The sequence below is a fragment of the Bombina bombina genome, chromosome 3 (assembly GCF_027579735.1).
Source record: "Bombina bombina isolate aBomBom1 chromosome 3, aBomBom1.pri, whole genome shotgun sequence".
Classification (NCBI taxonomy): Eukaryota; Metazoa; Chordata; class Amphibia; order Anura; family Bombinatoridae; genus Bombina; species Bombina bombina.
Window position 1 is genome coordinate 668,204,524 of NC_069501.1, and position 144,179 is coordinate 668,348,702.

The following is a 144,179-nucleotide window of genomic DNA, read 5'->3' on the forward strand; positions in this document are numbered from 1 at the left end:
CGCCAGAAACACGGGCCCACAAGCTCCATACGGAGCTTGATAAATGGGCCTCATTGAGGTAAATTATATTGGCATCATAAATACAAAATAATAATATATATAAAATATAACATAGGATAGAGCTTCCTGACTGTGTGATTATAAGAAAACAAAAACTGCAGAATAAAGCACTCATGTCTGCATTTTGCATGAACGGCAGCTGAAGATCACTAACTATTAGAAGGCACGCAGCAACAGCTTACATGAACAGCAGTCACCTTTAAAAGTTCTCTTACTACTTGCATTGTATGAGCCGTCCATAGGAATTGCGCTATCAACCCCTCGCTCCGTTCTGAAGGAGACATTGGCGTGGCCAATGACCGGCTCAGATGAAGAGCTGAAAATGGCGATTCCCTCACTACACGAGAGGACAGAGATGAAGCGCACAGCAAAATTATCTTGTGCCTCATCCTGTCAAAGCCGCCATTGAATGGACCTGCTCCGGCAGACAGATAAAGTGCCATTTAAAACACTACACACAGTGATTATTACAAACGTAAACCCTGAAGGAAGCCCAACACTGCGCCGCTCAGCAATTAAAGAGTGTGCTCTTCTTAGGATAGCAATCTTGCAATACTGAATAGCAGAATTAAGTACCCTAAACTAAATACTGGAGCTCAGGGAAAAACATGAGAAACACTGCACTCGATTTCCCTCCATACTCTTGTCCAGAAATTAATTAACCCCTTATACCTTAAACAGAGAATACTCTATAAAGTATTATCTTGCTGTTAATAATTTTGCAGTTTTTCATATACACTTATTTTAATATTTGCAATATGTCTGTTTATTTATGTATATATTATATTCCTATTTTCTTATATACATATATGTTTGTATTAATATATTTTTTGAATACATTTTTTCATTATTTTTATGTATCAAAAATAGTGTTAGGGGACATAATGCTTAAATGTTTAAGTATTAGGATGTTTGTTACTAGCTGTCATTTTTAAGGTTACATACTATCTTTTTTGTACTATTCGTTTTAGTCAATTCTGTGTCTATATGGGTATATTATGTTTTAATCCTTTCATGCTCTGTTTATGTGGCAGTGAAATAGTTAACACTTTTTCCTGGGAGAGGGCCGGTGTGTACTGCAGAAGGGCAATCCAGCCCACCCGAGGAGGCTCCGGGTAAGTCAGCACATAACGAACGCCAAGACCGGCTCATTATACTGGATTGGAACAACGCTGCCAGCCCGAGTGACTTACCTACTGATTGGCCGCAGCTAAGCATGTGTGTCGTGACGTCAGACGCCGAAGGGGAATCTCCAAGCCACGAGAGAGTGGAGTACTATAGATCCCGGAGGGCTCAGAAGACAGTGCGACCGGAGTGAGGTGTCTACACTGGGCAGATTAAGAGCAGGTGAGAGGATAATTTTTCTCTCACATCCTATACAGAAGCCGTTAGCGGTCGGATATCCAGGACCACGAAGCACTTCACGTTACTTTTTCCTCACTGCCTATAAATAGACAGGGCTGAGACATGGACACCAGTCTATGAGTAAGCGCCGCTAGGGGGCGCGAAACGCATCAGACTGTCTGCTTTACCTGTCCTGCCATGTCTGCTTGTGGTTTTAATTGACTTCAATAAAGACTTTTTGGATTTTATTATTTTTTCTTGGGCTTTTGTGCAGTGCCTGCTTCCTGTTACTTGTGTATGACTTTTGCGGCTCCATCCACCACTACTTGTTACGGCACTCCGGGTTATTAACAAAATTCTGTTCATTAAGGGCTCCCTGTGAGGCTTCACTTCTGGGTTATGTGGATACATGCTCAAGTGCTGCGGCTCTCTCTACTCTACATTTCTGGATTCCTACCGCTTGGCCTGGCGCTCCTCCACGGACTTTCACAGTGGGACTTATAGAGTACAGCATCAGTAATGTGAGTACAACTCAGGGTACTGAGGATATTTCTCGTCAATTGCTTAACTGTTTGGTCACATAACAGGTTTGGAAGCTTATTTGAAATTATCGCTCTTTTGTTAAATCTGAGTATCTCCCTAAGTGCTGTAATAACTGACCCACTGATGATCCGGTGCTATCAGCACTACTTTCTAGTTACCGGTTAGATTTTTTGTTATACCCGTATCATAGCCCTGTTTAAAAAGCAGACATGGCAGGGATAGACACGGAGACTTCCAATATGGCTGACATAAACCTTGCAAATGACTATCCCCTATCTGACATAACTATACAAGGGGAATGTAATGTTGAACATACAACAGACTATTGCTATGAAATATTTGATATGATAACAAGAAAAAAGTATTTTGATAAAATCTTTTCTGAAGATCTGGAAAGGGACAATCAAGATTAAAAAAGACTTTTAAATCTTTGGAACATGCTTTAAACACAGATTTAAGGCTAATGTGGGATTTAATTGCTTTCCAAAAATATCTTGATTTTCAGCGTATTCCAAGGGGCCTGAGAATAAAAAAATACCCCTCCTTTGAGTTTGAGGATGTTTCTGATTTGGAGGAATGGAATACTGCATTATCAGAATGCTCATTTAAATTAATAAATATTCTTAGTGAAAGATAAAAACGGGGGGATTAAATTAAAAACAGAAATAAATGCTAATAAAGAGGAGCTGAAGAACTTTGAGAGTTGCACTAATTTTTCAGATTATAAAAGGAAAATTAATGAAACAATTAATAAGTTTGATGGTGAACAGGCCCTAAGATAAAGAAGATTATGAGCAAGATAAAGCTTATAATTGGGCAGCTGTAAGAAAACAAAGGAAATATATGAATTGGAAAAATAAACAACTGGCAAACAAAAATAAAAACAAAGAGCATCCAAAATCCATCTTAAAGAATAAACAGCAAAGAAAAGTTGTTTTCAGTAATGATGAGGTTGACTCCACAGATTCAGATGCTACCTCCAAAAGTATTGCTGCTTCGGGCAGCTCTTCTTCCCTTTCTTCTCTCTCCCCTCTTTTTCTCTCTCCCTTTTTTTTTTAATAACTTTATTTATAGAACTCAATCAGAGATACAGAGAAACAACCGATTTGGCATTGTTATACAAGTACCATAATATACATTGAGTTTTTTCACATTTACAGATACATGCTTGGTTACAGTATGGGGTACTTAGGTACCTTAGTCCTTGCTCTCTTCCTGAGTCCAACTTTTTAAACAGAAATATAAAGTGGGGGACAGAGGTGGGGAGGGAAAAAGGGGGGGGAATGGGGGAGAGGGAGATGGGGGGGGAGGCAGGATCAGGTAGGAAGAGGGAAAGTGGGGGACGAGGGGGGGAGAGGCAGAGGAAAGAAAAGGGGGGGGAGAAAGTGGTATGGGGCCATAAGGGGAGATGGGGAAGGGCAGGGAGAGGGGAGGGGAGGGGAGGAGGGGAGGGTGAGAAGACCAATGTAGGTTTAAATACAAATACACTTGTATATATATATAAATACAAGTAAGCCCAGTCTCCCGGCTATTGTCTCATGGCTCATGTAGCCACATTCTCTAAGCTCTCTAAGTGGGTTATTGTGAGGTGATGTTAGTCAGGCTCACTGCTGGGAGGCTTGACCCACGTGCATCTGGATAACCTCCAACTAAAACATTTCAGACATTACTAGCACTTCAGGGAGTCCAACGTGGACACCCCCTGAGAAAATATGAATTCCGCACATATTTAGTGTAATTAAACAATTCTAACATTCCAAAGTGCAATAAACAGATAACTGTAGCTATAGTGGGCAGAGCTCTACTCTGTGTTATACCTATTGTTGCCTGGGATCTCCTGACAATGACGCCAGTCCTACCCCTTTACTTCAGTCTGCAGATCCTATCATCTGGGAGAAGCCCCGGAGCCCACCAGCCAGCCTCCGCTCTCCGTTCTCCAGCACCAGTGTAAAGTGTAATGTGAAAAGCGAGATATACCTCAAAGATTATCCCCTGACTCCGTCCTCCCCCAAGCCATCGGCCCTTCGCCTGTTCGTTCATTAAGAAAGTGCTGTTTAGGAAAGGAACCAAGATAGAGTGTTGAATGTTGGGGGACAGGTGTAGTAAATATGGCTCCCATTTGGTTACAAAGTGTTTGATTCTTTTTTCCATGTCCCCCTTGGCATCCGCCTGTTCAATAAGCATTTGGGTGTGTACTAGCCGTGTAAGTTGAGTTATGTGCGGGGGTCTAGGGAAGATCCAATTTTTGAGTATTAGCTTTCTGGCCAATAGTATAGTGGAGTTTACAAACCGGTCCATGGGGGAGGTCCGAGGGCGACCTCGTAGGAAAAAGGTGTCCTGTTTTGTTCGGATAACTTGACCACCACAAGTCTTTGAGAGCCTGAATTGCACCCTTAGCCAGAACTGGCGTATCTTGGGGCAGTCCCAGAATAGGTGGGATGTGTCCAGTTCAGGTGAGGAACACTTGGGGCATGTATCAACCACATTAGGGACCCATTTGGCACGTATAGCCGGTGTAATGTAACTATGATGTATGAGCCTAAGGTGTGACTCTCTGACGTCTGAGGCCAGGGTGGCTTGTGACACCAGTTCAAAGCTGCTAGTCAGAGTGTCTGCATCTAATTCTATATGCATTGCAGTAGTCCATTTATTATATAGTTGTCGTGATATTTCTGAGTTTTTCTGTAAGATTAAAGTGTAAATGTGTGAAATTGAGTGGGTCCCTTGTTTGGCCAGGGAGCACAGACTATCAATATGGGTGCAACTTCCACTATCAAAACCTTCCCTTTGCAATTTACGAATGTAATGGGTGCATTGAAGGTACGCAAAGGTGCTGTGGGCCGGGAGGTTATACTTTTCCTGGAGTGTTACCAAAGGGACTATGCCGTTAGAAAGTGGGTCTATAAGTTGTGCTATGGAAGTTAGCTCCCTTCTTTCCCATTCCCTAAACATATGTGTGGTCATACCTGGCAGGAAAGTTGGGTTCCCCTGTAGTGGAAGGTATCTGGTGTATGTGTGGGAAAGGCTCCACCATCTACAAAGTTTTGCCCACGCCCGTAGGGGGTCCCTAAACAGAATATTCTCTTTAATTTGGGAAGGTAGGGAGTGAAACCCTGCATGTGGCAGAAAGGCCCTATGCAGGGGCTGCACGAGATGCATCTCCAATTGTGTATCGCTGAAGGCAGATGTCCCCACCAACCATTCAAAAATTAATTTGGCTAGAGTGGACCAGTTGTACCACTCCACATTGGGGAGCCGGAAGCCCTCCTCTGCTCGCTGGCATAGCTAGCTTGAGGCAGCTGATTCTCTGTTTTTTACCGTTCCAGACAAATCCGGAAAATGTCTTATTCACCGTTTTTATATCTTTCTGCGTTAGTAAGAGGGGCAATAGTTGTAAGGGATATAACAACTTTGGCATTGCTATCATCTTGATTAAATTGATTCTGCCAGATAGAGGGAGCGGAAGTTTAGTCCAGCTGGACAACAAGGCTTGGATTTGCGCGAGAACTGGCGGGATATTGAGCTTATAGATGAGGCTGGGGTTTGTGGGTAGGAGAATGCCTAGGTATTTAAAGGGGCCTACTGTGGTTTTAAGAGATATTTGGAGAGGGTCTACATTACTAGGTTTTTTAAGGTATATCAATTCTGACTTATCTAGGTTCACTTTATAGTCCGAGATTTCTCTGAAATGATTTAGGATGCCTATGAGTTTTGGAATCTCAACATTTGGGTTTTGTAGGTATAACAATAAGTCGTCCGCATAGAGGGATAAATGTATTGCATGGGACCCTATTTCCACCCCTTGTAAGGCCTGTCTAATATAAATGGCCAGTGACTCTATAGCCAGGTCGAAGAGGATTGGGGAGAGCGGGCACTCCTGACGTGTTCCTCTCTCCAATAGGAAGGGTTGGTAAATTTCCCCATTGACTATGACCAAGGTGCGTGGACTATGGTAGAGTACCCGAATGAGGTTATGGAAATTCCCTGTAATGCCAAACTTGTCTAGGGCTGTCAGTAAATGGTCCCACTCAACCCTGTCGAACGCCTTCTCCGCGTCAATGGCGAGGAGACAGGCGTCCGGCAGTGCTCTGAAATTGCCCTGCCCCCTAGCCTGTCAGTAGTGGGAAATAACCGCTAGGGTCTTGCGGATGTTCGTCACCGACGATCTGTGTTTCATGAATCCGGTTTGGTCTTTGTGGATAATGCTCCCCACCAAACCAGAAAGCCTATCTGCCAAAATGGCTGTGAAAAGCTTATAATCATTGTTCAGCAATGATATGGGTCTGTAAGAGGTGGCAAGGGTGGGGTCCCTTTCTGGTTTTGGGATGAGACACATGTGCGCATCCGTGAAATCAGCTGGTGGTTGGGCTTTGTTGTTTAGGTAGGCTGTGAATGAATGGGCCAGGGGCTGGGCAAGTTTGTTTTGAAGAATTTTGTAGTATTCTATTGGGATTCTGTCTGGGCCCGGGGTTTTACCTAACTTGGCCTTTTTAATTGCTTTCTGAACGTCTAGGGCAGTAATGGGAGCATTTAGTTTGGTTAGTTGTTCTTGGGTGAGGGTAGGAGTTTGTACTTGTTCCCAGAATGTTTCCTTGTTCCTAGATGGTGCAGTGTGCCTAGTGTAAAGGTCTGTGTAGAAGCGAACAAATTATTGTAATATGCTTTTGTTATCAGAATGGAGAGATCCATTGGCCATTATGGAAGTAATGACTGGTTTCGGGGTAGTTAATTTTACTGTGTTGGCCAATAGCTTTCCCGTTTTGTTCCCAAACCTATAGAACCGTCCATGTCTGTGGTGTCGAAAGTTTAGGTTCTGTCTGTACATGGCATCCTCCCTGATTTTCTTGCATTCATAATATTTTAGTCTGGTGTGAGGGGAGGGGTGGGTCAGGTAGTCATTGTAAGCCTTCACAACCGTCTGTGTCTGAACGTCTGCATCTGGAGTTGTAGTGAGCTGTGAAGTTAGTTATGTGACCCCTCATTACTGCTTTCGATGCATTCCAGAAAAGCCCTGGGGTGTCCTGGTGTTGGGCATTAAATCTGGCATATTCCAGCCACCCTGTCTTCATATGTTTTTGGAAGACTAAATTGTTATATAGATATGTGGGAAAACACCAAGTCCTCTGGGGGGGGCTGCATGGAGTAAATTGCAGCTCTAGCCATATGGGGGCATGATCTGAGATCACGATATCCGCTATGTGGGTGCGCTTGATTTGGTTGTTTAGTTGTGGGGAACATAGGAAGTAATCTATCTGGGATAGACATCCGTGTGCCTTAGAAAGGCAGGTAAAATCTCTCTGTGTCGGATGACGAAGCCTCCACAAGTCCGCCAAGCCTAGGGCAGTCTTAAAGGCCGCTATAGTAACCGTTTCTACCTTGTGTCGTCTAGCTTGTTTCCCTGTGTGTTCTGACTTGATGGTGTCAACCCTACGGTCTATAGGAGAGTCCTGCATGAGATTAAAGTCCCCGCCCACCAAGAGGGGTTTGTCAGCATGTGGAAGCAAGGCTACTTGGAGTGAATGCCAGAATTGGGGGAGCGGCCAATTTGGACCATAGACGTTGCATAGAGTGTAGGATTTCCCTGCCATCTGCAAAATTGCTACTGTGAAACTGCCTTTTGGATCTATACTGAGTGTATTAATCTGAGCTGCTAGGCCTTTCCTGACAAGTATCGCCAACCCACGTTTGTGACCTTCTGTTGGGGTGTAGAAGACCTGACCTACCCACCCAACCTTTAGTTTTGCATGTTCCTCCTCCATCAGGTGCATCTCCTGCAACAGTGCTATGTCTGCCTGGAGATGGTTAAGATGTTGTAGTATGGTGCTCCTTTTGGCCGGGGACGTTACGCCCCCGACGTTCCAGGACACCAGCCTCAAGGGTCTTGACATAGTGTGTGGATGTTTAGGAAAAGGGTGTAGGTGGGTTCAGGGTGAGAGCTAGGATATGTATGGACCTTTGCAGGGGATTCAGCAAGTGTTATCGGTTTGAGTGAGTGGGTGTACACTGACTTACTATTGTTGAAAACTGGAGATGGTGAACTGGTCCTCAGGTATTCAGGCTGTGGCTGTGGTGGTTCCCGCAGGCTCCCCCCTAGACCTGGAGTAAATGACAAGACACAATATAACAACAAAGACAGAGATGTCACAATACACAGACATAAAGTTAAAGTGGGCAGCATTACAAAGGCGTCTTGTGAGAAGTTGTGCTTGACTGTCAGCACGTAAGGCAGACTGGGAGCAAAAAGTCAAAGTCTTTTTATAGTGAGGCAACATCGATCGGCCGGTCTGAGACAAGCCTGGACATCGTTGCTCAGTTCTCCCCATCTTTATCTTCGGTGTCTAGATGTTCTTGCAGCTGTTGAGGTGTGGTAAAGAGTCTAGTACCCCTTGGGGTCATAAGCCGTAGCTTAGCTGGGTAAAGAAGTGAGGCCTGCCTTCCCTGTGAATGCAGCTTAGAGCACAAGGGTGCAAATTCCTTCCTCTTCCTTGCAACTTCAGCAGAAAAGTCCTGGAAAATGAGTAGCTTGTGTCCCTCATAGCAGAGGTCTGGCTTGGCTCTGTAAGCCTTTAGGACAGCTAGCTTTTCCTGGTAGCGGAGCAGCTTGAAAATTACTTGTCTTGGGCGTTGGTTGGGTCTGGCAGGCAAGGTCTCTGGCCCTATTCTGTGAGCCCTTTCCACATCAAGTGGGAGGGTGTCCAGGTCAAGTTGTAGTAGTTTGGGAAGTGTTAGAGATGTAAACTCAAGGAGGTCTTTGTTTTTAATTGCTTCAGGGACCCCCACCACTCTTAGGTTGTTGCGACGGGAGCGGTTCTCGAGATTGTCAAGCTTTTCTTGGAGTGTGAAATTCTGGCGCTCCAGCCTTTGGATAGGAACAGATGAGGAATGTTGGGTATCCTCGACGTCTGAGATTCTCTGTTCTGCTTGTTGCAGACGTGTAGAGTATTGCCTGATCTCCGCGGTGAGAGTGTCCATACCAGCCAGCAGGGTGTCCATCTTGGGAAGAAAAAAGGCCTTTAAGTCCTGCAGCAGCGACTGTGAGGTGTCTAGGCCTGGATCCCTGTCTGGCAGCATAGGCGGTTCCAGCTGTGATTCTGGGGCTTGTTTCTGTTTTCTTTCTGCCTGTTTTTGCTTGCCCGCCATGATAGGTATCGCCTGTGTGGCAGAAATTTTGAAGTATTTGTCTACTTTCATGTGGATCAATGCAATGAAGAGGTTGCTAGGTCCTGCAGGGCACTTCTTTGTCAGTGTGTAGGGTAGCGGTCAGTTTAATTCTCCCCTGCAACTGTGTGAGAAGGGCTGGCCTCTCCTGTTTATTTTATGGCTTTTAGGGATGTAGGAACGGTTTATTTCCCAGATTCCTAAGTGGCGTTATGCGTCTTTGTGTAATGAGCCAGGATCAACACACTAGGTTGCCGTTATGCGGCACGTGGCCTAAGCAGGGTAATAGAGGAAAAAGGAAAAAGGAAACACACTGTGCAGACAATAAGCACCCCACTGTTATATGCACTTATGTCGAGGTACTCTCGTGACTTAGGTCACTGGCTCTTCCTCAGATGGTCCCTGTCCGTGTCCACCCCTGAAGGGGTTAATGGAGTCAAAGGCCTAGCTCCCACGCACCAATCCCTCACTTTCTCCTCACCCCCCCCCGGTTCCTAGGCAAGCAGAGTCCCCTTCACAGCCTATGGACAGAGTTTTCCCTGCAGTGCGATATGGTGCGGCAGTTAGAATAGGAGGGGGGGGATCGGGGCACGGGGCCGGGAGGATGGTGAGCCCCCCTGTGCGTGCAAAGTCACTTCACCTACTGTTTTTTTTTAAAGATGGCGGCTCGTCTTTTGTGCGGGGGTATCCAGATCAGGAACGTCTGTTGCAAGCTCCCTCCACTCAGCTGGTCGCTGGCTCCTATGTCCCTCAGGTCCGCAGGGCACCCGTGAGCAGCAAGTATGTGATGAGGCACTGGCGCGGGGCTTTTACTGATGTCCAAAATGGCGCCGGCCGTTTGTATTTGCGCCTTCTCCGTCCCTCCGGGGACAAGGGCTGCTGTAAATCGCCCTTCACACTGTGATATCGGTTGGGGCAGGTTAAGGAATGATTGCCCAACAAGATGCGTGCGTGGGGCACTTTGATCAGGTCGTTCAGACTGGTTTTAAGCTCCCTTATAGCTGGAGCTCTCCTTCAGTGCTGCCGTTCCTTAGGCCCGCCCACTGGAAGTCTCCTCTTCTATTTTTTTACAGGAATCGGAGATAGAGGGATCAGACGAACCCCACAGGTGGTCCGGCCAAAAACAAGAAGATTAACAGAAAAAGAGAAAGAAAAAGGAGACGATAGAGAAGAAAAAGGGCAAGACAAAAACACAAAGAAGTAAACGTGGGGCCTCAACTCCAGTCTTTGGACACAGAACAAAACTTTGAAAATTAACTAAGCATAATTAACATTTCTAACTATCAACTTACTAGAGATGAAATTAAAGTTCTATCTAAGGGACTTGGGTTCGCGCCCACCAAAATGTTTTCAAGTTTGTATGTAAGCTCTCACTTAAAAAATATTTTGCTCAGTCTGCAAATCAAGATATGCATATTATTGGATCTGTAGATAACACACAAGACACAAATCTAGCTCATGTAGAATTTAGGGATGCCTGTGCACTTACCACCCTGAATGATTTATACACAGACTATCAAAATGAGGACTGTTTTATTCAAAAATCGTTACCACAACAAAAAAAATATCACTCTTATATTTATCCAAAAAATTTCAGAGGACCCTTGATTAATGCTTTTCAGAAAGCTGTTCAAGCAGACATATTATTATTAGAAAGGGATACTAAAAACAATGTTGCCTCCCCTAATCTGTCGTTTAAAGAAAGACAAGCGGTTAAGTCCTTACAGGATAATCCGAACATTGTCATACGCAATTCAGATAAAGGAGGCAGCATTGTTGTAATAAACAAGGACAGCTACTTTCAAGAGGCATTGCGACAATTGTGAGATAAAAAAGTGTATTGCCAATTACTTACTAATCCCACTAATGCCTTTAAGGATAGCCTTAAGAAATTGGTCTCTGATGGCATCTGTTTAGGTATTTTCAAAGATGAGGATATGAGTGTTTTGGTCCCGGACAATCCAATATGCCCTATTTTTCACCATGTACCCAAGGTGCATAAGGATGTCAACTGTTCCCCCGGGTAGACCGATTGTGGCTGAGATTGGCTCTATTTTTGAGCCTTTGGGTGAATGGCTGAACTCTATTCTCCAGCCTTTTGCTAAGTCACAGTTGAGCTACCTGCAGGACAGTTCACATCTATTGTGCACTTTGGACCAAATAGTTTGGCAGTCTAATTGCACTTGGATGGTTATAGACATTGCTTCACTATATACCTCTATCCCACAGACTTTGGGTATTAAAGCAGTTGAGTACTTCTTGCAAAAAGATTCTGACTTTGACCAAATTGGGATTGAGTATATATGTGAGGTACTTAAGTTTCTTTTGTCACATAATTATTTTATGTTTGACAATCAATATTACCTCCAAGTCAATATTACCTCCAAGTTTGGTGGGAACAGCTTTATATTTATACATCTGCTAATCTTTGGTATAATGATATTGAGTTATTTGTACGTTATATAGATGATCTGCTCCTTATTGTTAAGAAACCAGTTAATGAGATCTCTTTCTTTGAGTTTATGACGTTTTGTAACAATAATGAAATGGGTTTGAAATTCACTGGTGAATACAGTGGGGATCACATAAACTATTTGGACCTTACTCTTGAAACTTTTGAAAATTTGATTGTGACTAAGACATTTAGGAAACCAACGGCTGGGAACAATATCTTACATTCCACTTCACAGCACCCAAGACATCTAGTAGAATCAATACCTAAATCCCAGTTTCTTAGACTGAGGCGCAACACTAAGTCCAATAGTATCTATGATCAACAATCCACAAAACTTAGAGACAGACTGGTTAGAAGAGGCTACAAATTCCACAAATTAGAAAAATGTAGAAATTCGATTAAGACTAACGGTACACATAAAAACAGACTAGATCAAGGGATGATTTTAGTGATGCAATCGTTTTCACTACCGAGTTTAGTCAACAATACAATGACATTGTAAAGCTCTTAAGAAAACATTTACCTATCTTAGCCAGTGATGAGGTCTTAAAAACACATATTCATAAATGTAAGTTTGTCCCAAAAACATCTAGAACTTTAGCTCAAATGCTGTCTCCAAGTCTAATAAAGAAAAATCAAATAATATGTCTAGAAACTGGCTGTCTAAGAAAGGGACATTTAAATGTGGTGTGAGGTCATGCTATGCCTGTCCCAACATAAGACTAGGCAATACCTTTGCTTGCACTGTTGATGGGATGGGATGCACAATATCAATTTTTACGCCAACTGTGGTACTCAGTACGCTGTATACCTTCTTACTTGCAATCTTTGTTTTTGCCAATATGTTGGTAAAACTACCCGCCATGTCAGGACAAGATTTAATGAACACGTTAGGGATGTGAAATATTATAATCCTGATTCCACAGTAGCTAATCATTTCATAGCAAATTTGTCATTACAAATAATTGATGTTGCTATAACTCCTATTAGAGGTGGGAACAGAAACAAAATATTAGACAAAAAATAGCTCTATTGGATTTTAAAGTTAAACACACAAGAACCATCAGGAATGAACAAAGAATGTGACATTAGTTTCTTTATAGATAATTGAAGGTATACTTAGACTGTTTATGGTTAACTTGTTTATTGGTTGTATGTGCGGTTGATATAAGAGCATACCTTCATATCTTGCTGTTAATAATTTTACAGTTTTTATATACACTTTTTCAATATTTGCAATATGTCTGTTTATTTATGTACTATTTATGTATTCCTATTTTCTTATATACATATATATTTGTATTAATATATTTTTTCAATACATTTTTCATTATTTTTATGTATCAAAAATAGTGTTAGGGGACATAATGCTTAAATGTTTAAGTATTAGGATGTTTGTTACTAGCTGTCATCTTTCAGGTTACATGCTATCTTTTTTGTACTATTCGCATTAGTCAATTCTGTGTCTATATGGGTATATTATATTTTAATCCTTTCATGCTCTGTTTATGTGGCAGTGAAATAGTTAACACTTTTTCCTCACTGCCTATAAATAGACAGGGTTGAGACATGGATACCAGTCTATGAGTAAGTGCCGCTAGGGGGCGTGAAACGCCTCAGACTGTCAGCTTTACCTGTCCTGCCATGTCTGCTTGTGGTATAAATTGACTTCAATAAAGACTTTTTGGATTTTATTATTTTTTCTTGGGCTTTTGTGCAGTGCCTGCTTCCTGTTACTCGTGTATGACTTTTGCGGCTCCATTCACCGCTACTTGTTACGGCACTCCGGGTTATTAACAACATTCTGTTCATTAAGGGCTCCCTGTGAGGCTTCACTTCCGGGTTGCGTGGATACATGCTCCAGTGCTGCGGCTCTCTCTACAATACTCTATAAAGTATTATCCCTTGGTCTCCTGGTCACCAGTGCCTGCATCCTGCCTGAAATATCCTACCCCAGGATATATACGTGTATAAGGTAGTCTACCTTCTGAAGTGCAAGTCCCCCAAATTATAGAAGACTGAGCACTTACCTGCATCTAGCCATCTGGCAGGGGGACAGCCTACCCAGCGTGAAAGGATGTCGCTCCTCACAGAGGCCTGTAGAAAAAAGAAAGACAGAGTAAACCTACTCAGGCTTTCTATGCCAGGGCAGCAAAATGTTAGGAAAAGGCAGTGAGGCCCACCTCACAAGTTCCCAACTGCTTAAAAGCTACCACAGCCCTCATGAAGAGACTAACGTGGAGTACAGCTATACCCAAATGTGATGGAAGATCAGAGCAATCCTGCCCTTATTTTTTTTTTACTTCACCTCCTTCTTTCACTAGAGGCAAAGAGAATGACTGGTGTTTGTGGGAAGCAAAGTGATGCTTAACAGCTCTGCTGTGGTGCTCTTTGCCTCCTCCTGCTGGCCAGGAGTGATAGTCCCAACAGTAATTAATTATGATCCGTGAACTCACTGTGTCATTAGATTTTTTTTTTTTTAAATGTAATAAAAAGTTATAAAGGCTCAAAGATAGGAGGTCTCAGGTTGAAAAAAAAAGGCAGGAAAAGGGCTTTAACATAGAGATACATACATATACATGTCTAAATATGTATATATATGTGCGTGTTTATATGTGTGTACATATGTATTAATGTATTTATATGTGTATATATGTATTTACAGACATATATACACATATAAACATATAAATTCATATGTACACATATGTATGTGTGTGTGCATTGGATCTCTTTGCAGTTAAGCAGAGGAAGACATGTAAAATCATAGTTATGCAATATTCACATTTAAAGTGATGGTAAACTCCGTTACTGCTAAGTTACTGATTTCGATTATTTAGTACTATATATATTAAACCACGTTATCATTTCAAAATGTTTATATGTATTTTTATTAAAATTTATCGATATTGACAAACCATTGTTGCACCGCATCGCTCCGCCCCTCTTATTTAGTTGCCTGAATAAACTGGATGCTTACCTAGTCTCCACCCTCTCTGCACGTCAGACAATTTGCGCGCTCCCAACACTGACATTTTTAACGCATGCGCATTGGAGCAAATCACGTATGCCAAGTAAACATTGAGTCACGGGATTCAATGTTTACTTGTTTCAGTCTGAAGGAAAAGTTTGACTTGAGAGAGAGTGCGAGCAATCGGTTCCTTCTAAAACGAGCATACGTGCATACAATTAATGCTAACCATCCCCTCCCACTGCAATTATTCCTAAGTAAACAATGAATCGTTTGACAATAATACACGATTCAATGTTTACTTATGCGTGCCGTGTGTAAAATCAGAGAAACAGCGCATGCCTTCAAAATACATGTTCGCGCAAAATCGTCATTGCATTGAAACGCTCCTGATTGGATGGGCGTATTCTTAGAAGAATGCAAGACTGCGCTTGTGTAAATTGTGTTGCATAGACGTAAGCCTGTCTGGCGATTGGTAGAATAATATAAACAACCGATATGATGTCACAGGGGGCTGGAGGTAGACTTCATTAGACAGAGTTATTATATAACGATTTGAAAGTGATTTTACATACATTGCATTACATGAAATTGAGTGTCTAAATCAAATGTAATCTAACAATAGCAATACTATAATCTATTGATATGGAGTTTACCATCCCTTTAATTAAGTGTTATACAATGTATTTACTCTGCTGTGGTGCTCTTTGCCTCCTCCTGCTGGCCAGGAGTGATAGTCCCAACAGTAATTAATTATGATCCGTGAACTCACTGTGTCATTAGATTTTTTTTTTTAAATGTAATAAAAAGTTATAAAGGCTCAAAGATATGAGGTCTCAGGTTGAAAAAAAGGCAGGAAAAGGGCTTTAACATAGAGATACATACATATACATGTCTAAATATGTATATATATATGTGCGTGTTTATATGTGTGTACATATGTATTAATGTATTTATATGTGTATATATGTATTTACAGACATATATACACATATAAACATATAAATTCATATGTACACATATGTATGTGTGTGTGCATTGGATCTCTTTGCAGTTAAGGAGAGGAAGACATCTAAAATCATAGTTATGCAATATTCACATTTAATTAAGTGTTATACAATGTATTTACTATAAATATTTCACATTCCAATGTTCTGCACATAGCAGAATATGTTATATGTATTTATAAATAGATATTACTATATATATATATATATATATATATATATATATACTGTATATATATATATATATATATATATATATATATATATATATATATATATATATGCATATACAGTATCTATACCTATATATAATCATATAGATATATATTGTACCAAATTATTTATGTATTTATGAATAAATAGAACATACATTAAAGGGACAGTCAACACCAGAATTTTTGTTGTTTTAATAGATAGATAATCCCTTAATTACCCATTCCCCAGTTTTGCATAACCAACACAGTTATAATAATACACGTTTTACCTCTGTAATTACCTTGTTTCTAAGCCTCAGCAGACTGCCCCCTTATTTCAGTTCTTTTGAAAGACTTGCATTTTAGCCAATCAGAGCTGTTTCCATGGTAAATTCACGTGCATGAGCTCAATGTTATCTACGTATATGAAACACTTGAACTAATGCCCTCTAGTGGTGAAAAACTATCAAAATGCATTTAAATTAGAGGCAGCCTTTAAGGTCTAAGAAATTAGCATATGAACCTCCTAGGTTTAGCTTTCAACTAAGAATACCAAGAGAACAAAGCAAAATTGGTGATACAAGTAAATTGGAAAGTTGTTTAAAATTACATGCCCTATTTTAAACATGAAAGTTTTTTTGGACTTGACTGTCCCTTTAATGCATTTGCGATATTCTAAGTTCAGCTTTTTGTGCACATCAGGTTTGCGCACGAGTGAAAACATTTTACTTTCAACTTGTAATACGAGCGTTTCACGATGCTAGCAAAAAGCTTACTTCTAGCGGAGTTAGAGCGGGATTGGGAGCATTAACTACCACTTGTAATCTGGCCCTAAATTGCTTTGTAGCCATTGAAAACACTACAATTTTAAAATGAAGACAAGCTGGAGCGGCAACTCCTAAGATAAGGCAGGAAACTGTTAGGGTCAACATATTTGGGGGTATGTGGTGTGGGTTATAGGCTTATTACATTTGCAACAGGTGAAACAAAATCTTTAATCTTGTGTATTTATCTGTTTTTAATGCTTGCTTGCTAAGAATGTTCCAATGTGTAATAGATAACATATAATGATGATAGAATAGAAATAAGACATTTTTCACATACCCTGCAGTCTACATCATCATAATAACATATTTACAGTTAAATGGAGTGGGAGGATCACAGAGGAGAACACTGAAGATTGATATCTTTATATTAATCCACTCATCAGATGTTCTACAAACTGATGAAAGTATATATAGGTTTCAATGGCAGATAAAAATGAAGCTATCAGTTAGATTTTGAGAGCTTCTCCAGGAGTCATAAAATATGGAAAGATGGCCACATCTGGAAGTCCACTCTATTTAAAAATGTTTTGAACATCACAACATCATGCCAGACATAAAAACTTCAAAATCTAATTCCTGATTGTTCCTTGTTTTTTTTTTATACCTGTGGAGTCATCAAATGACTCCAGGATGGTCTCTACAGTAATCCTGTATGTCTTGGTCAGAGATATAGTACGGCAGATACTTGCTTGCAATGTCACTGCCTTCAGGACACAGTGGGCAAGATTACAAGTAGAGTGCTAATTAGTGCTTTCGCTAGAGTGCTAACTGCGCTAGAATTAAACTTTTTGCGTGTGTCTGGTTGTGCAAGTATTACGAGTTGAAAGTAAAAATGTATAGCTCCATCGCTAACCCGACATGCTCAAAAAGCTGAACTTACAATATCGCTTGTGATAACCTATTCCCCCATAGGAGTCAATAGAGAAAAAAAAGTGGGGAAAAAAACCTAACACTGTACTCGCACGCTAACCCGAATTGCCATAAGACCCATACTCTAATAACCCCTAAACTGCCACATAGCCTACTGCAATGTCCCCACTATACTATTAAACCCTAAACCACAAGCCCCCCACATTGCAAAGTAACCCACTACACTATTAACCCCTAAACCGCCACACACCCCATCACAAAGTAAGCTGCTACACTATTAACCCCTAAACCACCAGCCCCCCACATCGCAAAGTCCCCCCTACACTCTTAACCCTAAAACTGCCAGCCCCTAATGCAAATTAACACACTAATATCTAAACCCCCTAACTTAACACCCTCTAAGTTAACCCAAAATAGACTAATCCTGCCTTTACCCCCAAAAAACTAACTACCTTTAAAAAATAAAAACTTACCTGAGAAAGTAAAAAATTCAACCTTACCTTTTAAAAAAATGAATAAAAAAATACTGGCGCTCCATCTTCATTCCAACAGCGGTCCATCTTCTTATGTTCACCCCGGCGGAGGTCTTCATCCATCTTCAGATCTTCAACACCAAGGTCTTCTTCATGCAGCACACTGAATTTTGATTGTGAGGTACCACTTTTTTTTAGGAGTACCCTTGCATTGCTATTGGCTGATTTGAATTTGAACATGAAAATCAGCCAATAAGAACGCAAGGGTACCCCTATATGAAGGGCTCCTCTTCATGTGTTCACTAGCCACATACTGAATTTTGAATGAGAGGTACTCCTTTTATTTAGGGGTACCCTTGCATTGCTATTGGCTGATTTTAATTTGAACATGAAAATCAGCCAATAGGAACGCAAGGGTACCCCTATATAAAAGGGGTACCTCTCATTCAAAATTCAGTATGCGGCTGGTGAACACATGAAGAGGAGCTCTCTGTTGAAGATCCGAAGTTGGATGAAGACCACCGCCACCGCCAGGATGAAGATAAGAAGATGGACTGCCGCTGGGATAAAGAAGGACCACTACCGGGATGAAGAATGAGTGCCGCCATCCACTTTGGTGAGTACCATCTTGGGGTTAAGTGTTAGGGTTGTTTGTTTTTTGGTGGGATTTTTTTTTAGATTAGAGTTTTTTTTTTCTTTTCTTTGGGCAGCAAACAGATCTAAATGCCCAGTCAAATGCCCTTTTCAGGGCACTTTCTAGAGCAGACTTTTTATGATAGTTTTTTGTTTTGGGGGGTTAATATTAGAAGGTGGTAATGTATTAATAAAGGCCCTTTTAAGGGCTATTTGTAGTTTAGTGTTAGAATATTATTTTTGGGGTGGATTTTTGGGGGGTTTAGAATAGGCATAATTCTTTTTTGTGATAATTTGTTATTTTTTGTAATGACAGGTTTGTTTTCTTTTGTAATGTAATGTTAATAGTAATGGTAGTTTTTTTTTTTTTTAAAGGTAAGGTTAGATTTTTTTTACTTTCTCAGGTAAGTTTTTTTTTTTAAAGGGAGTTAGATTTTTTTTTTGGTAAAGGCAGGGTTAGTCTATTTTGGGTTATTTTAGGGGGTGTTAGGTTTGGGAGTTTAGATGTTTATATCCACCAATCAATCATCACCACTAGCTCCCAGTAGTAGGTTTGTAAAAATGTTTTAGAGAATCAATTTGAAAAATCCAGGAAAACCGTTTCTTATATTCTTAAACTCCTTTACATTTGGCTAGATTACGAGTCTTGCGTTATAAGTAAAAAATCAGCGTTAAGGCTCATAACACTGCTTTTTTACTACCGCTGGTATTACGAGTCTTGCAGATTTAGGGGCACCGCACACTTTTTTGGCCTTACCGCAAATCAACTTACGCAAATTGTGTATAGTCTTTTTTCTATGGGACTTCCATAGCGCTGGTATTACGAGCTTGTCCTGGGAGGCCAAAAAGTGAGCGGTACAGCCTACCCCGTCAAGATTCGTACCGCATTGTAAAGTCAGTAGTTATGAGTTTTACACTACAAAGCTGTAGCATAAAACTCATAACTAAAGTGCTAAAAAGTACACTAACACCCATAAACTACCTATTAACACCTAAGCCGATGCCCTCCTGCATCACAAACACTAAAATGAAATTATTAACCCCTAATCTGCCGCTCCGGACATCGCCTCCACTATAATAAACATATTAACCCCTAAACCGCCGCACTCCCGCCTTGCAAACATTAGTTAAATATTATTAAGCCCTAATCTGCTGTCCCTAACATCGCCGCCACCTACCTACATTTATTAACCCCTAATCTGCCGCCCCCAACGTCACCGCCACTATATTAAATTTATTAACCCCTAAATCTAGATCTAACCCTAACCCTAACACCCCCTGTTATTGGGTGGGTTTTATTTTTAGGTTAGGGCTTTGGGCCGCAATAGAGCTAAATGCCCTTTTAAGGGCAATGCCCATCCAAATGCCCTTTTCAGGGCAATGGGGAGCTTAGGTTTTTTTAGTTAGGATTTTATTTGGGGTGTTGGTTGTGTGGGTGGTGGGTTTTACTGTTGGGGGGGTTGTTTGTATTTTTTTTTACAGGTAAAAGAGCTGATTTCTTAGGGGCAATGCCCCACAAAAGGCCCTTTTAAGGGCTATTGGTAGTTTAGTTTAGGCTAGGTTTTTTTTTTTATTTTGGGTGGGCTTTTTTATTTTGATAGGGCTATTAGATAAGGTGTAATTAGTTTAAAGATCTTGTAATTTGTTTTTTATTTTCTGTAATTTAGTGGGGGTTTTTTGTAATTTAGCTAATTGTTTTGAATTTAGTTAATTGTATTTAATTTAGGGAATTTATTTAATTGTAGTGTAAGGTTAGGTGTTAGTGTAACTTAGGTTAGGTTTTATTTTACTTGTAAATTTGTATTTATTATAGCTAGGTAGTTAGTAAATAGTTAATAACTATTTATTAACTATTCTACCTAGTTAAAATAAATGCAAACTTGCCTGTAAAATAAAAATAAACCCTAAGCTAGCTACAATGTAACTATTAGTTATATTGTAGCTATCTTAGGGTTTATTTTACAGGTAAGTATTTAGTTTTAAATAGTAATAATTTAAGTGATGATAGTATGTTTTATTTAGATTTATTTTAATTATATTTAAGTTAGGGGGTGTTAGGGTTAGGGCTAGACTTAGATTTAGGGGTTAATAAATTTAATATAGTGGCAGCGACGTTGGGTCGGCAGATTAGGGGTTAATAAATGTAGGTAGGTGGCGGCGATGTTAGGGGCGGCAGATTAGGGGTTAATAATATTTAACTAGTGTTTGCGATGCGGGAGTACGGCGGTTTAGGGGTTAATATGTTTATTATAGTGGCGGCGACGTTGGGGGTGGCAGATTAGGGGTTAATAAATGCAGGTAGGTGTCGGCGATGTTGGGGGTAGTAGATTAGGGGTTCATAAGTATAATGTAGGTGTCAGTGATGTCCGGAGTGGCAGATTAGGGGTTAATAAATATAATGTAGGTGTCGGCGATGTTGGGGGCAGAAGATTAGGTGTTCATAAGTATAATGTAGGTGTCGGCGATGTCCGGAGTGGCAGATTAGGGGTTAATAAATATAATGTAGGTGTCGGCGATGTCGGGGGAGGCAGATTAGGGGTGAATAAGTGTAAGATTAGGGATGTTTAGACTGGTGGTTTGGGTGTTAGGTGTAATCATAAAATTTGTTTCCCCATAGGAATCAATGGGGCTGCGTTACTGAGCTTTACGCTGCTTTTTGGCAGGTGTTAGACTTTTTCTCAGCCGGCTCTCCCCATTGATGTCTATGGGGAAGTCGTGCACGAGCACATACAACGAGCTTACCGCTGACTTAAGCAGCGCTGGTATTGGAGTGCGGTATGGAGCACAATTTTTCTCTACACTCACTTCTTGCCTGTTAACGCCGGGTTTCTGAAAACCTGTAATACCAGCGCTGTAGGTAAGTGAGCGGTGACAATAACATGCAAGTTAGTACTGCACCCCTCATAACGCAAAACTCTTAATCTGGCCGAGAGTGTGTGGCAAACTGGATTTTGCTGTTGTCTTGTTAACTATTTCAAGTAGTTTTATAATGCAAACAGCAGCTCTTTTTATCGATGGTAAAACACCCACGCTGACATTCAAAGTTTTTGTAAGCAAATTCTAACTAACTGGATTTGAGGCCATAGAGACATTTGCAGCTGTATCACATACAAGTGAAACTATAAATACAAACTACAAATATCTACTGTAGCATTATAAACATATAGATACCCAAGTATAAGATGGCTCTGGAGGAAGCACACATTTGTTTTAAATGTTGGATTAAAAGTCACATTAATTATGATTGACATTACTTAATTTAGCAAATAATTGTAGCTGTCAAATCATGCATGTTGAGAAATAGTTTTACCGTTACCTTTTGCATTCATTTCCAGTCGGAAATTATTATAAATGCTGTATAATACATAAAAAGATGGAACATTATCTCACCGCTTCCTCTTCTGCATATCTCAGTGACATTTATTATTTTGATTTGTTTTCTATGTATAGAAATAGAAGCGAATGAAACTCATGCTAAAGGAAGAAAAGAAAATAGCCATGAATTCATAGATTGATAACCACATCTCATTACTTACTTTACACAATGTTCTAACTAAATTGAGTTATTGTCATAATTTCTGTTTATATATTTTTGAGGATAAAACTTAAACAATAAAAAAGTCTAATATAGTACTTACCATGTTATATTTTTATGAAGCCGCAAATCATGTGCGCTAAAGTAAATGGCTCACTCAGGGTGCAATAACATTTAGTTGAAAGAAGGATTATATTCAGCACATCCCAGAAACCTAAAGCATTTCTCCACTTCAGTGACTGCTATTTCTATCCCCATTACAATTTATTAGAGTTTGCCATGAAAATTTTCAAAGTATTTAAAGGGACATTTGTGTTAATTCATCAGAAATTATTCACTGTATTGCTGAAGATCTGAATGCAGAATAAAGGCTGTGACACACTGCACACTGTAGGAGTGTCAGGGTCCTGCAAAATACTCTCTAAGGTTTTCAGAGTAAAATTGCAGGAAATGTTGGCAAAACAAATAATGAAAGTTCTTTAATTGTGTATCGTTGAACATTTGGGGCTAGATTGCATGTCGTGCAATTAATTGTGCAGGGTGAGTTATCTTGCACAAATCTAGTATTAAAAGTGGACAATTAAAAATTTTCACCAATGCATCTTAAGGCTGCAGAAAATGTAGTAGCGTGCCCTATATATTTAAAGTAACATGAAACCCAAAAAAATTCTTTCATTATTTCATATAGAGCATAAAATTTTAAACAACTTTCCAATTTACTTCCACTATCTAATTGCTTTATACTCTTTTTATCCTTTGTTGAAAAGCATATCTCTATAGGCTCAGGAGCTTGGAGCTAGCTGCTGATTGGTGGATGAACATGTATGCCCATTTTCATTGGCTTACAAATGTGTTCACTAGCTTCTAGGAGTGCATTGCTGCTTCTTCAATAAAACATACCAAGAGATTGAAGCACAATTGATAACAGAGGTAAATCGGAAAGTTGTTTAAAAATGTATAATCTATCTGTATCATGAAAAAACAAAATTGTGTGTCATGTCTGAGACCTTAAAAAATAAATATCGCCTGTTAGTTTGCAAAACAAAACACATGGAAAGGAGTTAAGTTACTCAGACTAAAGGTTGGTCTGAGGAAGGGGCATGTTTGCTCCAAAACGTCACCTAAAATAAATATTTATTACTATTGCAAGTCCAGTGAGTGTGGATTATTCATCATATGGATTGCATTACTTATTTCCTGACACTCTGGCAGATGACTATTGAGGTCACATACACACACACACTGATAATAAGCATGCTCCACTTTATAATGATACTAAGTATTTATGCACTAATTCTGATGAGTATATACATTCCAATGTTCTGCACATAGATATTCCTATATATGTTTATATCTAATACCTATATATAATCATCTATATACTGTATATAGGGGTATATATATATATATATATATATATATATATTACCAAAAACCATCAGATATAAAAAGAGATATTTGTTTAAGAATTTATAGAACATATTCTTCTATGTAAAAAACATTGGAATGTGAAATATTAATATTTTCATGTTGGGTTAGCACACTTGAGAAAATGCAATTGGGTTTGCGCTTGAGTAAGGTGTCAGGTTTTTTCCCGCTTTTCTTGCTCCATTCACATCTATTGGGGAATGCGTTAATGCCGTTGGAATATTCTAACCAGCTTTTTGCGCGTTAAGATAGTGCTCATGCAAAATCTTTTTCTTTTAACTTGTAATACACGGGCTACCTAACGTGCACAAAAAGCTTACTTATAGCGCAGTTAGCGCACAAGCTGGGTGGAGCAAAATATTATTATTATTATCAGGTATTTGTAGAGCGCCAACAGATTAATACCACTCTATTTTAAATCTAGCCCATAGTTCCTAAAGCACAGATTTTTAATTTCCACATTACCGTGATCACAAAAACTATTACGTACATTCTTAGTTTTGTATTTTCCTTGAAGCTAAGTAACGTAGAAGGCTGCCAGGTGCCTATCCCTGATCTAAGATGTCTCATCATTACTACAAGGTCCCTCAAAGAATTTTAGAAAGGTAAATCGTTAAGTGGGCTTCTGCAAGTGAAGGAAATATATATCAATAAAATGTTTTTTCATGACTTCTCTCCATGTCGGCGAGTTTTTGACAATCAGGCCCTTACATTGCTATAAATGAACATTCTGATGATTGTTTTTAGTAGTGTACTGGTTTCATAGTTTTAAAAAAACTGATCTTAGCTATAGTTTTATATTTTAATTAAGCCAGGAAAATGTGTTTATTCAAAAAAACTTGAGCTGAGCTAAAGCCAAAAATGGAAACATTTAATAAAAAAGATTTACAAAAGAAAAAAACAAGACATTCACTAAGTAACAGACCATTATGGGTTTTCAAACGATTAAGGCTGTTGAGTCACATACATCTATGAATTATAGCAAAAATATTTTCAGACTCGTTGGAACCAGTGGTAAGCAATTGAAATGAGGTTTATCTGCTGGCTTTTTCTTGGCGTGAAATAAAAAACCATTAAATAACAATTTAATTCAGAAGAATGGGACTCAGAATAGCCTGTCTGTGTTCCATCAATGACGTTAAAAATGTAAATTATACTAAAAAAGATTGTTTCTATATTTATAAGATAACAGTGCTGATTTCCCTTTTTTTAGATAGTCTGTCATCTATCTAGTTCTGTTAAATATAATATACAAAAGTTATCATTAGCTAGACAAAAGTATCAATTATATAAATGGTCTCTGAGTTGACATGAGCTATACCAGGTGTTTTGTGTCACAACCAAACATATGTTATAAATAACAGTATTAGTGAAAATAATATGTCCAGACTAGCTAAATGTCAATCTCACTAACCTGATATTTTAAATTATTACATAGCTTACATTGAGAAAACTTTCTATAAACATAGAGGGTCTACTCTTGGATCATTGACAACCTTAAATAATCAAACATAAGAAGGTTTAATATTTCAAACAAGGTCATTAGATAGATAGCTTTCTAGATAATATGGAGGCAAGCGCAAGGTATTAAGTCAGATGGGTTATGCGGGGAAAGTAAGGTAGGCAGCGTTAATATTAGGCACTGTACTGCTGTCAAGCTCGGCAATGGCCAACATTAACCATATGTATTACCAATAATAAATCCCAAAATCTGATGTGTATGCACTTATTTAGATAGATAATATGTAATGCCATAAAAGGGATGGCAATGTTAAATCAATGATAAATATGCAGGCTTGATAGTTAAGGGTCTACCTTGTAACAACATGTCACAGCAGATTACTCTAGCTCAGGAGGGCAAGTTTAAGTGTCAGATACATCATCTGTTAAACATTTAAAAGTGATAGTTATATAACCCAAATAGGGTTCCACAACTAAAGTATATGGTTATGGCCCATCAAACTTAAGCTATTCTATCTCTCTGACTATAATAACATAGCTATACCTCACTTTCCCTGTCACAGATAGGGAGGTGAGGCACCCCAAATTAGCATAGAGAGGTATTTTGATATACAAGCACATGAAAGTGGATATTTGAGGGCTCACAAACATCTAATGATAAGGTGGAATTTAATGACAGTCACCTCTAAGCATCAAATAATAACTACTATAATAAAAACCCACAGCATTATTACTTTTAAAATAAGCAGCATCAGGGCATAAAAAATAGGTACTTATCATAGAGAAATGCAATGAGCTCTGCTAACGAGATAACATTAAAGGGAATTGACAATCACATAAATTAAAAAAAACAACAGTCTAGTAAGGTAGTTAAGGAAAACACCTACGTCTCAAATTACAGCTTAGGATTTGTTACCTTCATGAGGGCTTCTGCGGTCAAACAGTAATTGTTGTCATAAACAAGTCCCACAAAGTGACTTACAGGTATGAATAAAATAATATAAAATGCACTTTGGACTGTATGAGACTCTTTTATGTCCTTGTGCCATGTATGTCTAAGGGGATGACTCAGAACCTTGCTTGACTTAACCTATGCCAACTCTGTGGCATGGACTGAGGAGAGGAAACTAGCTACAAACCCTTGTACCTGTCAGTATATTTATGAAAATCTTAGTAGTGCTATCCAAATAATATATCAGTTTATGGCAGGGTTATAAACACAATACAAAAAAAATAGAAACCCTAATCAACCATGCATCTACAGGACCATACAATTAATATAAATACCTGAATTCTTTTATTTAGTTAATATCCATAAACATATTGAAATATATTTGCAATAAAAGGAAATGAAATAATATTATATGCGCTTGAAAACTATTTAAATATGCTATGCAAAATTCATACACGCTTATATTAAAAACCCACCATATTTATAAATAGTCTTTATTTATTTAACACAATGGGACTAAAAACCTTTAACATCCAAGCAATACAATTCTAAACAGTGTTTATAAAACAATAGGATAATATATATATTCTGCTATTTAACTGCAATCCTAATACAAAATTAACTTACAATCTCAGAATTTGCACAGATGAGTTACTCAGCCAATCAGATACAGATTTAAACAATATATATATAGGCTGTGAAATGCTAACTTAAAAAAACACACTGCTTCTTTAAATCTATTAAATACAAATTGACTATGCATATAACTTATCTTACAAAACCCAGAAAACTGTATCTTTAAACTGCAGTGACTTTAAAATATCACATGTAATTAGCAGCCCTTTTCTTATACTTTATATATACGTTACCAAAATGATATCCGGCTTCAAGATTTTTCACACCTCATATAAAATAAGTGTAATTGCAATGGAATAGGAGAAGTATGGCCCACTTTGTTTTTATAGTTTGACTGTGTTCTACGCAAAACAGTTTCAGTCAGTTACAAAACTCTGCAGCCAGTTTTTCCTTTTTTTTTTTCCTTGAAACGTTGCTCAGTTGAACTATATTAATATTGAACATTGGTCACTCTATGAATTTGAATTTATGAATTTGAATTTGAATTTTAAAACAACTTTTTGCAGCTTTTTTGTAGTTTTTATCCACCTTTCACAGGTGTATCCTGTTTGGCGCCTTGATTTTTACATCACTCTGGGCTACTCTCTGTAGTGAGCTGGTGTTAAGGCTGTGAGAAGAGCCTGTGTGGATCCTATACACACTGGGACACCTGTGTTTGATGAGAATCGGGCGCGGCGCTGATCTTTCAGTACCTATGTGTAAGTACTGATATTTGTTTGTTGTATAAACTATATACACCAATTTCAAGTGGACGCTTCTGTCTCCCACCTAGACGCTGCTCAGGACCAGCTGGGAGGAATCAGAAGATTTTTCTTGCTTATCATCGTGCATTGTGCTTTTGTGGAAAGCTTGGGAAGGACATCGTTTGGGACTTTCCTTTTGGGACTAATTACAAAGTTTCCATCTGAGTCCTTAAAACTTACACTTTATTTTGTGATCATATTTGTCCTTTTATCAATTTATGTGGTATTAATTTAGATGTGTTATTAATTTAGATATGTTATTAATTTAGATGTGTTTTATAAGTTAGGGCCGGTCACTATCAATTGTATTAAATAAATAAATGTTAGATTCATAATTTTAGAAAGAGTATTTTCAAATTGTTTATTTCATGTTTTTAAGCATTATAAAATACAATATATATTTTAATCATATGTGGTTTGTTTCACGTTTGTATTCACCACTAATTTAATTTAATCGAAGTATATGGGAATTAATTTTAACCCTTTGGTGTGAGGACCTATAAAAAACCTCTCTGCATTTGAATATATTACATTTTTGCACATGGTCAAACATTCAGAATTCTGAGTTTATTTTAAAACCCCCTTTTTAATTGTTTACTTTAGCATCCACTTTGCGCACTTATATTTTGTATTATATTTAAAGCCAGTTTTTCTTCACCTTTTCCTGCATAGCACTATATAGTGTAATCATTGGTGTAAAATATGGGTGGCCCTTCGAAACCTTGTCCCTCTATTGGATAACTGGATATCCCATTTCCAACAGCCAAAAAGCTTTCTGGCTGTAGTTCTCTCATGGCAACACCGGGTGGCATCACAAACAGACACAGCAACATTTGAAACAACTTAAATCACTATTTCTATGAAATGGTTATTCATTTTATCATAATTTACTGCAACAACTATTCACAATATTTGTTTTGGATAAGTTATATCTTAATGAATTTTCTGATCATTTTGATATGAAACATCACATATATCTAACATTATATTAAAATAATTTATATTTCATTTAGCCTAACAGAAAATTTATATCTCATAGTCATATCACATTAAAGTAACTTCCATATCTTCATCTCACTATATTTTAAGAGATGTATTTAAAACTTTATAAACATTTATTGCACATTCATATGATATGACATTTCATTTCATGCAGGCATTCCATCTCTTTCTAAGTGCATAGATTGATGCTCATGACCACTGGTTGTCTGCAATAAAATAGAAATAATTATTAGAAGGGATCCAAGCATTTCATATGTCTATGGTCCATCTGAAATAAAATTAAGTATTATTAATCATTTACTTTTAGGTCCACAAACATCTATTTATATTCTTAAACACACAGAGGCTAAGATATTCATGCTTTCAAAATATGTATGACTTGTATTTATTTTCTTAGTATATTTTATTTGAAATTTAACTACAGTTGCTTTGAAATCATAATGTAAGCCATGTGTCTTCACTGTGTGCTGTATGTTCAGAGTCACACCTTAGCATTTGTCTGTGTTTTCTCTGTGTATTCTGGTGTTATCAGCCACACAGCCTGAGTCACTCAAAACAAATTTGTGCTAATTATCAGTCCCTTGAAGAATGTTTGTATCTCTCACATCTTTTCAGACGGATCGACATTTCCCTTGGAGGAAACCCATATATGGGCCTGTATCCTGTTCTCTTTCAAAATTACTTCCCCCAACATTCCTCTAAGTGACTGTATTAAATTGGGCAGGCCAAATGTTCCATGGTCCCCCCTGTGTGTTTAGCATAATTTACATAATGAGTGTGGGAGATCTCTTAGAAATAATCCTTTGTTTTACAGACCATGTGCACATCCACAGATTTATTAAATAAAGATAAATATACTTCTATATATTATTTAATAATATTTCAAATACCTTGACATACCGGATCTCCAACAAGTGGAGGGAAAGGCTGCTGCTGAATAAGTAGACATGTATTTAAGTATCAAAATAGTCACTGAAGCCCCACAAGGTTGATGTCTCTTGACCGGTCACCTTGATGCCAATTTATCCTCTTGTTTCCTGAGCTTTAAGATTGCTGCATTACAGATGAGCTCCCCTTCACAAGACCTCTCAAGTCATTAGTAGGTAGACTGTGCAGTTAGATAAACAAGCCGACCTCTAGTAGGTTGGAGATCTCTGGCGGAGGGGACCCTAACAAGCCCCTTATTCCTCAACCCAAGTGCATCTATCTGGTCTCCCACATTGCTGACTGGAAGCAGGCTAGGAGACACGGGATATATGTCTGCCGGGGTTTCGACTGAAGGAGCTACTTCTGCAACATAGTCTGTAATGTTAAGGTCATCTACCACTATACCAAAGTTTCCCCTTGTAATTAACATTTAACGCACACCATTAACTAACTCTGTGTATTGCACTGCTCCACCATGTACTTCAATATCACTTTAGAAGAATAGGATTAGCCGCTGGTCCAGATTTAAAAAGTAGTCTTGAATATGTGTCAATATTACCAGGGGGATTAGGTAGAGGCAAGTCTTGAGCAAGGCTGCAATGGCACATGTCTCAATTCCAGTTCCTTAGAGCTGAGAATATCTCTAATAATTAGATCAAAACAATCAGTACACATAGTAAAAGCATAATATATATAAATTATCATCGATGTTTGCTCTCTCAAGTGATATGCAGCGGAAATATCAACTCAGTCTCTGAAATAAGCGGCCATCAAGAAACCACTTGAAAATTGTTAAACCTATGTTTCTCATAGTTTAATTAGTTTTTTTTATGTGTTAGGCTAGATTTTGCTGTTACATTTTTAATAAAAGTGTTTTTTTTATATAAATTCAAATTCAATTTATTCAGCATCTTATTGATTGAAATAGCTATAGAATTAATAAAAACAACAACAGAACTCAGGGATGTACAGTCAGGGGAGGCAGAGGCTCACCTGTCATGAAATGAAAATAATATAAAAATGGGAAAAAAAACTTTTGGACCTTGGCTGCAAATACATGGAAAGAGGCAGCGACCAGCTCAGCCTCCCTCAATTGCACAACAAATTAGAATGGAGGGCCTGCCCGCTGTTTGTCAGGTCAGGAGTCACATTTAATCATAAAGCCAATCAGGAAAAAACCCAAGTGAGGCAGGTCTCATATCTGCCTCTTGGGGGGAGGGTAGCTGGAAAGTGTTAGTTTAAGAGAATCACTGACAACATGTGCTGTGGGATGGAAATTAATAGAAGAGGAAAATCTGGGAGGTAGAAATATAGTGCTCAGTGAAAAAATGCACAAAGTGTTATATTTTTTATCAAGACAGAAAGAGAAAGGAAACAATATAGAATACAATTTCTATTTCAATATATAAAATTGATTATTTGGCATTGAGACAAGCTGTACACTGCTAGCACAAGTTAAAAATCACATCATAGGAAATTAGATAGTCAAATTTCACAAGTATAAATATTAATATAGTCACTATGGGCCATAGCCCTAATTAGCAATTATACAAATATTTCTCATAGTGTGGGTAAATCATTTGAAGAAATTATATAACTACTGGAATAATCCTAAAAAGGTCATACCAAACAATACATTTCAAAATGAGCAGGGGGGGGGGAGATAATAAATATAGGTGTTTTGTAAAGTATTTAAGTAATGGTGTGCAATCATATCACCCTAATCATACACATACACCAAAGTATATAGCAAACCTATCTGTTCACAGAGTTAATTAAAGAGACAGTCTACAATAGAATTGTTATTGTTTTAAAAGATAAATAATCCCTTTATTACCCATTCCCCAGTTTTGCATAACCAACACAGTTATATTAATACACTTTTTACCTTTGTGATTACCTTGTATCTAAGCATCTTCTTAAAGCCCCCTGATCACATGACATTTTATTTATTATCTATTGACTTGCATTTAATACTGTGTTGTGCTAAATCTTAAATAACTACTTGTGCATGAACACAATGTTATCTATATGGCCCACATGAACTAGCAGTCTCCTGTTATGAAAAGAAAATACAAAAGCATGTGATAAGAGGCTGTCTATAGTGGCTTAGAAACAGGTAGAAATGTAGAGGTTTAAATGTTATAAAGTATATTAATATATCTTTGTTGGTTGTCCAAAGCTCGGAATGGTTAGTAAAGGCATTATCTATATTTTCAAACAATAACAATTTTAGTATAGACTGTCCCTTTAATGATCATATTACTCTCTTAAAGGGACAGTAAAGTCAAAATTAAACTTTCATGATTCACATAGAGCATGCAATTTTAAACAACTTTCCAATGTACTTCTGTTATAAAATTTCCTTGGTTCTCTTGGTATCTTTTATTGAAGAGTAAAACTAGGTAGGCTCATAAGAGCTCAGGAGTGTGCACGTGTCTTTAGTACTCTATGGCAGCAGTGTTTTGCAACATTGTATACCAACCCTACAAATAATGTTGCAAAACACATTATTAACCCCTTTAATGACCAAGGACGTGCAGGGTATGTCCTACAAAAACTAGTAGCTAATGACCAAGGACGTACCCTGCACGTCCAAAGGGTTTTCAAGCGCTGGAAGTGATCATGATCACTTCCAGATGCTTTCAGGGTATTGCAGTGATTTCTCAATATTAAGGCATCATGCAAAACCTTTTTTTAAGCTTCCGATGCAGAGAGAGCCACTCTGTGGCCCTCTCTGCATCGGCCAGCGATTGTGCCGATTGTTGGTGGTGTGGGAGGGATAGCAGGGAGGCGGGTGGGCGGCCCATCGCTGGCTGAGTTCCGGTGTGTGGAACATAGTGAGCAATAAGATTTGGAACATAGAGGGCAATAAGATTTGGGAAAGAGATCTGGGAGGGGGTAGGGTATTGAGGGGGGGCAGCTACACTATAGAAAAAACGGGGTTGATTTAAAAAATAAATAAAAATTAGCCCAATTTTACTGGAAACTGGGTACTGTCAGACAGCTGCCAGTACCTAAGATGGTGCCTAAAAGTTAGAGGGGGGAGGGTTAGAGAGCTGTTTAGGGTGGTCAGGGAGGTTGGGAGGTAAGGGGGATACTACCCTGCAAAAAATATATATAAAAAAATAAAAACGAAAAAAAATAAAATAAACCTTTTTATTTTTATACTGGCAGACTTTCTGCCAGTACTTAAGATGGGGTGACCTTTGGGTGGGGGGGAAGAGAGCTGTTTAAGGGGGGTCAGAGAGGGATCAGGGGGTGAGATGTGTCAGGTGGGAGGCTGATCTCTACACTAAAGCTAAAATGAACCCTACAAGCTACCTATTTAACCCCTTCACTGCTGGGCATAATACAAGTGTGGTGTAGAGCGGCATTTAGCGGCCTTCTAATTACCAAAAAGCAAAGCCAAAGCCATATATTTCTGTTATTTCTGAACAAAGGGGATCCCAGAGAAACATTTACAACCATTTGTGCCATAATTGCACAAGCTGTTTGTAAATAATTTCAGTGAGAACCTAAAGTTTGTGAAAATGTTAACGATTATTTTTATTTGATCGCATTTGGCGGTGAAATAGTGGCATGAAATATACCAAAATGGGCCTAGATCAATACTTTGGGTTGTCTACTATAATATATATATATATATATATATATATATGCAGCCAAAAAGAAAATGCACTCTCAGGACTTTCATAAACAGGTTACTTTTATTTCTGTAACGTTTTCGGAGGTCTTGCCTCCTTCATCAGCCTGGCTGATGAAGGAGGCAAGACCTCCGAAAACGTTACAGAAATAAAAGTAACCTGTTTATGAAAGTCCTGAGAGTGCATTTTCTTTTTGGCTGCATATCTTCTACAAATTTGCACCCAGGCAGTTTTCCTTTGTGGGCGAGTTCTGGTGTTTTGGATACCTATATATATATATATATATATATATATATATATATATATATATATATATATATATATATACATGTCAAGGGATATTCAGGGATCCTTACAGATATCTTTGTTACAATGTAACTATTGCTAATTTTGAAAAAAAAAATGGTTTGGAAATAGCAAAAACAGCAAAGAACATGTAAACATTGTATATTTCTAAACTCAGGACAAAATTTAGAAACTATTTACCATGGCTGTTTTTTGGTGGTTGCAGATGTGTAACAGATTTTGGGGGTAAAAGTTAGAAAAAGTGTGTATTTTTCAATTTTTTCATCATATTTTATATATATATATATATATAAATAAGCATTTTTGCAAACTGAAGGATAACAAAGAATATACATTTGCATATCCCCCCCCCCATATGCCTAGTGATGAGGTGTCCTTTTTATTAAACTTACAAGTTTTTGTAATATGTTGAATTTACTGATCAGACTTCAATCTGCAAATCAACTAATCAATTAACTAATGTGATATTGCTGACTTAGCGGATCACACCACTACACCTGGAAAGACCTAGAACAAGAAATAGCATCACCATGGTCTCTTGCCATGCTCCCTCACCTATCGGCAAACAAGCAAACACACAATGGAAAGACTTCATTATTTTCAAAGAACCACTGAGGGCCTGGAGAAACCTTTGCCTTTGGCTAAATATTCCCAACACTTATACTAATTTTATACCTCTCAGGGATAATCCAGATTTTATAGCAGGCTTCACTATGACACCATTCATTACTATGGGCAGAGAGAGGATTGAGCTATGTGCAGCAATTTCTAGAAGAGAGTTGAATCTTTCCAGGCACTTAGAGACACCTATGGCATACCCTACAATCACCACTTTGCATATCTACAAACAAAACACTATATTTTCACGTTAATCGCTGGTGGCCACATATCTAAGTGCACACTTCCAATAAACACTATGGCAACCTTGTTCTCTCAAGGAATCTATTCAATGTCACCCATATATAGAATGTTATTAGATAGCAGGAATCAAAAGAATACAACAGATGTTATGGTTAGGTGGTCTGAGAAACGTGGGGAAGAGTTATCACAACAAATAGTGATATATAGTATCGGGGCAGTAAAGAAAGCAACTTTATCTCAAGATATGCGAGACTCCCACTTTAAATTATTGCACAACTCTTACATACCACCTAGACTATACCAGAGATGGGTATCACAGGCTACTAACACATGCCCTAAATGTGGGTTTCATGACCCTGGAATGCTGCATATGATATGGCAGTGCCCGCGACTAACCACATTTTGGAAGACAATACTATACTGGATATCAGGCAGATGTGAATATGAACTGATTTTAGACAGTAAATTAATTGTTTTTCTAGACATGCCTAGAGAGATAAGACAGTATGAGAGGTTTGTGGGCACTGCATTACTAATTGAAAGAAGATTAGTATTTAAACACTGGATCCTAGCCGCCCCTCCCACATTCCAAGCATTTAAAGCAACACTTATTCACCAACTCACGATAGAGCTATATGACACCACAACATATATGACCTCTAAAACATCTGCTTTTATAAAAAAGTGGGAATGCTTGCTGCTCACTTTGCCACAAGATCAGGTGTCTCGTCTTCTGTCGCCACTGCAAAATGCAGACTTCTTTCTTGCACAATTTAGGGGAGAGTGGATCTTAGACTTTAGAGTAATACAACAGAACAAAGGGAAATTTGTTCATAGTAGTTATGAATTTAAGTTAATTTATTTTACTTTATATTCTTTGAGTTTAATGCAATTCAATTTAAATTTTGATTTAATTTGTTTTAATTTAATTGAGTTTTATTCACAATTCTAGGTACAACTTGTTTTCTTTGTGTAAACACAGTTATAATACAAAATGTATACTGACAACCTGCCTCTAAATAATTTATTGTACACCAAGCCAATGAATTCTCCAATTGGATAATGAATGTACAATGAGGAAATGTTCATTGATGGTTATGTTTTGTATTTTTCAGTATTAATAAATAAAGATTGTAAAAAAAATCTAATGTTATATTGCACTTCATATATATATAAAGATCTTACTATATAATGTCTTGCAGATTTTTTGCATGTGCAGTCATTTTATAACAAATCTACAGAATGCATTAGATATGTTTTACTCTTGTGTAATTTCAATATAATAAGTTCTCCATAAAATACAATTTTTGAAGAACAACTACTTTATGATTTTTAATATGATTTAAAAATACCATTATTTTACTAAATCTTTTTTTTTTAATACTTCATTTATTCATTTTATACAAATTTCATATTATGTTTTTGTAAACCATATTGTGATATATGCATCTTCCTTATATAATTAAATGCAGGAAACGCCCCTTAGAGAGAGATACTGTTATCAAGGTGAAACTCCCTTTAAAAAATTCCACCAGACACTTCAAATCACTGGTGAGATTTCTTAGAGAATCTTGCAAGCCGATAGACTTTTAAATAATTTAACCCAAAGAGAGAAAATGCTACCTCACACTTTAAAGCAGCTACTTAGGGTAACATAGAACAAGAATAATGTTTCATACTTAAGAAGTCTTAAATCTCTTTGTTAATCTAATTAACTGTGTAAGTAAAGGAAACACACACAAGTATTCTAGTAGAACAGCATAGAATGTGTGGTTATTTGTCATTGCATTAACTTAGGTGAGATGGAGTATTGATAGTTTTTATTGTGACAAAAGGATAGAATATAAAGAAACACATCATTTAATCAGTCTGTCCACTCTTCAATCATCAACAAAGACAATATAAAGAGTTCTATATATCCCCTGCTGTAAGCAAATGCATCATGCTGATTTAGAATATTATTGAATTTGATTTTGTGCTTACAGAACATTCAGTGCTTTTTAAACAATAAATATTACATTATAAATATGTCCTATATTTCCCAAGCAGTGCTGTTCCTATGAGCAGAATATCTAAAGATAAAAAAAATAAGTATTCGGGGGCGTGTCCGAGCAGCGTACCAGATAGGACGCATTCACTGAGTGCTCTGAAAGATACCTCACTAATCCGCCGATTACAGAGCATCTAACAGTCAAATCAAGTTAATAATTTAGCACATAATAGTCACAGAAGTAATAGTGGCTATATCACAAATCTTGATTCCTGTTTTAATGACATCAGGGCTACAGTTCGGCAGACCAAGACCTAAGGCGGCGGCCTACTAATAGGTAACGACCCCCCCCCCCCGGTTCCACCGGGTAAACAGTGCTGGCGGCAACTGCCTGCCTTACTGACTTTCTGAATATACAGCAAGGCTTCTGCATCCATAAAGGAGAAAAATTCACAGTCATAGTACTAGCGACTACGCTTCCAGTTGACACCTAAAATGGCGGACATGGCGGGAGAGTACTTCATACAACATCCTGATCTTTGCCTAGAAAGGTTTGAATACCTAATGCAAAAGCTGATGGCCAAAGCTCCCTATGACTACCTGATACAAAGGATGTTTCCAAATTCGACTAAACCAACAGAAGTGGTGCACTCCGAGGGCACTTCACCCGGGCTCCATTCAAAGACCCATCAGATACGGAGCGGTCCGCAAACAGCACAGAGACCCACCATGACACACCGCACAAAGAAAACAAGCGGCCCTCAGATTAAAAGATATGCCAAACAGATTACCCTTCAGAGAGGACTTTCATCGGGAGAATCGGCCCCACGGTTTGCGGAAGGGAAGATGCTGCAGCCCACGGCGGGGAAGAAACTGGATTCAGCTCAGAAGGAGCCGTATCAACGAGGAAAGGAGAACTTTCTGACTTGTAGTGCACTGGCGGCTCAATGGAGGATGGTGGGGCGATCCTCTACATTTATTCCATCATACAAGCCACATTGTCGTCTATGCTCCACCATGACAGATGAGACTTGTCCCTATGTGCTCAATGATGGTTGTATATCTAGATTAGGGATAGGGTAGCATGCAGATACCCTCTCTGGATGGAACACACCCTTTAAAATCAACTTTTTACACCCACTGGGCAAATGTGCTATAGTTAACTCAAAGCTGGACTCCCATGCATTTGCGTGGCATGAACTATTCTTAAAGCCATACTCTTAAGGTATCTTAGCATTAAGAGCATTGTCTACTAGGCTGACTTATAAGTATTATAGATTGGCTACATTTCATGATGCTTGTGCGATTGTCTATTTTATTTGTTATTTTATTATATTTCTATCTCTGTACACGCACAACGCTCCTAAGGATTGGGCATGAACTGTCTCAGTAATGTAGTTAATTCACGTAACGTTAATTTCCTCACTTAGTTTATTTACCTTGTTGCACTAATGTATGTAATTTATGTAGTTCTCTATGTCATTATAACTGTGCTATAGTCAAAATAAGCATGCCGGGCTGTCGGTTGGTGCGGTACTCTTAAACCATATGCTCTGGAGCCAGTAGGGCCAGTCATTATGCAGCCCAAGTTACCAACAGTTCAGACTTCATCACTGCTGTAAAACTCATGGGACGTGTGCGCCCAGCAGTGTGTGGGACCTTCTCTCGCGCCTTGCGGCCGGGGCTGCGGGGGGAGAGACTCCATGATACATGATTGTGCACATGCCCATAGTCTTTAAGCCTAATAGTTCACACTTTGACCGCCCGCTGACTAACCTGTACACTATTCCCATCCTAAGCCTAGTAACCCCATCACAAGCCGATTCATGATATATTCGTGCTCCATATAACTCATTATTCATTCTGTTACACATTAGCACTACGCTATATTCATAATTTAACATCCACAGCAAATGTTGTGTTGTCTCTCCCTCTTGTATGAAAATTTGCTGGTGCAAGAAGCCGTTATAATATTATGTTTATGTTTTTGTTTTGTTTTTTTAAATCATATTACCCCTACTCTCACTGTTTGTTTATATTAAAATAAGGACCCAAGAGTGGCCCAAATCATCTGTATAGGGGAGAAAAGGAGGATTATAGTCAAAGAAATGTATGTTTTCCTTAATTTCTATGCATTGACTTTATTACTGTTTCTATGTCATTCAGTATTCAGTTTTCTGGGTCTGCAAGACCAAACAGTTATTTGTGAGAAGTGCATGGTCCCTTTATTGATTAAAAAATGAAAATGAAATGTATTGAAAGCACTCGTTTACATAAATTGATATTCCGCATGAGAAGAGACAAATTAAGTAAATAAAGTAGTCAATTAAATGCAATACACTTTAAACTTTTATGTTTTATATTTTTTTTATTTTTTTTTAAATAACCTTTATTGAGATTCTTGGTATACAAACAACAATATGATAATATAACTAGCAATATACATATCCAGTTGACATAACCTCTTTCCTATGTTAAAAATAAAACAATTATGTCTGACACATTAACATACAATAGTTGTACATTGCATAGCTATCATAAATTTGAGAATCTCTTTTTATAGTATAAAAAATAGCGTTGAACAGTGGCTAATGTTATGGTTACTTAAAAACCAACTGATATTGGAACAAAGGTGCTCTAAACATAACCACAGAAATAATATACAGGTAGCCCTCAGTTTACGCCGGGGTTAGGTTCCAGAAGGAATGGTTGCAAATCGAAACTGTTGTAAATTGAAACCCAGTTTATAATGTAAGTCATTGGGAAGTGAGGGAGATAGGTTCCAGGCCCCTCTCAAAATTGTCATAAGTAACACTTAATACATTATTTTTAAAGCTTTGAAATGAAGACTTTAAATGCTTAACAGCATTATAAACCTAATAAAATAATCACACAACACAGACTTCACTTGCATTTTTCTGCAAACAGTTCTTTCTATGCATTCCAATCTGGACTGATTTATAGACAGGAAGATCTTGTTCCTTTGAAATCTGCTCGATAGCTCAGGTCTGGTTAAACTGATTAATTTCAGCTTGCTTGGCTTTGCTGCAACACAAGCGGACAGCTCCACCTACTGGCTATTTTAATAAATGCACTGCTTCTCAATGCTTTTCAATAGCAGTCACATGACTGGAAAAAAAGGTTGTTATTCTGAAACGGTGTAAATTGAACCGTTGTAAAACGAGGGCCACCTGTAGTAGATTTGAACAGTGGATAAACACCGCTTAGAAATTAGTACAGAAGAGTAAAATGATTTGTTAGCATTAAGTGATAAGTGCCAGAGAAGTATAATGAATGTACCCATATTGGCTAAAATAGGATGCTGATGGAACTAACAGTGTCTCTTTATCAAGGCTTCCAGACATTATTGAGGCATAAAAATTATAAGAACACATATAGATAAAATTGCCATCGGCTATAATGTTAATGGCGGATTATGGGTAAAATGAGATTGAATTATAACAGTGGCTTAGATATTTTTTTCCCCCCCTTGAAAAATAATGCACCTCCATAGCTTCAAAAGTCCACTCATGGACCCATGGAATCTATATCATATAGGGGAGGGGCTTTGATGCTAAGTATGGTCACTCTTAGACCTTGGGATGTTGTTAAGAGGGGAAGGGAAGTGTCGGGGCAATTGACTATATAATAACATTAGCATTAAGTGTCTTATTAGCAAAAGGGTCTCTCATGGGCACATCATGGGACGAATGATAGATAAAATAAGAGGGCAAACAAGCACTAAGCAATCTCACCGTGCATAAATTTAGGATTATAGGGGATATAAAGGACTATCAACTATAATTTACAATATGAAATAGATAACAATCTGAGTTATTGCCTAGTATATATATATGGCCAACTGGCAGCATATGAAGAAGTAAATGAGAAATCGCATAGTAAATAAACAGGCTAAAAATACTTGTGCAATAGAAAAGTGTTGTAATACCTTTAGGCTTGGACCTAAGAATTTAAATAATTATTCACAAACTTGGGTAGTTAAACCTTGCCCCCCGGTACGGGCCCTATACCCGGATGGCAGGTGAAGTATGGAGATTGGAAGATGGGAGAAATTCCCAATGGTTGTCTGTTATTCTCCTGTAGACAATGTATATGGCCTCTTCAACTCTTCAGAAAACTACGAGAAGTTAACCCCAGGGACGCTGAGTATCAAAGAGGCCTATGGATTGGCTAGTTGTTTTATTAAATATGTATCTCCCAAAAAGGCTTACTATTGGACCCCCAAATAAATATATGGTCAACTGACAAAAATGCGGTTTCAAATGAACATTAGAGGGGAATTCACTATGCTAAAATGGAAATAAGGCAACATGTTCTGCAAATGAGTTTGCAACACCTTTGAGATTAGCATATGGTTAGTTAGCTTCTGAGCCTTGTGACTGCAAATAACTCATGTTAGTTTACTCCTCCCAGTAGTGATAATATATCACGTCCACCCAAAAATAACATATGGTAAGGGGAAGAGTGCTCTATAATAGATATGTGCATGATCAAAAAATTCATTTAGGTTCGGATCGATTCGGAGGTTTTCGAATTTCATTTCGGATCGATTCGAATTCGGAAAACTTTGAATGAATTCATTTTGGATTCATTCGGATTCGAAAAAATTCGGCTGGATTCGGATCGATTCGGTTTGGTTCAGAAATTCGGAATTTCGGTATGTGTGCTGTGTATTAGACTAGTATTATGTACTGTATATTAGGTGTAACCCATAGCAGAGTGATATAATCTAATATACTGTACAATACTAGTGTAATCCATGTCCATCCGAATTTACTGAATAAATCCGAACTAATTCGGATTTATTCGGTAAATTCGGCAGTATTTTAATTCGGAAATTCGGTTCGATCCGAATCTCCGAATTTTCCGAATTTCCGAATTGAACCGAATTGCACATGTCTACTCTATAATCTACATTTAGAGAGACCAGAAAATGTATGTGTGCACATCAACTCCAGCTTTGGATTGCTTTATATTTGGAGGCTCTAACTGAATAGAATAGTATAAAATTTGAGCAATTTTCCCTTGTAGAGGTTCTTATAATTAAGGTAGGGAATATACTGCATTAAACAGATCTACTAGTCAGGGCTCTTCCGTAATTTTCCCCATAGGAGAGAAACAGCAAGCTGGTAGACGATCCATAACACCGAGTTTAGAAAAAAAAAATATATATATATATATCTAAACAGCTGTCATTATGTGCATCATAGTAGGTTACCCCTAGACCTCGATCCTCTCTCTTTAAATTAACATGGGGATAAATTTACCCTCATTATATAGATGACGGGTATAAGGACAAGCGTTATGTTTGAGCCTCTATCCCACCCCACAATGTGCTAAACGATGCTAAGAAAAATCTACAGTGTTAAGAGCTAACTAACTCACAATGTGCATATTACATGAATAGCATAATAAACAATAATATAAAAAGAAAAGTTAATGGGAACAAGGATTGTTAAACATCATAACTGTGAACATCTCCAACCACAGCGATCAGTGCGGTATTAAGCCTCCCAGTCTGCCGCATGGCTCAACCGACAAAAGATAAAGGCCTCTAGTTATCAAGCTCCGTACGTACCTGCCATCGCCGGCCCCAATACGCCCACCTAAGCTCGCCTCACATCGCCGCTGCGGACCTGAATACGCTCGCCAAAGTTATCAAAAAAGCTGTCAAAAAGCCGTGCACCAAGTACGGGGCGACGAGCAGGGGACTGTGATAGTTATCACTCATCCGATCTCGCTGCTCTTCGGCTTTTTTACAGCTTTATTGATAAGCCGTCACTAAGCACCCACAATAACTATACTGTTCTACCCCCTATACCGGCGCCCCCGGAGCCCCCGCAACTAAATAAAGTTATTAACCCCTAAACCGCCGCTCCTAGTCCCCGCCGCAATTATAATAAATGTATTAACCCTTAAACTGCCGCTCCCGGACCCCGCCGCCACCTACATAATACCTATTAACCCCTATCCTGCCCCCACCTATACCGCCGCCACCTATAATAAAGTTATTAACCCCTATCCTGCGGATCCTGGACCCCGCCGCAACGAAGTAAATTGTTTAACCCCTAAACCGCCGGTCCCAGACCCCGCCGCCACCTATATTAAACTTATTAACCCCTAATCTGCCCCCCTACACCGTCGCCACCTATAATAAATTTATTAACCCCTTTCCTGCCCCCCCTAAACCGCCACAACCTATAATAAAATTATTAACGCCTAAACCTAAGTCTAACACTAACCCTAACACCCCCCCTAACTTAAATATTAATTAAATAAATCTAAATAAATATTACTCTTATTAAATTAGTTAGTCCTATTTAAAACTAAATACTTACCTATAAAATAAACCCTAATATAGCTACAATATTACTAATAATTATATTGTAGCTATTTTAGGATTTATATTTATTTTACAGGCAACTTTGTATTTATTTTAACTAGGTACAATAGCTATTAAATAGTTATTAACTATTTAATAACTACCTAGCTAAAAGAAATACAAAATTACCTGTGAAATAAATCCTAACCTAAGTTACAATTAAACCTAACACTACACTATCATTAAATTAATTAACTACAAGTAGCTACAATTCAGTGACGTGCAGTGAGGTCAGAGGCTGGTGAGGCACTAGATATGATACGCCGGAGAAACACATGTAAAGAGGGCAAGTACCCCCAACCGGGCAGGTTTAAATGATAGCTGAATCAGTGCACAGGTGACATAATCAGGTGATGGGTGAGAGCAAGTTAGTACTGATCAGCTAATTACTTCACCTGTGCACTGATTCAGCTATAATGAAAACCTGGCTTGTTGGGGGTACTTGAGGACCATTGTTGAGAAACACTGCACTAAAGCACCAGCTCGTTGGAAATGTATTGATTACCTGGAGAATAAAGCACACATACTCTGCTCACTGACACCCACACACACTCTGCTTACATACACACTCACACAATTCTGTGGCACAGTGCTAGTTACTAAGCAATTAGAATGATACACAATCTCTTCTCTACTCACTACAGTATTGTAAAAATAGAAATAATTTACCATACAAGTTTTACACAAAGGACAAGTTATCAATACTACCAACACAGCTGCTGAAATATGGTGTTCAAGAAACACACATGCACATCCCACTTAGGTATGCTCTTCAACAAAGGACATCAAAAGATACCAAAAGAATGAAGTACATAATAATAAAAGTAAAATAGAAAGTTTATTTATTTATTTTTTGTGTGCAATTTCTATCTGAATGATGGAAATTTAATTATGACTTTCAAGTTCCTTTCAAAAACTAATTTAATTTGCTGACATGGGGCCAGTAACAGTTGATGCTAATTCTCAAAATATAAATAACTAGAAAAGTCTATTAAAATAGCATGCTCTACCTCAATCATGAAAGTTTAATTTAAATGTCTCCCTTTGACTATGTGTTTAACCAGTTACTTTACAGTGGTATTATTTCTAAAAAACATTTAACTGCAATAATTACATATATTTTTTAAATGACTCATTATCTCCTTTTAATTAATATAAACTTGTATAAAAGCAGCACATATTAAAAACACAATGCAACAGCTTTCAATTGATTTGTGAATTACAAGTTAACAGCAGTCTTTAAATAAATGGAGACACAGACAAAAATAAAAATAGATACTGCATCCTCTGACTGAACAAACATAACATATATGGAGTTTGTACCAAATTAAATCAAATAACCATGAAAAAGGGAGGCTTAGCAATATTCAATGTCAAAAACTTTAATTTAAATAATGTGGACACTGCACACTTAAAGGGACAGTAAACCTTAAAAATAATGTTATATAATTCTGCACATAGTGCAGAATTATATAACATTATTTAAGTGCTATAGTTCTAAACGCCTTTTTTACCTTTTAATATGTAAAAATTCTGGCGCTTTTACAGACCCGCTCTCTGCTGAGCGGGTCTGTAATATTTAGTATGCGCATCGGGCCAGCTGTATAGTCACAGCCCGTCCCGACTGCGCCATAGCACTAAGTGCAGCTCGTTCCTGTCACAGGTTTACTGTCCCTTTAACTGAGCATGAGTCTCTATTCGCTACAGAAGCAGGGACCACAGCTTCTAATTGCCTGTAGAACTCTGGGGTTTCTGGGAAAGAAAAAGCACCTGCAGTCAAGAGGGATGAGGACAAGTAAGGTACTTAAAAGTAAAGGTTGGTATGATTTTAGAAAATGTTGCATAAATTTACTTTTATTTTTTACAAGACAAAGAAAAAATATGCATTTTTTTTTCTTCTAAATTTTCAAGATTCCTATAATTTTATAAATTATATTCCTACATATACTGCTATGCAAAATATAAAACATAAAGGGGAGTGTCTGGCCAGCAACCGTGTCAGGAAGCAAATATGGGAGCTCTTCATTTTATCTAATTAATTTGTTGATTATCTTCAGCTAACAGGGACATCGCTAGCTACTTTGTCATAAATAGCCTTCTATAGAGACTTTTACATCATTTGATGCCACTATTGTATCAAGCTTTCTAATATGAAGCCCTAATCCAGACAATTGGAAAACTTGAGCTGCGGCCTACACAAAGATCTACACCACTTCTCCCGGACTATCGGGAATTATAACTAACCTAACACTGTTATATGCAGCAACTAACCCGGCTATTGTTGATGTACTCACTCTGTGCTCGGACTGTGCAACAGTTACTGTGGCCGCGTTCGTGTAGCGCTCAGGAGCTAGTGGAGGCGCTTCACTTCCAGCGATGACATGGCGCTAGTTGACGTCACAAGCAAGGGAGCTTAGAGAAAATGATTGAATGCACAAAGGGATCTGCTGCACAATAATGGATGTTTTTACTAAACTCCCTTGTAGCGGACCGTACAAATTGTGTCTCTCTTTTAATTTGTATGTGTCTAAGTGGAGGATTATTTTTATTTAAACTGTTTAGACAACACCGTTGTCCAAGAATGGTTTCCCCTGCCTCTCGGTAAACATCGGAACTCTGACCCTCCTCCATTCAGCTGCTCTCAGCTCAGAACCTGTAGCTTATCCTGCCCCATTCAGCTAATAATACTACAGGTGCTGAGCTGAGAACAACTGAATGGAGGTGGGTCAGAGTTCCGATGTTTGCTGAGAGGCAGGGGAAACCAGAGACACTGGGGAAACAATTATCAGCATAACACCGGATAAGCCTGACAGCAGCATTTAGTACAGGGCAAAGTGGAGATAGGTTAAGTAACCTATCTCCACTTTGCCCTGTACTAAATGCTGCTGTCAGACTTATCCGCCTTACCTGTCCCTCCTCTGCTGCTTATAAAAACATGGCAGCCTCCACAGCAACATGTGTGTGGAGGCTGCCATGTTGCAAAGCGTCTGAGCTTGCTCTGAAAAGTCCCAGCATTTCCAGCACACTGGAAGCTCTGGGACTTACGTCATCAGAGCGCTCAAAAAACACCAGGCATCTCACTTGCAAGTGTGAGGAAAATGCTCCAAGCGAGTCCCAGTTCACTCAGAGCGCTGCCCGAACGCAGCCTGTGACAGATGAAGCAACGCAGACCAAAAGTAATGGAGGTGATAGACAATTGGGAACTGGTGGTCCGGTCCTCACTGTCTCAGCACTTTTGTGAGTTACAGAGAGACATAGGAGCCGTGCTGACCTTGTGGCAGCTGGAGTATCAGAGATCCATTGGGTGTGGACACCCGTAAACTCAGAATCCCGGGAAGTCTCAAACACAAGACGACACACCACCTTCAGCCAAGCAAAGTACGCAACAGATCTCTTCACGTAGCGCTCAATACCGAGAGACTAATATACACCCGGCTGCTCAAGAAAGAAGAAATAATGCGGAGATGGTTCCCCGGTTCCATGCTTCTAAAGCACCTCACACTGACCTACCCTTGAGCCATGGGATGGGAGATAATGAACACAGACCTCCAGTAAGTGACTTTAAATTCGATGGTCTCCTACTGGTAATTGAGATATTTCTTCGATTTGGGGGCATGGTACCGGGCCCTGTTGCCTTCCAGAATCTTGTAGCTGAGGGACTGTATCCCGACTATGAACGCAGGCAGAACTGTTTTGGCATAGGCTAATTGACTGAGACTTTTGCCTCTAGTTATCAAGCCATCAACCTCAAATACGCTGGAATTCCGCAGCGTATTTGTGGCGAGGCTGATTCGCCTAAGTTATCAAGCCCTACTGCCCGGCAAAAGTAGAATATAGTGACGAAAGCTTCTATCGATTCTTACGTCACTCCAGATGTTCCGAACGCAAGCTCGGCACAATCTGACTACTTTTTGAAGTGGGGTTTGGGTGGGTTAGAGTAGGGGTATATGGGTGGTGGGTTTTAATGTTGGGGGGGTTGTATTTTTTTTTACATGCAAAAGAGCTGATTACTTTGGGGCATGCCCCGCAAAAAGCCCTTTTAAGGGATGGTAAAAGAGCTGGTTACTTTGTAATGTAGTATAGGGTAGGGAATTTTATTATTTTGGTTTTTTTTTATTTTATTAGGGGGCTTAGATTAGGTGTAATTAGTTTAAAATTCTTGTATTTTTTTTTATTTTCTGAAATTTGGTGTTTTTTCTTTTTTGTACTTTAGTTAGTTTATTTAATTGTATTTAATTGTAGCAGGGACGTGCACTCATAGGAGGCAGGGGAGGCAGTGCCTACCCTGCCATATGTGGCCAAAGCTTGATTAAATTTTAACTAAAACAAAAAAAAAAAGGAAAAAAAAATATTTCCCCCCCCATGTAATGCTATGGAGAGGCAGGTACAGGAACGCTGCTCTCCATTGCAGTACATGGGTCAAAGGAAAAGCTGTGCTGCAGCGCCACCTGTGTTCTGTCAATATATTAGCAGCAAAAATTGGTACCAATAGGAGGCACCCCTCTTGATGCCTCCTAGCAAGTGAAGGGTATATAGATTAATCAGAAGGAGGATGCAGTGAGCAGAGTAAAGTAGTATTCTACATTTCTTGTGATTCACAAATTGTGTTAAGATACAGCTCATTAACGGGGGGGGGGGGCCGTAAGAGAGCATAACCCAATACTGACAGGAAGTCAAAGGGTCAATTCAAATTTAAATCCATAATTTAAAACCCAGAGTTTGAAGTTAAAGGGACAGTAAACCTGTGACAGGAGTTTAATTTAAACACACACAGGGAACAGCAAGGCAACATTTCGGGAGTGATCCCTTTGTCAAGCTTGACAAAGGGATCACTCCGAAACGTTGCTCTGCTTTTCCCTGTGTGTGTTTAAATTAAACTCCTTTTTGCTGCCACTTTTGGACTCTTAGGTGGTATAATATACCAGAAGAATACTTCAGAAAACTTCAGGACAGTCTTCCCATAAGAGTTCAAGATGTGCTTAGTGCCAAGGGAGGTCACAGTAAATACTGACTATTGCCTGAAGAAGCCATTTTGTTCTGGAAATTGTGTTTTTTATATTTTGGATACATATTTCCTGTATTTTCTGTTTGTATCTTAATAAAAATAAATATGGATGGTCATTAAAATGTTGCTAAATCAACAAAGCTAATGGTGGCCTAATACTATTTCACAATAATGTATATATATATATATATATATATATACACAAGTAAATGTATATTTCTTTCTAAGATAAAGAATAATTTGGTAAGCCATTTATTTATATCAAGGAATACAGCATATACTTACTCTGCTACTTTGTTTAATGTACTAATATAACCAGTGTTTACTATGCCATATATTTATATTAAAGGGACACTAAACCCAAAATGTTTCTTTCATGATTCAGATAGAGCATGCAATTTTAAGCAACTCTCTAATTTACTCCTATTATCAATTTTTCTTCGTTCTCTTGCTATCTTTATTTAAAAATCAGGAATGTGATGCATAGGAGCCGGCCCATTTTTAGTTGAGAACCTGGGTTATGCTTGCTTTTTTGATGGGTAAATGTAAGCCTCCAATAAGCAAGCGCTATCCATAGTACTGAACCTAAAATGGGTTGGCTGCTAAGATTTACATTCCTGCTTTTAAAATAAAGACAGCAAGAGAATGAAGAAAATTGATAATAGGAGTAAATTTGAATGTTGATTAAAATGTAATGCTCTATCTGAATCATGAAAGAAAAAAAATTGGGTTCAGTGTCCCTTTAAGGAACATAACAAGCTTTTACAATACCACTTTGATATATGAGGGAATATACAAGCAACATGTTATAGGTTGTATGATTCTATATGACAAAACTCAATGATATTTTTAAATTATACAGCAAAATGTTTATGAAATACATACATTTTTGAGCTGACATGAAAATAACATAACAGAAAATGACACAATTCCTGTAGTGCTATATAGCAATATACAGGTATACCCCGCTCATCCAGCGAGTTAGGGACCGGAGCCCTGCTGTAAAGTGAAAAACGTTTTAGCTTTCTTATCACTTGCCAGTGTGTTTAAAACCTTGAAAAACTAACATATATTAGGGGTGCAATAGTGCTACGTTTAATTTAACACAAGCACAGCACAGTATTCAATTAGTATTCAATAAATACTGTACCTGTAAAATAGTGACAACTACTGTAGTAAAATTTGCTAGACTATAGCACTGAGACACAGATTGCACTGTAATGCTGTAAACAGAGTGAAATGCGCATAACAAAATGGTGCCAGTCAATTTTCTTGCAATCTCACGATGATTACAGCACTGTTTCAAAATCCTTGGAGGTTGAACTCCAGCTCCACAAATAGACTGACCATATTGCCGCTTTAAGAAGGAACACATATGAAAAATACATATGTCAGGATTCTCATTCAAAACATTTCTTTAAACAGCCCTGAAAACAGCCCTGACATGTATTTTTCATATGTGTCCCTTTTTAAAGCGGCAATATGGTCAGCCTATCCACAAAGCACTGTATTAGTGAAGCACTGTAAAGTAAAGCGCTGTAAAGTGAAGCGCTGTAAAGTGAGGTATACCTGTAATTTATCTCAAATATACAGTTGGTTTGTGGTTATAATGAGCACCCTTTAACCAAAATAAGTTTAAAAAAATATATATATTTTTTTATGTAAAAATGTAAAAAAAACACATAATTTTGTGGCTCATACAGTTATATATATTCTAAGAAATGTGGTTAATAACAATTTTTCTGTTGCATTATAAGTATATTAACTTTTTGAAAAAATACCTTTAACCATAATGCATATGAAATGTGAAAATAAAAGCCATGCAATCAAATACAGGGGAACCTCATTCAGAAGGCAAAGTTACCAGTTGTGTACCCAACACTATGTCAAAATTATATTAATCACCTTCTTAGTGAATACTTTAAGGTCCACTGGATTATATCATAACATATAAAAATGCATAGTATAAAATAGATGCTATGCTATCTCACTAGATTTTTGTACTGATCTAACAATAATTTTGTTTTAATATATATTTTTTATTGAGGCAAACAAAAAATTCAAATGCTATCACAAATAAAATGAGATGCGAGTTACACAAATAAAGTATAACAGCATTTGGTACTATACTGAAGCCTTTGCACATTTAGAAATCTAGGGCGCGATCCGATATAGATCGCAGTTTGCGGCGCAAGCGAGGGAACCCACGTCGCCCGCAGTTTCAGCTCGCAACTCGAGCCATCTAATATGCGGCGCCGTCACTTGCTAAAGTGGCGCAAGTCTCACAAACCAGCGATGTCCAGAAATCTGCGTAAGTACAGATTTTTGGAGTCGCCAGTGACTTGCGCCACGTTAGAAACTGCCGGCGCCTATAAAACCTGACTAAAGTCTAAATCACCCGCACTGTCTAACACGCCTCCTAAACATAGCCCGACACGTCTAACACGCCTCCCTAACATAGCCCGATACGTCTAACCCTCTATCCGCTATCCCCCCTCACTATCCTAACAATAAAAAAGCTATTAACCCCTAAACCGCCGCTCCCGTACCCCGCCGCAACCTAATAAAGTTATTAACCCCTAAACCGTCGCTCCCGTACCCCGCCGCCAGCTATATTATATCTATAACCCCCTAAAGTGAGCCCCTAACACTGCCGCCATCTATATTAAAATTATTAACCCCTAATGTAAGCCCCTAACACCGCCGCCATCTCTATTAAAATGATTAACCCCTAATTTAATCTACCTACCCCGCCGCCAGCTATATTATCTATATTAACCCTAAGTATATTATAGTTAATATAGGTATTACATTATATATATTAACTATATTAACCCTAATTATATTAGGGTTAATATAGTTAATATAGTTACTATAGTATTTATATTAACTATATTAACTCTATCTAACCCTAACACCCCTAACTAAATTTATATTAAATTAATCTAATTCATTTATAAACTAAAATATTCCTATTTAAATCTAAATACTTACCTATAAAATAAACCCTAAGATAGCTACAATATAATTAATAATTACATTGTAGCTATGTTAGGGTTAATATTTATTTTACAGGTAAATTGTTAATTATTTTAACTAGGTATAATAGCTATTAAATAGTTATTAACTATTTAATATCTACCTAGTTAAAATAATTACCCAATTACCTGTAAAATAAATCCTAACCTAAGTTACAAATACACCTACACTATCAATAAATTAAATAAACTACAAACATCTATCTAAAAATACAATTAAATTAACTAAACTAAATTACAAAAAAAAACAAACACTAAATTACAAAAAATAAAAAAAAGATTACAAGATTTTTAAGCTAATTACACCTATTCTAAGCCCCCTAATAAAATAATAAACCCCCAAAATAAAAAAAATTCCCTGCCCTATTCTAAATTAAAAAAAGTTCAAAGCTCTTTACCTTACCAGCCCTTAAAAGGGCCTTTTGTGGGGCATGCCCCAAAGAATTCAGCTCTTTTGCATACAAATACAATACCCCCCCCATTACAACTCACCACCCACATACCCCTATTCTAAAACCACCCAAACCCCCCTTAAAAAAGCCTAACACTACCCCCCTGAAGATCTCCCTACCTTGTCTTCACCACACCGGGCCGAACTCCTGATCCGATCCGGGCGATGTCTTGCTCCAAGCGGCAAAGAAGAATTCTTCCTCCGGCGATGTCTTCCTCCAAGCGGCAAAGAAGAATTCTTCCTCCGGCGACGTCTTCCTCCAAGCGGCAGCAAAGTCTTCATTCTTCCGGCGGCAGCAAAGTCTTCATTCTTCCGGCGGCATCTTCAATATTCTTTCTTCGCTCCGCCGCCGCGGAGCATCCATCCCGGCCAACGACTGAACGACGAATGAGGTACCTTTAAATGACGTCATCCAAGATGGCGTCCGCCGAATTCCGATTGGCTGATAGGATTCTATCAGCCAATCGGAATTAAGTTAGAAAAATCTGATTGGCTGATTGAATCAGCCAATCAGATTCAAGTTCAATCCGATTGGCTGATCCAATCAGCCAATCAGATTGAGCTCGCATTCTATTGGCTGTTCCGATCAGCCAATAGAATGCGAGCTCAATCTGATTGGCTGATTGGATCAGCCAATCGGATTGAACTTGAATCTGATTGGCTGATTCAATCAGCCAATCAGATTTTTCTAACTTAATTCCGATTGGCTGATAGAATCCTATCAGCCAATCGGAATTCGGCGGATTATATGTAAATTGATTTGTATAACGCAAAAGGAACCTTAGGTTAAGAAGATAGTATTAAAAAAGAATTAAATGTAAAAGTGCTGAACAATACAAACATACATTTTCAAATTTAAGGTAAATATCTGATGCAAAACTTGAGAAAACTGACAAATTGTACAAAGAGCTTACTGAATAAACAGCTACTCTTAGATCTAGAAAAAAATAAAGACAAACAGTGCGAAGTAATTACTGACACAATCTCTGTTGATATGCATCAAACCCAATCTAGTTTAAAAGCAACAGAGTCTACAGCTATTTTATCTGAAATAGGCCATGCACCTATTGGTAAACGTACAATAGATGTTTTTATCAAATTTACCAAGTAAACTGTGCAATATTTATGTTAGGAAACTAGTGATGATTCACAGTTAATTAAAGTTTTTCTGAAAGGTTTTGGTTCCTCTGTCACGTTACTTTCCACAGTTGATTGACAGATACAGAAAGAAGTTGTTTATGTAACATAGGTTTCAGTAACAAAAAACCTTTACCCCCTTCCTAATGAATCTTCCAGTCTGTATCAGGAAAAGCGGCGTGACTTAAAGGGCCATAATACCCAAATGTTTAAACACTTGAATGTGATGCAGCATAGCTGTAAAAAGCTGTCTAGAAAATATCACCTGAACATCTCTATGTGACAAAAAAAAGATATTTTACCTCAAAAGTTCCTCAGTAGCCACCTCACATTGTAAAGGATTTCTAAGCAGCATTTTAGTGTGTCTGTCCTAGGACAGCAGAAGGGATGAGCATTGTGCACTCTCATATTATTTCACCAATCAGGTAAAGGAAGCTTACTATGAAATCTCATGAGAGTTAAGTCAAATCTCATGAGATCACAGTAAAAGAGTTCATGACCTCAGCACTGCTGATGCTGATTGGCTGCTGTTCATTTCTTCATTTTTTTAAATTTGTTTACCTGCAGCTGGGAGCAGCTGAGTATAACTTTTTACACAGAACTTACTCTGCTGAGCTGAGGAGATTGTGAGGTAAAATATCTTCCTTTTTTACATAGAGATGCTCAAGTGATATTTTCCTGTCAGCTTTTTACAGTTATACTGCATCAGTTTCAAGTGATTTAGCATATGAGTATTATGTCCCTTTAAGCATCTTTGTTAAAGACTGCAGAGGATTGTATAAATGTATAGTGTATATGCATTTTATTCAACACAAGTTGTATGAGAGCTCTGTGTTTTGTTTTTTATTATTATTTTTGCTTTGTATTTCAGGTAAATAAATTAATTTTAGAATCTCCACTGAACATTGAAATGATTTGAACACCTGTACTGTGAATGAGATACAGCTATTAAGGATTCAAACAACTAAGTCTTGGGAACAGTCTGTTGTTATTTGAATAATTCCTAAATTCTAAGACTACCTCATATTAGACCTGCTATTTATCCTAAGAGCTTACAAATAAGTTGATAAGGACATATATATTTTAAATTGTAGTTGTAAATATCTTCTCTTGTTCTATAAAATTACCTGAAATGTTAAGCTATATTATACTTTTTATATATTATAATCACTCTAATAGTTTACAACAGATATATAAAATAATTCCTTTAAAAGCATGTGCATTTTGTTTTTTGATTGTAGTGCTCATTTGTTTTTGCTTTACTAACATATTCTCTTCTCAGACCCTTTGTAATAAAGCAGGGAGTACACTTAAGGATGACAGTAACACTAAAAAATCTAATTAGCCACCTATCGGCTAGATTACGAGTTTGGCGAGAGCCTTAAAAAGCAGCGTTAAGGGATCCTAACGCTGCTTTTTAACGCTCGCTGGCATTACGAGTTTGGCAGGTACAGGTGTACCGCTCACTTTTCTTCTGCGACTTTTCCATACCGCAAATCCCCTTACGTCAATTGCGTTTCCTATCTTTTTAATCCATATTCTTTTTTTATTGAGAACAAGTCATATGAATTACATGTTACATTAAAATAATTCAAGCAGAGAAAAGCAACATACTCCACTGAAACATATAAAATTAAAAATAAAAGAAATTCCACTTATTCAGACATAATTCTCAAATCTTACATTAAGAAAATAAATTGTGCCTTCAAGCCCCATGGGGGGTTGCTTATTACTATATTTGAGTTACTGAACAGTAAAACCAAATAAAAACAAATAATATAAAAACTCGGTCTATTACATTCTAATAATTCTAACTCTTTCGAGAAACAGTTCACCAAAGGTTAACTCTACTGCTGCATGTCCGTTCTGGGTCTCAAATCTATTTCTAGTCTCTTGCATCTCTTTAATATGTATTGATCCCAAATGACTTGGGCTTCTATGTATGATTCTCCCGTGTTGTTTCTATAAGAGCTGTACTCCTCTAGTTCAATTAGCTCTGAAACTCTACCTCTCCACATTCGCAGGTCTGGGGGAATGTGTGATTTCCATTGTTTAGCTATAATGGACTTTACGCTGTTTATCATAATTTGAAATAATATTTGATGTGCTTTGGAGGTCAATTTCTTAAATTTATTAAGTAGAAAAATTAGGGGGTCTAAGGGTAAAGCGCAGTCAAGAGCATTCTCCATCTCCCCAATACTGTCTCTCCACAACTGGTTTATTCAATTATACCACCACCACATGTGTCCCATACCACTGCTTGAGTGTCCACATCTCCAGCATCTGTCTGAGACTGTAGAGTATAATGTATGTAAATGTCTTGGGGTAAGGTACCAGTTATGTAGTACCTTGTAATTTAGCTCGACTAAGTAAGCCGATGAGGAAGAAGATTTTGTATTTCTAAAAATATCCATTGCCATGTGAGGAAGAATTATAGTTCCCAACTCCCTTTCCCAAGATTCAATTGAGGTGGGGAGATTCCCTGGAGGGGGTTGTGTCAAAATGGCATATATCTTGGATAGAGTGTGCCTCTTTGGGTGTTTAGCTGCAAATAATTTCTCCAGGCTTGTGAGAGGTCTTAGCATGTTATTGCTGTGTTTATGAGTCATTATGTAATGGTGTACCCGTTGGTAGTTAAACCAATTTTGGAGCACTGTAAGTCCCTGTTCTTGTAACTGTGTTTGAGACTGAAGTTGGTCATGGTTAGTCACCTGGTAGATCTCTAAATCTATGATGTTATTGTCTGGTCCATATGTCCCCCCAAGGTCTATCACAGAGAATTCATTGTTATGAGTCAGGGAGGTCAACGGGGAGGGGTTGGAGGAGAGATATGGATTTTGTCTATTTGCGGTGTTCCACTGCCCTATCGTCTCTCTGGTTATGGGATTAGTGATATTCTTGGTGATAGAATTAAAGTTAGGATGCCAACAAAGAGCGGAAAGTGCTGTCCCTAAATTTAGGCTTTCCTCTATCTCAATCCATCTTTTCTGTGTTTTATGAATCTTCCAATCTAGTATTCGTTGGATAAAGACCACAATTCTATAGAGTTCTATATTTGGAACTCTCAGCCATCCATGTTCCCTGGAGCTCATCATTATTTTTTTATTGATTCTAGGCTGCTTACCTTTTCAAATAAAGGAATGGAATAACTGTTGTATCTGAGAAGTATATCTAGTCGGGAGGGGTATGGGGAGAGTCTGCATGATGTAGAGCAATCTTGGGAAGGCATTCATTTTTATAGTGTTAATCCTTCCTAACCATGTCAATCGCTTAGAGTTCCATGAGGAAAGATCTCTAACCAGAGCTCTACGGATCGGAATGTAATTTAATTTATAAATCATGTCAATATCTTCTGCTAACTGGATGCCTAGATATTTTAGGGAGCTCACACACCATCTAAAAGGGCAATTTTGTGCAATTTTGATTTCCATCTGTTTTGGAAGGGAGACTCCGAGGATCTCGGATTTAGTATGATTAATTAAAAAATTTGTAAGTTTGTTAAATACTTTCAGTTCCTCCATCAAAGGAGACATGGACATATCAGGGCTGGTGAGAGAGAATAAAATATCATCAGCGAATAAGGAGAGTTTATACTCCTTCCCTCCAACAATTATACGTATGATATCTTTATTAAGTCTAATTTTGGTGGCTAATGTTTCTAATAGGCAAACAAATAGCAGAGGGGAGAGGGGACATCCCTGACGTGTACCATTAGAAATCTGAAAGGGTTGCGAAAGAATGCCATTTAATGTTATTCTAGCACTGGGTCCGGAATAAAGGGCAAATATTCTATGTAACATAATGTCCTCTAATCCAAATGACTGCAATGTCAGCTTAAGGAATAACCAACTCACATGGTCAAAAGCCTTCTCCGCATCTGTGGAAAGCCACACCGCGGGAATTCCCTCGATCTTTGCATGCCAGATTAGATGCATATTACGAACCGTATTGTCCTTGGCTTCTCTGTTTGGTATAAAACCAACCTGGTCCTGGTGGATTATTGAGGGAAGGATCAGGTTTAGCCTAGTCGCCAGAATTTTCGCATAGATTTTAATATCAGAGTTTAGCAGTGATAATGGCCGATAGTTGGGTATCAAATCTACTGACTTGCCAGGCTTCGGGATAACCGTGATATGTGCTTGTAAAGCTGAAGGGGAAAAAGGCTTGTTTCTATCTATGTCTTGATAATAAGATAATAGGTAGGGGGCCAAGATGTTTTTAAATTTAGTATAATACGCGTTCCCAAAAACCGTCGGGTCCTAGAGCCTTCCCTAAAGGGAAAGTCGATATGGCCTCTTTGACCTCTTTAAGGGAAAATGGCAAGTCAAGCTCTGTCTGCTGCTCTATAGTGAGAGAAGGAAGGTGTAGTTGTCATAAGTAAGTGGATATATCTTGTTCAGTGGAGGTTGGCTGGCCCCTCTCTAAATTATATAACCCTTCATAATATGTTCTAAATTTATCTGCAATGTCTCTGGATGACGTCCAAGTTTTCCCTCTGTGATCTTTTATTGTCATGATGTAACGTTTGTTAGTACGTTGTCACAGTAATCTGGCTAAAAGTTTGCCCTGTTTGTTATGGCCTTCATAAAATGTTTTTTTAAGAAATTGTGCTGCACGCTTGGTCTCATGGCCAAGGAACAAATTAAGTTGATCTCTTTTATGTTGCAGATTAGCTAGGAGGGATTGATTACCCGGATATTTTTTATGTATGTCTTGTAATTTTCCCAATTCTTCTAGTAGCAAACTCAAAAATTTAGTTCTTTGTTTATTTCTTGCAGCCTTTAAAGCTATGATCTCCCCTCTAATTACACATTTATGTGCCTCCCATATACACTGCGCATCTACATCTTGAGTACAGTTTATATTAAAATAGTCTACTAATGAGTTGGTGATCTGTGTGCATATGATTGGATCTTTCAGGAGGGTTTCGTCTAGTTTCCAAGTCTTATCATGTCTTTGTGAAGTAGGCCATCTGAGGTACAACTGACCATAGCGTGATCTGACCACGTTATCGGGGAGATGTCTGTATGCTGAACTAGTTCTAGGCTAGAAACATCTATGAGTATGTAATCTATTCTCGTGTAAACTCTGTGTGGGTGGGAATAAAATGTGTTATTCTCGTGTAAACTCTGTGTGGGTGGGAATAAAATGTGTAGTCTCTTGTTGAGGGATGGAAGAGTCTCCAAGCATCATGCACTGCCAAGTCAGCCAGATTAGATTTGATTGATCTTAACATTTTCTGAGGGACCGAGGAAACCCCTCTAGAGCAATCTATATCAGGATCCAGTGCTATGTTGAAATCCCCAACCAGAATTAAACTTCCCTTAACACAGTCCAATATAGAGTTTTTAATAGGGTGGAAAAATTGTGGTGTCGTGTTATTAGGAGCGTATATGTTAGCTATCGTTATTACTTTATTATAGAGCCTACCAGTTAATATAATGAATCTCCCTCCTTTATCATTATGTACATGTATGGGGCAGAAAGGGACATTCTTCTTAATAAGGATACCCACTCCATTGTGTTTAGTGGAATTAGATGCTAGGTAGACCTGTCCAAATTTATTAAAAGACATTGTGGGCTCCCTTCCCCTTTTAAAATGAGTCTCCTACATAAGAACTACTTCGCATTGGAGTCGCCTATATTCCCGCACCGCCATAGACCTTTTTTTGAGGAGAGTTCAGGCCCTTTACATTATGGGAAACTATTTTAATTCTAAGTGCATTGTCTGTCATTATGTTTGTATTAAAGTATTTTGAGCATATTGTAAGTTATGCAAGACCCAGAGCATGACATACCTTGCATCGATGCGTCCCTTGGTTATCACCTTAGATTTAGTCCATATATCATGAGAGTAGAGTAAACCATTCCTTAGAATTTTAAGACCTGTAAGAAGAAAACAGCATCCTGCAAACACAAATTCAAACTGTGAACTATTTTTAACTATGACTGTAGAATTCGTAACTGTAACATTATAAGCATTTACTTTTAAATCTGTAGATTCCTAGGGCTCCATGTACTAAGCAGTCAGCGAGCTACCCGCAACAAATCTCGCGTCAAAACTCGCAAACTGATATGTACAAAGTCGTCAACTATGTTCAAACTCGCATCTTTAAAATTGCGAGCGTACTTATCCGCCAAACCTCGCTACGTCTCCATTTTTCACTGTAATTAGACACATTTGACCACCAACTCGCCAAAAACGAATGTACTAAAAAATCTATTTGTCCGCTCGCTACAATTTCCGCTCCCACCTCGTTATTTTTGCCTCGCCACCTTTTAGGTGGCGGGCAAGGTACAAAACAATAGGAAAGTCAATCTAGACGCCAGTCTAGACATATATAAAAGGCAGTAATATCAGCATTGTACAGCATAACTGGCGTCTAATTTGTCTCTCATTTCCATGAACATAAATTGCGCCAAATTTGTCGACTGTAATTAAAGAGTAATCTATATTTTAAATTTGTATTGTATAGTTGTCAATCTTTATAATTATTTTTATATTAATATTTATATATTATCAGATCCAGATGAAGCCATATCCAAATTGTAAATAAATATTACAAAAATATTTGTTATCACTCTGTTATCTGTTATCGCTCTGTTAACACTCTTCAAAAAATTTTGAACAATAATAAAGTTGTTTAGATAAGTTGAACTTTTATAGGAGCAAAATTCTATTCCCGCGACTACTATGATGTTCGTGACACCTTGCATGTCACGTGTTAATAATTGGCCAGACAATTCAACTGAAAGTTAAGTACATCAGCTTAGTCGCGGCGAGCGAGGCGTCAAATTTATCAATAATCCGCCACTGCTCGCGGCGGGCTAGACTTGTCTATTTATTGGGGGATTATTAGTACATAGTGACAGCGGACACCATTTCGCCCGCGGCGAGTAACGGCGAGTTTATCCGCGTCTAAAATGACGGATGAATTGACGGCTTAGTACATGGAGCCCCTAATGTGTATATGTTTGACATCTTATACACCATTTACTAGGGGGACAAATGGTGTCAGTTAACCATCAGAGTTTAGCTATTTTGATTTCTGATTTTTGAGCAAAATTGGGGAACTATAAAGCAGAAAATATATGGAAATATATGAAACTATGAAAGAGGGTAATGTGGTAAGGGACTAAATGTCACTGTATTACTTGAGGGTTACATTTTGCTTATGGTGTCAAATACCTCTGAGATCTAAGTGTTGTGGTATCTAACCTGTTTCCAATTGTGCTCCTATGGAGCATAGTAATTCTTGTTTTACCCAAATAATACTGCAAAACAGAACATTTAAACAATTTGTACATGGAGTAAATCTGAGATACCTCATCATTTTTCGGTGTGCTTACAATCATGAGGTGATTAAACAAAACATTAAACAATTTTAGATGAAATGGGTTGTGAAAGGTCATACCACATTCTTCAATTAATTCCCAGTCCACAAAAGTCCCTTCATCTGTTTGTCTCAAGCATCTCCTGCAGGAGGCGCCGGGCCGGTTTTGAGTCTTTTCGCTGGAACTTTAGACTAATTGGGACGCTGTTCTTTAGGTCTTTCTCCACGCCAGTCCACCTGTGGCGTCGGAATGTCCAGCACTTTTTCTGAGGGTGCCTCAAACATTATGTTAAGTTTCTTGGACAGAGTATCGAGGTCATTGTAGCTTCTGTAAACTATTTGGGATCCATTATGGTTAATATTGAGGTTAAATGGAAAGCCCCACCTGTACCTAATATTGTTCTCCTGGAGCTTTGTGGTTATGAATCGTACCTCCCTTCGTCTTTGTATGGTCTGAGGGCATAAGTCTTGAAAAATCTGCAATGAGTGATTATGGAAGGAGATGGTCTGCCTGGTTCTGGCCGCCTGCCATATTTCCTCTCTTGAAGTAAATTTCAGCAACCTTAGGATAACATCCCTAGGCGAACCCGGGGGTTTGGAGGGAGGTCTCAGGGCCCTATGTATCCTCTCAATATCTTCTGTGGCAAGTGGGCTAGATCGGGGTAGCAAATACTGGAAAGGTTCTTTAACATATGATTTTAGATGTTCTTGGGGGACCTCCTCTGGGATACCCCTGATTCTTAAATTGTTCCTCCTCCCCCTATTATCCAAATCTTCCAGTTTATCCTGCAAAGTTTGAATAATGGAATCTTGTATAGATAGTTGTTGGATGTTTGAGCTGACAAGGTTGTTTAGATTGTCTTGGCCATCTTCCAGATACTCAATTCTAGAGCCCATTTCATTCAGGTCTTTTTTAAGGTCCCTTATTTCTTCTTTAATAAAGGTCTTAAGTGACTCAATATCTGTCTTGGAGGGCAAACTCGCTATCTGAGACTGGATAGAGAGCAAAGAGTCTCTCTGGATTCCTGCAGTATCTGAAGATATATCCGCTGAATTAACCTCTTGAGTCTGCTGTATTTCTGACATGTGGCCCTCTTGTGCATTTCCTATCTTTTTAATGGGATTTGGCTAACGCTGGTATTACAAGCCTTGGAAGAAGTGAGCGGTACAGCCTCTACCTCCAAGACTCCTACCACATATAAAAGTCAGTAGTTAAGCGTTTTATGGGCTAACGCCGGAACATAAAGCTCTTAACTAAAGTGCTAAAAAGTACACAAACTACCCATAAACTACCTATAAACCCCTAAACCGAGGCCCCCCCCACATCGCAAACACTATAAAAATATTATTTAACCCCTAATCTGCCGACCGGACATCGCCGCCACCTACATTATTAACCCCTAATCTGCTGCCCCCAACATTGCCGACAGCTACATTATATTTATTAACCCCTAATCTGCTGCCCCCAATGTCACCGCAATCTAACTACACTTATTAACCCCTAATCTGCTGACCGGACATCGCCGCCACTATAATAAATGTATTAACCCCAAACACTATAAAATTTGTTATTAACCCCTAATCTGCCGTCCCTAATATCGCTGCCACCTACCTACAATTATTAACCCCTAATCTGCCGCCCCCAACGTCGCCGCTACTATATTAAATGTATTAACCCCTAAACCTAAGTCTAACCCTAACACCCCCCCTAACAAATCTATTTTTAATAAATCTAAATAAAATTACTATAAATAAATAAATTATTCCTATTTAAAACTAAATACTTACCTATAAAATAAACCCTAATATAGCTACAATATAACTAATAGTTACATTGTAGCTATTTTAGGATTTATTTTTATTTTACAGGCAACTTTGTATTTATTTTAACTAGGTACAATAGTTATTAAATAGTTATTAACTATTTAATAGCTAGCTAGCTAAAATAAATACAAAATTACCTGTAAAATAAACCCTAACCTAAGTTACAATTACACCTAACACTACTCTATAATTAAATTAATTACCTAAACTACCTACAAATAAATACAATTAAATTAAATAAACTAAATAACGAAAAAAAAAAAAACACTAAATTACAGAAAATAAAAAAGAAATTAAAATATTTTAAACTAATTACACCTAATCTAATCCCCCTAATAAAATAAAAAAGCCCCCAAAATAATAAAATTCCCTACCCTACACTAAATTACAAATAGCCCTTAAAAGGGCCTTTTGCAGGGCATTGCCCCAAAGTAATCAGCTCTTTTACCAGCCCTTAAAAGGGCTTTTTGTGGGGCATTGCCCCAAAGTAATCAGCTCTTTTACCTGTAAAAAAAAGAAATACAATACCCCCCCAACATTACAACCCACCACCCACACACCCCTACTCTAAAACCCACCTGATCCCCAGTAAAAAAAACTAACACTATCCCATTGAAGATCACCCTACCTTGAGCTGTTTTCACCCAGCCGGGCACCAGTGGTCATCCGATGGGGCAGAAGAGGATATCCGGACCAGCAGACATCTTCATCCAAGCGGCATCTTCTATCTTCATCCATCCGACGAGGAACAGCTCCATCTTGAAGACCTCCGGCGCGGAACATCCTTCTCGGCCGACAGACTAACGACGAATGAATATTCCTTTAAATGACGTCATCTAAGATGGCGTCCCTCGAATTCCGATTGGCTGATAGGATTCTATCAGCCAATCGGAATTAAGGTAGGAAAAATCTGATTGGTTGATTTAATCAGCCAATCGGATTGAAGTTCAATCCGATTGGCTGATTGGATCAGTCAATAGAATTGACCTTGCATTCGGAATATCGGAATTCGAGGGACACCATCTTGGATGACGTCATTTAAAGGAATATTCATTCGTCGTTAGTCCGTCGGCCGAGAAGGCTGTTCCGTGCCGGAGGTCTTTAAGATGGAGCTGTTCCTCGTCGGATGGATGAAGATAGAAGATGCTGCTTGGATGAAGATGTCTGCCGGTCCTGATATCCTCTTCTGCCCAGATAGGATGAAGACTTCTGCTGGTCCGGATGTCCTCTTCTGCCCCATCGGATGACCACTGGTGCCCAGCTGGGTGAAAACGGCTCAAGGTAGGGTGATCTTCAATGGGTAGAAACAGTAGTTGGATAGATAAACTATCCAACAAAAAGTATACACTCAATAGCACTCTAAAGTCCTAATCAGTATAATGCACAAAAACAAGACAACTCATTATTGTGAGTCAAGCAAGGGGATGAGATAGAGTAAAAATAAAATATAACTTTTATTAGTAGTATTAAAAACAACCTAAGCATACAAAACACATACACTTAAAACTACGAATTGGGGGTGGTCAGCATTTGAGTGATAGTGGATGCTAGAATAATAACACCACTAGGTTCAAAAGTCTCAGAATGGGGCTATTACTATTGGAACACCAAATGCTAAATACGTATAAATGTTATGCAAAATAGAACCAAAGTAATAGTAAGTAGCTCAGCTAGTAGAATGTGTGTCAGGAAGTTTAACAAATTATGAGCAGTCTCAGAGGTGCTAGGTAAAGTAAGCACTACATAACGTGTTCAAACAAGAATTGAGCCAATTATATTTATGAAAACCCAAGGGCAACAGAGGTGGTATAGTACGTAAATATACGTATACTTCGATCTAGGAATAAAACCACCTGTAAAGATCTTGGCACAACAGGTAATATTATTGAGCCTATGGCAAGAGGCAATGTATTCAAAATATACTGAGATTGCCAAATCACTATGCAGGTAGGGTTATATGCGTAAATGACAGCTAGGTTGAGTTGACCCATGGGATTGCTACGTTGAGTTAGTGATAAATGTTATAAAGATTATATCATACTGTGGTAGGTATATTGCTGTCTGGTTATAATGAGCCAACTAGGGTTTAATGCGTGTATCAGAGAGGTGCCCCAAAATCTTGGTATGGCTGGGGCAGAAGAAGACTGTTTCTACTCAGTATTTCTTTCTATACACAGCACCATCCCTGGAACTCACCAGCACTATACTGGAGTATCCTACATATAGGCAATAGTCCGCCCCAATATTCAGTAGTGCCATTGTTCTTTTTCTTTTGGTTTCTGATCTTCAATGGGGTAGTGTTAGGTTTTTTTAAGGGGGGATCAGGTGGATTTTAGAGTAGGGGTGTGTGGGTGGTGGGTTGTAATGTTGGGGGGTATTGTATTTCTTTTTTTTACAGGTAAAAGAGCTGATTACTTTGGGGCAATGCCCCGCAAAAAGCCCTTTTAAGGGCTGGTAAAAAAGCTGATTACTTTGGGGCAATGCCCCGCAAAAGGCCCTTTTAAGGGCTATTTGTAATGTAGTGAAGGGTAGGGAATTTTATTATTTTGGGGAGCTTTTTTATTTTATTAGGGGGATTAGATTAGGTGTAATTAGTTTAAAATATTGTGATTTCTTTTTTATTTTCTGTAATTTAGTGTTTTTTTTCTCGTAATTTAGTTTATGTAATTTAATTGTATTTAATTGTAGGTAGTTTAGGTAATTAATTTAATTATAGAGTAGTGTTAGGTGTAATTGTAACTTAGGTTAGGGTTTATTTTACAGGTAATTTTGTATTTATTTTAGCTAGGTAGTTATTAAATAGTTAATAACTATTTAATAACTATTGTGCCTAGTTAAAATAAATACAAAGTTGCCTGTAAAATAAAAATAAATCCTAAAATAGCTATAATGTAACTATTAGTTATATTGTAGCTATATTAGGGTTTATTTTATAGGTAAGTATTTCGTTTTAAATAGGAATAATTTATTTAATTATAGTAATTTTATTTAGATTTATTAAAAATAGATTTAAGTTAGGGGGGTGTTAGGGTTAGACTTAGGTTTTAGGGGTTAATACATTTATTATAGCGGCTGCGATGTCCGGTCGGCAGATTAGGGTTTAATAATTGTAGGTAGGTGGCGGCGACGTTGGGGGTGGCAGATTAGGGGTTAATAAATATAATGTAGGTGTCGGCGATGTTAGGGGCAGCAGATTAGGGGTTCATAGCTATGATGTAGGTGGCGAGGATAATAATATAATGCAGGTGGCAAGGATGTCGGGGGCGGAAGATTAAGGGTTAATAAGTGTAAGATTAGGGGTGTTTAGACTCTGGGTTCATGTTAGGGTGTTAGGTGTAGACTTAGAAAGTATTTTCCCATAGGAAACAATGGGGCTGCGCTAGGAGCTGAATGCTGCTTTTTTGCAGGTGTTAGGTTTTTTTTCAGCCAGCTCAGCCCCATTGTTTCCTATGGGGAGATCATGCACGAGCACGTTTTAGCCAGCTTACCGCTACCGTAAGCAACGCTGATATTACAGGGAGAAGTGGCGCTAAATTTGCTCAATGCTCACTTTTCTGAGGCTAAAGCAGCCATTCAGAAAACTTGTAATACCAGGGTTGTTTAAAGTGTGCGCTGGAAAAAAAAGGCTTGTTAGCAACGCAAGTTTTTACTGACAAAACTTGTAATCTAGCCGTATGTTTCTTAATAATCATTCCTCAGCTGACACTGTGTTAATGACTTTAATGTATAACGTTCTGTACTTTCACCTTCTTAACCCTTTTACCATAGTTCACATCATTCTGTTTCTCCTGTTTGTTGCACTTTTTGTTGCTAGTGTGAAAAGCAGCTTCATTATTAACATGAATAGTATAATAACCCCTTAACCACACATGACGACTCATGGTCACCATGCATGCAATGTTGTCAGTGTGCAGGGTGACCATGTTTTGTTATCCAGGGGGCTGCTTTAAGGGCTAATTCCAGCCCCTGTGTGCTTACCGGGGTCTATGAGGTGTCTAAGTGTCCCTGGATTGCTGGGGGAATCCAGTGATGCCAGTGAAGCATGAGTGCATTGAAGTCATTAAGCTCAGGAAACCAGGAAGTCCACATTAGCTGCTCAGGACTTAAAGGAGCTGGATGGGGGGGGGGTTAGTATTGAAACCGTCAGCTCCCTTAAAGTGAAGGTAAAGTTTCTTCAGTTCAAAGACATATTTCCATTATTTACTGCAAACATAAGTTAATCGTTAAGTTTATTTTTTAATATTTTCTTTTATAGCTTTTTTAATCAATATATAAATTATTATTATTATGATGCCTGACTCCTCCCAACTACTATTTCCTGCTTTCCTTGTCTGTAAGTCTGTATAAGCGCATTCACGAGGCTCAGTGAAAACTGCGCATGCGTCAATCGGCGATAAGTCTGTATAAGCGCATTCACGAGGCTCAGTGAAAACTGCGCATGCGTCAATCGGCAATTTGCCGATTGGACAAATTGTGCAAACTCTTTAATACAATAAATACATTAGGGCCACCAGAAGTTGCAGCTTCTAATTAACAGTGTGTCCGTATTAGAGGCGGCCGTAAGAACACTTGTAATATGGGAATCCAGATGTAATATAATTAATATAATAGGAGCACGCATGCGCGAAACAGGAGCGCGATTGTACTCAGAAATGAATAAATAAAGAGTAGCGCATGCGCATATTATCAAGTCGGCAGATGACGTGGAGTGACGGCCGCCTAACGGCCAGAATTTCTAGTGGCTGACTTAAAAACGTGATCAAGAGGGAAAACAAAAAACAAAAAAACAGGCTGATTTTGCGGAGTTGAAAACAGTGAGTTAAAACGGATATTACTTTTTTACAATCATTTTTAAAATAAATCATGAATGAAAGTCATATTAATTTTGATGTAAGATTAATATTTGAGATAGACATCAAGGTAACTTTACCTTCACTTTAAGATCTAGAAGAGACCCCAAACCTAATTAATTTGATAGAAGAGGTAATCTTGAGAGTTTCTTATAATTGCAAATTTGATCTAAATTATGACAGATTCATTTTTACTTTATTGTCACATTAATCTTGTTTTGCCTGTAGTTATCTAATTTAAAAATGAAAACTCAAATTAAAATGATACTGAACTAGGGATGGGTGAATGTTTCTAAAAATTCGAAATTTAAAACGAATTTTGATACATTCGTTCGTTCGAATAGCATTTCGAATGTTTATATAACATTCTAACATTCTATTTTCGAATTTTCATTTTCTAATTTTTCAATAAAATTAGAAAATATTCGTTCGAATAATAGAATGTTTAGCTATGTATTCATTCAATTTCAAAATGTAATATTCGAATTTGAATGTGACATTCAAATTCGAAATTGTATTTCTAGTCTACAACTGTATTTAATAAATGTAATATTCGTATCTGAATGCTACATTCGAATTTGAATGTCACTTTCGAATTTGAAATAGTATTTCTAGTCTAGTACTGTGTTTTAAATGTAATATTCGAATTTGAATGTGACATTCGAATTCGAATGTCACATTCGAATTTGAAATAGTATTTCTAGTCTAATACTGTGTTTTTTAAATGTAATATTCGATTTGAATGTGATATTCAATTCGAATGTGACATTCGAATTCGAAATAGTATTTCTAGTCTAATACTGTGTTTTATAGATGTAATATTCGAATTTGAATGTGACATTCGAATGTCACATTCGAATTCAAATGTGACATTCGAAAACTGTAAATAACATTCGAAAATCGAATTTTTAAGAATATTCGTTCTTATCAACATTCTATTATGTAAATCGAATTTCTACAATAACATTCGTTCTAACATTCAAATTTGAATATAAACACATTCGCCCATCCCTATACTGAACCCAAATATAAATTTTACTTTCTAATTTACTCCTATTATCAATTTTTCTTTGTTCTCTTGGTATCTTTATTTGAAAAAGCAGGAATGTAAGTTTACGAGCTGGCCCACCTTTGGTTCAGCACTTTGGAAGTGCTTGCTGATTGGTGGCTAAATGCAGACACCAACCAGCATGCACTATTCAGGGTGCTAAACTAAAAATGGTTCGGCTCCTATGCTTACATTCCTGCTTTTTCAAATAAAGATACCAAGAGAACGAAGAAAATTTGTTAATAGAAGAAAATAAGAAAGTTGATTAAAATTGTATGCTTTATCTGAATCATAAAAGAAAAAAATGTGGGTTCAGTATCCCTTTAATTGTCATCTATGAGTATTGAGCACTATATAATAGGAAGGAATTATAACTATCTGACTCAGTAATTAAACTCATGGTAAATATTTGCTTATCAAATGCCATATATGTAATTTTTACCATTAAAAAAGTATGAGTACCTTTTTTTTATTTTATTTATCCATGAAAAGGGTTAAATCCATGCCTATAGTAATGCTTCTATTACAATGTTATGCCGGTCCACTTGGATGAACTATTTTTGTATGACAATTTTAATGAACATCCAACCTGTATGTGTGTCATATGACACTCTTGAAGTCCAGCCCTTTGAAAGCACTTAGGAAACCTATGTAGAGAGTGATTGGGACTGCTCTCTATGTCACAGCCCAGCCAAAAGAGCAAATTAAGGGGGACAGAGGAACAGAAGATACCAAGTAGGAGTATAAACCTTTTTTAAAAAAAAATATATATAGACTTTAAAAAAAAAAAAAATTATGCAGTTTTGCTTGTACATTAATATATTTTACATTTACCATTATTTTAACCTGTCAAAATAAGAGGAGGGTTTAACGTCTTAATTTAACAGTTCTACTTGTCTTAATCGTCATGGTAAAATTCTAAATGAATCTTTTAATTTTACTGAGGCCTTTATATTTCTCACATATTTTTACTAGTACAAAATATCAAATACCATAATCATTTTGCTTGACCTATTTCTTTTTTTTTTATAGCTATTCATTTTTTTAATGAGATTTCTATCTGTTGATCATAAGAAACAGCTACCCTGTCTTTAGAAGAATCTCTTTCTATACATATTTAATTACTTTTTTCCTTTAACTTACTTTATTTTATATAGTTTTAGATTTTAATGATTAGTTTTTAAAATATAAACATATGACAACAAAAATCATACACAATAGTTGAATAATAAAAAAACTAAATGAGAATAAAGTAATAAAAAAAAGACAGAAACAAATATTTCCAATGTTTCATCTAAATAAATCTAAGCTAAGTAATATAATTTAAATGAGGTGTAAAAAAGGCAGGGGAGATTAGTGTTTTTCTAAGAAATAATATCTCCATTGGTGCTAGTTTTAATTTATATAATGCTGATTGTATTTATGATTACAGTTTCAAAATGTTCTAGACTGATGCTAAATTTGTACCATATTTTATATACCTATGGATGTGCTATATTTTCCTGGCATTTTCAGTCTGTGACTGAATACAATTTTACAGCTATTTATAATTGACAAAGATAACAAAATATAGAACCAAGGTATTAATGTTTCTCCTTTACACAATAGGAACATCTATACTACTGTCTCATGTAGGTATAATTGATTGATGTCATATAAAGTAAAATTGATTGATGTCATATAGTCAAAAAATTTTATGTAGAAATGGCAGTGTCATCAATACAGCACTACAAAATGCTAAAATAACTCCTGTAACAGTTATATGTATTTTGCAGTATTTTATAAAATGCTCCAACTAATAAAGATCATTTTTAAATGGAGACCTTTCAGAATGGTGACATAATGCTCACTGCGCTCAAGGTAAAGCAATGTGCTCTTATGTTACTGCTGGTATTACAAGTTGAAAGTAAAAATTTAGCGCAAGAGTGAAAGACTCAGACAAGCTAACATCTGGAGGGAGGATATTGCGACCGTGCTAGCCCCCTTTCCCGATAGACTTCTATGAGGCACGCTTAAAAAGCCTTTTTGTATATCGCTTGCAATCTGCAATTAAAGAACTGTATTTGTAAACTCACAAGGAACTTCCCTCAATTATGGTTAGACCACCCATTACTGGACACTATTAATCCTGAAAAATGGTCTTTATCATCTATTTATAAAATCTTAAGGGAATCAGAGGCGAGAAGATTATTAACAAAGTTGATGTCTCATTGGGCGAATATACTAGATATGCCCGAGCTTCATAGCCAACTTCTTAAAAGTCTCAAAAGAACTCAATCACTATGTTCCTCAACATACTTAAGGGAATCCCAATTTAGGATATTGCATAGAGACTATCTCACGCCACGAAGAGTAGCCAAGTGGAATAAGGAGATTAAAAATCAATGTCCTAAGTGTTCCCAGGGTGATCTGGATTTAGGGCACCTACTATGGGAATGTCCAAGGGTGAAACAATTTTGGTTGAAAGTAGGCTATTTTCTTTCCCAAATAACACAAATAAAAGTAAATTTAACAATCAAATCTGTTGTCCTTTTGAGCACTCAAGGCTCATGGTGGAAAAAAAGTTACTTTATTTTAACAGCAATATTTACTCTTAGAAAGCTATTGTTTAGCAACTGGATTAGTACCAGAGTTCCTTCAGTCAATAAAGCAAATAAGTTATTGACAAACTCTGTAATAATAGCGGCCTATGACTATAGGTCAGTGATGAAAAAGGGTGACTCCTTTGACAAGACCTGGAAAGATTTTATCCTTTATCAAGGAATACATTTTACAAATCGAATAGAACAAATTATTAATACTCAACTAAGATAGGGGAGGGGGGAGGAGGAGCGAGGGGAGAGAGAGAGAAACACCCTTTTTTTATCACTTATTTTTGACACACTATTATATGTGGAACAATTTCTAACTTAGGAAAGAGAGGGGAGGGTTCTGGGGGTTTGATTACTATATTATTGTTTCCTGCTATTGCTTTTTGATATAGTGTTTTTCTGGCCTATAGTGGCTTTGTATTCTTTTGACTGATATTTCTAATGTCATTACTTATCATTTGTTTGTTTTTGTCTGTTTTACTTATACGATGTAATAAAATAATAAAAGAAAAAAATAATTAGCCTTTTTTTATATCGCTTGCAAGCTGCATATACAGTATATATACACTATATATATATATATATATATATATATATATATATATATATATATATACAGTATAAATATATATATACAGTATAAATATATATATACAGATAAATATAGAAATATTTAAAAATTAAAAGAACATTCTTCTTCTACGTGAAGAACATAGTATTTCAAGTATTTCTATTAAAAGAAAATTAGAAACATATTAAAATTGTTTAAAAAATATAATTTCATGTTTCAAGGTATTTCAATGGGAAGGCATCAAAAGTGTGTATATATATATATATATTTATTTAGACATATAAATAAACATATAAATATATATATATATACAGTATATATATATATATATATATATATATATATATATATATATATATACTGTATATATATGCTATATATACTTTTGATACCTTCCTAGTCAAACACCTTGTCATATACCATTTAGCACAAGAGCGGAATACTCAGACGAGCTAACATCTGAAGGGTGGATATCGCGACCGTACTAGCGCCCTTTCCCCATAGACTTCTATGAGGCACGCTAAAGAGCCTTTTTTTTTATATCGCTTGCAAGCTGCATATATATATATATATATACAGTATATGGAGTAGTCACTTTAAGATCCATACATTTCTGTGAATGAGTGTATATCTGTACATATTTCTATATAATAAATTTAATGGTTCAGGGATATTTTCATATAACAATAATTTCATATTTAACATAAAATACACAGTACGTGTGTTGTTTTTGAAAAAATTATTTTTGAATAGAAGTTAACAATAATTGGTGAATCCGATTACATGTTAATTATGAAATCATGTGTATTTTTTACAAATTGGTCCTCTGGGGATTTGTTTGTTTGTTTTTTCAAGTGAATTTTTATCCCTTAACTTTATATAAAACTTTTCCATAATAATTGTTTTTTTACATATGTGTTCTTTGATGGGCTTTCATAAATACCAATCATGGTTTGCAATTTCAAATTGTTGAAAAGAAATTCTTTTTGCAAATCATTATAAATAAATTTCTTTTTTGTTCTTTTTTGGTCTTTTTTTGATGATCCATCAAACTGCATAATTAATGATCCAGTTTTATAGCAATTCTGGATTTATGCATAGAATAGTTAAGCACCATTTGGAATGTGTCTTTTAGACCATGTAGTATTGGTGTCTTTTTTATGTGTATTTTTTGCAGTATCAGATATATAGTAACATAAATAACATATATAACATTTGATGAACAATGTAAACATATTCAAACTAGCTTGTGTGAGCTGCTTTTTCTTACTTAGAATTGGTGCATGCAAATGGATTTTTTTTTTTTTTATGAGATATGCATATATTTGAATTTTATGTATGTGTTGTTTCATTTAATTGTATACAGGTGTATTGGTCCCTTTAAATAGAGGTACTATCACCTGACAAACTTACCCTATGATTAAGTGCCTATAGGGCACGAAACTAGTCAGGGAGTTTGGAGCTGTGTATTCTTTTAACACATGTTTAAATAAAAGTTATATTTTTTAACTATTGGATTGCCCTGCTGCTCCTTTGCCTCAGTGCTGCTGTATATGCTTTTTGAATATATATATTTATATATACTATATATATATATATATATATATATATAGTATATACAGATAAATATAGAAATATTTAAAAATAAAAAGAACATTCTTCTTCTATGTGAAGAACATAGCATTTCAAGGATTTCTATTTCAAATTTCAAGGTATTCAAAAGTGTATATATATATATATATCCAAATAATTTCCAGTTCAGCCCACCAAGAGACAGCAGCCTGGGTGCAAATATAAGTAGCATATGTAACAGAAGCAAATGCACTCTCAGGTCTTCCACAAAATTCTTTAATGGAACGTTTTCGGGGTTCACAACCCCTTCATCAGCTAAGACCATACGCCGCACACTGCATCAAATGGGTCTGCATGGCTTTCGTCCCAGAAGGAAGCCTCTTCTGAAGATGATGCACAAGAAAGCCTGCAAACAGTTTGCTGAAGACAAGCAGACTAAGGACATGGAACCATGTTCTGTGGTCTGATGAGACCAAGATAAACTTATTTGGTTCAGATGGTGTCAAGCATGTGTGGCGGCAACCAGGCGAGGAGTAGAAAGTCAAATGTGTCTTGTCTACAGTCAAGCACGGTGGTGGGATTTTTATGGTCTTGGCCTGCATGAGTGCTGCTGGCACTGGGGAGCTACAGTTCATTGAGGGAATCATGAATGCCAACATGTACTGTGACATACTGAAGCAGAGCATGATCCCCTCCCTTCGGAGACTGGGCCGCAGGGCAGTATTCCAACATGATAATGACCTCAAACACACCTTCATGACGATCACTGCCTTGCTAAAGAAGCTGAGGGTAAAGGTGATGGAATGGCCAAGCATGTCTCCAGACCTAAACACTATTGAGCATCTGTGGGGCATCCTCAAATGGAAGGTGGGGGAGCGCAAGGTCTCTAACATCCACCAGATCCGTGATGTCATCAAGGAGGAGTGGAAGAGGACTCCAGTGGCAACCTGTGAAGCTCTTGTGAACTCCATGCCCAAGAGGGTTAAGGCAGTGCTGGAAAATAATGGTGGCCACACAAAATATTGACACTTTGGGCCCAATTTGGACATTTCCACTTAGGGGCTGTGTGTTGAGTTATTTTGAGGGAACAACAAATTTACACTGTTATACAGGTTGTACACTCACTACTTTACATTATAGCAAAGTGTCATTTCTTCAGTGTTGTCACATGAAAAGATATAATAAAATTTTTTAAAAATGTGAGGGGTGTACTCAATTTTGTGAGAAAATGTATATATATATATATATATATATATATATATATATATATATATATATATATATACTATATATACTTTTGATACCCTCCTAGTCAAACACCTTGTCATATTCCATATCCCTTTAAAACCATTTTTCTTTTTTAAATAATATAAGACATATTGTTTTATTTAAAATATATATAAAAGTGCAATATTTAATGTGTTTTACATGTGGTTTGTGGAACTTTTATTTGAACCCTAAATCTTTACTTCAGGTCTCAGGCCATGCTAATCCTTCTAGTGCTATTTTGCAAGCCATAACTTTTAACTTGTAATATAAGCGATATTTAATTATGGGAGAAAAGAAAAATATACTAGGTGCTACAGTAATTAAATATACTAATAAAAGTACTACAGATATATATAGTCCCTTTAACAGATAAAATACATTATATCATAGTTCATTACTATGTATATTGTATATTTCTGTGATATGCTCATTAAATCCCCTCTTAAGGCAAAAGCGAGAGTCTGATATATATGCTCATTTAACCCCCTCTTAAGGCAAAAGCGAGAGTCAGATATATACAGCACCACTCTGGTCTTATGTGTCCATATGGAGAAAAGAGAAAGGGAGATGATTCCAATGTTGATTCTAAGTGTATCCAAAAGGCTGCTCCTTTAAAAGAGTCTCATCATGAACTAGAAAACCGTAATGATAGAGAGAACATGAGCGCACAAACGTATCTAAGTGCAGATTATAATAACAACTTTTAATGTATATATGCCCTAAATAGGAATATCACTCACACTTTAAAAGATAAAAGACAGCATTAAAATATCAGTACAACAGACTGCAAACCCGCTCCGTAGTTTCCTTCCAGATGTGACAAAGTTCCGGATCTGTGTATCGTATCCACCAATCGGTGAAAGGGGTGTGTACCCAGAGAAACCAGTCTTGATGCGCCTCACAGTCCTTCCGATTGGCTTAGGGATGAAGGTGTGTACAAACACTGGTTAAGTTTTTTTATTTGACACGCTGTGAATGGCTCACAGTATCCTTCTGTCACAAAAATAAAAAGTCCACGGGTGCAGGATAAAAACAACAACATAGAAGACAAAGGCTCTAACACATAGCATGTAAAGATAGCCCTAAGCTTATATAGTGCTTGATATATATTGCAAACACTATCGTAGCCTCACAGGAACCAGTTAGCTTCTTAAAGGGACAGTCTAGGCCAAAATAAACTTTCATGATTCAGATAGAGCATGTAATTTTAAACAATTTTCCAATTTACTTTTATCACCAATTTTGCTTTGTTCTCTTGGTATTCTTAGTTGAAAGCTTAACCTAGGAGGTTCATATGCTAATTTCTTAGACCTTGAAGCCCACCTCTTTCAGATTGCATTTTAACAGTTTTTCACCACTAGAGGGTGTTAGTTCACGTATTTCATATAGATAACACTGTGCTCGTGCACGAGAAGTTATCTGGGAGCAGGCACTGATTGGCTAGACTGCAAGTCTGTCAAAAGAACTGAAAAAAGGGGCAGTTTGCAGAGGTTTAGATACAAGATAATCACAGAGGTTAAAAGTATATTATTATAAATGTGTTAGTTATGCAAAACTGGGAAATGGGTAATAAAGGGATTATCTATCTTTTAAAACAATAAAAATGCTGATGTAGACTGTCCCTTTAACACTCGACGCACGTTTCGCTCCAAACTGGAACTTTTTCAAGAGTGGTTACATGCATTTCCTTCCTGTCTTTTAAAGGCAAGGGTAAAGGTGCTTTGCCAATTAACCCTTTAGGGTGATTAAAATTAACAGCAATAAAAACAGGTATAAATGTAATTATAAAAAACACATGTTTAAAAACTCAATGAATACATAAAAATATGTGTCATATTTAACAGCAAATTTAATTTAACAGCAAAAATTTTTATAACTACAGTCACTCGAATCTTATACTAGATAAAATGTAAATATAATTATACTAATAAGAGAGGTGACCATTTACTAATAATGTAATTGATAAAACATCTAAATACTTTATCAAGCTATACTTGTGTTATAGTTCCATATAATTTAGGCACTGGAAACGAGAGTCACATTAAAAAAGACCGGATGTCTAATTCAACATTCATCCCTTTAAGGTAAAGACTTATTGGATAAAAAAACTGGATTGTCTTTAACCTAAAGGAATGAATGTTGAATTAGACACCCAGTCTTTTCTGAGGTGACTCTCGTTTCCAGTGGCTAAGTTATATGGGACTATAACATGTTTACATTTTATCTCGTATAAGATTTGAGTGACTGTAGTTATAGAAATAATGATAGAGTTAATTTTTGCAAATATTTAGATTGATTTTATTCATCTATTGTACTAAATATGTATTACCAATAATTTACTGTTAAATATGACACATATTTTTATGTATTCATTGAGTTTTTAAACATGTTTAGTGTTTTTTATAATTACATTTATACCTGTTTTTATTGCTGTTAATTTTAATCACCCTAAAGGGTTAATTGGCAAAGCACCTTTCCCCCTGCCTTTAAATGACAGGAAGGAAGTGCATGTAACCACTCTTGAAAAAGTTCCAGTTTGGAACGAAACGTGCATCAAGTGTTAAGAAGATAACGGGTCCCTGTGAGGCTACGATAGTGTTTGCAATATACAGTATATCAAGCACTATATAAGCATAGGGCAATCTTTACAGGCTTTGGGGCCTATGTATCAAAGGTCTTGCGGACCTGATCCGACAGTGCAGATCAGGTCCGCAAGACCTCGCTGAATGCGGAGAGCAATACGCTCTCCGTATTCAGTATTGCACCAGCAGCTCACAAGAGCTGCTGGTGCGACGCCGCCCCCTGCAGACTCACGGCCAATGGGCCAACCAGCAGGGAGGTGTCAATCAACCCGATCGTACTCGATCGGGTTGAATTGTGACGGTTCCTGCCCGCCTCATCAGAGCAGGCGGACAGGGTTATGGAGCAGCGGTCTTTAGACTCGCCAGAAACACGGGCCCACAAGCTCCATACGGAGCTTGATAAATGGGCCTCTATGTGTTAGAACCTTTGTCTTTTATGTTGTTGTTTTTATCCTGCACCCGTGGACTTTTTATTTTTGTGACAGAAGGATACTGTGAGCCATTCACAGCGTGTCAAATAAACAAACTTAACCGGTGTTTGTATACACCTTCATCCCTAAGCCAATCGGAAGGACTGTGAGGCGCATCAAGACACCGGACGGGTTTCTCTGGATACACACACCTTTCACCAATTGATGGATACACAGATCCGGACCTTTTATACATCTGGAAGGAAACTACGGAGCGGGTTTGCAGTCTGTTGTACTGATATTTTAATGCTGTATTTTATCTTTTAAAGTGTGAGTGCGATTCCTATTTAGGGCATATATACAGTATATTAAAAGTTGTCATTATAATCTATCTGCACTTAGATGTGTTTGTGCGCTCCTGTTCTCTCTATAATTACAGATATTTAGTTATGTCGCAATATCCATTGAAAGTATAGGACACACTAAATGGATGTTGGCCGCAAAAAACCTTCTCTGGTAAATCTGTTTTAGCATGGACTTGTAATATCAAATTTCCCATTAATTTTAGTGCAGCCCAGGTAAATTTATATCATGAACTGCACTATCATTATGTAATCTGATCTAATATAGGCCATTAATTGATGAGTGATAATGATAGTACTGTTGTAAAAAGAAATAACTATGTATAGAGCTGCAAACATGGACAGGAGCAGACTTCCAACCATGAGCCATAGATATAAAGTCACAAACCTGAGGATCTATCTCTTGAGGAGATCCACAGGCAAAATAAATGTGAGTAATAATGCAGAAGTATATGATTAACTTTTTGCCTGGGGTATTCATAGACAGGAATCAGGAGTTTCCTAGTAACTAGCCAATTCTGTACTGTAGATAAGTGGGTTTATGCAAGTAATTTTCATAATTCCAATGAGTTTGCCATATGAAAACTTCAAATTTGATCAGGGAACATTTTGGCTTTCTTTTCTATTCCATTCAATCTTTTTGATGTGTTGTTCTTTAAATTCCAAGTCTCCCAGATTACAATTGTTTCTCCTAGAGCTTCCACAAAAGCAAAATAAAAAAACGCCTGGTTGTTGCAAAAGAAAATTATAGTGACTAATTGATTCAGAATTGGTAATGACAGCCTTATGTGTATGAATGCAGGTTTAGTCACTTAACTGAATTCCAGTCCACATGAATAGCCATTGGATATCAGATGGGTTTTCACTGAGTTTTCTATTTCAGGCCCATTCACATATATATTTATATATTCAACCTCAGGATAACCTATTTATATAAAAATGTTCTAATACAGTTGACCCACGTAAGTATCACATGGGGACAGTTTGACATTGCTACTCCAATCAGTCAGAAAAACTAATTTACAGCTGTTTCACAGATGTTGTTTTTTTTTAATTTTCAACCGCTATACCTTTGATTTGTTGAAAACATATTTTGTTTGCTGAAAGTCATGTGTTGGAAGCAACATGAGACTTGAAAATATTAAATGCACACTGAATAAATAATAATGCTTAACATAATTCATATATATTACGTAGTTCTCATCAATACTGGATATTTTACTTTTGGTCTGGTTGTGAATCTTTTACTTTTGTCATTGTGAAAAACTGTGAAAATCATTTTATGAGGCTAGTTGAAATTTGTACCATACATTGGTTTCATATAGTTTTTTTATTTTTTTATTTTATTGAGCTTACCTATCATGAGGAAAAATCTATATGAAACTTAGGTATGGTACACATTTTAAGTAGATTCATAAAACACAAACACAAAAATACCTTAAAGTGATGCTGGAAACTTGATTTAAATCCATAAAAACATAAGACCCAAGCTGCTTTCTAATATTGAAAGGAGTTTGTCAGAAAGGTTGAAATTCATAAGGTCTCAATTTAATGTATTAATTTGGGGGGGATCCAGTGACTGATAGAAGGACAAGTCATCCCAACACATTTACCAATTTGAATTATCCCCAAAAAATTGACATACTCAGCAAAAAGCACCAGCAAAAATTGAAATAATGTATAACTATAGCTACAGGTATATAAATTACTCAGATAACCTGAGGGTGATACAGACAGTAGTAACAAAAATGCCAGCAATAGAGGTTATTGAAGAGAGCTATAGTCAATTGTCAAGTCCAATTGTTTCAATAACAAAACTAGATGGGTCCCTGTGTTTTTGTAATTATTTCAGGAAAAAGTAATGTGTGTTCTATGTCTGATGAGCACCACATGTCTGGAGTTGACAAGATTAGTGATCAGCCAGCCCTGACAAGGTCTCTAAGCTGTCTTGATCTCAAAAGGCAAATTCCCCTGATTTAGAATGCTAAATAGAAGACCTCCCATGGACCTTTACTTAGATACTGTGTTGCCATTTGGGTTTCATTGGGGCACCAGCAAACTTTCATAAATTAAGCAATTTGTTGCTGAAACCTCATTCCCTGTATGCTTCAGACTACTTATATGATCTGGTCATTTCTTGCCAGGACTTGGGAACCCATTTGGGGAAAGTAGAGGCTGTGCTGGTCATGTAATGTGGCTCTAGCACATAAGTGCAGTGTGGCCAGTTTCTATCTGTTCTTCTGGTATAATATCCATTTCCATTTTTATATATATATATATATATATATATATATATATATATATATATATATATATATATATATATATACAGTATATAACAATTTATTAATTCATGCTCCCAGCAGAACACAGCAATAAGCCAATCAAGAGCTGCAGTATATGACCCAGGCTTGCAGCTCCAGAACAGGATTATACCTGTGTGTTTAACCCATTTGTGCATTTATATGATCTTTATTTTTCAAATGCACATTGGTGTGGTTACTGATATATATTAGCCACGATTAGCCAAAAGCTATTGGGAGAAGCTGGTTTCTTTTGTTAAACATTGAGAAATACAAACTGGGTGAAATTTGAAAAGTTTATTTAGAAAGGTGCCTTTTTTCTATTATATTTGCTATTCCCCCCCCCCCCCCAAAAAAAAATGTAAAAAAAAGAAGTGAAATGCTATTGTAACATAATAAAAAGGGAGGTACAATTTCTTGTTAAATCAATGTATGTAAGTATGGCTTATGGCTTACACAAGACAATATCTATAACAAACATGCTGCAATTGTCTTAGTACATCAAAAAATGTACCGTAATTGTAACCCTGACTAGATTCTATTGGTTGAAAAATGATAAACATCTTTGTTTGCCTTCTAATGTAATAAAGAGATGTTGTACACTCAGATGTCATTCTAGTAAAATTCTTATTTGTATTTCAATCTCCACATCAACTTTGTTCAAGGTTGCAGTGGACAAATGAAATCAATCAGAATAATCTTGAAACACATCGGTCTGCATGGTGCATCCAGACGGCGTCATTTATCACCCTGATTACGGACCTAATTTGTCACGAAATTGTGACTTTTATATGACTTTAAGTATTCTTCATGACTTTTAAAGTAAACCATAAACTGTGTAGAACTTACAAAGAAAAAAACCCATAAAATGAACCGAATTTCTTATTAAAACAGCAAGGAAAAGACATGAAATACTCCATTGGGTTCATATGTCTCTTTAAAATGAAGTATGTGATATAGGAACAAGTCTTTGCACTTGTTTTATAGCCACTTATCTCACATGAAAGGTATGTTTGTGTTTGATTTACACCTATTCTTATGTTGATTTTATTTCTGTTTTACTTTACAGGCTCAAATTGCATTCACTATAACAATGCATAGAATATTGTACTGAGAAACTGAGGCCTAGATTTGGAGTTCGGCGGTAGCCGTCAAAACCAGCGTTAGAGGCTCCTAACGCTGGTTTTGGCCGCCCGCTGGTATTTGGAGTCAGTGATTAAAGGGTCTAACGCTCACTTTTCAGCCGCGACTTTTCCATACCGCAGATCCCCCTACGCCATTTGCGTAGCCTATATTTTCAATGGGATCTTTCTAACGCTGGTATTTAGAGTCGTTTCTGAAGTGAGCGTTAGAGCTCTAACGACAAAATTCCAGCCGCCTGAAAATAGCAGGAGTTAAGAGCTTTCTGGCTAACGCCGGTTTATAAAGCTCTTAACTACTGTACCCTAAAGTACACTAACACCCATAAACTACCTATGTACCCCTAAACCGAGGTCCCCCCACACCGCCGCCACTCGATTAAAATTTTTAACCCCTAATCTGCCGACCGCCACCTACGTTATACTTATGTACCCCTAATCTGCTGCCCCTAACCCCGCCGACCCCTGTATTACATTTATTAACCCCTAACTTGCCCCCCACAACGTCGCCGCCAGCTACTTAAAATAATTAACCCCTAATCTTCCGACCGCAAATCGCCGCCACCTACGTTATCCCTATGTACCCCTAATCTGCTGCCCTAACATCGCCGACCCCTATATTATATTTATTAACCCCTAATCTGCCCCCCTCAACGTCGCCGACACCTGCCTACACTTATTAACCCCTAATCTGCCGAGCGGACCTGAGCGCTACTATAATAAATGTATTAACCCCTAATCCGCCTCACTAACCCTATCATAAATAGTATTAACCCCTAATCTGCCCTCCCTAACATCGCCGACACCTAACTTCAATTATTAACCCCTAATCTGCCGACCGAAGCTCACCGCTATTCTAATAAATGTATTAACCCCTAAAGCTAAGTCTAACCCTAACACTAACACCCCCCTATGTTAAATATAATTTTTATCTAACGAAATAAATTAACTCTTATTAAATAAATTATTCCTATTTAAAGCTAAATACTTACCTGTAAAATAAATCCTAATATAGCTACAATATAAATTATAATTATATTATAGCTATTTTAGGATTAATATTTATTTTACAGGCAACTTTGTTATTATTTTAACCAGGTAAAATAGCTATTAAATAGTTAAGAACTATTTAATAGTTACCTAGTTAAAATAATAACAAATTTACCTGTAAAATAAATCCTAACCTAAGTTATAATTAAACCTAACACTACCCTATCAATAAAATAATTAAATAAAATACCTACAATTACCTACAATTAACCTAACACTACACTATCAATAAATTAATTAAACACAATTCCTACAAATAAATACAATTAAATAAACTAGCTAAAGTACAAAAAATAAAAAAGAACTAAGTTACAGAAAATAAAAAAATATTTACAAACATAAGAAAAATATTACAACAATTTTAAACTAATTACACCTACTCTAAGCCCCCTAATAAAATAACAAAGCCCCCCAAAATAAAAAATTCCCTACCCTATTCTAAATTAAAAAAGTTACAAGCTCTTTTACCTTACCAGCCCTGAACAGGGCCCTTTGCGGGGCATGCCCCAAGAAGTTCAGCTCTTTTGCCTGTAAAAAAAAACATACAATACCCCCCCCCAACATTACAACCCACCACCCACATACCCCTAATCTAACCCAAACCCCCCTTAAATAAACCTAACACTAAGCCCCTGAAGATCTTCCTACCTTGTCTTCACCATACCAGGTTCACCGATCCGTCCTGGCTCCAACATCTTCATCCAACCCAAGCGGGGGTTGGCGATCCATCATCCGGTGCTGAAGAGGTCCAGAAGAGGCTCCAAAGTCTTCCTCCTATCCGGCAAGAAGAGGACATCCGGACCGGCAAACATCTTCTCCAAGCGGCATCTTCAATCTTCTTCCATCCGGTGCGGAGCGGGTCCATCTTGAAGCAGGCGACGCGGATCCATCCTCTTCTTCCGTTGTCTCCCGACGAATGACGGTTCCTTTAAGGGACGTCATCCAAGATGGCGTCCCTCGAATTCCGATTGGCTGATAGGATTCTATCAGCCAATCGGAATTAAGGTAGGAATTTTCTGATTGGCTGATGGAATCAGCCAATCAGAATCAAGTTCAATCCGATTGGCTGATCCAATCAGCCAATCAGATTAAGCTTGCATTCTATTGGCTGTTCCGATCAGCCAATATAATGCGAGCTCAATCTGATTGGCTGATTGGATCAGCCAATCGGATTGAACTTGATTCTGATTGGCTGATTCCATCAGCCAATCAGAAAATTCCTACCTTAATTCCGATTGGCTGATAGAATCCTATCAGCCAATCGGAATTCGAGGGACGCCATCTTGGATGACGTCCCTTAAAGGAACAGTCATTCGTCGTTCAGTCGTCGGTCCGGATGGATGTTCCGCGCTGGAGGTCTTCAGGATCCTGCCGCTTCGCTCCGGATGGAAGAAGATCGAAGATGCCGCTTGGAGAAGATGTTTGCCGGTCCGGATGTCCTCTTCTTGCCGGATAGGAGGAAGACTTCTGCTGGTCCGGATGTCCTCTTCTGCCCCATCGGATGACCACTGGTGCCCAGCTGGGTGAAAACGGCTCAAGGTACCGGATTATGGATCGCCAACCCCCGCTTGGGTTGGATGAAGATGTTGGAGCCAGGACGGATCGGTGATACCTGGATGGTGAAGACAAGGTAGGAAGATCTTCAGGGGCTTAGTGTTAGGTTTATTTAAGGGGGGTTTGGGTTAGATTAGGGGTATGTGGGTGGTGGGTTGTAATGTTGGGGGGGGGGTATTGTATTTATTCTTTTACAGGCAAAAGAGCTGAAATTCTTGGGGCATGCCCCGCAAAGGGCCCTGTTCAGGGCTGGTAAGGTAAAAGAGCTTGTAACTTTTTTAATTTAGAATAGGGTAGGGAATTTTTTATTTTGGGGGGCTTTGTTATTTTATTAGGGGGCTTAGAGTAGGTGTAATTAGTTTAAAATTGTTGTAATATTTTTCTTATGTTTGTAAATATTTTTTTATTTTTTGTAACTTAGTTCTTTTTTATTTTTTGTACTTTAGATAGTTTATTTAATTGTATTTATTTGTAGCAATTGTGTTTAATTTATTTATTGATAGTGTAGTGTTAGGTTAATTGTAGGTAATTGTAGGTAGTTTATTTAATTATTTTATTGATAGGGTAGTGTTAGGTTTAATTATATCTTAGGTTAGGATTTACAGGTAAATTTGTTATTATTTTAACTAGGTAACTATTAAATAGTTCTTAACTATTTAATAGTTATTGTACCTGGTTAAAATAATTACAAAGTTGCCTGTAAAATAAATATTAATCCTAAAATAGCTATAATATAATTATAATTTATATTGTAGCTATATTAGGGTTTATTTTACAGGTAAGTATTTAGCTTTAAATAGGAATAATTTCTTTAATAAGAGTTAATTTATTTCGTTAGATGTAAATTATATTTAACTTAGGGGGGTGTTAGTGTTAGGGTTAGACTTAGCTTTAGGGGTTAATACATTTATTAGAATAGCGGTGAGGTCCGCTCGGCAGATTAGGGGTTAATAATTGAAGGTAGCTGTCGGCGATGTTAGGGAGGGCAGATTAGGGGTTAATACTATTTATGATAGGGTTAGTGAGGCGGATTAGGGGTTAATAACTTTATTATAGTAGCGCTCAGGTCCGCTCGGCAGATTAGGGGTTAATAAGTGTAGGCAGGTGTCGACGACGTTGAGGGGGGCAGATTAGGGGTTAATAAATATAATATAGGGGTCGGCGATGTTAGGGCAGCAGATTAGGGGTACATAGGGAGAACGTAGGTTGCGGCGGTTTACGGAGCGGCAGATTAGGGGTTAAAAAAAATATGCAGGGGTCAGCGATAGCGGGGGCGGCAGATTAGGGGTTAATAAGTGTAAGGTTAGGGGTGTTTAGACTCGGGGTACATGTTAGAGTGTTAGGTGCAGACGTAGGAAGTGTTTCCCCATAGGAAACAATGGGGCTGCGTTAGGAGCTGAACGCTGCTTTTTTGCAGGTGTTAGGTTTTTTTTTCAGCTCAAACAGCCCCATTGTTTCCTATGGGAGAATCGTGCACGAGCACGTTTTTGAGGCCGGCCGCGTCCGTAAGCAACTCTGGTATCGAGAGTTGCATTTGCGGTAAAAATGCTCTACGCTCCTTTTTTGGAGCCTAACGCAGCATTTGTTTGAACTCTCGATACCAGAGTTAATTTTATGGTGCGGCCAGAAAAAAGCCCGCGGAGCGTTAACAGCCCTTTTACCGCCGAACTCCAAATCTAGGCCTGAATAACCAGTGCCAAGATCAACCAGTGATAAATCAACCGGTGCCAAGATCATCAGTTTAAAGGGACATTCCAGTCAAAATATAAATGTACATAGATTAATTACATCTTTGAATAGAAACATATTTGCAATATATATGCATTAGCAAAAATGCTTCTAGTAAAAGTTATCACTTTTTTAGTGTAAACATTTTTCTCTGCATGTGCATGTGAAGCATAGCTAGATATTGTTACTGCACCCACATTTTAAATAATGCAGATGCTCAGATTATCACTGGGGCTTGTTTCATGTCAGCAAGTACCAAATTGAGTCATTACCAGATGTTACAAGTACCTTAGGCTCTCTGAGCAAGTGCTGTGTTTAAAATGCTGGTGCACAGTGGATACTTAAATACACTTTTGAAACAGCTATAGCTTTTATTAGAAGCATTTTTGCTAATGCATGCATATTACAAAATTTTGTCTGTTCAATACTGAAATGCACCCACATGGTGTCCAATTTTGGCTGGAATATCCCTATAAATTATAGACTGTGTGTCACATGCACCCTTTTAGGATGTTTTGCTACAATTAGGCCCCACACCAAATCTATCTAGCATCTATCTATCTGTCTATCTATCTATCTATCTATCTATCTATCTATCATCATCTATCTATCTCTCTGGCATATATGTCTGTCTGTCTATTGATCTATCTATTTATCTTTCTACTATCTATCTATCATCTCTCTGTCTGTCGGTCTGACTTTCTGTCTGTCGGTCTATCTATCTATCTATCTATCTATCTATCTATCTATCTATCTGACATATATGTTTATCTATCATCTATCTCTCTCTATCTATCTATTTATCTATCATCTATCTGTCTGTCGGTCTGACTTTCTGTCTGTCTGCCTATCTATCTATCTATCTATCTATCTATCTATCTATCTATCTATCTATCTATCTGACAGATATGTCTATCTATCATCTATCTATCTATCTATCTATCATCTATCTATCTATAATCTATCTCTCTGGCATATATATCTGTCTGTCTATCTATTGGTCTATCTATTTATCTTTCTACTATCTGCCTGTCTGTCTATCATATTTTTATTATCTATCTATCTATCTATCTATCTATCTATCTATCATCTGTCTGTCTATCTAATTATCTATCTGTCGATCTGTCTGTCTGTCTATCTATCATATTGCAAATATGAAAAATTGTATTTAAAAAAATAATAAACAAATACCTATAATGTTTTAATAATATTGTTGGGTAATGTGTGAATCTACTATTAGATCATTGCTAGCTCATTAAGAAAATAGTAATTTAGCATCAGTTATGTCATTACAAACAATGAAACTCATGTATACCTCACTTAAGTATAACCATACTGATAATGTATACATTTATAATAAGCATTCTGCACTATATAATTGTGATCAGTATCTAATGTATATGCCAATAATGAGTACATTGAGTACAATGAGCATGCAGTGCTCTCTAATGGTGTGAGAATATAAAAAAATATGTGTATACATGTGTATTTATGTGTTTATACTGTATGTGTAAATATGTATGTGCACCATACATATCTCCACATATATACTGTATATATACACATAAATACACATGTATATATACATATACACACACACACATTTATATAGAAACATACGGCTAGATTACGAGTTTTTGTTGGTAAGGCTTGCGGGGCTGACAAGCCTTTTTTTCCCCACTGTTCCCTTAAGACAACGCTGGTATTACCGTTTTTTTTAAAACCTGGCATTAGCCGCAAAAAGGTGAGCGTAGAGCAAAATTTAGCTCCACATCTCACCTCAATACCAGCGTTGCTTAAGTCAGCGGTGAGCTGGCTAAACGTGCTCGTGCACGATTTCCCCATAGGAAACAATGGGGCTGAGCCGGCTGAAAAAAACCTAACACCTGCAAAAAAGCAGCGTCCAGCTCCTAACGCAGCCTCATTGTTTCCTATGGGGAAAGGAATTTTATGTCTACACCTAACATCCTAACATGAACCCGAGTCTAAACACCCCTAATATTACACTTATTAACCCTTAATCTGCCGCCCCCGCTATGGCTGACACCTGCATTATATTATTAACCCCTAACCTGCCGCTACGGACACCGTCGCCACCTACATTATCCCTATCAACCCCTAATCTGCTGCCCCCAACACTGCCGAACCCTACATTATATTTATTAACCCCTAATCTGCCCCCCCCAATGTCGCCACAACTATATTAAATTTATTAACCCCTAATCTTCCGACCCCAACATCGCCGCTACTATATTAAATTTATTAACCCCTAAACCTAAGTCTAACCCTAACCCTAACCCCCCAACTTAAATATAATTTAAATTAAACTAAATAAATTTAACATAATTAAATAAATTAATCCTATTTAAAACTAAATACTTACCGATAAAATAAACCCTAAGCTAGCTACAATATAACTAATAGTTACATTGTAGCTAGCTTAGGATTTATATTTATTTTACAGGCAACTTTGTATTTATTTTAACTAGGTTGAATAGTTATTAAATAGTTATTAACTATTTAATAACTACCTAGCTAAAATAAGTTCAAAATTACCTGTAAAATAAACCCTAACCTAAGTTACAATTACACCTAACACATAAATTACCTAAACTACCTACAATTAAATACAATTAAATTAAATAAACTAAATTACGAAAAAAAAAAACCCACTAAATTACAGAAAAAAAAGATTTACAAGAATTTTAAACTAATTTCACCTAATCTAATCCTCCTAATAAAATAAAAAAGACCCCCAAAATAATAAAATTCCCTACCCTATACTAAATTACAAATAGCCCTTAAAAGGGCCTTTTGCGGGGCATTGCCCCAAAGTAATCAGCTCTTTCACCTCTAAAAAAAATACAATACCCCCCCCAACATTAAAACCCACCACCCACACACCCAACCCTACTCTAAAACCCACCCAATCCCCCCTTAAAAAAACCTAACACTACCCCCCTGAAGATCTCCCTACCTTGAGCCGTCTTCACCCAGCCGGGCACAAGTGGACCTCCAGAGGGGCAGAAGTCTTCATCCGATCCGGGCAGAAGAGGTCCTCCAAGTGGCAGAAGTCTTCATCCAAGCGGCATCTTCTATCTTCTTCAATCCGGAGCAGAGCGGGTCCATCTTCAATCCAGCCGGCGCAGAGCCATCCTCTTCAAACGACGTCCTAACGAAGAATGAAGGTTCCTTTAAATGACGTCATCCAAGATGGCGTCCCTTGAATTCCGATTGGCTGATAGGATTCTATCAGCCAATCGGAATTAAGGTAGGAAAAATCCTATTGGCTGATTGGATCAGCCAATAGGATTGAGCTCGCATTCTATTGGCTGATTGGAACAGCCAATAGAATGCAAACTCAATCCTATTGGCTGATCCAATCAGCCAATAGGATTGTTCCTACCTTAATTCCAATTGGCTTACAGAATCCTATCAGCCAATCGGAATTCAAGGGAAGCCATCTTGGATGACATCATTTAATCGAACCTTCATTCTTCGTTAGGACGTCGTTTGAAGAGGATGGCTCCGCGTCGGTTGGATTGAAGATGGACTCACTCCACTCCGGATGGATGAAGATAGAAGATGCCGCTTGGATGAAGACTTCTGCCGCTTGGAGGACCTCTTCTGCCCGGATCGGATGAATACTTCTGCCCCTCTGGAGGTCCACTTGTGCCCAGCTGGGTGAAGACGGCTCAAGGTAGGGAGATCTTCAGGGGGGTAGTGTTAAGTTTTTTTAAGGAGGGTTTGTTTGGGTTTTAGAGTAGGGTTGGGTGTGTGGGTGGTGGGTTTTAATGTTGAGGGGTATTGTATTTTTTTTACAGGTGAAAGAGCTGATTACTTTGGGGCAATGCCCCGCAAAAGGCCCTTTAAGGGCTATTTTTAATTTAGTATAGGGTAGGGAATTTTATTATTTTGGGGGGCTTTTTTATTTTATTAGGGGGATTAGATTAGGTGTAATTAGTTTAAAATTCTTGTAAATCTTTTTTTTTTTTCTCTGTAATTTAGTGGGGTTTTTTTCGGAATTTAGTTTATTTAATTTAATTGTATTTAATTGTAGGTAGTTTAGGTAATTTATTTAATGATAGTGTATAATTGTAACTTAGGTTAGGGTTTATTTTACAGGTAAATTTGTCTTTATTTTAACTAGGTAGCTATTAAATAGTTAATAACTATTTAATAACTATTCTACCTAGTTAAAATAAATACAAAGTTGCCTGTAAAATAAATATAAATCCTAGGGGGGGGCGGAGCTAGCCGCCAAGGGAACAGGACGTGTTATGTAGTAGCTCCTGGCTACATATATTTCATAATAGCCTTTATCCACATAAATTTCCACAAAGTACTCCGGAGACTAAGATTTTGAAGAGACAACCCTAATTCATGACTCAAGAGATAGCTAGAGACACTGAAATTCAAAAGAGGTTTGACTTCTCTGTTCGAGGACACCCACGCGGCACTATACACCATCATCTGGGGAGCTGTGTAACAGCATGGTTTACGAGCTGCAGTAATATCATTAAGGAACAATTTTATTTTTATCCTCTGCTATAATACTCTGTGTGACGACCTATAAGACTCATTACCCGGTCGATTAGCTGTTCTGCCTGAAGCCGCCTCATACCGAAAATGGCGGAGTTAATGCTAGTGCTCAGGAGGCTGGGGGAGAGGCTTGATACCCACTTCCTTATTCTACGGGCTGAACTTCTCTCTGACCGGACTCCCACAGGAGAAGATTGCGAGCCTAGTGTGGTTATCTATTAATTTAAAATATCTCTACTTTCTACTAAATATAATATACTAAATCTCTATGGTGAAACCACTAAAACCAACACAGATAAATTGTGAAAATAAACTATATGAGGATCCTCCATTATTTGTCAAACAGTTTATTTAGGAATCAATATATGTTAATAATAAGATAAATATTTACAGGTATATATATATCAATCTATTTTACAGATACAGTCCACATTTTAAGATACAGGGCAACTTTTCTAAACTAACCCCAATTGTGCTACACAGAATATTATCCCAGAAATACTTAGCTAGATTCTCTGTGTCCAACATCATCCATCTTTACAGCATGCCCAGGATACAAAAAAAGAGGCAGAGGCTCTGGTGTTACAATATTTTATAACCCAATTCAAAAGGGAGTGGCTTATCAAATGCCACTCAAAAAGACCAATGGGAGTGTCTATAGTTCAGAGAGAAAGGTGTACCTGGGGGAAGGGATCCCAATAACAGCTAAGTGAATATTCCAGTGATAAAATGTCACCACATTCCCTCACTTTTTCTTCTCCTATGTTGCCCCGTTTTCTAGTTATCCCCACTAGTACAGAAGAACACAGTGGGAGCGAAAACCTTACAGGAGAAATTCTCCCACCATCCCTTCGGAATAATTCCCTCGGCGATATGAGCTCTTCTGTACTTTCCTAGGACTGTCAATTCCTAATCTAACTTTATACAATTCATTAGAAAAATTAATTTAAAATTATACATAGAAACACAAAATCCTATGCTAAACCCCATTAGCAACATTTATACAATGGTCTTAAATATTGGGAAAAGTTCATGTATGAGTGTGTGAGTGTGGGTACACTAGATGGGTATGTGTGTAGTAAAATCTTTATTAAGAAAGTGTGAATTGTGCCTGTAAAACAAAAGTTATAATGGTTCACTGAAGTTCTTTGTTGTCATATTTTGGCATCTGGTCCTTGCTTTTGGCATCTGGTCCTTGCTTTTGCTTTACCAAATCTCTCTCTTTAAACCACTTTGTTTTTTTCCAAGACCCTCAGAGGAATGAAAAAAAGATTAAAACCGGGCATATATTTACTTCACACTACAACACTCCATCTGCAGTAGAAACCACATTCACAGTTATTAACTTCAAGTTGGAAAGTGCCTCTGTTATTGCATCATCCCACTCGCACCCTTACTTAACTTATGTTGCTTGATTTATATGATTATTTACCCCTTTATGCTATATATATATATATATATATACACATATATATATATATATATATATATATATATATATATATATATATATAATTATTTTGTCCTAATGCACCATTTTACATCTCCATTGTGATACATTATACTTATTTAATTTGTCCAACGCCACCATCATAGCTTCATGGTAAGATCAGTCCTGAAGACACCTGAAAAACAACAATCTATAATATGTGTTATTGGTGAAAAACTGGAAGGAAAGGTGAGAAGCCTTCTATCTTCATTGGTTTTCTTCCTGCAAGATAAGACTTCAGACAGTTTACATAGAAATGGTATTGCATGTGGCCTCCCAAAACTAATCACAATGGAGGTATCTGTTATTGTTTTTTTAGAAAGAGAATGCATCAATTAACTATACATTCTTAATATTGGCATTTAAAACTTAATAATGAAAAACACTTAAAATTATTAATTGAACTTAAAACTAAAGTACACATTACACGATACAAATGTACTGCAAACAAATATGCTTATAAAAAAAATGAATGATTTAATTTGAGCCCTCCAGCTCTGTCAGTTGCTTCTTTAGAAACCCAATTTGATCTCTCATTCTCCTGTTTTTTTGTTTGAGTTCCCAATAACTTAAGTTGGCCTTATTGTTTATCTCATTTGACCTCAGCCTCCAATTTTCTCCTCTGTTAATATCACCATTTAAATTTCTGTCTCTCCAGTTTTCTGTATTTGATGCTCTACTATTCTGATATCCACAAACATTCCTTCTATTACCCCTCTCTGATTCCTGCCTGTGAATATTCAGACTATTCTCCATTGACTGCTTCACTGCAGAATTTGCCTTAATGGTGTATGGGTGATAATTCCACCACTTCTCAGCTCTAGTGAGCACCATATGTAGGTTTGAGGAGTTTGGATCATACAGCTTTACAAACTCCTGACATTTTCTGGGGAGAGCTTCAAGTACCCTCTGTATGTGAGCTGGTGACCCCCAGACCATTTGGGTCTGTGGCTGGCGCAGCACACACCAAAATAAAACTCTTTTTGCTACTTCAAATGGCCCATCTAGTGGTCTCATGGTAATTTCACTAATCTCTTTCTCTAGACTAGTAAAATTGAAAAAGGTTTTAGCTATCCTGCCAGCCTGATCACATATACTTGAATTAAATCATAATAACCTGTTGGCATAGGGGCCCATGGCATCTTGAAGCAATTCGGTCCATTCCGGCATGCTCATACCTAATTTTATGGCTTTTTCAGTTCCCTTGTGAAACCAATGTGAAAAGTTATTAAAGCTGTTTGTGGGGATTGTGCCCCACCATTTCTTAAAAATGTCTTTATCTGCTACAGTCATTGGCCTAGTCTGATTTGAAAAACCTGTAGGAACTTTCAGGTTGTTAAAATTCTCAGAAATTATGACAGGGGCAATTGGAACAGAACTGGGGTTTTTAGTGGGGCCCATTTGCATTTTATCTTGTTTTACTAATTGTTTTGGCTCTTTCCTTTGTGGCAGTAAGTTATCACTATCTGCATTGTTCCCAGAAATATCACTAATTATTTTTTCTTTTTGTTCAATTTTCATCTGTAACTCAGTAATTTTGTTTGAGTATTCGTTACTGATGTGTTCTGCTAATTTTAATTTACGCTGTAATTTACTGATCTGTATGGTGTTAGTTAAAGCAGAAAGCTTAATACAATCTCTGTCAGTCTGTGTGTTATCTAACTTTAATTTAAGGTCTTTATTTTGCTCTGTAAGTTCTCCAATAATGTCTGTTAATCTCTTTATAGTTGAAATCACTGCCTGTGCTATCATACATTTTCTTTTATTATTATTCATCTTTTTAAGAGTTAATACCTGTGTTAGTATATCTAAAACACCTTCACACTTGTTGTTTTTAGCTTCTGGGATGAGGAATGGACCATTATATTTATGAATGTAATTGTTAAAGTAATCACAGATTTCCTGTGAAATATAGTTTTTTCCAGACATTTTTAACAGATAGCCGTTAGAACTAAAATAATAATAAAAAAAAAATTCTATATATATTATATACTAGAATAGTGTGTCTCTCACAGCATAGTAGTTTTTTGTTTTTTTTTAAATGTTAACACAGGATGTACAAGATACCATTGAGATGCTAATTTTACACAACAAAGGACATAGCAGTTAAGCCATGTAGAAGGGTAGGAATTAGATCTGTTTATAAGCAGGTCAGCATTCCAGCAGAGGTGGTAATATAGTTAAATTTAGTTTTTCTAACCACTGCTGATTATTCTTTATTTTAAATCTGGGGAACAGACTATTGTGTGTCTCTCACAGCATAGTTTGCCAGACTATTTTAACTGCCCCAAATGCAAGGAATTATAATCTCTATAGGGCAATGAAACTAAACAGAAATTAAGCAGAACAAAATTAAAAAATTAAATATTGTTCTCTTTTAAAAGGTGTGAACCATCAATAATACTAACCTAAATAAAATAAATGAACAAAGCAAAGCAAGGAATCCTTTTTACTGATATTTTCCCAAATTGAGGAAAAATTATAAAAATATTTTAAGTACACAAAGATTCTTCTAAATGCTAATTTCAACTGTAGTTTTGGTTCCAGGATCTGCTCCAAACACAGGAAATGCAAATTTTTAACTTTGTTACCCAAAACAAAGCTTAATTAAACTGTAATTTCTTAACTTTAAATTCTACACAATTTCCCATACAATTCAGAATTAAATTTATGTATAGGGCAAGCTACAGCTCTGGGTGTAACACATTCACAGAAATGAATCCTTGTAAAAAGAAATAAATAAAAAAAACCTTACTGTTGGCATCTATTACATAGTACTGTAAAGCTTTTGTTTGTAAAAAACATTTAGATGGGACCAACACAACACATGTCTCTAAAATTCATTAGAAAACTGATAGAAATCTGGCTCAACAATAAAAGTATCCAGTTTCCAAAAACAAGAAAAATACAAGAGTTAAAGGGACAGTCTAGTATAATCAACTTCACAATTTACTTCCATCATCAAACTTGCTTTTTTTCTCTTGGTATTCTAAGTTGAAGCCAAACATAGGTAGGCTCATATGCTGATTTCTAAGCCTTTTAGGGTTGCCTCTTATCACATGCTTTTTTTTTTTTTAAATCTCTTTTCAACACAAACACAGAGATAACACTGTGGGGGTTATTTAAGATTTAGTAAGCTACAAACAGCAGGCCTGCTGAAACCAACCATTATTTGCTTCCCCTATGCAAAAATGCAAATTATACAGACCAGAAATACAGGTTTTTTAAAGCCATGCTTTTCTTGAGACATACAACAGGCCTTTGAAAACCAACCACTATTTGCGCTTTTTAAATAAAGTACTGCATACAAAAACTTTGCTATAAAACATCAAATCTACATTTACTGCAGTTAAATTTAAAATAAATCAACATTCATTTGATTCCTGCAAAACTAAATGGCATATGGATTCGTCTACAACTTCGTGGTCGCCAAAATGTGGTTATCTATTAATTTAAAATATCTCTACTTTCTACTAAATATAATATACTAAATCTCTATGGTGAAACCACTAAAACCAACACAGATAAATTGTGAAAATAAACTATATGAGGATCCTCCATTATTTGTCAAACAGTTTATTTAGGAATCAATATATGTTAATAATAAGATAAATATTTACAGGTATATATATATCAATCTATTTTACAGATACAGTCCACATTTTAAGATACAGGGCAACTTTTCTAAACTAACCCCAATTGTGCTACACAGAATATTATCCCAGAAATACTTAGCTAGATTCTCTGTGTCCAACATCATCCATCTTTACAGCATGCCCAGGATACAAAAAAAGAGGCAGAGGCTCTGGTGTTACAATATTTTATAACCCAATTCAAAAGGGAGTGGCTTATCAAATGCCACTCAAAAAGACCAATGGGAGTGTCTATAGTTCAGAGAGAAAGGTGTACCTGGGGGAAGGGATCCCAATAACAGCTAAGTGAATATTAAATGTCACCACACCTAGCACGAGGAGGTCTCAGAGATTGAATAGCCCGCCAACCAGCTCTTTTTTTAATACATTGCAGAGACCCGATAGTGACCACAGTCTTAATTACCCGCACACAGGCGCTTACCAACCTGTCTCCTTGGAGGGTAATGCCCAGCCACCACAGCACACATATGATTCAGCGGAGATAACGGCTTCCTATGCTGGCGGAGGTAGGCACCCTGATGAGAAAGGAGAGGCAGCTAATCTGGTGGTCTGTAGCGACAACAGAGGTGTCCCCGCCATTCCCCCGGCTATTGGAGTGAACGCCTTAGAGGCCGGGCAGAGCCCATCAGAGAATGTTACCTTTGGAGTCAATGGACACACAAGAAGGGTGACATTAGATAACAGTAGATGCTTGGGAACTGTGGAGCCTTCCTTGTACAACGGAGCTCTTCTAGCCTCCACATATAAAATATCTATAATGAGTCTTCTGGCAACAGGAGTTGGATAAAAGACCATGCCGTTTATAAGCTCCTCTACTATGGTGCATTTTATAGAAGTTGTGCAGGCTAGTTTCATAGTTTATAATTACTTAGACGCTGTGTTAGTCTTATATCAGGTTTGTTATCATGGAATTGTCCTGTTTTTCATGTGTTTATTGTTACTCCTTTTCCTGTATTTCTCTACTATTAACCAACTTGTCATACCAATTGTGTTTGCTTAACCTCCAAATAGAATGCTTTCTCATATATAAAGACTTATTATACCTCCTTCCTTAATCAAACAGTTCCCAATTGTTATAATAGATCTCTATCTTATTCTAGTTAGCTCTTTAGAGGATGAGTAATTATCCTGTACCTTAGGGAAATATATTTTATTTCATGGGATTATCTAATGCTATCATGTTTTCTTTGTTGTACCTCACATTAATCTATTGTCACTTGCTATCTTAGCATGTTTAAATATGTTTCATTGTTCTCTCTACCTAGGTACAAAAGTTCAGTTAAACGTGTCCACATCCATCTCAATATATGGCTGACTAATACTAACTACACTAAACCCTAGTGACATACTGCTAACTGCTTATCATTTACTAGCATTTAATATTTACTTTAAGTCAGCATGATGTTTACTTACTCATTTGTTCTAATACTCTGCAGAACAGTTCCTACTACATCTATACTGTTCTCCACAATGCTTTCTGTTTTTATTGTTTGGTGTATGAGTAGTGCTGTCTAGCTTTACGTAGACGTTTCTTGTTATGGGGTCTGCAATGGTACATCTAGAGTAATGTGAGCCTTCCTGGGTATCCACTTGCTCAGATTACTTGTTACTGCACAGGTTATATTGCCCTCTAAATTATATAAGATTGCAGGATAGCTATGGATCCCGTTGACTAGTCCCTTACGTCTAATCCACAACAGTTAATGGTAGATGTCTCTAGTACCCCTCATTACCTATATAAGTTATTGCAAAACAACGAAATCACAATCCCCAACTTAAGTATTATATAGCTGGAAAGTACCTACCTTTCCCCTAACATTCGCATTAGCCGCCTACAACTAGCAACACAATATATACACATCCCACCTACCCACTGGCCCAAGAAAGATGACCATAGGCTACTGACATCCAACATACTTGATGACCCAGATATGTGGCTTAGGCCGATGTTTCTTGTCTTTATATAAATACTTGTGCAGGGGTGTCGAAGCCTGAGTTAGTCTTCTATTAAGTGTGTTTATTATAGATAGATTCTTATTTCTGTGAAAATGCCGGTGTTGTAGACCCTTGCCCATATAACCTATATATAGATCTTTCCTAAGGACTCCCTAGCTGTATTGATGTTACTCTGGTATATACTTTCAAATCTTTCTAAGTCAGAAAGTTCACTATAGACACACTAATTGTATGTCAGGATGTTACAGTGTATATGGATAATGTATGTTTATTTAGAGGGGTTCTGTATGCTAATCTAAGCTTGTTCTGCTGGTTGCGGCCGGGCCAGTGGAATTGGCATTATACATAAAAGATACAGAAGGGACTCCTCTCCTCCCTTTCCCGCCGGTACTTGTTGCCTGCGGGTCATATCCCTACTCCCTTTTCCCATGTCGCCGGTAGATGGCATCTCCCCAGGAGAGGGGCTCCTCTAGAATCCCTCTATATCTCGTTCCATACTATGTATAATAATATCTATCTTATATCTCATATTACATACGTCCTGATACTCTGCTGTGAGAATAATTGTTCCAGAATGTAATCTGATCCATATTATACATGAAAGCCCAGGGTTCCCGGACAGGTTTCTACTTAAGCATATATATAGAGTTCAGTTATAAAGATGACAGCATGGAAAACTTGTAAACTCCAATAGAATCTATAGCTCCGTCCCCCGCCCTCATAGCTATCGTCCACTCTTAGTTTAGGTGGACAAATAAGCGGTATTAACCCGCCACAGTTATCGCTTCGCCATAAGTTGCTCTTAATCTTCTGTCTATCAAGAAAATGAGGCACTTTGCCCTCCCGCTCACATGTATCTAATAGGAGCAACTTGTTATGACTCCCTATAATTTGTCAATCTTCAAATAATAAATACACCTATTTTATAATTAATATACCAGTCTATAGGAAGTATAATCTTCTCGGGAGGTTTAAATTCTATCACTTTATTATGTATCTACATAGGAAACAAAAAGAAAAAAGAGGTAATGCTTGATTTTATGTATTTGATTTTGTATATGCATACAATGTTTTCTATATTTTTTTATGTTCGATTGGTGAGACACATATATAATACTTGAATTAAGATCCTTTTATTCTCTTATATGTAAAGGTTTCAGTATCCAATGGATAAACAATGTCTTGTATGCAAAAATCACCAAAGTAATACAAAATGTTCATTATGTTCATGTTCTTTCTTTTTCTTGTATTGCCTCAATAAAAATCTTTGATTTTAAAAAAAAATATATAAATCCTAAGCTAGCTACAATGTAACTTTTAGTTATATTGTAGCAAGCTTAGGGTTTATTTTATAGGTAAGTATTTCGTTTGAAATAGAAATAATTTAGTTAATTATATTAAATTTATTTTGTTTAATTTAAATTATATTTAAGTTAGGGGGGGTTAGGGTTAGGTTTAGATTTAGGTTTAGGGGTTAATACCTTTAATATAGTAGCGGCGACATTGGGGGTGGCAGATTAGGGGTTAATAAATGTAAGTAGGTGTCGGCGATGTTAGGGACGGCAGATTAGGGGTTAATAATATTTAACTAGTGTTTGCGAGGCAGGAGTGCGGCGGTTTAGGGGTTGATATATTTATTAAAGTGGCAGCGATGTCCGATCAGCACATTAGGGGTTAAAATATTTATTATATTGTTTCCGATGTGGGGGGGGGGGTCGGTTTAGGGGTTAATAGGTAGTTTATGGGTGTTAGTGTACTTTTTATCACTTTAGTTAAGAGTTTTATGTTACGGCGTTAGCCCATAAAACTCTTAACTACTGACTTTTAAATGCGGTAGGAGTCTTGACAGGAGAGGGTCTACCGCTCACTTCTTTCAAGACTCGTAATACCGGCGTTAGGCAAATCCCATTAAAAAGATAGGATATGCATTGTCTCACCTGCTGAGTTCCTCACCTCATAAGCGGGATCTTCTGAGAGAACTGTCACGTTTTGAGCGCTTTTGCTATGAGGGGACGGTACTTAGGGGATCACTATCGATTGTCAAAAAGTTACTAGATGCTACCCTCAAATTGCCCCCTTCATCCTATGATTCCCTTTGGCAGGAGGACCTGGGTCTCCCTGTATCTAAAGAGCAATGGGACAGTATATTTTACCACTCCTCCAAATCATCATCCTCCCCCAGGATTTTGGAAATGAATCACAAAATTTTGTACCGCTGGTACCTTACCCCAGATAGGCTTAAAAGAATTTACCCCAACACTAATGTGACCTGTTGGAGGGGTTGTGGGTCTCCCGGCACTATGGCTCACATCTGGTGGCACTGCCCTAAGTTGCTTCCCTTTTGGAGAGACATAACGAAATACTTGAAACATGCCCTAGGAGACCAATTCTGCCTGTCACCTCTCACAGCGCTATTTAGCTATAGACCGGATAAAGGGTGTAAAATTAGATGGAAACTCCTCCAATATTGTTTAAACAGCGCCAGACTGCTAATAGCCCGCAAGTGGAAATCCTTAGATGCGCCTACCGTGCAGGACTGGCTACACAACACATCTGAACTTCTTGCAGTAGAGGAATATTCCTATTACAAAAATGGCTGCCTGCCGCTATATCATAATAACCAGTTTTATTGGGGTTCTCTCATCCACTCACAAATTGTCTTAGATAATTAAGCCAAGATTGACGAATGTTCTTAGCCCAGCCGGACCTCCCCCTCCCCCCCATTCTCACCCTCACAGCCCCCCTCTCCCTCACACACACAGCCCCTTACTCACTCTCTCAGCCCCCTCTCCCTAACACACAGCCCCCTCCTTACTCTTTCAGCCCCCTCTCCCTCACATGCAGCCCTCTCCTCACCCTCTCAGCAGCCATCTCCCTCACATATTGCCCCCCCTGACTCTCTCAGCCCCCTTCTCCATCACACACAGCCCCCTCTCCCTCACACATAGCCACCTCATGACTCTCTCAGACCACCTTTTCCTTAAACACAGCCCACTCATCACACTCTCAGCCCCCTTCTGACACACACAATAAAAATAATTGTCAAAAATGGCAGTGCGCCCAAAAATTAAAATAAATAGAGTTGGCACCAGCGCGGCTGGGCCCCCTAACTGCAGGGCCCAAGGTAGCTGCCTCGCTCTCCATACCCTAGGGCCGACCCTGTATTTGAAGGTTTCTATCATATCACCTCTTTCCCTTCTATCCTCTAAACTATACATATTTAGGTCATAGAGTCTTTCCTTGTACATTTATATTTTAGACCGAGTACCATTTTAGTAGCCCTCTTTTGGACAGCTTCTAATTTATTTATATCTTTTTGAAGATATGGTCTCCAGAACTGTACACAGTATTCCAGATTTGGCCTAACTAATGATCTGTAAAGTGGCATAAGAACCTTGCTATTTCTGCTACTAATACCTCTCCCAATGCAGACAAGTATTCAACTGGCCTTACTGGCTGCACTGCTGCATTGTGTACCAAATTTTAAATCATCTGAAATAATAATTCCCAAGTCCCTTTCTTCTTCAGTTACAGTTAGTAATGTAACATTTAGACTATAATTGGCCTTTGGGTTTTTGGACCCTATATGCATAGTTTTACTCTTGGTAATATTACATTTCAGATCCCATTTATTTGACCAGTCCTCTAGATTTTAGAGGAATATATAATATATATATATATATATATATATATACAGTATCTATATATCTATATATACCTATATCTATCTATCTATCTATCTATCTATCTATCTATCTATCTATCTATCTATATATAAACTGTGTATATATATATATATATATATATATATATATATTAGTACTAAAGCCCTTGTACACGGGCCATTTTTTGCAGTACAGCAGTCCCACCCCTTGCTCTCTCCCCCTCTCTTTTGCTCTCTCTTCCCCCCGCTCTTTTGCTTTCTCTCCCCCTGCACTTTTGCTTTCTCTCCCCCCTCTCTTTTGCTTTATCTCCCCCCTCTCCTTTGCGCCCTCTCTCCTCTCTTTTGCTCTCTCTCTCCCCTCTTTTGCTCTCTCTCTGCCCAATTTGGCTCTCTCCCCCCTTTCTTTTGCTCTCTCTCCCCCCTCTTTTGTTCTCTCCCCCTCTTTGGCTCTCCCCCCCTTTTGGCTCTCTCCCCCCTCTTTGGCTCTCTCCCCCCCCTCTTTGGCTCTCTCCCCCCCCTCTTTGGCTCTCTCTCCTCTTTGGCTCTCTCTCCTCTTTGGCTCTCTCTCTCCCCCCTCTTTGGCTCCCCCCCCTTTGGCTCCCCCCCTTTGGCTCTCCCCCCTTTGGCTCTCTCCCCCTTGGCTCTCTCCCCCCCTTTGGCTCTCCCCCCCCTTTGGCTCTCTCCCCCCCTTGGCTCTCCCCCCCCCCCTCTTTGGCTCTCTCCCCCCCCTCTTTGGCTCTCTCCCCCCCTCTTTGGCTCTCCCCGCCCCCTTTTTGGCTCTCTCTCCCTGTTCTGTCTATTATATGCTTATTATGTTCATGTTGATGACATCTGGTGGTTTCTAGTTGCAATTACAACTTGGTTCCTCTCAAGAATAAAACAGGAAGTGTTTATAAAGTTTGTTAATAAAAAGTCTTACTTTCAGTTTCTCAGCAGCCATATTAGCTTCAAGAAGCATGGAAATCAGCTCTTAACATTTGCCTCTAAATATACATATGCCTGTAAGTTATTTGTTGTTTGCTAAGAGTTCATTGTACATTTGAATTGCATTGCTATTTGCCGTAAGGATTAAATGTAAGCTCTCTGTGTTAGAAACATGTATTATTGTATGTATTGCAAGCAGCACGTGTAACTACATATTGTAATTTCAACTTTTCTTATTGTATTGCAGTTTTACAAAATAACTATTCAGAAGTAAAATCAGTTTGGAATAAACACAAAGCTATTTCTGTCTGGTTTGTTAACTAGCTGTCTAGCTATCAGTAGTGAGGACAGTACAGTAAAAAGGCATGCTATATCAAGGCAAGATACAGAGCGATGTGGGGGCTGGTGGTTTAGGGGTTAATAGGTTTATTTAGTGGGGGTGATGTGGGAGGCCAGGGATATTGTAATTTTAATTTAAAGTTAGGGGGTTGTTAGGTTTAGGGGTTAATAGTTTAATTTAGTTTATTGCGATGTGGGGGCTGGTGGTTTAGGGGTTAATAGGTTTATTTAGTGGGGGTGATGTGGGAGGCCAGAGGTTTTGGGTTTAATAACTTTATTTAGTGGTGGCGATGTCGGGAGCGGTGGAATAGGGGTTAATAACTTTTATTAGTGGTGGCAATGTCGGAAGCGGCAGATTAGGGGTTAATAAGTGTTAAATAGTGTTTACGATCTGGGAGGGTGGCGGATTAGGTGTTAATAGGTAGTTTATGGGTGTTAGTGTACTTAGTAACATTTTAGTTATGAGTTTTGTGAAACATTTTTGTTTTCCGCTAAACTCATAACTACTGCTTTCAGATAGCGGAATGGATCGTGTCAGTATAGGCTGGAACACAAGCATTTTAGCCTCACCGCTTAACATGTAATACCGGCGCTATGGAAATGCTACGCAAAAACGTCCTTTTTTGAGTGCGGGATCGATGTTGCATTACAGGCTAAAATGCTTGTGGTATAGCTATACCGACACGGCTCGTAATGGCTGCATTACTGTTTTTACGCTGAAATGGCCAATTTTTCAGCGTTAAAAACTGTAATGCACAACTCATAATCTAGCCGATTAATAGTTAATTATTTAAATTCTATGAATATTAAGTGCATGATAAAAGTGTAAAATTCCAAAATAGAATTACATGAAGAATAAAGTGTTTAAGGGCCCAGCATGTGAGTAGCTATCTGATGTAGATCATTGTTTCTCAACCACAGCCCTCAAGTGCACCCAACAGGCCACGTTTTCATTATAGCTTAACTAGTGCACAGGTGAAATAATCAAGTGTTGGATGAGAGCAAGTTAGTAACAATGGCCTGTTGGGGGTACTTGTGGACCGCACATGAAACACATGTAGATCAGCTCACATAAAGATGGTGTGCAGGACAGGTGAGGGATTGTATTGGGAATGCATGAGAAATAGGTTAGTGCAGGTTGCATGAATTAATGAAGATATTATATCATGAATATGAAATTACATCTATTATACATTCAAATAGTTTTGCTTCAAAAAATATATATACTTAAATATCTACTTCAAATGTAAGCACTTTTTCACTGGCCTAGATTTACAAGGATTCCAGTGTTATCTTAAAGAGCAGATTCACTAAGTTTTGCCAAGTGTATTCATGTTTTAGTGAATCAGCAATATAGGATAACATACTACAGAAAACTGACTTTTTCCTCTAAACAGAATTCTTCAAAAATCTAAGCCAGTGTTGGGAAAAAAAGAGAGAATGAGCTGTACCATACAAATTGCTGTATTGTAATTTACAATATTTAAGGATAGCTACTGAATTTTTTTTGGATTACCAATTCTGAGGCTATAAGATTCTTCAACAAAAAAAATCACACATCTGTTATGAATTCTATGACTGTGGTGCCCATTACAAGAGGAAGAAAAATAAATAGTTTATTCCCTGAACAGACTCAGTGCAGAATATTCACATGAATTGATTTCAGTAAATCCAAGCATAAAATATAGATTTACAATCCCATGTGCCATGGATTTAGAAAAGATCATTGGCACTTAGCAAATAGTTCCTGGAAAGAGTAGATTCCAAGCTACAATCCAGCTATAGTCAAACATTTAACCTTCCATCCTTACGTCATTATACACTCCCAAATGGGTAAACTGATAATAGAGTTAATGGAAAACAGGCAATGATTTAACGCATCTAAAATCAAATGTTATGGAATACAATAAATATTAGAATCAATATTTGCATTACAATTGTATATTTAGGGCTAGATTACAAGTGAGACGCAAACGATTTTGTGAGGGTTTTTGCGATCATTTGCGCTCTGTTTTAATTGCGCTCATATTACAAGTTGAGTGAAATCGCAATTGCTAAAATTCTTACCCTGATCTCAGAGCTGTAGTTAACTGTTTTGCAGAACAAAAAAGTGTCACAAAACATATAAAAAATACATTACAAAATACGGTTAATTATATTAACACTGTTTAATAAAAATGTTGCATTAAAAATTTATATGGGCTCAAAGATAGGGTTTTAGAAAAAAAAGCAGGCAAAGGGCTTTAACATTGAGATACATACATGCATACATGTCTAATGATGTTTATTTATGTATATATATATATGTGTGTGTGTACATATAAAAACATTAATATATATGTATACATACATATAGGCATATATATACAGTAAGTTCATCAGAGCCTTTTCCCGTTAAGTAGATGAAAACATGTAAAAACATAAATTATGCTTACCTGATAATTTAATTTCCATCTGTATGGGAAGAGTCCACAGCTGCATTCCTTACTTGTGGGAAATACTGAACCTGGCCACCAAGAGGAGGCAAAGACACCCCAGCCAAAGGCTTAAATACCTACCCCACTTCCTCATAATCCCAGTCATTCTGCAGAGGGAACAAGGAACAGTAGGAGAAATGTCAGGATGATATAGGTGCCAGAAGAAAAAAATTCAAATTTAGGGCCGCCCATCGGAGAACACGGGCAGGAGCTGTGGACTCTTCCCATACAGATGGAAATTAAATTATAAGGTAAGCATAATTTATCAATGAAAAAGAGAGTCCATAAAGCATTAAATGGTAAATAAAGTAAAACATCAAACTTTATTTGTACATAAAATAAAAAAAAAAACACACAGGAGATGGTAAAAATTCCATTTGGCAAACCAGAAAAACGTCTGACCGGTTTCGGTGTTACAACACCGTAATCAAAGACATACATTTTCTGCACCTGTGGCAGATCTTTAAACCATCTACCACATTCTGATAGGTAAATAGATGAAACATAAGAATGTAGTGACATTAATATTCTTAATGCAACCGTATAAAACACAAAATATCCAAACAATTTTTAGAAACCTAGATAAAGACATTCTCATATAAAAAGATACATAGTACTCACATAGCAAATATAACAGAGAGTTCAAAAGAATAATCAAATATTAATGCAAATTTATCTCTGCCAAAAATTAATAATGTTGAATTCAGAATTGAAACCTCTTGGAACCAAACTGTTCAGCTTAAATATCCAATAGGTTTCCTGTCTACAAAGTATTGATAGCTTGTCCCCACCTCTAGGTGGTCTCTGAACCTGCTCAATTGCTTTACATCTAAATGTATCCACGTTTTTATGGTGGATCTCCATCTAAGGCTTCATGGACTCTTTTTTCATTGATTTACTTAGCGGTTTTCGGGGAACCGCTCCTTTAAAAAGCCTTAGTTGTGCCTGTTAGTTCATTTTCATGCAGCAGAGTTTTCTTTGGGAGCTGTGGAATCCAGTGACGTCAGCACTCTGCTCTTGGTTTGCGCACATTGATTGGCTCTGTCACAGTCACGTGATCGGATGGAGCTGGATGGTTGCTATGAGGGGCTAATGTGGGACGTTGCTTTCCTGGCATTCATTCACGCTATTACCTTCCCTAGTCCGGACCGGAGGACACTAAAGCACCAAAAACAAGAGTGGGTGAGTGAAACTCCCTTTTGATGCAGCATTGCTCTATTTACCCGGATTGTGTACTGACACGCTAATACCAGCTGGCGGTCAGTCATAGGCAATCAGGTAACTTAAGAGGGCTTATGTATACATGTTGGGGCTTAATGGATATTGCAAACCTGTTGGCAATCCAATGCATTAGTCTCACCCAGGTGCGACATTAGAGTGTGCTGAACTGATCTGACAATATTATTACACTGTGACCGGCACTTACTGTCTACTTTGCCTTGTTCACCTTTTCTATTTTTACTTCCCTGTTCTGTGGACTGTTATTTCCCAACTCAAGGCTGCTTGATATTTTAAGGTTGTTTGTTCCTATTAAGTTACTAGAGGCACTTATCATAAATAATTGATTACATTGATAGAGCTACTACCCCAATAGAGGGGGCACAGGAATTGGATATCCTTATGTTTTCTGAAAATGATGAGGATATCTTGGACAGTTTGGAGTTGGAGGATGTGTTCAGTCATGACTCCCCAAGGATCAAACTAGGGGACCTATTTCAGGATTTTGAGAATTTAAAACTAAAAGAGCAAAAACTGAAATGGGATAAATGGAGTCTCACAAAGTATTTGGATCTTAAGATGATCCCCAGAGGCTTAAAACTGAACAAATTTCCAACATATGACATCAAAGATGAATCTTTTATCTCACGCATTAACTGACTGTTCATTAACTTTGATTTCTCTCCTTATAGAGTACAAAATTTTTTTGCTAAATTAAGTTAATCTTAAACTTGTATCTTTACAATCTGACATGGATAGGTTCAAACAATGTGATGTAGGTAGTGATTCAAACAAAACATACTAAATTTCTAAGGGATCAAAAATATTACTCCCTTGATGTTGTCTATGTCTGGCGACGTCGCCAAAGGAACAAGTCCTGGTCTAATCCAGGTACTCAAGAAAACTTACTGGGGGTAAAAACAAAAATAAGAATTGACGCCACCAAAATAGGAGTAATAGACAGAGGCTACAGGATCCTCAATCTGACCCCCCGAAGAAAGTAACATTTTCTGACTCAGAGGCAGAGGCCTCTGATGAAGACAGGTTTGCTTCTAGTTTTAAAGGTGCTTCAGGGGATGAACAGATGTCAGGGGGGAAATGTTACCTGTAGAGAATGAAATCTGTGTGTCAGGTGGTGGCAATAAAATTATTCTGAAAGGCTCTGTACATCTAGGGGCTAGACCTAAATCAGGAAGAGTTGAGACTCATTCCCAATATACCATTAAGAATGACTCACAAAAAATTAACCACCCAAATAGAGGGTCTGTTATGACTAATACTCAGGTTTTTCAAGAGAGAGACAATTTCAAGGAGGGGGAGGTCAGAATCAAGGGACTATGGGACCAGGTATGGAGAGCCAGGGACAACCCAGGTACACATTGAGGGACAAACAACAAAAACCAAAAGAAATATCAATAGACATGGTGATTAACATCTCTTTTTATGTATTGACTGATACTGAACATTAGGTTCTCAATTATGGTCTAGGCTTCGTTCCATCTAAAACATTTTATTTATTTCAGACTATTTTAGATGTTAACAAATTAGTCATGGATTTAACCTTAAGTAGGTTTTTTTCAGGTGAAAGTACTTCTGAACATATTCCTAGAAGTCAGACCCTTTTGAGGTCTGATATACCTAGCTCTATGTCTTTTGCGGACACCTGTGCTTTGGTTTCCCTTGAGAGCTTACAGGGTGAGGGATGTGTAATTGAAGACCCTCACTTGCAGATCACTAATCCTGTCCTAAGGTTCAAATCTTTTACCCCATCCAAGCTAGAGGTAAAGCCCTAGAGGTGTTTCACAAGCGAGTTGTAGAGGACCTAACACAGCTATCTAGATCCTCACAAGGAGGTACACAAAATCTGTCTGTTAAGGAGAAGGAAGCCTTAATTAGTCTACGGGGGAATGATCAGATTGTGATTAAGCAGTCTGATAAAGGCGGGAGTGTGGTTATTATGGATAGGACCAGTTATATTGATGAGGCAGTTCATCAATTGAGTGGTGCAGACACCTATACTATATTACCAGTTAATCCTACTGCTAGGCTTTCAGATGAACTTAGGAACCTTTTGGATGAGGTGGTGGAGGAGGGCTTGATTGATTTCCAGTCTGCTGACCAGATTATGGTCACCAATCCGGTCACCCCCATCTTCCACCACCTCCCCAAAGTTCATAAGAGCATTACTAATGTTAAAGGCAGACCAATAGTAGCTGGTATAGGGTCTCTAATGGAACCCGTGTCTAAATGGGTTTACTCTATTTACAGCCACTTGTACCTAAATTGCCTAATTAAGTGAGAGACAACAAACAGACTTTGCAGGTCATGGAGAGCATTGAATGGAGGGAGGAGTTTAATTGTCTTACAGTAGATGTTGTCTCGTTGTATGGGAGACAAAAAATTGAGAAAGAATGTGGAAAAAGGCAGTGCTTTCACTTCTAAAAGGAATATCACATTGGGGAATATGTTATCCCCTAGCCTGTTAAAAGACACATACTCTGGGATCTCCTGGTTACACTGTACCGGTACCTATAGATGTGGCAAGAGAACATGCATTTCTTGTGATCATGTACAGGTTTCTAAATCATTCACCTCCTACCGGACAGGGTAGAAATTCCCCACTAAGGGGTGTGTGAATTGCAAGAGTTTGTATGCTATCTACCTAGTACAATGTACAGAATGCAACAGGGCAAATGTAGGTAGGACAACTAGGGAAGTAGGTACCCGTATAAGGGAATAATTGTCCTACATCTCGGGTGAGAAACCCTGCTCAGCCTTGTCCAGGCATTTCTTGGAGATCCACCATAAAAACGTGGATACGTTTAGATGGAAAGCAATTGAGCAGGTTCAGAGACCACCTAGAGGTGGGGACAAGCTATCAATACTTTGTAGACAGTAAACCTATTGGATATTTAAGCTGAACACTTTGTTTCCAATAGGTTTCAATTCTGAATTTGACATTATTAATTTTTGGCAGAGATAAATTTGCATTAATATTTGATTATTCTTTTGAACTCTCTGTTCTATTTGCTATGTGAGTACTATGTATCTTTTTATATGAGAATGTCTTTATCTAGGTTTCTAAAAATTGTGTGGATGTTTTGTGTTTTATACGGTTGCATTAAGAATATTAATGTCACTACATTCTTATGTTTCATCTATTTACTGATATTTATTTGTTCCCTTTAGACATCTAAATATGTATATAGACATGTTTCAATATTTGGATACCATTATGTCCAGGTTTAATCTGTTCAGTTAAGTTATGTTATACTTTGATTGTTCACGATCTGGTTATTTAAGGGTTATTTCTAGGCCAAACCTCTTTTTTGTTTTAACCTATCAGAATGGGGTAGATGGTTTAAAGATCTGCCACAGGTGCAGAAAATGTATGTCTTTGATTACAGTGTTGTAGCACCGAAACAGGTCAGACTTTTCTCTGGTTTCTCAAATGGAATTTTTACTATCTCCTGTGTGCTTTTATTTTATTTTATGCACAAATAAAGTTTGATCTTTTACTTTGCTGTCTACTTTGCCTTGTTCTCCTTTAATATTTAAGCATAATTTATGTTTTCCATCTGAATATGGAAAGAGTCCACAGCTGCATTCCTTACTTATGGGAAACATATACCCAAGCTCTAGAGTACACAGATTGCTAACAGGAGGGAAAAAGAGAGGCGGACCCTAATCTGAGGGCACCACAGCCTGCAAAACCTTTCTCCCGAAGGCTGCTTCAGCAGAAGCAAAAAGTTCAAACTTGTAAAATTTTGGAAAAAGTATGTAAGGAGAACCAGGTAGCCGCCTTACAAATCTGATCCATTGAGGCCTTATTTTTGAAGGCCCAAGAGGAAACAACTGCTCTCGAGAATGAGCCGTAATCCTCAGAGGAGGCTTATGTTCTGCCGTTTCTATGCTAAACGTATGACACTCCTCAGACAAAAAGAGAAGGAAGTCAAAGAGGCACTCTGACCCCTACGCTTCCTGGAAAAGAGAACAAACAGAGAAAGAGGTTTGTCTAAATTCCTTCGTGGCCGAAGATAGAACTTCAAGGCACAAACCACATCCAGAAATACGTTGTAAACGTTCCTTTGATGAAGAAGGATTAGGACATAAGAAAGTAACCACAATCTCTTGATTGATGTTGCAAATTGACACAACCTTAGGAAGAAAACTTAACTTGGTTTGTAGAACAGCCTTATCGGCATGAAAAAGCCAGATAAGGAGGGACGCATTGCAAGGCAGCAATCCCAGATACTCTGCACGCTGAAGCAAGAGCCAGTAGAAAAGGAACCTTCCAAAACAACAATTTAATGTCTACTTCATGCATAGGCTCCACAGAGGACAAGATTTAAACTCTAAGAGCCTTAGATCTAAACACAGGTCTGATCCCAGCAGAGCCTAAACAAATGGCTGCACATCTGGAAGCTCTGCAAACCTCTTGTGCAGTAACACAGACAGGGCCGAAAACTGTCCCTTCAGGGGACTTGCAGAAAAGCCCTTCTCCAGTTCATCCTGGAGAACAGAATAAGTAGGTCCTCCACACCTTATGATAGATGCGACGAACAACCAGCTTACGAGCTTGAATGAGAGTAAACATAACTCTCTCAGAAAACCATCTATTGGCTAGGACTAAGTGTACAAGCTCCACGCAGTCAGCCTCAGAGAATCAAGATATAGATGAACAAATAGACCTTAGTCAGCAGATCCCTGCGACAAGTTAACTTCCACAGAGGAGATGATGACATCCACACTAGATCCATGAACCATATCCTTCACGGCCAAGATGGAGCAGTCAGTATCACTGACGCCTGCTTGACTCGAGCCACTACACTAGGAAGTAGTGGTAACGATCGGAAAGGATAAATTAGATTGAAACTCCAAGGCACCACTAATGCATCTGTTAGCTCTGCCTGAGGATCCCTTTACCTCGACCCCTATCTGGGTAGCTTGGTATTGAGACATTATAAGATCTTCCTATTGCAAATCTCTGCAAACATTTGGGATGGAGAGACCATTCTCCTGGATGAAAGGATTGTCTGCTGAGGAAATCTGCTTCCCAGTTGTCCACACCCAGAATGTGGATCACTGACAGCGAACAAATGCGGGTCTCCCCCACACCAGAATCCGAGATACTTGCCTCAAAACTAGGGAGCTTCTTGTTCCCCCCTGATGGTTAATGGTAGCCACCGAGGATATATTGTTTGATTGGAATCTGATTAACTGGGGTGAACCCAGCAGAGGCCAAGCCTTCAGAGCATTGTATATTGCCTGAAGATCCAAAATGAGATCAGAAGGTAGCTTTACCTCATGAGACCAGAGGCCCTGTGCCTTACTGGCACACCAAACAGCTCCCCATCCTGACAGACTTGCATCCATAGTTACAATCACCCAGGATGGTCTTGAGACGGACATCCCTCAGGACAAGTGATCCGGACAAAACCACCAAGAGAGAGATTCTCCTGATTGGTTGTCCAGAGAAATCTGTTGAGACAGATTTGAATGATCGCAGTTCCACTAGTTCAGCATGCGCAGTTCAACAGTCTGAGGTGAAACCTGGCAAAGGAAAAGATTTCCAAGCTGGACACCATGAGACCAATCACCTCCATACACCGAGCCACAGATGGCCTTAAGGAGATCTGGAGGGCAAGACATGTTGAAGCTAGCTTGCAATGTCTCTGGTCTGTTAGAAATATTCTCATGTCTATGGAGACTATTATAGTACTCGGGAATTCTACCCTGGTACTTGATACAAGAGAACTCTCTCTAGATTATCTGCCATCCATGGGATTGAAAAAGACAGAGGAGATATTCCGAATGGTCCACTCTTCGAAAAATGTCTTTAGCTAGACCAAACGGAAGGGCAATAAACTGGAAGTGCTGGTCCAGGAATGCAAACCTAGGAACTGGAAGTGGTCCTTGAAGATTGGTACGAGAAGGGAGCATCCTTCAGATCTATCGTGGTCATGAACTACCCCTCTCAAACAAGGGGAAGAATGGACCTTATTGTCTCCATCTTAAATGAGGGGACATTTAAAAACTTGCTTAAGCACTTTAGGTCCAGAATCAGAAGGAAAGTTCCCTCCTTCTTAGGGACCACGAAAATGTTTGAATAGTATCCCAAACCTCTCACTGCAATAGGCACCGGGACAATAACTCCTAGAGGACATATACCGTACACACCCCAGAAAGGCTTCCCTCCTTTCTGGTCAGAAAGACAGGATGAATCTGCCCTTGGGTGGCTGAGACTTAAAACCTATTTTGTAACTCTGAGCTATGACCTCCAGGACCCATGGATCCTGCATGTCCCTGAACCAAGCAACTGAAAAGAGCGACATACTGCCCCCTACAGCAAGGCATATGGAACATAATTGAGAGGGCAGAACTAAGGCCTCCTCACCATATAAACAGGAATTACTCATTAGGAATAAAGCGAGTGCCCTCTGAAGTAACAGAATCCTCCATCGCTAGTGCAATAACCAGAGAACTAAAGAAATAGACATATTATTTTATTTTAAAAAAAACCTGCACCCTTATACCCCAATGGCTGGGGCACTCACCACCTCCTATGACCCGGTCAGGAAAAAGGGAATGAATCACATTGTGCACAATGCAAGACCGTCCCTGCTATGAGAAAGTGTGCCAAGCTTGTAAGCTGCATGGCTCTCAAAGTGAAAGTGAAACCTGTATATTCCATAACAGCCTATAAGCCCATAACATCTCACACATAAAAGCAGCATAAAATCAAATAAACATATAAGATTATTCCCCTCTGTTCAATAATCCCCCTAAGGAGATATTAACCTTTGATTTTATACAGATAAAAGGAGTCACACTGTGACCCTGTCTTCTTGCGTTATCATACATGTATAAAATATGAAATGATCTTACCTGAATCTACACCGTGGAACAGGAACATGGCCCTTCAAGTGTGACAGATAGTAGCATCGCTTCTGACATGGACTTGAGTGAAGAAGGCGAAACTCGTCAACGCTGATTGCCTATGGAGCTGGTAATATGAGTTGGGATGGTTTCACAGAAAGACTCTCCCTGCATCTCCGGACTCTAACTTTCATCCATGCTCTTACTGAGAGGCTGATAGGACTACTTAAAACTCCAGAACCATTTCGAAGAGTACTACCTTCCATAAGAGACTACTCCGAAATCTTCTAATACTTCTTTGCCAACCTCCTGTGATGAAAGACAAAGAATGACTGAGGTTATGAGGAAGTGGGGGAGGTATTTAAGCCTTTGGCTGGGGTGTCTTTGCCTCCTCCTGGTGGCCAGGTTCAGTATTTCCCACAAGTAAGGAATGCAGCTGTGGACTCTTCCCATATTAAGATGGAAATCATATTTATGTAATATTCATATTTAATAAAGTTTTTAACTATGTATTTACTGTAAATATTTTACATTCTTATGTTCTGCACATAGTAGAACAAGTATTTAAAAATAGATATTCCTATATATTTCTGCATATATCTATACCTATATAAAATTGAGGCTGTCATCTCTATATATATATATATACTTTCAATATAGATAAACCAAAAGCAATAAGCACTCACTGGTCTTCAGCAAAAAATGTGTCCTTTTGTAACAAATATTTTAGCAAATGTGATAGTTAACTCCTAGGTGGATGTTATCCATATGCATATGAACGTTCAGTTAAGGTTCTGATTAGCTAAATGAAGTGTTTTTAATAATTTGTCTCATGAAGAGATAATAGTTTGGGTTTATACTTAAAAACCCAACTAATATCTGCATTAACAAGCAGTTAATGACAATGGACGTACCTGGTACGTCAGTTGTCTAACAGAGTGCTGGAAGTGATCACAATCACTTCCAGCAGCTCTGAGGGTATTGCAGTGATGCCTCGATATGGAGGCATCCTGCAATACCCCTTTACAAGCCTCCGATGCAGAGAGAGCCACTCTGTGGCCCTCTCTGCACCGGTAGTGATGGTGCCGATGGTGCCTTTGTCCGGTGGGAGGAGGGAGCGTGTGCGCGCGCGTGCACGATGCGCGCGCACATGCACGGGTGCGCGTGTGCGCGTGGGTGCGCGTGCACGTGGACGCGCGTGCACGTGCGCGCATTAGCCACACTGACACCAATGAAGGAAGGGGGAAAAAAATGTTTAAAAAAAAAGTTGGTTTTTTTTACATATAAAAGGATCTGGGAGGGGGAGGGGGTGGGGCTGCTACACTACAGAAATAATTAAAAATACAAATAAAAGTTATAAATAAAATTTAAATAGTTTGGTTTGTGGGGCCAAACTGGGTACTGGCAGACAGCTGCCAGTACCCAAGATGGCGGTAATTAGGTAGGGGAGAGGGTTAGAGAGATGGAGGGGGGGGATCAGGGAGGTTGGTGCTAAGGCAGGGGTCCATCACAACTAAAATATTTTATAATTTTTATTAAAAAAAAACAAAAAAACTCTTATTTAGTACTGGCAGACTTTCTGCCAGTACTTAAGATGGCGGTAACAATTGTGGGGTGGGGGAGGGAAGAGAGCTGTTTGGGAGGGATCAGGGGGTGGGATGTGTCAGGTGGGAGGCTGATCTCTAAAATTAACCCTGCAAGCTCCCTACAAGCTACCTAATTTAACCCCTTCACTGCTGGGCATAATTCATGTGTGGTGCGCAGCAGCATTTAGCGGCCTTCTAATTACCAAAAAGCAACGCCAAAGCCATATAAGTCTGCTATTTCTGAACAAAGGGGATCCCAGAGAAGCTTTTACAGCAATTTCTGCCATAATAGCACAAGCTGTTTGTAAATAATTTCAGTGAGAAACCTAAAATTGTGAAAAATGTAAAGTTTTTTTTTTATTTGCTCGCATTTGGCGGTGAAATGGTGGCATAAAATATACCAAAATGGGCCTAGATCAATACTTGGGGTTGTCTACTACACTACACTAAAGCTAAAATTAACCCTACAAGCTCCCTAATTAACCCCTTCACTCCTGGGCATAAAACATGTGTGGTGTGCAGCGGCATTTAGCGGCCTTCTAATTACCAAAAAGCAACCACAAAGCCATATAAGTCTGTTATTTCTGAAAAAGGGGATCCCAGAGAAGCATTTACAACCATTTGTGTCATAATTGCATAAGCTGTTTGTAAATAATTTCAGTGGGAAACCTAAAGTTTGTGACAAAATTTGTGAAAAAGTTAACTTTTTTTTTTTTTTATCGCATTTGGCGGTGAAATGGTGGCATGAAATATACCAAAATGGGCCTAGATCAATACTTTGGGATGTCTTCTAAAACAAAATATATACATGTCAAGGGATATTCAGGTATTCCTGACAGATATCAGGGTTCTAATGTAACTAGCGCTAATTTTGAAAAAAAGTGGTTTGAAAATAGCAAAGTGCTACTTGTATTTATTGCCCCATAAATTGCAAAAAAAGCAAAAGAACATGTAAACATTGGGTATTTCTAAACTCAGGACAAAATTTAGAAACTATTTAGCATGGGTGTTTTTTGGTGATTGTAGATGTGTAACATATTTTGGGGGTCAAAGTTAGAAAAAGTGTGTTTTTTTCCATTTTTTCCTCATATTTTATCATTTTTTTTTAGTAAATTATAAGATATGATGAAAATAATGGTATCTTTAGAAAGTCCATTTAATGGCGAGAAAAACGGTATATAATATGTGTGGGTACAGTAAACGAGTAAGGGGAAAATTACAGCTAAACGCAAACACTGCAGAAATGTAAAAATAGCCATTGTCATTAAGGGTAAGAAAATTGAAAAATGGTCCGGTCATTAAGGGGTTAAAAGAACAATGTGCATAAGTTAGAGTTGGTAGGAATATAACTGAATACATATATATATATATATATATATATATATATATATATATATATATATATATATATATATATTTATATACAAAAATACATGTGTTCAAGGTAAGATATGGCTATGTCAAAAGTACTTAGCTGGGGAGCCTAGACGCCGTCGTCCATACAACGTTATAACTTAGTGGGCTGCACATCCGGGAATCCAGCACTCAACGTGAAGAAAACCAACTCAGGCTGTCCGCTGTAGGTAAATGTAGAAAAGGAAAGAAGAACTCCCACACTGCTTAGTTGTTAGTATTAGTAGAGTTACGTCCCATATCAATAATTGAAGGCTGAGTTAAGACACTATGCACAGAGCACCTTAGTAAAATTCAGTAGAAAATGTATTGAATACATATTAAAAAGTCTAAACAGAAACTGAGAATAAACACACTCACTCACAGGCGGCTGAAAGACAAGGGTAGCGGTGACGTCATCTGACACGTTTCACCCCGGTTGGCGCTTTCTCAGAGATAGTTTTGGGATAGTTCTCATTGGGACTAAATAGCCCATACTGAGTTTAGTCACTCCCACGTATTGTTTTTGTTGCACACAGGTGCCGTAATGTCGCATACTTATTCACTATTCCACATAGCAAGATTATAGTGCTGCAGTACCGCAGCTCAAAAAGCCAATTGGTTTTCTTTAAAGAAAGAAAACAAAACATTATTGCAACCTGTGCACCAAAAACTTAAACAGAAAAAAGAAAAGAGACACATTCAGTTGTCAGTCTATCGTACATATCTTCTTTATGGCTACACTATAGGAACATTGTGTTAAAAAGTCACAAAACTGTTTACCTGTACTTAGTACTAATGATTAAATAGGTCGTTCTTCTAGCATGTGCTACTGAGAAATGATGAAGAGGACAAAATAAATGTTACCTATGTTCCCAACATTCTTATGTGCAACTCGCTTCAGCATATGTACAAAGACCTCTCTAAAAACAAAGTATTGTGACTTTTTAACACAATGTTCCTATAGTGTAGCCATAAAGAAAATATGTACGATAGACTGACAACTGAATGTGTCTCTTTTCTGTTTAAGTTTTTAGTGCACAGATTGCAATAATGTTTCCTTTTCTTTCTTTAAAGAAAACCAATTGGCTTTTTGAGCTGCAGTATTGCAGTACTATAATCTTGCTATGTGGAATAGTGAATAAGTATGCGACATTACGGCACCTGTGTGCAACAAAAACAATACGTCAACTAGTTTGTGGGAGTGACTAAACTCAGTATGGGCTATTTAGTCCCAATGAGAACTATCCCAAAACTATCTTTGAGAAAGCGCCAACCGGGGTGAAACGTGTCAGATGACGTCACCGCTACCCTTGTCTTTCAGCCGCCTGTGAGTGAGTGTGTTTATTCTCAGTTTCTGTTTAGACTTTTTAATATGTATTCAATAAATTTTCTACTGAATTTTACTAAGGTGCTCTGTGCATAGTGTCTTAACTCAGCCTTCAATTATTGATATGGGACGTAACTCTACTAATACTAACAACTAAGCAGTGTGGGAGTTCTTCTTTCCTTTTCTATATATATATACATATATATATATTAATGCGCAATGGTTTAAGTCTCCTGGAACAACTGCAGTGTGGGAAATAATAAGGAAATGGAAATAAGCAGGATCAGGTAAGAGTGAGGTAAGAGTGAGAATGTAAATCTTACCCCTTGGTGTGGTTCTCTGCAGGTATCGAGTGATCTCGGAAGAGCTGCCACTGATGTGAGGAGGGGAACAGCCAAGTCTGGCCGCGGCAGTTGGGAGACACGCTGAATGGCTGAGCAGCTTTGATGGATGACATCAGAGACTTCAGTGGCGGAGCGGAGGGCTTTGATGCTGTGCACAGCTCAGATGGTAAGTCCGGATTCAAGATACAAACAAGCAGTTGGCGGTAGAGATAAGCAGATATTCGAACAGGCAGTTGGCTTTAGAAGTAAGCAGTTCTTCAGATTGGCAATCGGCGGTAGCAATAAAGTTAGCGATATAGAATCCTGGAAGGAATAAGTAGAAGCAAAAAACTCAGACAGGTTACTAAGAGCAACACACAGCTTAGGAGAAGTAATGCAACTTCATTACCAAGCAAGGTATTGAAGTAAGAGGGTCCTTAAATAGGAAAAAGGAATGCTTACGCCTCTTAAAGGAACAGAATGCTACACCTTTATTCCATACGTGAAGTTTCGGGACCACTCATGTCCCTTCCTCAGACAAGACTAAACAAGAAGTGAAGCAACAAACCAAACTCTTAAATGTACCCTCAAACCACTCCCACCAAGTAGATCCAATCAAAGTGCAGCATGTGCAAAACCACAGGAAATGACATGTGTAGATAACAGTAAATGACGTGTAAATAAACATCATATGTGTCAAAGTGAACATCATGATATAAACAACAAGAAACGGCTTAGTGTAATACCTTTGTGATCCTTATATGTGTTAATAGGCATCACTACAATCATATAGACACACATGGTAAAAATAAAATAATCACAAATGCGTAGTAGTGACTGTGTTATGTATAGTGCATATAAGGTGAATGCCCATCAGTAAGAAAGCGCACATTCATACTGTGTATAACATCGCATTCAGACATGCCAGATTAACTTAGAATAACTAATAGAATAACTAATATACCCAGACTTGTGCACCAACATATCCGATAACGTAGTATCCATATAGTGGCTATACACAAGAGTGTATATATATGGCAATTACCCATGGATGAAAGAAGGAGACTGCGCCTAGATGGGAGAGGAGGTTCACTAAGAAAACATTGACTACGATTGACACCAGCTCAGGTGAGAGCTCGGATCCCAAAAGGATGAAAGTCACACAATTCACACAGTTGGGCAATTCAACACAAGAACAGGGTGGGGTGATATGATTCAGAGGGTACAGTGGCGATTGGGTACAGAACAGAGGACCTAGAAACCATGCAGCCCTACCACTAAGAGGGATGGCCCCAAGTTAGAATACATTGGCCAGTTGAAGATCCTCTTTTTTAGGGGTAAGCAGAGGCCTCACACGAGGAGGGGGCACCGCCCACCACTACAGGCATTAATCCCCACTACTTTGAATATTTTCAAGACCACTCACAAAGGATTAAATGAAAGTCCTCAACAGGGGTTTGTCATTTGTATCCACTAACAAACTTGATGAGTTTGAGTCTTACATTGATGTACAGAAGTTTGGCAGAAATCATATATTAACACAGCAGACTCCATTCAATGGCAGAAGCTCCTATGATCCTACCAGCACCTGTGCTTCTATTCAGACTTTCAACAGACTAATGTTCCAGCAGACCCGGGAAGGCACTAGGTCACAATAACACGACAATTTACCTAAGACAGAACGTGAAACACTCACTTCCCTCCGTGAAAAGTAAACAATTGTGATCCACCCAGTGTGGTAGTGTTAGATTTGACACTACAAGAGTGAAATTTTACAACAGTTGGCAGACACTAACACCTATAGGACACTGCAGAGAGATCCCACACTACTCTTCAAAAAGGAAATTGACCTTTGCCTAGACCAATGGACTGCCAAAAGCTTCCTTTCCAAAGATGAGATGGGGTTTTTGAAACGGGATCATCCGATCAGACCTATACTATATACTCTACCTAAGATCCACAAGGACCCCAAGGAACCACCGGGGAGACCTATCATATCAGCAAGAGGCTCCCTACTCCAACCACTTGCCCAATATGTGAACTTTTTTCTCCAGCTATGGGTAAAGAGAATGAGAGCCTACATACAGGACTCGACATCCTTTATGAACAACATCACTCACATTTCCGAGCTGAGGGACATGGACCTACTAGTGACACTTGATGTGTCGAGCCTATACACAGTGATTCCACAGCACCTGGGAATTGAGGCTGTCAAGACATGTCTAACAAGAATACCACATGTGGGACCACCCAGTGAACTGTTCATAGACCTACAAACCTCAGGGACAGCGATAGGATTGAATGTAGCACCATCATTCGCGAACCTTTAATTACAACTATATGAGACCACCACCATGAAGATTTTTGAACACCCACAGATTTCCCACTACTACATACATATCGATGATCTTTTCCTGATCTGGAGTGGAGTGGGGTGATGAGGAATCACTAACCCAGTGTGTTGAAGCATTGAACCAGCTACCCAGTACAATCAGATTCAAGCACACAAGCAACAGATCATCTATCAATTTCCTGGATGTAAGGGCCTTTAAACAAGATGGCAAACTGGGGACCACACTATTCCATAAGAAAACTGAGAGAAACATGAGCCTATATGCGGATAGCAGCCACCCTCCAGCACCGATACACAATATTCCCATAGCTCAAGTCAAAAGAGTCATAAGAAACAACACAGACCAAGAATGCTGTTTCCAACAACTTGATAAGATGAAAAACAGGTTCTTGGAGAGGGGCTACAGAAACAAAGAGCTTACAAACTCTAAGCTGGAGACCCTAAATGCTGACACCAGGATGAGTGAGGTCATGAGGGTTACGAAAGATACCCAGCACATGACGTTTATCACCACCTACACCCCAGACAAGAGGAAACTCATAGGGGAATAGAGGACGTCCTGGGAACTGTTGGAGACAGATCCAGCACTCCCATTCAGAAACTGGTCATACCCTCTAATTGCCTTCCACAGAGGATGAAACCTTAGAGACATCTTGGTCAAAACAGTCATAGAAATGGCGAACACGAAGAAATGGCGGACACAGAAGAAGAGTTGTTATAGATGTACAAGCTGTGTAACCTGCAATGGGATGCTGACAGGTGCAACTTTACATCACCCCACACGGACAAAGAAATATAGTAGTAAATACTTTGTCAATTGCACTACGCAATACATCATTTACTTGTTGAACTGTATGGGTGGGTTTTTCTACGTGGGGAAGATGTCTGACGATGCAAGGGTGTGCATGGCAATTCACCGCTCATCAATTAGGTGTGCCATCAAAGCAGGAAAATTGGAACAACCTGTAGCACTACACACTTCCTTGAAACGGGACATACTGTAAAGGACTTAAGGTTCATCATGATTGATCACGTCCCCCTATTGAGAAGAGGGGGGACAGGGACAGATGTCTATTACAGAAAGAGGCCCACTAGATATATGAGCTAGAGACTCTTTATCCTAAAGGTCTCAATACCCATTCGTGTTGGCAATGCTTCCTATGATGCTTCATGGCTCTAGGATTGCCCTGGACTTTATAATCACATTTGTATTCCGTACAGACGGGGTATTCCTTACCTACTATTTGGATACGGGTGTGTAATACCTGTGGCTCAGGCACAGCCACTCCTACAGACAGGGTAAATGGTTTACCAGATTTCATTGGGTGACTGTCCTTTGTGCAGGGGGTGACAGTGCAAAATAGCTTTGATTTTAACAGGTTTTGAATATTTGTGATTTTCAAAATGTATTTTTCTTTTATGGGTAACTACATTTTCTCTTCTTTTAGTTAGACAAGGTGCACCATAATCTTATTGTAGCTGATTGTTTTAGACTGTGCATTGTGGCCAAGAGTGATCCTTTGAATTTTGAATTTCCCTTAGGTAGATAGTGTGCAAAGAATACCTATACATTCTATAACTAAATGGCAAGGTACAATAGATGACTGATCTTGATCCGGTATACATATATATTTTTTTTTCTTTCTACGCCTCAGGTCTAATTAATTTTCCCCCAGTATGTTTCCCACACACTCCTCAGGTCAGTTAACGTAATATATAGACATCACTTTATGTTAGTGAATGTGTATTTAATTCCTCTGTTAGTACTTGATTAATATCCAGTCTGCATTCTAGTTGGTAGGTACAATCCTATACCACTGTCCTCCTAATGAGACCTGATCGGAACAGCCAATAGAATGTGAGCTCAATCTGATTGGCTGATTGGATCAGCCAATCGGATTGAACTTGATTCTGATTGGCTGATTCCATCAGCCAATCAGAATATTCCTACCTTAATTCCGATTGGCTGATAGAATCCTATCAGCCAATCGGAATTTGAGGGACGCCATCTTGGATGAGGTCCCTTAAAGGAACCGTCATTCTGCAGTTGGACGTCGCCGGAAGAAGATGGGTCCGCGGTGGAGGTCTTCAGGATGGAGCCGGTCGTCATCGGATGAAGATAGAAGATGCCGCTTGGATCAAGATGGTTGCCGGTCCGGATCGCCTCTTCTTCCCGGATAGGATGAAGACTTTGGAGCCTCTTCTGGACCTCTTCAGGCACCGGATGATGGATCGCCAACCCCCGCTTGGGTTGGATGAAGATTTTGGAGCCAGGACGGATCGGTGATACCTGGTGAGGTGAAGACAAGGTTGGATGATCTTCAGGGGCTTAGTGTTAGGTTTATTTAAGGGGGGTTTGGGTTAGATTAGGGGTATGTGGGTGGTGGGTTGTAATGTTGGGGGGGGTATTGTATGTTTTTTTTTTACAGGCAAAAGAGCTGAACTTCTTGGGGCATGCCCCGCAAAGGGCCCTGTTCAGGGCTGGTAAGGTAAAAGAGCTTTTAACTTTAGTAATTTAGAATAGGGTAGGGCATTTTTTATTTTGGGGGGCTTTGTTGTTTTATTAGGGGGCTTAGAGTAGGTGTAATTAGTTTAAAATTGTTGTAATATTTTTCTTATGTTTGTAGATATTTTTTTATTTTTTGTAACTTAGTTCTTTTTTATTTTTTGTACTTTAGCAAGTTTATTTATTTGTATTTATTTGTAGGAATTGTATTTAATTAATTTATTGATAGTGTAGTGTTACTCCTTATTAACGCTTCATAGAACTATGGATATTCGCAATGTAGATAAAGAAATTTCTATTATTCACCTCACAAACAATGAACAGATATGTACACAGGGGCAGTTGGTTGACAGAGGTCACCTCTGGGCGAAAAAATTGGTTCTCATACAGAAGAACACACCATTATGTCACAACCCACCAACACTCTAAAAACATGTCCCGTTCATTAACTAACTTAGAAAAACTGTTTAATTCTACACCTCCTATTAAACATAATCTCTCACGCATCCATAACATCATCACTCAACTACCACCAGGCAATTTACCAAGCTCCATTGTAATGTGGGAAAGGGAGCTAGGTGTGATTATCACGCCCCAAACAGCAACTAACATTTTCCATAATACAAAATCCGCCTCCTCTTCTGCCGCCATACAAGAGATAAATTATAAAATACTACATGGTTGGTATCTGACCCCTAAGAGACTTCATAAACTGTTCCCCAAAACTGACAAACAGTGTTGGCGGTGGGGACACGTAGGTAGCAATATGAGTCATATGTGGTGGTGGTGCTCCCAGATAAACACATTGTGGCGACTGGCGAGATCTAATTAAAGAAATAGAAGACATTTTTTTAGACTATCCTCCCACTAGACCTTTTGCTGTGGTTGCTAAATAGATCTATTAAATTACCTCAGGCCCATTTCAGACCCTTACTAAAAATTATGATAAATAGTATAAAAGTTCTTGTAGCACAAAACTGGAAGTCTCCTGAAATACACACTCTAAAACTATGGCCCATTTAAGTTTCAAGTCTGATTGGATTGAACTGGAAGAATATGGGTCATACAAAACGGGCAAAAGTGAACAATTTATTAAGCTGCAATAAAAATGGGAACTCTACTTAAAAAACATAGTGGCCTAATTCACCCCAAGGCCAATGACTTAAAGGGACATGCCACCCGCATTTCTTCTTTTACGATTTAGAAAGAGAATGCAATGTTAAAAATCTTTCTAATTTACTTATATTATCTAATTTGTTTTATTCTCTTGATATTATTTGATGAAAAGCATATCTAAATATGCTCACTAGCTGCTGATTGGTTGCTGCACATAGAAGCATCATGTGATTGGCTCACCATGTGCATTGCTTTTTCTTCGAATAAGGATATTTAAAAAATGAAGCAAAATAAATTATGGAAGTAAATTGTAATGTTGTTTAAATTTCTTTTATGTAACTGATGAGGTCAAGTAAAGAGGGCCTCCAGAGAAAGATGTATATTCTGTTTATGGTAGGGGGAAAAGAAAGTATATTTTTATAAGAAGCTTTATTCACATCTGCTTTGAGAAAATGATCTTTGACCCCCCGATGTATTTGATGTATTTGAATGTACTTAAATATACTTAAATGCACTTCAATTTATGTATACTTATGAAAATATATAAATCAATAAAAAGATAAAAAAAATTCTATTCTCTATCTGAATCATGAAAGAAAGATTTTGGGTTTAGTGGCCCTTTAACTGTATTTACTTCAGGTTTTGTTTTAACTTAGGTTCATTTATTGTATAATTTTAAGTGTTTCATATTCAATGTTACACCGAGGGCACTGAGACACTAAAGTTACTGTTTAATTTGTTTCTGTATAACTGTTAAAAAGCAAGAATCCAGGATACTCATAAATATGATTATATTTAGTCATGTACTTATTACAAATATATACAACTAAATGAATGTAATTTGATGTTTTTATATACTTCATTATACTCAAGCCTTCTGGATTCCTAATAAAAAAGAAATGGAAAAAAAAACTGCATTTTATATCAGAATAATGAAGGTTTAATTTTTACTTTACTGTCCCTTTAACCCCATTGTTCCCCTGCATTTCTATGTACACAGAATCAAGCAAATGAATAGAAGAGTGGAATTTAGAGTGGAATAGATATGCACATGGACCAAAGTGTGACGAGGGAGGAGCAAGCAGTTAAAATGAATGTGAAACCTATAATGGTATTCTTATTGTTTAAATAAACAATTTCGTGCTAGGAGTGTAAACGCGATAGCAAGATCACAGTTTTCTTTACTCTCAAATACAACAAGTGGCATGCTGTTTAACTTACCGCAATGTTATTTGTGCAAACTGACTGTATTTACACTTTCTATATTTTCTATGGGTAGTGCAGAGCAATAATATGCGCTTACAAGTTGCATTTACTGCTCAAACTTTTTACGTGACCTGAAAGGTCAAACAATAGAAATGCAAGGGTACCCCAATAAAAAAGGGGTACCTCGCATTCAAAATTAAGTTGCGGCTGGTGACCACATGAAGAGGAGCTCCGTGTTCAAGGTCGCAAGATGAGGACCACTGCCGCCGCCACCTCTGCTGCCGCCACCAAGATGAAGATGGACTGCCACCAGGATAAAGATGGATTGCCATCGGTATAAAGATAGAGCGCCACCAGGATGAAGATGGAGTGCCAGCTGGATTAAGATGGAGTGCCGCCGGGATGATGGACCACCACTGGGATCAAGATGGAGCCCCGCCGCTATCATCTTCGGCGGTGAGTATCATCTTGGGGTTTAGACTTTATTTTGTGGGTGGGTTTTCTTTTTAAGATTAGGTTTTTTATTATTTTTTTCCCTCTGGGCAGCAAAAGAGCTAAATTTTCCCGTCCAAATGTCCTTTTTAGGGCACTTTTTAGATTCGTTTTTTTAGATAGTTTTTTTTATTTTGGGGGATGGGGTGTGGGGGTTATTGTTAGAGGGTTGAAGGGTTTTTTATTTCAGAAAAAGAGCTGATAACTTTATGACAATGCCCTAAAAAGGCCCTTTTAAGGGCTATTTGTAGTTTATTTTTAGAATATGTTTTTCGTATTTTGGGGTGTTAGAATAGGCCTAATTCTTTTTTTCATTTTTGGTAATTTGTTATTTTTTGCAAGGTTAGTGTTTTTAATTTTTGTAATGATAGGTTGTTGTTTTTTTAATGTAATGTTAGTTGTTTTTTTTACTGTAGTGTTAGATTTGTTTTTAATGTAATAGTTTTTTTATTGTAATGTAATGTTAGTTGGGGTTTTTTTTTACTGTAATGTTAGGTTGTGTTGGGTTTTTTCAAAGGTAAGGTTAGATTTTTTTATTTTGCAGGTAAGTTTTTTTTTTTTATAGGTAGTAAGGTTTAATTTGGTAAAGGTAGGGTTAGTCTATTCTGGCTTTACTTACGGGTTGTTGGAGTAGGGAGTTTAGATGTTAGTGGGTTATTTTGCTTTGGGAGGATTGGCGTTTTAGGGGTTAATAGGGTAGTGCAGACTTTGTGATGTGGGGGTATGGCAGTTTAGGGTAAAAGTGTAGAAGCTTACTTTGCGATGTGGGGTGTGTGGCCGTTTAGGGGTTTATTGTGTAGTAGCTTACTTTGTGATGTGGGGGTGTGGCGGTTTAGGGGTTAATAGTGTAAAGATGTAGTTTGTGGTGTGGGGGGGTAGTTTAGGGGTTCATAGTGTAGTGGGGACTTTGTGGTGGGCTATGTGGTGTTTTAGGGGTTATTAGAGATGGGGTCTTATTGCAATTTGGGTAAGTGTGAGTAGGGTGTAAGTTTTTTCCCCCACTTTTTTGCTCTATTAATTTCTAAGGGGCAGTAGGTTATCATGAGGTAAGCAATGGAGCAAAACTTTTTTACTTTCAACTCGTAATACCTGCCCAACCCAACTTGCGAAAAAGGTTTCTAGCTAGTGCAATTAGAGCTCTAGTGAAAGCGCTAGTTAGCAATCCACTTGTAAACTAGGCCTAAATTGTTATCATTAGGTAATAATTATTTTTCTATAGGTAAATAAAACTATTTAAATTGTTATTATTAAGGTAATGATTATTTTTCTAATTCCAATTAAGTACAGCAGAAAAGTTAATCAAATATGAATGATTAACCTAGTAAAGTGGAGATAGTTTACCTCCCATTTCATAATTATCTATTGCCTAGATTACGAGTTTTGTCGGTAAGGCTGTGCGGTGCTAACGAGCGGTTTTCCCTTACTGCTCACCACAGACAACGCTGGTATTACGGGTTTTTAGAAACCCGGTGTTAGCCGCAAAAAAGTGAGCGTAGAGCAAAATTTAGCTCCACATCTCACCTCAATACCAGCACTGCTTACGTTAGCGGTAAGCAGGTAAAACGTGCTCGTGCACGATTTCCCCATAGGAATCAATGGGGCAGAGCCGGCTGAAAATAAACCTAACACCTTCAAAAAGCAGTGTAAAGCTCCTAACCTGGCCCCATTGATACCTATGGGGAAACACATTTTATGTCTACACCTAACACTCTAACATGAACCCCGAGTCTAAACACCCCTAATCTTACACTTATTAACCCCTAATCTGCCGCCCCCGACATCGCAGACACCTGCATAACATTATTAACCCCTAATCTGCCGCTCCGGACACCGCCACCACCTACATTATATTTATTAACCCCTAATCTGCCACCCCCAATGTCGCTGCAACCTACCTACACATATTAACCCCTAATCTGCCGCCCAAAAAGTCGCCACCACTATATTAAAGTTAATAACCCCTAAACCTAACTCTAACCCTAACACCCCCCTAACTTAAATATAATTTAAATAAATCTAAATAAAATTATTATCATTAACTACATTATTCCTATTTAAAACTAAATACTTACCTATAAAATAAACCCTAAGCTAGCTACAATATAACTAATAGTTAAATTGTAGAAAAAATCCTATTGGCTGATGCAATCAGCCAATAGGATTGAAGTTCAATCCTATTGGCTGATCCATTCAGCCAATAGGATTGAGCTGGCATTCTATTGGCTGATTGGATCAGCCAATAGAATGCAAGCTCAATCCTATTGGCTGATTGCATCAGGCAATAGGATTTTTTCTATATGAACAAGAAGAGAGGTGCTTACCCTCAGGCTGTGAGGCAATGGCATTCTTTAACGACCCTCCAGCGCTTCTTCAGTGCACTAACAACACTCCTACGGATGCAGATAGGAGCCAGATCTAGGCGTCTCGGTCCAATGACGTCAGAAAACTCTCCAGCTGTACAGAAAGGAAGCCGGCTAACCATCCGCAAATGAATCCAAAGAAGCGGTTTAGGTAAGATGCAGAAAAGGATTTATTTTCCATTTACAGACAAAGCTTAAAAACAAGAAATGGGCATGCAGAAAAAATGCACCAAACGGAGCTGGTCCGGATGGTTACTGTTCAGCAAAAAACATACGCGTTTCGTGAGGGACTGCCTCACTTGCTCACTGCTTGAAACAAATGCTGTTCTGTAAGCCTATATAGAGGGGTAATCAGGTTAATTAACCGTCTGTGAAGCATTAACTGCTTAATACAATTTTTAACCCTACAACTATATAGGCTGCAAAACGGACAGTATTAGTACAGGAATACAAAACTTTTTAAATACATTACAGTGAAAATGCACAATTTAAATTTGCAGATATTATTAACATATAAATGTTATACCATTAAAGATACACAATAAATATATGAAAAGGGGGGGTACCCCTACCATAAATACAATACATTAGAATATTAGAAAAAACTGTTGGAAAAATTGCATAAAGATTCATCAAAATATAGAGGCAAGATGTATATTATACAAACAAATTAACATCTGACTCAATATTTAAGCCAAATGGGATCCTAGAATTTACATTAAAGATCCACCTGACCTCTTTTTTGCTAAGCTGATATTCCCTATCCCCCCCCCCCTTTTAGAGAAGGGTACATGGTCAACTGTCTGAAAAAAAAGCTAGGGAGGAATCTCCCTGATGTTCAAACTTGAAATGTGATGCCACTGAGGTGAATACATCTGGATCATTTATATCTCTTATATGCTCCAATACCCTATCCCTCAACCTTTGTTTTGTTTTTCCTAGGTATTGGATTTGGCAGCCCTTACATGTCATGAGGTACACTATATGTGTTGAATTACAATTAAGATTATACCTAATAGTATATTGTTTTCCTGTGCTGTGTGATTGAAAAATATTCCCTTCTGTAATATGATCACAGGTGATGCACCTAGTGCCTCTGCATTTAAAGCAACCAAATCTAGTTGGTAACCAAGTACCTTTTTTGATCTCTGGTAAAAAAGAAGGGGATACATAGTTTTGGATACTTTTTGCCTTTCTAGACACATATTTTACTCCACTAGAGATAACTTTCTCCAGAACAGGGTCAGTTTGCAAAATTGGAAGGCTTTCTCGCACAATATCACAAATCTTTTTATACTCCTGACTATATGGGGTACTGAACACCACTTCATTGGACATACTGCGTTTATGTAGGGATCTATTACTTCCTTTCCTATATTGCAATAAAGACTCACGTGGCATACAATCCACAACCTGTTTAGTTTTCGATAATAACTGGTTACTGTAACCCCTATCATGAAGTCTATTACACAAATCCTCACTCTGTTTTTGATATAGGGTTTCACTAGAGCAAATTCTCCTTGCTCTAATGAATTGACCCTTTGGAATGGCGTTGAGTACATGCCGAGGGTGACAGGACCTATAATTAAGAATAGTGTTGCCGCTTATGGGTTTTCTATATAGATCTGTCACAATTGTGTCACTCTCAACAGATACTACAATATCCAAAAATTCAATCCTCGTTGGGTTCTGACATCCAACAAAGCTCAAATTATAATCATTGCAGTTCAAATATTCAATAAAATTAGATGCCGACAAATCATCTCCATCCCACACCAGAAGCAGGTCATCAATATAGCGAAGGAAATAAATTATATGTTCCTTGAAGGGGTTACTATCTGCATAGACGTGGAGCAGCTCCCACCATCCCATATAGAGATTGGCATAGGAGGGGGCGAACTTCGCCCCCATAGCTGTTCCACGTCTCTGCAGATAGTAAGACCCCTCAAACAAAAAATAATTATGAGTTAATAAAAACTCCAAACTCAAAATTATGAAAGGTTTAAGGTCCTCAGAAAAACCAGACATTCTGTCTAAGATATTGGAAATTAACCTTAGACCTTAGGCCTTATTTCCGATTGACTGATAGAATTCTATCAGACAATCGGAATTGAAGGGACGCCATCTTGGATGACGTCATTTAAAGGAACCTTTATTCTTCAGTTGGACTTCGTTGGAAGAGGATGCTCCGCGTCGGATGTCTTGAAGATGTAGCCACTCCACGCCGGATGGATGAAGATAGAAGATGCCGCCTGGATGAAGACTTCTGCCCGTCTGGAGGACCTCTTCTGGCTGGCTTCGATAAAGACTTCTGCCCGTCTGGAGGACCACTATTAGTTATATTGTAGCTAGCTTAGAGTTTATTTTACAGGTAAGTATTTAGTTTTAAATAGGAATAATTTAATTAATGTTAGTGATTTTATTTAGATTTATTTAAATTATATTTAAGTTAGGGGGTGTTAGGGTTAGACTTAGGTTTAGGGGTTAATACATTTAATATAGTTGCGGCGACGTTGGGGGCAGCAGATTAGGGGTTAATAAATGTAGGTAGGTGTCGGCGATGTTAGGGACGGCAGATTAGGGGTTAATAAAATTTAAGTAGTATTTGCGATGCGGGAGGGCGGAGGTTTAGGGGTTAATATATTTTTTATAGTTATTGTTTGCGATGTGGGGGGGCCTCGGTTTAGGGGTTAATAGGTAGTTCATGGGTGTTAGTGTACTTTTTAGCACTTTAGTTAAGAGTTTTATGCTACGGCGTTAGCCCATAAAACTCTTAAAGGGACATGAAACCCAATTTTTTTCTTCCATGATTTAGAAAGAGCATACAATTATAAACAACATTCTAATTTACTTCTATTATCTAATTTGCTTCATTCTCTTGATATTCTTTACTGAAAAGCATATCTAGATATGCTTAGTAGCTGCTGATTGGTAGCTGCACATAGATGCCTCCTGTGATTGGCTCACCATGTGCATTGCTATTTCTTAATGAATGGATATCTAAAGAATGAAGCAAATTAGATAATAGAAGTAAATTGGAATGTTGTTTAAAATTGTATTTTCTACCTTAATCATGAAATATTTTTGTTAGGTATAGTGTCCCTTTAACTGCTTACTTTTAAATGCGGTACCAGTCTTGACAGGAGAGGCTGTACCGCTCACTTTTTGGAAGACTCGTAATACTGACCTTATGCAAGTCCCATTGAAAATATAGGATATGCAATTTACGTAAGTGGATTTGCGGTATTATCAAGTCTGGCCAAAAAACTGAACGGTACACCGGTCATTTCAATACTCGCAATACCAGCGTTAGGAAAAAAGCAGCATTGGGACCTATCAACGCTGCTTTTTAAGGCTAACGCAAGACTCGTAATCTCGCCGTATGTATTTCTAATGGTATATAGCTAAATCCGTAATTTTCTGATATAAAAGGGAAAATAATAGGAGTTATTATTTTAAAACTGAAACCTTTATTTAGAAAACTATTATTTAAACGGACAGTCAAGTCAAAATTAAACTTTCATGATTCAGATAGGGCATGCAATTTTAAACAGCTTTCCAATTTACTTACCATCAAATTTATCTTGTTTCTTTGTATTCTTTGTTGAAAGCCAAACCTAGGTAGGCTCATATGCTAATTTCTAAGCCCTTGAGGGCCGCCTCTTATCTCTTTGCATTTTGACAGTTATTTTACAGCTAGATAGTGTGTCATATAGATAACATTGTGCTCACTCCCGTGGAGTTACCTTCGAGCTAGCACTTATTGTCTAAAATGCGATGTCTATCGAAAGCACTGAAAGAAGGGGGCAGTCTGCCGAGGCTTAGATACAATCACTGAGGTAAAACGTGTATAAATATGACTGTGTTGGTTATGCAAAACTGGGGAATGGATAATAAAGGGATTATCTATCTTTTTAGACTGTCCCTTTAAATTGAGGCTTACTAAATACTGATTTAAATCAAGACTAAAATCGATTTGATTTAAATCAAATCCCCCCTGTACCCTACATAAATATCCAAGCCCAAACATATAAAATTAAACTAACAGTCCTCTGTCCCTGCTTTACCCACCCTTAGATCCTGTTCTGATGCCAGAACATAGAGTTGTACCTCTTGCAAGACTCTTTTAAACAAAATTGTTTGCAGCCACAATAGGAAGTGGTGAGACTGTTTGGCAAAAAAACCTTGCGATTGATTTTGCCAACCCCTATACAGGGAGTGCAGACTTATTAGGCAAATGAGTATTTTGACCACATCATCCTCTTTATGCATGTTGTCTTACTCCAAGCTGTATAGGCTCGAAAGCCTACTACCAATTAAGCATATTAGGTAATGTGCCTCTCTGTAATGAGAAGGGGTGTGGTCTAATGACATCAACACCCTATATCAGGTGTGCATAATTATTAGGCAACTTCCTTTCCTTTGGCAAAATGGGTCAAAAGAAGGACTTGACAGGCTCAGAAAAGTCAAAAATAGTGAGATATCTTGCAGAGGGATGCAGCAAATTGCAAAGCTTCTGAAGCGTGATCATCGAACAATCAAGCGTTTCATTCAAAATAGTCAACAGGGTCGCAAGAAGCGTGTGGAAAAACCAAGGCGCAAAATAACTGCCCATGAACTGAGAAAAGTCAAGCGTGCAGCTGTCAAGATGCCACTTGCCACCAGTTTGGCCATATTTCAGAGCTGCAACATCACTGGAGTGCCCAAAAGCACAAGGTGTGCAATACTCAGAGACATGGCCAAGGTAAGAAAGGCTGAAAGACGACCACCACTGAACAAGACACACAAGCTGAAACGTCAAGACTGGGCCAAGAAATATCTCAAGACTGATTTTTCTAAGGTTTTATGGACTGATGAAATGAGAGTGAGTCTTGATGGGCCCGTGGATGGATTGGTAAAGGGCAGAGAGCTCCAGTCCGACTCAGACGCCAGCAAGGTGGAGTACTGGTTTGGGCTGGTATCATCAAAGATGAGCTTGTGGGGCCTTTTCGGGTTGAGGATGGAGTCAAGCTCAACTCCCAGTCCTACTGACAGTTTCTGGAAGACACCTTCTTCAAGCAGTGGTACAGGAAGAAGTCTGCATCCTTCAAGAAAAACATGATTTTCATGCAGGACAATGCTCCATCACACGCGTCCAAGTACTCCACAGCGTGGCTGGCAAGAAAGGGTATAAAAGAAGAAAATCTAATGACATGGCCTCCTTGTTCACCTGATCTGAACCCCATTGAGAACCTGTGGTCCATCATCAAATGTGAGATTTACAAGGAGGGAAAACAGTACACCTCTCTGAACAGTGTCTGGGAGGCTATGGTTGCTGCTGCACGCAATGTTGATGGTGAACAGATCAAAACACTGACAGAATCCATGGATGGCAGGCTTTTGAGTGTCCTTGCAAAGAAAGGTGGCTATATTGGTCACTGATTTGTTTTTGTTTTGTTTTTGAATGTCAGAAATGTATATTTGTGAATGTTGAGATGTTATATTGGTTTCACTGGTAAAAATAAATAATTGAAATGGGTATATAATTGTTTTTTGTTAAGTTGCCTAATAATTATGCACAGTAATAGTCACCTGCACACACAGATATCCCCCTAAAATAGCTATAACTAAAAACAAACTAAAAACTACTTCCAAAACTATTCAGCTTTGATATTAATGAGTTTTTTGGGTTCATTGAGAACATGGTTGTTGTTCAATAATAAAATTAATCCTCAAAAATACAACTTGCCTAATAATTCTGCACTCCCTGTATGAAGATGGAGCACTAATTAATACAAATTATTTTAAAAAAAAATATTGCACAAAAAAGCGTCAAAGATATGAGGTCTCAGGTGTTAGGGAAAGAAAGGCAGGCAAAGGGATTTAACATAGAGATACATACAGTACATAGACTTGTCTAAATATGTATATGTATATATATATATATATATACAGTATATATATATATATGTGTGTGTGTTCATGTGTACATCAGTATTTATATGTGTATATATGTATTATATATACACACTTAAACACATAAATACATATATAGAAGTGCATTGGAGCCCTTTGCAGTATGTAGATGAAAAAATGAAAAAAAAATATTATGCAATATTCATATTTAGGTATAGATATATGTTGTACCAAAATGCCATCAGATATATATATAGAAATATGTATTTATGAATAAATAGAACATATTCTTCTATGTGAAGAACATTGGAACGTGTAATATTTATATTTTCATGTCGGGTTAGCACACTTACGGATATGCGATCATGTTTGCATGCGAGTAGGGTTATCGTGCGTGTGGTATTCTAAGTTTTACCTTTTATGCGCTTCCGGTTAATGCGAGAGCGAAAGCGGTTTACTTTCAACTTGTAATACGAGCGCAACCCGATGCGCACTAAAGCTTACTTTTAGCACAATTAACGTTCGAGCAGGAGCATTAAATAACGCTCCACTTGTAATCTGGCCATAAATGTTAATATTGCCTAAAACTGCTGCCTTAGTAACTTTCAGGGAGTACATATGTACAATATATAAAGAGCCATTTGCAAAGTATATGATGCTCTTCCTGTGATGAACAGGTTAATCTCCTTGGTCCCCATAATCAACATTTATAGCAGTGTAAAGGCTAGGAAATGCAGCTTTCCAGGGTATTACAGCAATATGATAAACACAACATCTCAGGGGACAACAGGCAGGTTGGGGGGAATCTATTTATGGCACTATCTGTCAGTCACAAGCATCAGTGGACAATATTACATGCATCCAAAAAAATAATTCAGCTCCTTTTCAACCAGCCTCAGGCTCTGAAAGACCATTATATGACAGAGAATTTCAAGAAAGCAGAAAGAGAACTTGAATTTATATTTTAACTAATAGATTTCAACCATGATTTCTAAAAAGAAAAAAAGAACATGCCAGTTTCCTCCACTTATTAACGGCTAGATTTAGAGTTTGGCGGTAACCGTCAAAACCAGCGTTAGAGGCTCCTAACGCTGGTTTTGGGCTACCGCTGGTATTTAGAGTCAGTCATTAAAGGGTCTAACGCTCACTTTGCAGCCGCGACTTTTCCATACCGCAGATCCCTCTACGCCATTTGCGTATCCTATCTTTTCAATGGGATCTTTCTAACGCCGGTATTTAGAGTCTTGGCTGAAGTGAGCGTTAGAAATCTAACGACAAAACTCCAGCCGCAGAAAAAAGTCAGTAGTTAAGAGCTTTCTGGGCTAACGCCGGTTTATAAAGCTCTTAACTACTGTGCTCTAAAGTACACTAACACCCATAAACTACCTATGTACCCCTAAACCGAGGTCCCCCCACATCGCCGCCACTCTATTAAAAATTTTTAACCCCTAATCTGCCGCTCCGTACACCGCCGCAACCTACGTTATCTCTAAGTACCCCTAATCTGCTGCCCCTAATATCGCCGACACCTACATAATATTTATTAACCCCTAATCTGCCGCCCCCGCTATCGCTGACACCTGCATATTTTTTTAACCCCTAATCTGCCGCTCCGTACACAGCCGCAACCTACATTATACCTATGTACCCCTAATCTGCTGCCCCTAACACAGCCGACCCCTATATTATATTTATTAACCCCTAATCTGCCGCCCCCAACATCGCCTCCACCTACCTACAATAATTAACCCCTAATCTGCCGACCGGAACACACCGCTACTATAATAAATGTATTAACCCCTAAAGCTAAGTCTAACCCTAACACTAACACCCCCCTAACTTAAATATAATTTAAATCTAACAAAATAAATTAACTCTTATTAAATAAATTATTCCTATTTAAAGCTAAATACTTACCTGTAAAATAAACCCTAATATAGCTACAATATAAATTATAATTATATTGTAGCTGTTTTAGGATTAATATTTATTTTACAGGCAACTTTGTATTTATTTTAACCAGGTACAATAGCTATTAAATAGTTATTTACTATTTAATAGCCACCTAGTTAAAATAATTACAAAATTACCTGTAAAATAAATCCTAACCTAAGTTACAATTAAACCTAACACTACACTATCAATAAATTAATTAAATACAATACCTACAATTATATACAATTAAACCTAACACTACACTATCAATAAATTAATTTAATACAATACCTACAAATAAATACAATTAAGTAAACTAAGTTACAAAAAATAAAAAAATATTTACAAACATTAGAAAAATATTACAACAATTTTAAACTAATTACATCTACTCTAAGCCCCCTAATAAAATAACAAAGACCCCCAAAATAAAAAAATGCCCTACCCTATTCTAAATTAAAAAAGTTCAAAGCTCTTTTACCTTACCAGCCCTTAAAAGGGCCCTTTGTGGGGCATGCCCCAAAGAATTCAGCTCTTTTGCCTGTAAAAGAAAAATACAACCCCCCCCCAACAATAAAACCCACCACCCACATACCCCTAATCTAACCCACACCCCCCTTAAAATAACCTAACACTAATCCCCTGAAGATCATCCTACCTTGAGTCGTCTTCACTCAGCCGAGCAGCGATGGAACCGAAGTGGACATACGGAGCGGCAGAAGTTATCCTCCAAGGGGCGCTGAAGAAATCTTCCATCCGTTGAAGTAATCCTCCAGTCGGCGCTGAACAAGTCTTCCATCCGGGCGATGTCATCTTCCAAGAGGCGCTGAAGAAGACTTCTATCCGGGCGATGTCATCTTCCAAGCGGGGTCTTCAATCTTCATCCCGCCAACGCGGAACATCCTTCTTTACCGACGGACTACCGACGAATGAAGGCTCCTTTAAGGGACGTCCTCCAAGATGGCGTCCCTTCAATTCCGATTGGCTGATAGGATTCTATCAGCCAATCGGAATTAAGGTAGGAAAAATCTGATTGGCTGATTGAATCAGCCAATCAGATTCAAGTCCAATCCGATTGGCTGATCCAATCAGCCAATCAGATTGAGCTTGCATTCTATTGGCTGATCGGAACAGCCAATAGAATGCGTGCTCAATCTGATTGGCTGATTAGATCAGCCAATCGGATTGAACTTGAATCTGATTGGCTGATTCCATCAGCCAATCAGAATTTTCCTACCTTAATTCCGATTGGCTGATAGAATCCTATCAGCCAATCGGAATTGAAGGGACGCCATCTTGGATGACGTCCCTTAAAGGAGCCTTCATTCGTCGGTAGTCCGTCGGTAAAGAAGGATGTTCCGCGTCGGCGGGATGAAGATTGAAGACCCCGCTTGGAAGATGACATCGCCCGGATAGAAGACTTCTTCAGCGCCTCTTGGAAGATGACATCGCCCGGATGGAAGACTTCTTCAGTGCTGACTGGAGGATCACTTCATCGGATGGAAGATTTCTTCAGCTCCCCTTGGAGGATAACTTCTGCCGCTCCGGATGTCCACTTCGGTTCCATCGCTGCTCGGCTGAGTGAAGACAACTCAAGGTAGGATGATCTTCAGGGGATTAGTGTTAGGTTATTTTAAGGGGGGTTTGGGTTAGATTAGGGGTATGTGGGTGGTGGGTTTTAATGTTGGGGGGGGTTGTATTTTTCTTTTACAGGCAAAAGAGCTGAATTCTTTGGGGCATGCCCCACAAAGGGCCCTTTTAAGGGCTGGTAAGGTAAAAGAGCTTTGAAATTTTTAATTTAGAATAGGGTAGGGCATTTTTTTATTTTGGGGGGCTTTGTTATTTTATTAGGGGGCTTAGAGTAGGTGTAATTAGTTTAAAATTGTTGTAATATTTTTCTAATGTTTGTAAATATTTTTTTATTTTTTGTAACTTAGTTATTTTTTATTTCTTGTACTTTAGTTAGTTTATTTAATTGTATTTATTTGTAGGTATTGTATTAAATTAATTTATTGATAGTGTAGTGTTAGGTTTAATTGTAGATAATTGTAGGTATTGTATTTAATTAATTTATTGATAGTGTAGTGTTAGGCTTAATTGTAAGTTAGGTTAGAATTTATTTTACAGGTAATTTTGTAATTATTTTAACTAGGTAGCTATTAAATAGTAAATAACTATTTAATAGCTATTGTACCTGATTAAAATAAATACAAAGTTGCCTGTAAAATAAATATTAATCCAAAAATAGCTACAATATAATTATAATTTATATTGTAGCTATATTAGGGTTTATTTTACAGGTAAGTATTTAGCTTTAAATAGGAATAATTTATTTAATAAGAGTTAATTTATTTCGTTAGATTTAAATTATATTTAAGTTAGGGGGGTGTTAGAGTTAGGGTTAGACTTAGCTTTAGGGGTTAATACATTTATTATAGTAGCGGTGTGGTCCGGTCGGCAGATTAGGGGTTAATTATTGTAGGTAGGTGGAGGCGACGTAGGGGGCGGCAGATTAGGGGTTAATAAATATAATATAGGGGTCGGCGGTGTTAGGGGCAGCAGATTAGGGGTTCATAGGGATAACATAGGTTGCGACGGTGTACGGAGCGGCAGATTAGGGGTTAATAATAATATGCAGGGGTCAGCGATAGCGGGGGCGGCAGATTAGGGGTTAATAAATATAATATAGGGGTCGGCGGTGTTAGGGGCAGCAGATTAGGGGTTCATAGGAATAACATAGGTTGTGGCGGTGTACGGAGCGGCAGATTAGGGGTTAATAATAATATGCAGGGGTCAGCGATAGCGGGGGCGGCAGATTAGGGGTTAATAAGTGTAAGGTTAGGGTTGTTTAGACTCGGGGTACATGTTAGGGTGTTAGGTGCAGACATAGGAAGTGTTTCCCCATAGGAAACAATGGGGCTGCGTTAGGAGCTGAACGCTGCTTTTTTGCAGGTGTTAGGTTTTTTTTTCAGCTCAAACAGCCCCATTGTTTCCTATGGGGGAATCGTGCACAAGCACGTTTTTGAAGCTGGCCGCGTCCGTAAGCACCGCTGGTATCGAGAGTTGCAGTGGCGTTAAATATGCTATACGCTCCCTTTTTTGGAGCCTAATGCAGCCCTTCTGTGAACTCTAAATACCAGCGGTATTTAAAAGGTGCAGGGGAAAAAAAGCATGCGTAGCTAACGCACCCCTTTGGCCGCAGAACTCTAAATCTAGCCGTAAGTGTTTAATAAACAAGCCAAATAGCTTTTCCAGTGTTAATGGCCAAATCATAATAGCAATCCTTTTACTCTGTGGCTAAAACAAATCCCTTACAGTGATACATTCAAATGGTGTGTATTTAATCATAATTGTTATAAATATATGAAGGTGCTTCAATTAACATTTCAGCAAAAAGGAGGTGAATAATGATGACAGAAGTTTTACAATACATTGGTTTTTGAATTATCATTATTCTAAAAACTCATCCTCCAGAACAGCAGTAGGTTACAGAGTTATGTTTAGGACTGGAAGGGGTTAATTCAGACATGGTGCTTGTAATTAGCCTAATTGTTTTTGTGCAGTAGTCTAAGGAATAAAGGGTTTTAGGCATTAGAGTAGTAAGTGGGGTTAACGCAGAGAAAGTAGCAGTTAGGGATACTGAGGTAACAGGTGGTCTGGTCGCAATGCTGGGGATTTTCACTTATGCAGGTAATACACAAGTACATATATAATACAGGTACCAGATTGAACTCACTGTAGGGGTAACTACAATTTAACTATCTGCACTGAATGTTTTTTTGCTTTGCTTTGGTGTTATAACTTTTCCTCAGTTCAAGGTAAAGAAAGATGGCTCTTTACATGAGCATATCAACAAGATACAATTAAATGGTTGCTATGTTTAAAAAAAAAATAATTTCCCCAGATATAAAGGATCATATTTAAAGGACTTTTCTGGCACACAAGAACCCACCTACATGACTTCCTATAATCTACCAACATCCATGGGCCCTAGCTTAACACCTGTCACAAGGTTAGAGAAACACATTTTACCAAAAACTGAAGAAAAAAAATCTAAATAATCATTTCAAATTTTTAAACAAATGGAACAAGTTAAAATGTGTACCTGTATTGTATAGGTACTTATGTAATCCCTACATTAGTGTAATTCCCAGAATTGCTGCCAGACAACCTGTTACCTCAGTAACTCTAACTACCTCTGTCTAAAAAAACAGGAGAGAGAGAGATTATATTATGTATTTGTCCATTTGTCTTTGCGTTTGTGTCTTATCATGTTTCAAACCCCACCCCCCATATAGTGGTTATTTTTCTGATTGACATTAAATTAAAATGAAGAAAAATAACTGTGCTATCTTACTCATGAACAGAAGTTCAGGAATCTTTTCAACTGGAGAGCTCATCACTCTTTTCAACAGCCCCAGCATACTATTACAATACACTCTGCAATACAAAGGGCTAAATTACAAGTGGAACAGTATTTAATGCTCACGGTTGAATGTAAACTACTCTAGAATTAATTTTTTTGCACCTGTTGGATAGAGTGCGTATTACACAATGAAAGTAAAAAGGCTGCACTCAAGCGAAACCCAATGGTGCTAGCATAATGACTGTGAATATCACGACCAAGCAAACCTATTCTCCCCATAGATGGAGAGTGCAGAAGAAAAAAACAATTATCACTCTAACTCGAAAGGAGTTATGAATATTTCACATTCCAAAGTTCTTCACATACAGATTTTTTTTATTGTAAATAAATATATATTAAAAAATGCAAAATAGAAGCACCCCACATGTAGTGAATCTTAATAATATTATTCAGAATGTTATATACACTTGTGTGCTAATCAGATTAAAGGATATATTGCTGTTAGAATTTTACAGCCGTTGGAGTAATCAAGGTTGCTGCCTCATATATGTCACGGCACTGGAGACCGGATTAAAACTAAATAAAAAAGAAAGAAAACAAGGCGCAACACCTCTAAATATTATTACACAATATTTATTCACAATCACAAATAAAAACTCACAAGATATAACCTCAACAAAAATGAGGTATGATAAGGGCACCTGAGAACCGTATAGGTCTCTCAAACGATCTCCATCATGGTTCTATAACAGCAACAGGTCTTTAAAATGTGAATGTGTATCCAAACTTTCACAAGCTGTGTTCAGCTCTGACGAAGTAGGGAGAATCCCTACGAAATGCGCAAGGCCATGCCCACCATCTTCACGCTACCGCAATCAGCTGTCGCAGGCTGCCGGCACATTTGCTTGTATACAGCTGATTTTTTTTATGATTTTTAAACTGTTCGGAACTATTTGGACCTCACTATTTGGGGATGTTTTGGAGATCCTGATCCCACCGGTTAAAGCACAGGGAGTGCATTGGAACACAGCTTGTGAAAGTTTGGATACACATTCACATTTTAAAGACCTGTTGCTGTTATAGAACCATGATGGAGATCATTTGAGAGACCTATACGGTTCTCAGGTGCCCTTATCATACCTCATTTTTGTTGAGGTTATATCTTGTGAGTTTTTATTTGTGATTGTGAATAAATATTGTGTAATTTTTTAACATACTGCACTTAGAGGTGTTGCGCCTTGTTTTCTTACTTTTTTAATTAAGTAAATATCTTTATATTTATATAAACAGTATATATATATATATATATACAGTATATATATATATATATATATATATATATATATATATATATATATATATATATATATATACAGACCTATATATATATTTTTTACATTAACATTATAAGATATGTATAGAACTATATATTTAATAATAAAAATTAAAAAAAATTCTATGTGAAGAACATTGGAATGTAAAATATACTCTTTGATCGGTGTCGGGCTAGCGCACATAAAGACTCTGGTATCTTAAAGCGCGTTATTGAAATATAAATTATATTTATATTATAAATATAAAAAATTTAAAAAAAATTAATGATAATTATTAAAAATGATTATAGATACTGTAATATATATATATAGGTATAGGTGTATACACATATATATATATATATATATATATATATATATACTGTGTGTATATATATATATATATATATATATATATACAGGTGGCCCTCGTTTTACAACGGTTCAATCTTTTTACATACCTGTACTGTGGGACAAGCAGTAACTACTCGGCAGCATATCCAGCAGACTTGGTGACGTCATTCCTCCCCCCCCATTGGAGCTCCGAGAAGTGCCGTGAGAGAGCGTGCAGCGTGTAAGGAGGAGGTGATAGAGCGCGACGCTGCAATTGTTGTGGAGTATATATATATATATATATATATATATATATACAGGTGGCCCTCGTTTTACAACGGTTCAATTTACACCGTTTCAGAATAACAACCTTTTTTTCCAGTCATGTGACTGCTATTGAAAAGCATTGAGAAGCAGTGCATTTATTAAAATAGACAGTAGGTGGAGCTGTCCGCTTGTGTTGCAGCAAAGCCAAGCAAGCTGAAATTAATCAGTTTAACCAGACCTTAGCTATCGAGCAGATTTCAAAGGAAGGAAGGTCTAGATTGGAATGCATAGAAAGAACTGTTTGCAGAAAAATGCAAGTGAAGTCTATGGGTTTTTTTTTTAAACTTTTATTTATATCCAACAAAGTATACAGTCATACATATCACATATATTGCGCCACGCAGGGCAGAGCACCATGTGTTAAAAGGTAGATAATTCACAAATAGATCAGTAGTAACATTCCTTAGATTATGCTAATGTAGGCTTACCATATGTAGAGTAGTTGCATACAACGTTGGGGTTTTTCCATTTTTCAAACATAACATAACAAAACTAAAACAAAACAATACTAAACTAAAGTGAAACTAAGCTAGTACTAATACTAATACCTTCTACTACTGCGAGTACATATGTGTCACCCTGTGAAATGAATGTGTGAGACAACCACTTATCAAGAGTTTTAGGTTCAGAATGAATTACAATCCTGCGTGAGTATGAATCAGATTGAGATACAATCCTATGAGTGCTTGCAGGCCTCATATATAAATGTTATGCAAAAGTGGACTAGTTCCTGTGGGATGAGACCTAAAACAACATTGTCATTTATGAATAATTAGCACGGCTCAAAGGGGGCAGAGTGAGATCTATGGGGATGTTTTTGTTAGAGTTTACAATAAAGTTGTTGGAAAGGTAAATAAATGGAGACAGCAGTGCCATAACAGTATTTTGGTGAATAGGATTGGATATAAAGCCTCTCCAGAGACAAAGATACTCTAGAATTAATTTTTTTGCACCTGTTGGATAGAGTGCGTATTACACAATGAAAGTAAAAAGGCTGCACTCAAGCGAAACCCAATGGTGCTAGCATAATGACTGTGAATATCACGACCAAGCAAACCTATTCTCCCCATAGATGGAGAGTGCAGAAGAAAAAAACAATTATCACTCTAACTCGAAAGGAGTTATGAATATTTCACATTCCAAAGTTCTTCACATACAGATTTTTTTTATTGTAAATAAATATATATTAAAAAATGCAAAATAGAAGCACCCCACATGTAGTGAATCTTAATAATATTATTCAGAATGTTATATACACTTGTGTGCTAATCAGATTAAAGGATATATTGCTGTTAGAATTTTACAGCCGTTGGAGTAATCAAGGTTGCTGCCTCATATATGTCACGGCACTGGAGACCGGATTAAAACTAAATAAAAAAGAAAGAAAACAAGGCGCAACACCTCTAAATATTATTACACAATATTTATTCACAATCACAAATAAAAACTCACAAGATATAACCTCAACAAAAATGAGGTATGATAAGGGCACCTGAGAACCGTATAGGTCTCTCAAACGATCTCCATCATGGTTCTATAACAGCAACAGGTCTTTAAAATGTGAATGTGTATCCAAACTTTCACAAGCTGAACGACGTAGGGAGAATCCCTACGAAATGCGCAAGGCCATGCCCACCATCTTCACGCTACCGCAATCAGCTGTCGCAGGCTGCCGGCACATTTGCTTGTATACAGCTGATTTTTTTTATGATTTTTAAACTGTTCGGAACTATTTGGACCTCACTATTTGGGGATGTTTTGGAGATCCTGATCCCACCGGTTAAAGCACAGGGAGTGCATTGGAACACAGCTTGTGAAAGTTTGGATACACATTCACATTTTAAAGACCTGTTGCTGTTATAGAACCATGATGGAGATCATTTGAGAGACCTATACGGTTCTCAGGTGCCCTTATCATACCTCATTTTTGTTGAGGTTATATCTTGTGAGTTTTTATTTGTGATTGTGAATAAATATTGTGTAATTTTTTAACATACTGCACTTAGAGGTGTTGCGCCTTGTTTTCTTACTTTTTTAATTAAGTAAATATCTTTATATTTATATAAACAGTATATATATATATATATATATATATATATACAGTATATATATATATATATATATATATATATATATATGTATATATATATATATATATATATATATATATATATATATACAGACCTATATATATATTTTTTACATTAACATTATAAGATATGTATAGAACTATATATTTAATAATAAAAATTAAAAAAAATTCTATGTGAAGAACATTGGAATGTAAAATATACTCTTTGAACGGTGTCGGGCTAGCGCACATAAAGACTCTGGTATCTTAAAGCGCGTTATTGAAATATAAATTATATTTATATTATAAATATAAAAAATGTAAAAAAAATTAATGATAATTATTAAAAATGATTATAGATACTGTAATATATATATATAGGTATAGGTGTATACATATATATATATATATATATATATATACTGTGTGTATATATATATATATATATATATATATATACAGGTGGCCCTCGTTTTACAACGGTTCAATCTTTTTACATACCTGTACTGTGGGACAAGCAGTAACTACTCGGCAGCATATCCAGCAGACTTGGTGACGTCATTCCTCCCCCCCCATTGGAGCTCCGAGAAGTGCTGTGAGAGAGCGTGCAGCGTGTAAGGAGGAGGTGATAGAGCGCGACGCTGCAATTGTTGTGGAGTATATATATATATATATATATATATACAGGTGGCCCTCGTTTTACAACGGTTCAATTTACACCGTTTCAGAATAACAACCTTTTTTTCCAGTCATGTGACTGCTATTGAAAAGCATTGAGAAGCAGTGCATTTATTAAAATAGACAGTAGGTGGAGCTGTCCGCTTGTGTTGCAGCAAAGCCAAGCAAGCTGAAATTAATCAGTTTAACCAGACCTTAGCTATCGAGCAGATTTCAAAGGAAGGAAGGTCTAGATTGGAATGCATAGAAAGAACTGTTTGCAGAAAAATGCAAGTGAAGTCTATGGGTTTTTTTTTAAAACTTTTATTTATATCCAACAAAGTATACAGTCATACATATCACATATATTGCGCCACGCAGGGCAGAGCACCATGTGTTAAAAGGTAGATAATTCACAGATAGATCAGTAGTAACATTCCTTAGATTATGCTAATGTAGGCTTACCATATGTAGAGTAGTTGCATACAACGTTGGGGTTTTTCCATTTTTCAAACATAACATAACAAAACTAAAACAAAACAATACTAAACTAAAGTGAAACTAAGCTAGTACTAATACTAATACCTTCTACTACTGCGAGTACATATGTGTCACCCTGTGAAATGAATGTGTGAGACAACCACTTATCAAGAGTTTTAGGTTCAGAATGAATTACAATCCTGCGTGAGTATGAATCAGATTGAGATACAATCCTATGAGTGCTTGCAGGCCTCATATATAAATGTTATGCAAAAGTGGACTAGTTCCTGTGGGATGAGACCTAAAACAACATTGTCATTTATGAATAATTAGCACGGCTCAAAGGGGGCAGAGTGAGATCTATGGGGATGTTTTTGTTAGAGTTTACAATAAAGTTGTTGGAAAGGTAAATAAATGGAGACAGCAGTGCCATAACAGTATTTTGGTGAATAGGATTGGATATAAAGCCTCTCCAGAGACAAAGATACTGCAGTGTTGAGGGGAGGCGATGAGGGTGCAACTTGCAAACTCTATCTTTTGGTGGTAGAATGAATGTTGTCTCTTAAGTTAGAACTTTAAGTGCAGTGAGCAAACAGACCTCCTGTATTACAGTAGGTGTCAGAACACATGGCATATCAAAGTACAGCCCTCATTTTCACAAAGTGTTAAAACAATAAACACCCAATTAAGTGAGTAGCAGAGTATATAGCGTCGCCTCAGCATTCTCTTCTATTAAAACTATTCGGGATGGAC